The following is a 102283-nucleotide window of genomic DNA, read 5'->3' as shown; positions in this document are numbered from 1 at the left end:
TTATTTCACCTCTTGAATAAGGAAAGTGTAGGAAGTTATTGGACAACTATGCCAGTTATAAAGCCATACAGACAGATAAAACAGCATCTATTAAATAATTGTTAATAGGGTTTACAAGAAACTCCAAACGCAGAATGTGTTTGTTACCTCAACCCGAGCAGGTTGCTAATCAGGCCACCTTACTCAACATTGGACCAATTACAATGATAAAGTACATTCTTTATATATAGTATACATACAATATTTTGGCAGCAGCATGTTAATGTTTTGTGTTATGAATACACAATAAGATCATTGTTATTTTCAAGCATATTGAGGGGAAAAAAATACCTATTTTCAAATGTAACCAATGAATATCCCAAATAGTTTGAGCTTTGACAAAAGAGGGCTATTTGTCAAGTAGGCCACATGTTTTACATTGATGACGACATGAGTCTTCGTAATTGAGTGGCACTATACGTTATTGTGCCGGTTAAGGTTCCATTTACTGAAGACCTAAAAATGAACGACTTTTCCTACTCAACCAATGACTACAGAAATGCAGAGGTCACCTTGAAAGTTATATTTTTACCGTATTTGCACCCAGACTAACCAATGATTTATGACATCACAGTGTACAGCAAATATATTTTAGAAGTATTGCTCAGTACATTGGATGATATACTTGTGCCTTGACAAACTTTTATAGTAGAGACCAGATTTATCTTGTACCAGTGTTGCCTGTTTTATTCACCACTGTGACACTATTGTCAGTGGCTATTACCCCTTGATAACTAGTATCTTGCAAGCCATAAGACTTGCTTCAAATGCCGTACAGAAATGAGTGACCAGATAAATGTATAGTGTTGTGCAATTTGTTGTGCATCTGATTTATTTTCACAAATGTTAATTGCATTTGTTGTTTAACGTAGGTGCAATTAAAGTTTTGTCTCAAACTGCTATGCAGCTTGATTCAATATAAATGTATATCTGTTACTTTTTTTAATATAGATTTTATCTATCTAGCCTCTCTTTATTGTTCATTGCAAAGGGGAAACTATAACGAAATATTGTAATTCTGTTAATTATTTATGTAGCTTTTTGAAATAGTATTGATACCGTGTGCCACCGGAATTTATTTTTATGATTGGGCTTATGTCAGTCAAGACAAACACAAATTTCACCTAATTCAAACAAACTTGTCATTCATAATTTTTATCATGGGTGTTTGTTTTTATTGTAAATGTCATCAGTTAGTCTGTTCACACACTTCTGTTTGTGTCCCCTTAACCTGTCAGGCTTTGGTTTGATGTGAAAGTCTGCTTTATTTCCATGAGGGTTTTTTTCTGCTGGGGATAGTAGTGAACCTGTTGATAGCATTGACAGGTTATAGGTATGGGGAGTGCATATCACCTATGTGTTTTTAGCTACCATGTGAACAACCGTGAAATATTACCTTTGAAAAAATGAATTGATATAAATGTATTTTTGCTTTTGTTGGGGCATTTGTATACTCTTGCAATTATATTTATGTAAACCTGCTGGTATCTATATTAATAAAGATAGATGATACGTTTTCCTTTGTCAAGTTAATTTCCCCACCCTCTGATTTTTGGTTAGATTTTTGTATTGATCAACTTTTGTTTTTGCTCAGGAGAGACACAAAGACGCCATGAATTAATCATACCGTGAAAGATTGGAATTGACAAAATCACAAGCACGTGAATTGAATTACGTTTGAAGAGTAACATAATTAATCATCAATCAAATCTATCATGGCCTTACCCTAGTTGTCCATCTGAAACATGTTTTAACATAAGGAAAGGAGGAGAGCGAGGGAAGTAGAAAGGGAAAAACATGCTTGCATGCTCAGAAACCAGATGAATATGATCACTTATTCAAATGTATTTTAATATTGTGATTAGAGATTAATAATTAGTAAATGACCTGTGTTCTTCAATGAAGATCCGGGTTAGGGGAGGGTTTGGCCAGGGGGGGGGGGCAGTCATTTTAAATAAGAATTTGTTCTTAACTGACTTGCCTAGTTAAATAAATAAATAAAATATATAAAATGAAGACCACCCACAACAAAATAAACTCCTATGATCCCCCTGGTGGTCTGAGTGCAGTACTACTTTTGCGCAGTGTCTTCTGTGACTGATCCTCTCGAATACGCTGAGATGTCATTGCGTACAGTTCAACGTCAAAATTTGTGTACGTGTGTTGATCTCGCTTGGCGCTGGAGAGGGTTGAGGGCCAGGATAGAAGTAAGGTAATGTGGTGTGGGGAATTGGATGGATGGAAATGGCCAAGTGATGGAAAATCTGATAGAGATGAAAGATAGGTATGCCTGAATGATGGCCGAGGGACCAGGATTGATGTAGCCACAGGTATCTAGTGCGATGGCAGGAATCTTGTGAGCGGGAGGTATGGGAGGAGTTGACAGTAGGGAGTGATCATTACCCCATACTATATACAGTAGGTCGGAGGGGGGAGGAGGTGTCAGCGGATGGAGTAGACAGGTGAATGTTTGGAAGGGCAAAGTGGGATCAGGTGTCAGTGAATGGAGAAGAAAGGTGGGGGTTGCAAAGTGGGATCAGTTTCAGGAGCTGAGTGAGTAGGTGATTGCTTGGGTGGATATGAGCAGGTATGTGGATTGTATGAATAATTGAGTGGGGGCAACTACTGAGGCTATACTTAAGAGTTCAGGGAGGGGGAAAGCAGTCCCATGGTGGACGGAGGAGTGTGGGGCAATGGTGAGGAGTAGAAACAGGGCATTTAGAGTACTGAAAAGGACGCATGACTTCCAACATCTGATTTAGTATAAGCAGTTCCTGGTGAGGAGAACTATCCATCAGGCAAAGAGGTCATGTTGGCGTTGGTTCTGTGACACCATTGAGAGAAGTGAGGTTAGAAGGGAGTGAAATGATCCAGTGTTGACGAGTGGGGAGGGTACAGATGAGAAGGCAGAGATGATGGTCAAAATGTTTGTCCAAGTGCATAGCTCGGCAAATTTTGTCAGATGAGGGGGAGAGAGAGAACGAGAGAGGAGCACCCAGGAGTGCTGGATAGGAGGGAGGATGTAAATGATGCGTTGAATGCACCATGGCAGAGAAGAAAAGGGCAATAGGCAAGGCTGGGTTATCTTCACCTGGGAAAGATGAGGTGTGCTATGTTATGTTTGCCCATCTTAGTGATAAGGTATTGGTGTTGTACAACAGAGTGTGGGAGGAGGGGAAACTACCCGGCGGCTGGAAGGATGCAGTAGTGGTACCAATCCAGAAGCCAGGGAAAGACCCAACGAGGCCAACATCTATCGGCCAATAGCTTTAACATCATGTGTGAAAGATTATGGAACGTATGATTACGGCGAGGCTAACTTACTTCCTGGAGAGCAAGGGGCTAGTATCACCACATCAGAGTGGGTTCAGGAAGGGGGCGTGGAACAATGAACATAGTGCTCTGCTTAGAATCAGAGGTCAGGAAGGATCAGGTGAACAAGGAGAATGTTGTAGCTGTCTTTTTTGATGTGGAGAAGGCGTATAATATGATGTGGAAGGAGGGGTTGTTAATCAAGCTTGATATTATGGGGGTAGGAGGAAGAACGTACAACTGGATAAAGGATTTCCTGTTTGGAAGGTCTATCAAATCAAATCCAATTTTATTGGTCACATACACATATTTAGCAGATGTTATTGCGGGTGTAGCGAAATGCTTGTGTACCTAGCTCCAACAGTTCAGTAGTATCTAACAATTCACAACAATACACACATCTAAAAAAAAAAGAAGAATGGAATTAAGAAATACATAATTATTAGGATGAGCAATGTCATTGACTAAAATACAGTATATACATATGAAATGAGTAAAGCAGTATGTAAACATAATTAAAGTGACTAGTGTTCCATTATTAAAGTGGCCAGTGATTCCATGTCTATGTACATAGGGAAGCAACCTCTAAGGTGCAGGGTTGGGTAACCGGGTGGTAGACGGCTAGTAATGGCTATTTAACAGTCCGATGGCCTTGAGATAGAAGCAGTTTTTCAGTCTCTCCTTACCAGCTTTGATCCACCTGTACTGACCTCGTCTTCTGGATGATAGCGGGGTGAACAGGCTGTGGCTCGGGTGTTTGATGTCCTTGATGGTCTTTTTGGCCTTCCTGTGACATCAGGTGCTGTAGGTGTCCTGGAAGGCAGGCAGTGTAGCCCCGGTGATGGATTGGGCAGACTGCACCACCCTCTGGAGAGCCCTGCGGTTGCGGGCAGTGCAGTTGCCGTACCAGGTGGTGATACAGCCCGACAGGATGCTTTCAATTGTGAATCTGTAAAAGTTTGTAAGGGTCTTAGGGGCCAAGACAAATTTATTCAGCCTCCTGAGGTTGAAGAGGCGCTGTTGCTCTTACTTCACCACACTGTCTGTGTGGGTGGACCATTTCAGGTTGCCAGTGATGTGTACTCCAAGGAACTTGAAGCTTTTCACCTTCTCCACTGCGGTCCCATCGATGTGGATAGGGGCGTGCACCCTCTGCTGCCTCCTGAAGTCCATGATCAGTTTCTTCATTTTGTTGACATTGAGTGAGGTTATTTTCCTGGCACCACTCCGCCAGGGTCCTCAACTCCTCCCTGTAGGCTGTCTCGTCACTGTTGGTAATCAGGCCTACTACTGTTGTGTCATCTGCAAACTTTATGATTGAGTTGGAGGTGTGAGGGGCCACGCAGTCATCGCTGAACAGGGAGTACAGGAGGGAACTGAGCACGCACCCTTGTTGGGGCCCTGTGTTGAAGATCAGCGTAGTGGAGATGATGTTTCCTACATTCACCACCTGGGGGTGGCCCGTCAGGAAGTCCAGGACCCAGTTGCATAGGGTGGGGGTCAGACCCAGGGCCCGAGCTTGATGGGTACTATGGTGTTGAAGGCTGAGCTATAGTCAATGAACAGCATTCTTACATAGGTATCCCTCTTGTCCAGATGGGAAGGACAAGGCAGCTACCTGGTGGATAATGGTACACCGCAGGGGAGCGTAATTAGGCCTTTGTTGTTTTCATTCATGATCAATGATGTACTCTCAGGTACGGCCAGATATTGGGTGGTCGTTATTTGCAGATGATGGCGCCTTATGGAAGAGGGGAAGAAATGTGCCATACATAGTCAGGAAGGTACAGGAGGCAATTGATGAGGTAGAGCGGTGGGGATTCAGGTTCTCTGTAGAGAAAACTCAGTGTTCTTTACCAGGAGGAAGGTGGGTGATGAGGTATGCTTGAGGTTACAGTATATGGGAGAAACTTGGAGAGGGTGGGGTCCTTCAGGTTCCTTGGGGTATACTTTGACACTAGACTGACCTGGGCAGAACACATTGAGAGAGTGGTGGAAAGTGTAAGAAGGTGCTAAATGTGATGGGCTCTCTGATGGTGAAGGGGTGGGGGGCTGGCCATTCCTCATTGAGGACCATGTATGTTGCATTGATCTGATCTGTAATAGACTATGGCAGTATAGCATATGGTTTGGCAGTCCGGACCTCATTGGAAAGTCTAGATGTCATACAAGGACTCAGAATATGTAGTGGGGCGCTTCGGACCTCCCCAGTGTCTGCACTACAGGTGGAGATGGAGGACATGCCATTGCAGATTAGGAGACAGCAGCTGAATTATTGGGTCAACCTACAGGGACATGGGCTGTCTTATTCTGCGAAAGGGATTTTACAGGTATGCTGGGAACATGAGCGAGGACAGAACACAAGCTTTGGGTGGGTGGGTAATATTCAGGCGAGGGAGATGTATGGAAGGGAGTTTAGTACAATGGTAGCTATTCCTGTAAATCCAGCATGGCTACTCCCTCCTCCAGTAGTTGATCTAGAAGTATTGGAGAGACTAGGGAAAGATAGGGAGGGTGTTGATCCATCTGATTTGTTTAAGAGACGTCTGGATACTGTGTATCAAGATTTTGTGGCCATTTACACAGATGGTTCAAAAGATCCTAGGACAGACACACTGGGTCAGCATTTGTAGTGCAGGAATGTGGGGTGGCACTCAGGAAACGTATTACAGATCATCTGGCTGTATATACGGCAGAGCTGATGGTCATACTGTTGGCCTTGCAGTGGGTTGAGGAACTCAAGCCAGACAGGGTAGCTATTTGCTCCGATTCATGTGCAGTGTTGATGATTCTTCAGTCCTTTAGATCACGTAGCAGACAATACCTGCTTTATGATGTACCTGATACCTGATTTATTGCAAGTACAGAAGAAAGAGGAGGGGAGGGGAGGACAGCAGGAATGGACAGAAGAGAGGAGGCTATTTTTAGATTTAGGCTGGGACACAGCCAGTTGAATAAAACTTTACATTTGGTAGGAAACCCTCCAACAGGAAAGCGTGATTATTGCCAGGAGATGTTCGTGGACTACAGGAAAAGGAGGGCCGAGCACGCCCCCATTTTCATATGACGGGGCTGTAGTGGAGCAGGTTGAGAGTTCCTTGGTGTGCACATCTTCAACAAACTATCGTGGCCCAAACATACCAGGACAGTCGTGAAGAGGGCACGACAACACCTATTCCCCATCAGGAGACTGAAAAGATTTGGCATGGGTCCTCAGATCCTCAAAATGTTCTACAGCTGCACCATCGAGAACATCCTGACTGGTTGCATCACTGCATGGTATGGCAACTGCTCGGCCTCCGACTGCAAGGCGCTACAGAGGGTAGTGCGTACGGCCCAGTACATCACTGGGACTAAGCTTCCCGCCATCCAGGACCTCTATACCAGGCAGAGGAAGGCCCTAAAAATTGCCAAAGACTCCAGCCAGCCTAGTCATAGACTGTTCTCTCTGCTACCGCATGGAAAGCGGAAACGGAGCGCCATGTCTAGGTCCAAAAGGCTTCTTTACAGCTTCTACTCCCAAGCCATAAGACTGCTGAACGGCTAATCAAATGGCTACCAAGACTTTTTGCATTGATCTTCCCCCCCTTTTTTTTACTCTGCTGCTACTTGCTGTTTATTATCTATGCATAGTCACTTTACCTACATGTACATATTACCTCAATTACCTCGACTAACCTGTACCCCCGCACATTGACTCAGTACCGGTACCCCCTGTATATAGCGTCGTTATTGTTATTTTATTGCTAATTTTATTTATTTACTTTAGTTAATTTAGTAAATATTTTTCTTAAAACTGCATTATTTGAATTAAAACTGCATTGTTGGTTCAGGGCTTGTAAGTAAGCATTTTATGTTGTGTTCAGCTCATGTGACAAATACATTTGTATTTTATTTGATTTTGAAACAGAGATAGTGGAGCATGTATTGATACCGTGTGGGAAGTATGAGAGGGAAAGAGAGAGGCTGATATCTAGTATGAGGGAGAAGAGAATACAGGAAATTAGTTTAAAGAGTATATTGAGTAGAACGTCATTAGATACAGTCTCAAATATATATATATATTTTTTTAAGAGAAACGTGGCTGGCAGGTAGAATTGAATTTCTCCCTGGCCCACTGTCCAATACAGTAGGTGGCGGTAATGCACCATAACGTTGGATGCCAACGCCCGACAAAGCCTAGCGAAGGAGAAAAAGAAGATGGCAGACGTTACCGAGGTGGATGCAGAGAAACTCAGCAAAAAGTAAGCCATTGTCGATTCACTCGTTTTTTGGACAGCATTTATGAAGACGTTTGCAACACTTTGATGGTGTGTGTGGATCACATCCTTGTTATTAAACGATAAAAGTAGTAGGATATTGTTGCACCAGATCGGATAAAGCACGATGGAAAAACAAGTATACCATAGCGAATGTGCATACAAATTCCAATGGTCCATTCGTTTCAAGTTGCATATCGCGCGTGCTGCTTGTAGTCCTTTAATGTGCACGTATGCATGCTTATCATCCTATTCTGTGCGTAGATGACTACAAAACCCATATTGCATCGTACAAATTACCCAAGGTTATTTGCTGATTTGAAGTTTCTTGTTTTCATGTAGGTTGATGAACAAAACCACGTTTTAGCTAAAGTAGTGTTTGCCTTTTTAGCTTTACCGTAATGAGTTGCTTGCCAAATTCAGCAACCTTTCAAGTGATACTGATATAATATTTATGTGGGGAAACATTGAACTCATCAGCTTTATGCTAATTATCCTATAATCCCACTTCTGTAATGGGATGGCTTGCTAGCTAGTGGATTTAGCTAGCTAAATTACTTCTAGGCTACGTGGTCTGACTGATCAGCTCAGAATGAAAGTGAAAATGTTCTTCCTACTCAGTGGAAAAATTACCCAATTGTCATACTTGAGTAAAAGTAAAGTTACCTTAATAGAAAATGAGTCAAGTGAAAGTTAGAGTAAAATATTCCTTGTGTTAAAGTCTAAGTATTTGTTTTTTATTATACTTCTCAAAAGTATTAAAAAAAAATTATTACTTATATTAGGCAAAACAGACAGTACGTTTTTTTTGTTTTTTTTAACACTGACTAGACAGGGCATATCTGAAATAGTGAGAACGGGTTTATCAAAAAAGATCACAGCACGTTTTTGGACTCATTCAGCAGTTTTAACCTGATTTAATTGGGAATGTTAAGTTATTCCTAAAACAAATTGAAAATGATGCTGTTGCTGCTTCCTGACTTCACCAACTGTTCAGGTCATACTGATATGCTATTTATGTGTTGACAAGAACTTTTGATAAATAGCTCAATGTCAAAACAGAGTTTTAAGTGTCCAAATCAATATGCAGACACATTTTGTGATATATTAAACACTCATAGCGAATTAAGGGGGAAATCAGGTTGTATGCGCTGTTGAAACCAACACAAAAAAAAACGGAAACTGGAAATATTGTTTACATCACTGGTTTAAAGAACAACCTGTTGAAGACAGCCAGCTACATTTCAAGTGATGCATTTTTGACCCACCACCTCAATTTGGTCTTATGTAGCAACATTTGAAATTGTGTTTTTTACATTGGATGAAAATACAGACTACAAAATGGTATATCATACACTACACTGGTTAACTTGTAACCCCACTTTTGAGAAAATGTCCCTTGAATGTTTTGGTACACCTACTGGAGAGCTCTTCTTTCTCTATACCCATTCAGCATAGTTCCCACCCTCTTAAGCCACACCAATCTCTTTAAGGATACACATGTGAGGCCATGTACAGTTGAAGTCGGAAGTTTACATACACTTAGGTTGGAGTCATTAAAACTAGTTTTCAACCACTCCACAAATTTCTTGTTAACAAACTATAGTTTTGGCAAGTTGGTTAGGACATCTACTTTGTGCATGACACAAGTCATTTTTCCAACAATTGTTTACAGATTATTTCACTTATAATTCATTGTATCACAATTCCAGTGGGTCAGAAGTTTACATACACTAAGTTGACTGTGCCTTTAAACAGCTTGGAAAATTCCAGAAAATGTCATGGCTTTCGAAGCTTCTGATAGGCTAATTGACATCATTTGAGTCATTTGGAGGTGTACCTGTGGATGTATTTCAAGGCCTACCTTCGAACTCAGTGCCTCTTTGCTTGACATCATGGGAAAATTTAAAGAAATCAGCCAAGACCTCAGAAAATAAATGATAGACCTCCACAAGTCTGGTTCATCTTTGGGAGCAATTTCCAAACGCCTGAAGGTACCACGTTCATCTGTACAAACAATAGTACGCAAGTATAAACACCATGGGACCACGCAGCCGTCATACCGCTCAGGAAGGAGACGCGTTCTGTCTCCTAGAGATGAACGTACTTTGGTGCAAAAAGTGCAAATCAATCCCAGAACAACAGCAAAGGACCTTGTGAAGATGCTGGAGGAAACAGGTACAAAAGTATCTATATCCAGAGTAAAACAAGTCCTATATCGACATAACCTGAAAGGCCGCTCAGCAAGGAAGAAGCCACTGCTCCAAAACTGCCATAAAAAACCCAGACTACGGTTTGCAACTGCACATGGGGACGAAGATCGTACTTTTTGGAGAAATGTCCCCTGGTCTGATGAAACAAAAATAGAACTGTTTGGCCATCATGACCATCATTATGTTTGGAGGGAAAAGGGGGAGGCTTGCAAGCCGAAGAACACCATCCCAACCGTGAAGCACGGGGGTGGCCGCATCATGTTGTGGGGGTGTTTTGCTGCAGGAGGGACTGGTGCACTTCACAAAATAGATGGCGTCATGAGGAAGGAAAATTATGTGGATATATTGAAGCAACATCTCAAGACATAAGTCAGGAAGTTAAAGCTTGGTTGCAAATGGGTCTTCCAAATAGACAATGACCCCAAGCATACTTCCAAAGTTGTGGCAAAATGGCTTAAGGACAACAAAGTCAAGGTATTGAGTGGCCATCACAAAGCCCTGACCTCAATCTTATAGAAAATGTGTGGGCAGAACTGAAAAAGCGTGTGCGAGCAAGGAGACCTACAAACCTGACTCAGTTACACCAGCTCTGTCAGGAGGATTGGGCCAAAATTCAACCAACTTATTGTGGGAAGCTTGTGGAAGGCTACCCTCAACGTTTGACCCAAGTTAAAAAATTTAAAAGTAAAGCTGCCAAATACTAATTGAGTGTATGTTAACTTCTGACCCACTGGGAATGTGATGAAAGAAATAAAAGCTGAAATAAATCATTCTCTCTACTATTATTCTGACATTTCACATTCTTAAAATAATTTGGTGATCCTAACTGACCTAAAACAGGGAATTTTTACTAGGATTAAATGTCAAGAATTGTGAAAAACTGAGTTTAAATGTATTTGGCTAAGGTGTATGTAAACTTCTGACTTCAACTGTACTTCATTATCAAAAGTCAAAGAAAATGCTTAATTTTTTTGACACTCAAACATGATTAGACAGGACAAAGGCGTTTTCACGATGTCAGGTATATCATCAAAATAAATCAATCATAGCACATTTTGGACTGAGTCAGCAGTTTTTACCTGATTTAATTAGAATACTATTGGAAATTAAGTTCCATTGTTATTCCTAAAACATAACTTGAAAATAGTTATCGGCTTCAAAATTGTGTATCATACACTGCAGTTGAGGAACAATGGGGAAGTAATTCTGCTTTGAAAGTAAAACTTGTATCACTACTTTTGAGAAAATGGCCATTGAATGTTTAGGTACACCAACTGGAGAGCTCTTTGTCTACACCCATTCAGCATAGTTCACACCCTCCTTGAGCCTATCCCCACCAATCTCTTTAAGGATTCACATGTGAGGCAATGTGCTAAACAGAGTGAGTAGTGTAGTAAACAACCAAAGATTTCAAGACTAAAAGTGGTGAAAGTAGTAGCAAAAATAATGAAATACAATAGATGGTTGTAATCACCCCCAGACACACCTGGCTAACTTGATGGGTCGTCTAATCATCTGGCGAAGTAGTCTTTTGTTTAGATATAAAGGTAGCTAGCTAAATAATGACCCATAATCCCAACCCATACAGTACAAACGGATTGACGTACTGAGCAGCTCATGTTATAGACAGAAGCATGCTACATTACAGACCAATCCAAACTCATCTCTCGGTATGTCCAGCCCCATCCATTATTTCAGCCAATCATGGCCAGCGGGAAGGTTCCTTCCTTTTTCCTTGGCTAAACCAACTAGGCTCGGAATTTAACAACTTGATTCATATTTACAGATGGCATACAAGTTTGTTATTAAGGCACATGAAAGTTCACGTTTCAGAATGCATTTCTATTTTTATCCCCAAAATGTTTTACATTTAAATGCCTCACCTGTGAATTAGTGACGTGCGTTATTAGCCTAGCTTCCTGAAACGGGTCACGTTTTGATTTGGGGTTCGCCAAAACAAAGGGAAATGCAACACTTATTTGTCAATCACTCATATCGATATCAAGTTGTAATCAATAGAACAAGGTGGGGGGTCAGGTTGCAAATCCTGTTCAAAGGAACCCTACTGAAAAAACACATGGAATCTGGGAATAATGTGGATATCACATTGCTACTGCTTGTAAACAGAGTCCAGTTTAAAGTGAATGATAGGAGGCCTGTGTGGCATAAAGGCCTACTGTTGGCTTTGATTGGTTATTCTGCACCGGTCTGCATAGACTCCGGTCCTGAGTGAGACAGATGTTTTTTTTTTGTAAATTATTTCCTGCAGTATCTATTAATTTTCCAAACGCATGGCCACTTTCCCACTCTATATTACGATAGTTTTCAAATGTTGTTCACAAACATTCTATGAATTTATTAAGATGTGGAAATTACCATATCTAAGTGGTCACATTGTCAGAAAATGTAAAAATAAATACAAATAAAAGTAATGTTGCTAAAACGCTGTCAGTTCCCTATTCAAATGACACACGGAATATGAGCGTTTTTATATCACTGGTTAGAAGAGAATTTACAGTCATTCTGGAATTTCGGATGGAGATTCTGGGAGGCTGGCGAAACAGGAAAGAAGCAAATCAGTTGCTTTGTTATTTAACTTAACCGAATCACGACCCGAAATAGGATATCAACATTGACAAGGGTTGGTTGTTCATTTTGAATGATAGTTTGACTCTTAAATCTGTGTTTTGGTGTGAGGCCGGGGACTTTTATAGAGAGACACCCCCGATATATCTCAGGGCCATATGAAAATGACGGCAGAGTTTTTGACCTGCAAAGTCCTGCGACTTTTACTCCATTGTAGTGGAGTAAAAGTTGTCAAAAAATATTTAAACTACTTAAGTAGTACTTCAAAGTATTTCTACTTACTTTACACCAGTGTTACTAAACTCGTTTACACTGAACAAAAATATAAACGCAACATGTGAAGTGTTGCCATGTTTCAAATTCACAGAAATAAGTCAGCTGTGTGTGTGTCTCTCTCCAGGTCTGGTCATTGACTGGTGTAGCACAGTAGGTCAGCCTGCATCACCATGCTGACTCTGGTGGTCAGGACTGCCAGGCACCAGGTGTGTCAAGCCTTTGGGGTCAGGGCTCAGGGGGTAAAGTTCGCTCTCCCCAGCACAGTGTCAGTCCCAGCTCTAATTCAGGGGAATCGCTGGCGAGGTGACAAAAGGTTGGTGGCTTTTCCGTTCAGTGAGAAAAACAACTAACCTTTTGTCATGAAAGATTCCCTTTTTAGGCGTTACTTGTATTGCTTTATAAAGTAGTCTCCCGAGTAGTCCCCTCAACCTCGATGCTGAGTCCACTAGATACCCTGATGTTACCCTCTGTGTCTGTGTTGTTGTTGTTGTCAGTGAGCTGAAGAGGCGAATGAAAGCTGAGAAGAAGGCATCTGAGAAGGAAGCCAAAGTCAAAGAGCAGGTTGAGCAGAAGGAGACCAATGACCAGGGAGTTCAGAATGCATACGGGGCAGATGAGGAGACCCTGGACCCTAACGTGAGCTATATGGATGTTTATGATCGTCCTTCCCTCCCTCTTGTGATTTGCTTCAGAACATTTGACTGCTGATCTTAGTAGAAGATTAAAAATATATATTTCTCAAAAATAGGGCTGCAGTAATTGAGCTCTTGTACATTTGCACTAACCTGACTTTATATTGTTTATCCCAATAGCAATACTTTAAGATCCGCACTCAAGCCATCCAGGCTCTGAAGGGCACAGCAGAGGACCCATACCCTCACAAGTACAATGTAGATCTGTCGCTCACAGAGTTCATTGAGAAATACAACCACCTACAGCCTGGAGACCAGCTAACAGACATTGTCCTCAATGTGTCAGGTACTGACAACAACTGTTTTCAAATATTGTGATTTGAAATAATATGATGTCATTTGATGGTCAATCTGTATTTTTGACATATGTGAAACTCTGTTGTTGGCAGGTCGTGTCCATGCCAAGAGAGAATCTGGGGCCAAGTTAATCTTCTATGACTTGCGAGGGGAAGGCGTCAAGCTGCAAGTTATGGCAACCAACAGGTACAGAACATGGTCCTTCCTAGAACTCTAATACTCATGGGAGCTCAAATACCTCCCACATGTATCTTTTCTAACCCCGTCTGTCCATCTTCCCTGTCAGGAGCTACAAGTCTGAGGAGGAGTTTGTGCGCATCAACAACAAGCTGCGGCGTGGTGACATCATTGGTGTTCGTGGTAATCCAGGGAAGACCAAAAAGGGAGAGTTGAGCATCATTCCCATAGAGATGACCCTGCTTTCACCTTGCTTGCACATGCTGCCCCACCTCCATTTTGGTCTCAAGGACAAGGTGAGCACCTTCACAATCCTGTAGTGGACATACAGAAAGCATGTCAGGCCTTCATATGAATGAGAGATGATACAGGACACCTTTAATTCATGTAACCTGCAGAAGAAATGACAGTTTTTAGGGATCTTCACACTTTCTCTAACCCATTGCCTCCAGGAAACACGATTCCGCCAGCGATACCTGGATCTGATTCTCAATGACTATGTGAGGCAGAAGTTTGTGACACGTGCCAAGATCATCACTTACCTCCGCAGCTTCCTGGATGGGCTGGGATTCCTGGAGGTGAGGGAAATGGCCACTAGGGAGCACTTTTGTTTAAAAAAAAAAAAAAAAAAAATGTTTGTCAGGAAAATTACATTGGAGTGTGGAGGAGTTCAGGTTAAGAGTTCAAGAGGGGTAAAGCTGTCTTCTCTTTGATGTGGAAAGTTATTTTAAAGGTTTATTTTTCACAAACAGGGTTTTGGTGATAGATGGAGATCGGTAACTGAGACTTTAAAACCACAACACACGTTTCTTACAGATTGAGACACCCATGATGAACCTGATTCCTGGTGGGGCCGTGGCCAAACCCTTTGTGACCTACCATAACGACCTAGACATGAACCTTTACATGAGGATCGCTCCTGAGCTCTACCACAAGGTAACATGTCCCCTGAGGAAGGACCAATAACGGAAAAACACTTTCAACTCCATGCTCATATTTCTTCTTTCCCCAGATGCTTGTGGTTGGGGGGATTGACAGAGTGTATGAGATTGGACGGCAGTTCAGAAACGAAGGCATTGACCTCACCCACAATCCAGAGTTCACCACCTGCGAATTCTATATGGCCTATGCAGATTACCATGACTTGATGGATATCACAGAGAAGCTTCTCTCGGGTGAATGAAGGGGATGTTTCTACTTCATCATTCTGGAATGTGAATATATAGTGTTACTCACAGTGACATGTAGGTATGTAGCTGCTAGGTTCCATTACTAACTGGTCTGCTCTCTCTTCCCATCAGGGATGGTCAAGCACATCACTGGAGAGTACAAAGTGAAGTATCATCCAGAGGGTCCAGAGGGCCCGACCCAAGAGATCGACTTCACTCCTCCCTTCAGGAGGGTCAGCATGACACACGACCTGGAAAAGGAGATGGGCGTCAAGTTCCCAGCTGCTGACACCTACGACAGTGACGGTAAGATAATGAATGCCTGTCAGTACAGTGCCACAGCTATACCTCTATATAATTATAGAATTTCCTAGGTTCTCTTACTGACCTGTCCCTCTCCACCCACCCCAGAGACACGTAAATTCTTTGATGAACTTTGTGCCCAGAAAGGAGTGGAGTGCCCTCCTCCTAGAACTACTGCCCGCCTCCTTGACAAGGTGCCTTTTCTAATCTACATCAGGAAACCCTCCTCCTATAGCCCGTCCATATTGTTGACATCATGACTAAACTGAAGTTGATGTTTATCTCTGCAGTTGGTGGGAGATTTCCTGGAAGTCACGTGTATCAACCCCACGTTCATCTGTGACCACCCACAGATCATGAGCCCCCTGGCCAAATGGTGAGCTCTTCCTATCCATATTACTCATTTAAAAACAAGCAACAATGCTCTTATTCACATTCCAGTGGACTGCAGGTTACCATTTGAAACAGAGTCAACATAGGTCTTGCAGTGCCCCCTGCTCATCAATGCTGATGTGTCTAGCTATGCTCTCCTTGATCTCTCCCCATACAGGCACCGGTCAGAGAAAGGCCTGACGGAGCGGTTTGAGCTGTTTGTATTGAAGAAGGAGATCTGTAATGCCTACACTGAGTTGAACGACCCTATCAGGCAGAGGGAGCTCTTTGAGCAACAGGCTAAGGTCAGTGTGCCTGGGCGAGTCGGCTGAGTAATGCTAGAAACGATGTAGTAGTTGGGGCAACTGAACTGACACATTCCCCAAAGATTCTTGCCTTACGTCAACTTATTTACCATTGGTGCTTCATTTTCTTTGTGATATTTTCCTGTTTGAGTCACCACCCTGTAAATCTTGATGAGCTACTTTGTTTTGGTTTTTCATCTAGCTCCTGTGTGTATTTTTGTGTTTTATTAGGCCAAGGCAGAGGGTGATGACGAGAGCATGTCCATTGATGAGACTTTCTGCACGGCACTAGAGTATGGCCTGCCACCAACTGCTGGCTGGGGCATGGGCATTGACCGCCTTACCATGTTCCTCACAGACTCCAACAACATCAAGGTACAGTCATAATACATACAGACAGAGGTCAATATAGATCATGTGCAATCTCTAAAGCACTGTAGGCCTTAATGCTCAAATCAATGTAGTTTTTCAAGTCTGTTTTGGAATACTGACTGTTCAAACAGGAATTTACAAGTGACCAAACCGGGGGGAGGGTGGGGGGATGTTCAGATGGCAGTCATTTGCGGACATGGCTATGCTAGTTGTCATAGTAATGACTGGTGTGTGCGCAGTGGTGTAGGCTGATTGGTGGTGGTGCTTGTGCTTCCTATCACTCAGAAGTTATGTAGCAGCTAAGGTGACAACAATGTCTGCCATGGACATTTCCCAGTTGCTTTAAATGTTCAAAGTCATAATGTAAGAACACTTATAAATGCTCAAAGGATAAGCTGATCCACCTTTCAAAAGGAGTCATTTTTGGCTAGCCACAGCAGTCCACTAGCTAGGTAGCTGTTCAGCTTTCTAGCACATCCAGTCATTTGTTTGTAAACCATTAACAAGCTCGTTAGCTACCACGTGTTCTTATCAAACTGTCAACCGAGTAGCTAGCAAGCAACAAGATATGCCAAATAAGTCTAAAAACCAATCAATCAGATTTGACTGTTCAGACACAAGTTGAATGGCCAGGAATCAGATTTGTATCTGACTTCCATTGTACTGTAGCACATGGAACCAGATATTTCAAGCCACATTTCAAACCACCTTCGTAAGTGGTTTGAAATGTGACTTGAAATATCCGATTCCATGTGCTTTTTGGCTGTTCAGACTGCAGGAAAAGTAATATATTTGAATCGGAAATGCAAAAGAATTTGCATTTGAGTCGCTTCAAACTGCCAATGTGAACAAGGCTTTAGGCATGCATGTTTATTATTATGCAGTAGGGGACACTGTTTTGATGCTTGTTTACACATGCAATACACTACAAACTTGAATGCACTTCAGCAGGACTCTTGTGTCTGTGAAACCACCTGATGTTAATTATGTTTCACAGGAGGTGCTGTTCTTCCCAGCCATGAAGCCTGATGACAACAAGACAGCCCCTCTCACAGAGGGCACCTCTGTGTAGTATTGTGACCTCGCCTGCTGGCAGATCTCTGCAGGGGTTGGCATGGTGATGAAGCCTGGGGAAATAATCCGATTGGTCTGTTGGTCTCACTGTGTCCCGGTGGCATTGACTGTTTTCCATTTTATCATATGGTTTGAATCTTGCAATCTGCATTATTAAGGGAAATAAGTTACTTAAAAAATATTTTTCCACCATTACATAGTTGAAAACATTAAATTGTGTGATCTTAATACCTTGCGCTTGTCTCAATTCTTTCTTCCCTCATAAGTGTGGTGGACATCCAAGCCCAATGTAATGTCAGTGAATGAGGGTTTCTGGACATGTTTGTTGTGTTATTGTATGCTATACAGTCCAACTACTAAAAAAAATTATGTTCACTCACACAACTGCCATTGGCACAAAAATAAAATTTGACAAAAATGTGATTCTGTATTCCCATGATTGAGTTACATGTCAAAGTATGTGTCTGCAGCTGATATACTGTTGTAGTAGGCCTACGTTACTGGTCTGTTCTTTAGCCATGGTCTTCATTACGTACATTTTCATACAAACCAGGGGTCATTCAGCCGAATCTGTTGCAAAACATTTCTTAAACGGAAACGGAGGAAGGTACCAGAATTTGTCCAATAGAAACTGTTTGGCAGAATGACCACCTATTCTGTTACAAAATGTTTTCTGTCTTTTTCTTTTTTCCCCAAACGGAAAACATTTAGAAACAAACTAGAGTTTCTATTGGACAAATTCAGGTAGCTCAATCCCTGTTTCGTTCTGTTTGTTAAACGGTAAACTGTTTCTGTTGCAAGATGTAATGAATACACCCCTGGTGACGGAATACTTGACGACCAATGTGCACCCCACCCCTAAAAGGATTTTGTGGGAGGACCTGTGTACAATACCTTTGGTTCGAGGAGGAAGAGCACAAGGTGAGTAGATATGTTCTGCAAGTTCATTTCCAGTGAATGCAGTCCAGTCACTTTCTAGTCATGCTGCAAAGTACTGTAGGACCCTAGTGTGAAATCTATCAAGAATTTGTTTAACCCTCCTGCTGTGTTCCGGTCAAATTGGACTGATTTACAAGTTCTCTCTGAAAAATGTAGTTAATTTCATCTGATTGTCATAAGGTTCCATGACTTTGTCCACACAGGGCATCTGAACACAAAATACATTTAGATGATTTTAATAAAACTTTGGGTGTTTTATTTAACTTTTGTACACCTGTGGTGATCCCGGTCAGAAATTACCAGTCATTAGAAATGAATGGGGAGACTACAATTAGTGTATAAAATTTAGTTCATGCACATGCCCATTCATCAGATGGACACACTTCCTCTCCCAGACCCCCACATGCATGCGTGTTTGAGCACACACACACCTCACTCCCCTTCTTGGGTTCCATGACAAGGAACCTTTCCAAAATAGAATCTTTCCCCCATGGGAACCACACCTGTTGGCATTCTCACAAACAATCGCAACATTGTTTCAATAATATATAGAACCTTTCTCGCAGCTCTGGTATATAAAGCTTTTTTGAGGCCTTGCTCACAATTCATTCTGTGGCTGCACAATGACCAAACGATATACTGTATGTGAGGCTATTGACCTTATCTTTAATCATGACGCTGGTGAGGAGGAGAGTCCTTGTTAAACTTTGACACAAAGTAATCTGATAAATACCACAATATGTTTAATCTGAGTATTTGTTCTAGTCAAAGTAATCCATACATTATGCTTTTTTTAAACTCAAAAACGAGTTGTATGAGCTCAGGTCAATGAGGCCTACAGGCCATAAATAGCAAGTAGAAGTTCAAAACTTGTAATGTTCACAAGAACTTAAGTTGATAAAAAGATCTAACAACATTAGGTGATAATATATGTATTGTTATGGATTATGATCAGCTATAACGGGGCGGTCATTTTGGACCGGGAACACAGAATAAATTAACATGAAACGAACACAACAGGAGTGTTAATGAAAGCAACACTATGTTCTAGGAACTGTTGCCCAATCTCAGCAGTTATGTACTACAGTACAGTGGAAACGGACACTAAAGAAACAGTGAAGGGGTTAGGGCTGTAACATTCATGAAGGAAAAACTATTTAGAGTCATAACCTACCAAGCATAATGAGAACGATCGTGTTCCCCTGTTCAGATGTTGCATGAATCAACCAATGGTTGAGTGCCACGGCATCGATTGACAGATTGTTATAACGTATGTGATTAGCTGATAGTTAAAATACATATCCAGGCAGTGTAAAGTATGAAATGCTTCAGCAACGCCTGGGCAGAGGAACGCGCCCAAAACCTTATGGTTAGTTCCACAATGCCATAAAGATGCAGAGTAGACAGACCAATAGACAGAAGAAAATCTAACACTACCAACTATGCGGAAAACAGCTATTATTTCCCGAAATATTCTGTTGCGCATTTATTACGCCTTGAGAGTATCCATATAAGGAAAAGCCTTATCGGCAAATACGGTCCAACTTCCACAAAGTCCTGATGAAAATCTGCTTCTATTTAATGTCGAGAGCGCGCAAATGGTGATTGTGCGCGTTCCACTCAGTCAATTGCATGTGTAATCATTTCGGCCAACACTGTGAAGATGGCGATGAGAGTAGCGTTCCGGTGCCTTTCTGCAAACTTTTCTACAGTACTGCTTCAGCTTTCTCGACCTGTACAGATATCCGCAAATCGGCTTTTATGGAAGGCAAACACCGCACGGACAATGAGCACGACCTCGCGACTGTCCACAGGTAACAATTTGTTACAATGTTGCCCAAATTGGCACTCTCAGTGTTGCATGCTCCTAGATTCATCAACATCACAATTGATGTACGGGTCTGTGGCTACACATTCCAGTCGCAGAGGGGGAATAATCTCACGCTGTTTTGGTGACTTTCCCACGGTACATTTCTACACGTCAGAGAGAGCATGAACGATTTTTTTTTTTAATTTGGTAGTCAGCATATCCACTTTTGTAAGCAGTTTAGAACGCATGCCCTGCTAAGATAAAGTTTGGTCGAAGGCACAAATAAAAAGTAGCCTAATGCTGGCCGTTACGTGGTCTAAAAGTAAACTATTCTCTAGCTATTCCCAGACAGAAATCAAGTGATTTGTTTTTATGGAATTTTGGGATTCCCTGACCAGCCTGTGGAACAACGCTCCCCGCGATAGGTTGGTTTAACCGTAACATTTTGAATTATATGGTCGCTTTCCATAAACTGCTATCTGGGATGTCCCCAAAGGTAGCCAGGTCGATTAAAGCTTTCATTTTCTTAAACAGGCTACATTTGTAAAACATTATCAGAGGTTTAACTTGACTTTGCAACGATTTGCTGGGTCTGCTATCCACGGTCTTAAAAAAACATTAGGGTTTTTTAGGCACTCAGACACCCACTGTCTCGTGCTCCAATGTAATGGATAATTACATACAGCAAGTCACGCACGAGTTTGGACGTAGGCTGGTCAGGAGTAACACATTTGATCATACATCTATATTTAGCATATTTACTACATGTGTAGTCTGAAATGGCAAATACATGTGTGGTGTTTTAGTCTAAATGATATTTAAGATCTCCATTAAGGTAAGGCTCTCCCCTGAGTCAGACAAACCAGCCATGCCCCAGCATCATGCACAGTTCACAATCTGGTTCAAACCTATATTTTTTTCTGCATGATCTGATGCTAGCATTGGAAACAGTCATTTAATTCCTCAGCATATCGGGAAAGATTGACAGCATTTGACATAAACCATATTTAATGTTTCTTGCTTAAAATGTGGATTACATATCTGTCCAAAATAATATAAAATATTACTAGTTCATTTAATAGAAGGAACAGGCTACATAGCAGATTAGAGGATGTTTTTCACTTCAACCAATAGAGAACTGTTAAATGTGTGTGCTCCCTCCCACCACTCATACTGTGTACAACCATACTACAATGTACAGTAATAGCTAGAGAATGCTGGTACATTGTATGAGCAATTGACATCACAATGGTGATAGTAATACAATTCACATCTTGTTTGACATTACAGGACTGAATGTGGGGCAGTACATTAATGGTATCTTTTGCCATCATGCAGTATTTTAAATTAGGTTTGCAGTTTTGCACAGCACTTTTTGGCTCTGGTCCATAGTACATTAGTGTCCTTTGGACGGTCAATAACAAGGGCAATGTGTGGTTTGGGATGGGTACTTAGTTAAGTTACCCCCCCCCCCCCCCCCCCCCTAGAGTTTGGAAACCCTAAATTGATTGTGTACTCATAGAACACAGAAAACTTGACATTTTTAGTTTTTCAAGATTATGGCCGTGTCAACTAGTCAGTGTAGTGTACTGCTGTTTTTCTATGCACATGCATCCCATTATCTAACGTGAATGTCTATTTTTACAGCCCTCAAATTCACAGACAAGCATGAGTGGGTACGAGTAGAGGGTGCAGTTGGCACAGTTGGCATCAGCAATTTTGCTCAGGTAGGCAGTTTGGTTGACACTTTAATCAATGATTTAGTGTGCTGCTGTTTCTAAATTACTGATAATCTGACATTTATTGGTCTACATAATGCCTGTATTGTCTTGAGAGATTTATTTTGGAACTTTGCACTTTGTCCTGCAATACAAAGACATACAATTTTACATATGTATGACTATTGATTACTTGTATTATGCCTGGCTTAAAATTTGAGGGCCAATCTGATATTTGTGCAATAACTTTAAGTTTACCACAACTTTCATTGGCCTTGTTTTATTCATGAAATCAGTTACACGTTAGGATTTTTCCCTTGACTTTCCTCTATGAATATCTGCTAAAATGTTAGAATTTGTGTCCCTCCATTGTAGGAAGCATTAGGCGATGTGGTGTATTGTGGACTCCCTGAGGTGGGGCAAAAACTTGAACAAATGGGTGAGATTTTTATTCAGGTTTAATTTTCCTCCCACAAGTAAATTAGTTTTGTTGCCAGTAAGGAGGGTCATGCATGTCCTTTGCTTGTGTTTCAGAGGAGTTTGGTGCTTTGGAAAGTGTGAAGGCTGCTAGTGAGTTGTACTCTCCTCTGACTGGAGAGGTAACTGAAATCAACACAGAGCTGGCAGACAACCCTGGACTAGTGAATAAATCCTGCTACGAAGGGGGTGAGTATCAAGACAGTGAAATGACAAATCAGTTGATGTGTATGTTTGACATTTTAGTCATTTAGCAGACGCTCTTATCCAGAGCAAACTTAGATGAGCAAATTAGGGTTGTCTTGCTCAAGGACACATCGACAGATTCTTCACCTATTCAGATTGGGGTTTCGAACCAGTGACCTTTCGGTTAATGGCACAACGCGCTTAACCGCTAGGGTACCTGCCATCTCCTTATGTGATTTTTGTTGGTGAATAATCATTCAACACACTATTAAACCCCCTCCTGACAATGTTACTGATGGTTGCTCTGCTCTTTGACTTCCAGGCTGGCTAATTAAGATGACTATTGACAACCCTGCAGAACTTGATGGCCTCATGGACGATGGCTCCTATGAGAAATTGATCAAATCCCTTGATGAGTAGACTGCTCAACTCTCCATGTTCTTTTTTTAAATGTTCTTTTTAATGATGATTACAGGTCTTTCACACTAATCCTATCTGGACTGGCTGTAAAATCTCAGCTCAAATGATATCATGTAAAGTAGCCCTATTTATTTAGCCTGTAATTGTTTTATCACCAAGATAACCAAAATGTTAATTAACCATGCTCATCTAGGTGCTTATTGCTGATGAAACCACAAGACAACCTGAAGGGTTTGTTCCCATGTCCTGTTGGCACAACGATAAATCCTGTTGGCACAATAATCAAGGATTTATTATTTCAGGTGCTTAGTTTGGACTGAAAGAAAATACAGAGAAGTGGCAACAGGTTGGAAAGGGATCGGAAATGAGAAGTCAGATTAAATACAGTGTAGATTAAATACAGTGTACAATCCATTGTTTTTTTCATTATGACTTTTATATTCCATCTGGTGGGAAGGATGGAATACAGTACTATTCACTTCCATAAACCACCTTAAGTCAATATCTAATAGTCAAAACTTAATTTGGTGTCTGGCAATGCAAGACTAGTCAAAACTGAACTTTGGCTGGCAGCCTGGCACTTCCAAAGACTCCCACACTTGTAGATTCACATTCTTCAGCAAGATAACCTTCTTTAGAACAAAAGACTACAGCACAAATGAAGCCAGAATCAATTATATTTGGGATTTTTTTCATATTTTAAGGTAACATGTGGGATATATAGTATTTTTTGTTACACTGTTTATACACACCGCCTGTATTTATATACTGGATGGTGGCATAGCTCACTAATGTCTACTGCTATACATATTCTTTAGTATATATTTTTGGTGTAGCCCTATATATGTGTAGATTTCATTTGGATTACTGATTTGTCCTGACATTCATGATATCTTGTTTTTGATTATTTGTGTACTTGTTTGACACTTTTACTGCATTGTTAGGAGCTGGGAAGCCAAGCATTTTGCTGCACCTGCTATAACCTCTGCTAAACTGTACGTGACCAATAAAAATTTATTTGATATACTGCTGCTGTATTTTCCAGCCCAAGTGATTCGAGCTAATGGTAACTGAAAGTTACACTCCAGTGATATTAACACATTTAATATATCCACACTGTAGCACTGATTTATTAACATATAATCAGCACATTCAGTTAATGTAACAGTAGTTTACATTGTAAATGGCTAGTTTCCCATTTTGTGAAGGGTGTGTGTGGACCTATTCCTAGAAATACCCTGCTTTAAACTAGACCTTTTTGTTCTGATGCCTAACGTGAAAAACCAGGGGGATAGAGAAGCACTGCTGAAACAAACATGCTGATGATACTGGCCGCTTCTCATTGCTAACATTGACTCTCGGCACACCTTGACTTTTGCCCTTAGATCAAGATAGAGATGAGGTGCAGGGGAGGGTTGGTCAATGATTAATGGCAGAAGTGGGCACAGAATCAGTGTAGCAGAGAAACTGAGCAAATCTTTGACTATATTTTTTAGAACTTTAACTATGATGGGGCATGGGGCTTTAATACTTTACAGGAGAATACCATTTGGCTGATGGACAGAAAAGATCCTCTCGGGATGGTCCTGCCTTGACACAATGAGCAGAGTGATGGTGTTGCTGCTGTATGTATATGTGCACTTTAAAAAGTGTGCTGCATATCTTTACTATGATTTCAAGAAAGTATTAGGATTTAATATTTCGATGCACAACACTTCTACATTGAAAACATGTCAGTCATAATTATCATTACAACAATGAGAATGGAAAATTGGGGGATACTCTGAGAAATAGGCTGTCTGAAACAGGTCCGTAAGTGAAACGAGTGTAATTGTATTGTGGGGCTGCAGTGACCCCTTGTGGTGTACCTACAAAAATACATCAGCAATAAATCAGATTTGAGTGGACGACCATTAGTTATTGAACAAATCATCTTTCATGCATGCATACTGGTTGTTTCAATATGTGTTGTATTGGGGCTTGATTACGGTATGAAAAGCACGTTATTACTCAGCATTATGCCAAAACCAAGAAGATTTGATTTACTAACAAACAGCGTACAGAAAGCTAATTCGATCTGAATGCATTCTGAACAAGATATATATTTTTTTTAAATCAAAGATTCTGATTGAATCTGTTTAAATACAACTCTTCACACGTGAATTTTAGTACATCCGTTTGACGATCCATTGCGTCTACCATTGGGTGCCATATCCCACAATGCACAGTTTTAGGACTTCCTTTTTCCTTTCAGCCATTTTCCGCCTCAGACGGTATGTGAAAATAAGCTCAGTCTTTCAAACGAAATCGCTCTTAATCCTCCAATATATCAAAATGTATGTTACTTTTATGCATTTGTTGCCAAAGTGTATGATGTTGTCGTTCAGAATATATGACTATTGATGAGTTAGTTGAGATAAAGGCAAGCCAGATAGGTTGACTGCTAAACTTTTCTGGGTTGCAGACGCATGTATGTCTGTGTTGTCAGTGACGTTACAAGTGTTTCATTGTCACCAACCTGTCGGTAATGATCTAGATTATCGACAATTAACTCCAATGATTACGGAGTCATTAACACAGTAAACTATACGTCTGTTTGTGTTTAAATCCATTGCTGCATTCCCAGTTAGCCTGGACGTGATGGCTAGCTAACTGGCTAGCATTTAGCCTAGTAAGCACTTCGTCAGCCATTTTTTTCCTCCGCTGGATGGGCTGATCTTATTGCTAAATGTGATTAGTTTCTACACGTGTTAATTCCCTGTTTCAGGGAAGTAGGCAACCATGGCACCCAGCCGGAATGGCATGCTTTTGAACCCACACTTCCACAAAGACTGGCAGACGAGGGTGCGCACCTGGTTCAACCAGCCCGCAAGGAAGACTCGCAGGTAGGCCTTGATTAGTTACATTGGTTAAGTAAAGTATAATGGTTGGATAAATGCTTACTTTTGGTTGAACTGTCTTACGTTTCAAACGTCTGCTGTATGCAAACCTACCAGCTATTAACTAGCATGGTTGTGATGTACCTGGTTGGTTAACTAGCTGTATAGATTGAATTATGGCTATGGTGTAGTTTTGTTGTGTGCCTGTGTATGACATGTATGTATGTGATGGAGGTCATTCAAATATAACTTGCTATATATGAACAGACTTCTAATTTTTCAGGCGAAAGGCCCGTCAGATCAAGGCTCGTCGTATTGCCCCACGTCCTGTGGCCGGACCCCTCAGGCCTCAAGTCAGGTGTCCCACCATCAGGTATCACACCAAGGTGCGCGCCGGACGTGGCTTCACCCTGGAGGAGCTCAAGGTAAGCGGAATATTAACAGTACATTTACTTTGTGAATAATAACCTCCAGGTTTAGGCAGTGTTAGTACGTTATGTAAGACTGAACAGCCTGAAAGACAGGTGTGTTTTTATTGAATATATTTTAGCTTGCAGACTACTAGAACCTTTTACAGCAGTCAAGTGATGACAAATCTCCGGAATCTCTGTACCTCCTTGATGATTCAACTTGAACCTATTTGCTGATGTCTGCTTGTTTTAATGTGTGCTGTGCATATGAAAAAAAAACCTCAACTGGTCAATTGATTCATAACATGGGGCTCAAGCCAGTTATTAACCCATTTTTGTTTGACAGGCTTTTTTGTCCTAATGTAGCAATCTACTTGTATTGAGTTATGTGCAAGCCTTCACACTTCTAAAAGTCCGGGCATGGCTAGCAACTAAATGCCCAACAGTCCTCAAATATTTGCTACACTGCTTTGCATGTGCTTTGTACTCTAGGCCGCCGGTATCCACAAGAAGACAGCCCGCACCATTGGCATCTCTGTTGACTCCCGCCGTCGCAACAGGTCATCGGAGTCCCTGCAGGCCAATGTACAGCGCCTGAAAGAGTACCGCTCCAAGCTCATCCTCTTCCCCAGGAAGGCCTCCGCACCCAAGAAGGGAGACAGCACTGTAAGTGTCAGTCATAGAAAGTTGGGTTGAGTGTTTATAAACATATAGGCACGCATAACCATATTGTCAAAGTGATTGCTTCATTTGAGGCTCAGATTATAAACATTTGCAGTGGAAGATTTCATCAGTCATGCGTGACATTGCTGTTAAACGTGATTTCAGAAAATTAGCTTATGATTGAAATAAAGAAACCTGGGTTGTGAGCAGCTCTGGTCCAGCAGTCAAGTGATGACAAATTCTCCGGAATCTCTGTACTACCTTGATGATTACATTTGAACCTATTATCTGATGACTGCCGGGTTTGTGTGTCCAGTGCCCATTCTGTAGTTTCTGAAACGGCCTGTTAACAAGGACGTTTTGGAGTTACGGTGTGGAAATCGGGCTTCAAACTGGTCTGGAAGTTTTTAAATATTTTACTGCATTTTGTGCAGAGTAACATTGATCTGCATGGTTATCTGGACTACTTTGTTTACGTGCTCCGTTGTAGATTTAGTTTCAGTTGGTGGTGTGCAATTAAATGTTTGAAATCTCTTCTCCACCCCAGTAGCATTTTAGATTGACTGCACCGTCTTGAATGTGCACATGGTAGATGTTACTTTTCCTGCGAGCATTAAAACCTTTCCCTTTCTGCAGGAGGAGGAACTGAAGATGGCCACGCAGCTATCTGGCGCTGTCATGCCCATCAAGAATGTACGTATCACACATTCATATCACTTGATTCACCCAAAAAAAGGAAGTTCATGTTCTTTAAATTGAAGATAACGCTGATTAGGGTTATTGAATGTAAATGGGATGACCAGGTCATAAATTAAATATTTGGAGGATGTATCTTGAGTGTATTGAACACATATGTTCGAGCTCTTTCAGCAGTCAAGTGATGACAAATTCTCCGGAATCTCTGTATTACCTTGATGATTCTCTTTGAACCTATTATCTGATGACTGACAGATTGTGTGCTGGACCGTAACTTAAATTGGACATACAAATAATTAAATCATTGAGTAATAACATGGGACTCTGCTAATCCATTCATTGTATTTGACTTTCTCTTTGACTGAAATGCCCTTCTACTCTTGATGCGTATATCTTTACATCAACATCGTTGTAATTGGGCTCTTCTCCCTCTGCTGCAGGTGCACAAGAAGGAGAAGGCCAGGGTGATTTCTGAGGATGAAAAGAACTTCAAGGCTTTCGCCAGCCTGCGTATGGCCCGTGCCAATGCTCGTCTCTTCGGCATCCGTGCCAAGAGGGCAAAGGAGGCGGAAGCTGAGAGTATTGACAAGAAGAAATAACCGTTAGTTTCTATGGAACTTTCAAAAATAAAAACGTGTATAACTTACTTCACTGGTCATTTTTCAATTTGAAGGGTCATGTTTGTTACCATCTTGAAATTATAATTTTTTGTTGCAGTTGTGGAGACATTTCTGTTCAATGGTGTTAAACACTCAACTTTGGTGCATTTGAAAAATATTTTTTCATGCTTTAGTATTTCAATTCACATTTGATGGATTATAGAAATACAGGCATCAATGCTAATGTTAAATAGTGTTTACTGTGTTGCCCAAGAGACAAATGGATGGAATATATCTTGCCCAGTCACTACCAGCAAGTGGCAGCTGTACTACATTGAAAATCACTCACCCTGGCATTTTCAAATTGTATGTGGAAACCAGTCTCCTGAATGTGAAGTACACACTATTGGAAGTGACTTTTTGAATCGTCTTCAGCGTGCCAAATGTAGCACAATGGTCCTCAAGCCCGTAAATTCATCCACAAACTAATTTATCTTAAATTTACTGCTCTTCATTAATTTCATATAAACCCATTCAAAGGGTTGGGGGATGTAAAGCAGAAGTGTTTGCTTTCGAAGGGTTTTTGTTTAGCATACTTTGAATTCCTAAATATTAAATGGCTTCTTTCACAAAGCAGGCAGTCTACAAAATCTCAATGGAATGTGGCACCCTTGGCGTGTCAATTCCGGCTCCGAAAAGTTTACTGCTCACGTTAGTTTCACTGCTAGTTCAACCAGAACCTTGTGTGATTGTATGTTTTAGGGACTTATGAGCAATGCTCCAGCCTTCTAGTAGTTTATGAAAATGTGGTTTTGACTTGTGTAGTCAAAGAATAGATGGAAAGGGTGATTGTGGAATTCCTAGATTCCCATCCTAGCCCTAAGAGTTCCAGTTTGATATTTATAGGGGTGTAAAACGCAACATGCAACAATTTAAAATTTGAATGAGTTACAGTTCATATGAGGAAATCAGTCAATTTAAATCAATACATTAGGCCCGTATCTATTGATGCCACATTACTGGGAATAGAGATGCATCTGTTGTTCACAGATACAACAAAAAAAGTCAGATCTCGTGTGACCATTTACAGCATGACACATCTCCTTTGCGTAGATTTGATTGTGGAATGTTGTACCACTCTTCAATGGCTGTGTGAAGTTGCTGGATATTGGTGGGAATGGGAACACGCTGTCATACATGTTGATCCAGAGCATCCCAAACATGCTCAATGGGTGACATGTCTAGTGAGTGCAGGCCATGGAAGAACTGGGAGATTTTCAGCTTCCAGGAATTGTGTACAGATACTTGTGTATTGGGGCCGTGCATTATGCTGAAACATGAGGTGATGGTGGCGGATGAATGGCTCAACAATGGGCCTCAGGATCTCATGGTATCTGCATTCAAATTACCACCGATAAAATGCAATTGTGTTTGTTGTCCATAGCTTATGCTTGCCCTTATCATAACCCCACCGCCATCATGGGACACTTCATAACGTTGACATCAGCAAACCGCTCGCCCACATGACACCATACATACAGTCTGCCATCTGCCCGGTACAGTTGAAACCGGGATTCATCCATGAAGAGCAGACTTCTCCAGCATGCCAGTGGCCATTGAAAGTGAGCATTTGCCTACTGAAGTTGGCTATGATGCCGAACTGCAGTCAGCTCGACCCTGGTGAGGACAACGAGCACACAGATGAACTTCCCTGAGACGGAATCTGACAAGTTGTGCAGAAATTCTTCGGTTGTGCAAACCCACAGTTTCATGAGCTGTCAAGGTGGCTGGTGAAGAAGCCAGATGTGGAGGTCCTGAGCTGGCATGGTTACAAGTGGTCTGCGGTTGTGAGGCCAGTTAGACGTGCCGCCAAATTCTCTAAAATGACTTTGTATTCTGCTTATGGTAGAGAAAATAACATTCTCCTTTAACAGCTCTGGTGGACATTCCTGCAGTTAGCATGCCAATTGCATGCTCCCTCAAAACCTGAGATATCTGTGACATTGTGTTGTGGGACAAAACTGCACATTTTAGAGTGGCCTTTTATTGTCCCCAGTTCAAGGTGCACCTGTGTAATGATGATGCCGTTTAATCAGCTTGTTGATATGCCACACCTGTCAAGTGGATGGTTTATCTTGGAAAATGAGAAATGCTCACTAATAGGGATGTAAACAAATTTGTGCACAAAATTTGAGAGAAATAAACTTTTTGTGCATGTGGAACATTTCTGGGATCTTTTATTTCAGTTCATGAAACATGGGACCAATACTTTAAAGGGGAAAGGGGGAAACCTAGTCAGTTGTACAACTGAGTGCATTTAACCCAACCCCTCTGAATCAGAGAGGTGTGGGGGGCTGCCTAAATCGACATCCACATGTTGCTTTTATATTTTTGTTCAGTATACAAGTGCCTTCGGAAAGTTTTCAGACCCATTAACTTTTTCCACATTTTGTTACGTTACAGCAGTATTCTAAAAATGATTAAATAAAAATAATGAATCAGCAATCTACACACAATACCCCATAATGACAAAGCAAAAACAGTTTGCAAATGTATTAAAAATGAGAAACCTTATTTAAATAAGTATTCAGACCCTTTGCTATGAGACTCAAAATTGAGCTCAGGTGCATCCTGTTGCCATTGATCATCCTTGAGACGTTTCTACAACTTGATTGGAGTCCACCTGTTGTAAATTATATTGATTGGAGATGATTTGGAAAGGCACACACCTGTCTATATAAGGTCCCACAGTTGACAGTGCATGTCAGAGCAAAAACCAAGCCATGAGGTCGAAGGAATATTCTGTAGAGCGTCGAGACTGGATTGTGTCGAGGCACAGATCTGGGGATAGGGTACCAAAAAATGTCTGCAGCATTGAAGGTCCCCAAGTGGCCTCAATCATTCTTAAATGGAAGAAGTTTAGAACCAGCAAGACTCTTCCTAGAGCTGGCTGCCCGGCCAAACTGAGCAATCGGGGGAGAAGGTCCTTGGTCAGGTGAGGTGACCAAGAACCCGATGGTCACTCTGACAGAGCTCTAGAGTTACTCTGTGGAGATGGGAGAAACTTTCAGAAAGACAACCATCTCTGCAGCACTCCACCAACCAGGCCTTTATGGTAGAATGGCCAGACGGAAGCCACTCCTCAGTAAAAGGCACATGACAGCCCGCTTGGAGTTTGCCAAAAGGCACCTAAAGACTCTCAGACCATGAGAAACAAGATTGAACTCTTTGGCCTTAATGCCAAGCATCACGTCTGGAGGAAACCTGGCACCATCCCTACGGTGAAGCATGGTGGTTGCAGAATAGTGCAGTGGGGATGTTTTTCAGCGGCAGGGACTGGGAGACTAGTCCGGAACGAGGGGAAAGATCAACGGAGCAAAGTACAGAGATCCTTTATGAAAACTTGCTCCAGAGTGCTCAGGACCTGAGACTGGAGCGAAGGTTCACCTTCCAACAGGATAACAACCCTAAGCACACAGCCAAGACAATGCAGGAGTGGCTTCAGGACAAGTCTCTGAATGTCCTTGAGTGGCCCAGCCAGAGCCCGACTTGAACCCCATCGAACATCTCTGGAGAGACCTGAAAATAGCTGTGCAGCGACGCTCCCCATCCAACCTGACAAAGCTTGAGAGGATCTGCAGACAAGAATGGGAGAAACTCCCCAAATACAGGTGTGCCAAGCTTGTAGCTTCATACCCAAGACTCAATGCTGTAATCGCTGCCAAATGTGCTTCAACGAAGTACTGAGTAAAGGGTCTGAATGCTTATGTAAGTGATTTTTTTTATTTTTATAAATTAACAAATGTCTAAACCTGTTTTTGCTTTGTCATTAGGGGGTACTGTGTGTAGTTTGAGGGGGAAAAAACAATTGAGTCAATTTTATAATAAGGCTGTAACCTAACAAAAATGTGGATAAAGTCAAGGGGTCTGAATACTTTCTGAAGGCACTGTACCTTGACATTCTACCACCATGGGAATATCATGCACCTGACACTTCTGCACTGTGAGTAATATCCTGGGGATGAGATTATCACCACAGTAATGGCAGAATCTATGGTAACATAGGAAAGTGCAGGTCATACAATGTCTTGGTAAAAATAAGTCGATAAGGTCTGACCGCATTGTTCCTATGCTCCTCTGATAGATTGACTGCCACAGCATGATGTCTTTTAAGGTTACTTGAATGTCAACTGTTGCAATGTATGCTATATCAATTATACTTAACCAATACACTGTAGCTTTGACAATGTACAGGAAGGCAGCCTTGAGGTGTGTGTGGGCTATACCTTAAATAAATGCATATTAATTTTAGTGTATGCAGGCTTTGTATGATGTCATGTCTCTTGAATTGCTGGGCAGTGGGAGTATTATGCAAACATCACATTTCCTCTGCTCCTGCATACTCTGTCAGCCAAGACAACCTCTGATCAGAGCGGAATAAATAATCAGGTGATAACCGCACAAGATTCTGTCTGTACCAGGTGTGCTTCTTTAATGTCTTCTGTTCTGATTATTTGCTTCAGATTGTGGTGCTGGTCGTTTATTCATGTTCTGACTTTTTGAGTGTTTAAACTGTAAAATACTCTGTTCGATGTAGCTTTGACTTTCCCCAAAAAATAACTTACTAGTGTTTCTTTCTTGAATGTTCTCCTCTAGGCCTGTATCATAGCCTTAGGATCTAACAGGAATTGATTGGAAGGTTTATGACTGACAGCTTTCATATTAGGTCAATCAATGAAAAGTATTGAGGTAAGAAGAGGATAGGCTTCGTTTCCAATTCACTGAGCCATATTTAGATCAACTAGATCATGTTAAAACAAAAGCACACCAAATAGATTGTGAAGTGGAAATTGGAGCAACCATAGCCAGTATGGGAGCCTCTAGACTCAATGAAGTATTGGGAGTTTGCCCAATGTGTCTAAGAATATCTTAACGCAGGGGAACTACTGGGTGGAGGATTACATATGAAGTTACACAAACTCCTCACCAGTGCCTGCACAAATTCAATTTTCATGTTTTCCATTTTTGTTACCAGAATGGCAGGAATCGTTAAAGTTGGTTGGTATGTGGCTCTCGTTATCAAAATAGTTTTCTGTTGAAAGCAAGCAATCCTGCACCATTTTTACGGGAAAATATTTGAACTATACAACAGCGTAATGTCTGCCTGGGAGCTAGAGTGGTATAAACAGCTAGATAGCAAGAAGACTCTTGATAAATATATGCATAAATACACAGGAAGAGTCCAGAGAGAGGCTTTAGTGTTGACACAGCGGCAACAGATGGAGCTACAGCATAATGGAGCTCAGGTGTATGGCCCAGGGCACTGTTGGTTCCTACTCGCAATGAATTCCCATCGAGTTCGAGACACAGGAGGTGAGAATCTAAGACGATAGGGTGACCAGTCTTTAGGCTACAACTGCAATAAACCATCTTGCTACCGTAGCATCAAACCCCTGTCGTTGCCATGTTAATTCTGGTATTCATGGGAGCTTCTTTACATTTACTTATAAGAATTATAACATAAAGGAAATCAGTGATGCCATCAGAGGGTCATAGGTCAACGAAACAGCACTATCTCTATTTTAAAGAGGCAGAAAGCCTTGGAGGGGAGGATGTGTCCTGCTGCAGGGTTTGTTTGATGTGATCATGATGAGGGACAAACAGTCCAGTTAAGCGAATAATTAAAACAGAGCCAAATGTTTAGTTGAGTGGTGTTTGAATAAGTAGCTCTCTGCTCAATGCTGATTAGCCTCCCTATTTGCTGCCAATAGTCTTTCTGGAGGCCTAGTTTTTATAAGGAGCAAGACCTCAACTGTGTACCTGTGGAGTGCTCCTTGACTGGCCACCTCTGAAAGAGGGGCTCAGTGAATTTAGCAAAGCTTCTCTTGTAATCAACAACAGAGCCCGGAGGATGTATTGCAACCAATGATGTTTCTTTAGAGAACATTTGGAGAGGAATTGCTAAGTCAGACATTTTCTCTGCATCCCAGAATAGGCTTTGACCTTAAGCAATGGGAGCAGGCATATAGTGCACTTGAATTCTTTCATCCAGCCTATTGTCATCCAAGTAGGAAGGCAGAAAAGATATGTGTGGTAGGTGGGACCCCCACCACTTATAATTGCTACAGTTAAGTGCTTTGAAAGGAAAATGTACAACTCTGAATACACTTCATTGTCAGCTGGAAAGCTATCATGTTATATAATCTTTAGCCAGTTTTAGTGAGTTCACAAAAATTATATGGGCCTTGTGGGTGGGCTGAAAAAGGCTTCATATGAAGAGAACGGGTAGAGTGTATGTGTGGGTGTCAAATGATTTTAAAACCTGCCCAACACTTGTTGATATTCAGATCATTATAGCATTAGCTATAGCCCTTTTATTGGTATTAAACAGTCTTAAACATGCTGTTGTGTGTGAGTGCAAGAGAGGATGGCAGAGGTAGCGGAAGGGTGAGAGAGTATGAGACATTGCCTGTTATTTACAAGAGTAGCACTGACTGCGATTCATCTCCATTGTTTCTCCATTAGAGCTCAGTGTCACTTAGGATCCTTAGCTGTCTGGCCAGCCACATCAGGGTGCTCACACACACAACTTGTGCCATCACCTGAGGATCTGTCTAATTCAATCTCTGCTGTCTGGCTGTCAAGTGTCTCCTGTGTTTCCTGGGGTTGTAATTATTGACCTCTGTGAAAGACACCAGTCCTTTCAGTGATACTAAAAGTAATATCTAGCCACTGGGAGTAATGTAGTTACATTGTGTCATACTTATAGGCCTATTACTGGAGGGAGAGACTATGTATCTCTTACTTGATGTAATTGAGTGAATATTTTTGGGTGGATTGCAGACAGTTATTTTGCCTTTGAGCTGAGCAGATATGATCTGGCAACAAGGTGCAGAGATAAGCCAGCAATACAAATGCAAGCCATTGGAATTTCTTGTGGGGGGGAAGCCTCACATTGTATGTGGACAGTATATGTAGCCCATTAGTGTTGAGGAAAACATTTGTGGTTGTATGTGTGTAATCTGTATGCTTTAATTGTCTGTTGGTCACTGTATTTTATTTTATTTGATCTATAGCAGATTAAATCAAAAGGCTAATCAACAAATGCATAAATGCTCTGGTGGTCAACTTTAGCTAAGGCTCACGGGAAAATGAGCAGAAAGGAGAGATGATTAGTGTGGAACAGCCGCCAAGAGTGTTCGTGTCTCACTATTGTGAACCGCTGTCGCACCTCTACGTCTCCCTCCAGTGGATTCTGTGGATATTGCGAGCTTTAACGGTGTGGTTTGGAAGATCCACTCCCTCGCTCTGCTATCACACACCCCTTGCTTTTACCACTTTCCCTCCACTGTTCCTGAGTTTCGGAAAATCAAGCAGTGTGTTGAAGGAAAGGTAACAACAAGTGTAAGTTCAGGGGACCACGTCAGGTAGGAACAAGCAGCAAGAGTTTGGATGTATTATTTTGAAGCATATGATGCAAGTTTCTGAATGATTGAGGTAATCGAACAAAATAATTTTATTGTGGAGTATTTTTGGAATAGTATACGTTCATGTTGTATTGTTATATCATTCATTGTGAAATGCTTGGATTCATTCAGAGGCTGTGGAGGTGCATCGATAAACGACCAGTTTAGCCAGTAATGTAGATCAGTTTATATATATTATGTGATGATAATTGAAAGAATAAGGCAGCCGCGCTTCTCTGTCACCCTCAACAAATCATGCTATAGTTATCGTAGGAAATCATTTAGGTTGAGACCAAAGTTGAGAACAAAATCTTTGTCTCACCTTTCTTAGTTGGATAGAAGTCATGTCAATTACAATTGTACAAGTCTTGAGTAGTCATTTATCAAGCTTAGCTGTCTATAACTGACTGTCTACCAGATATAGCACAGATATATACTAGATAGACACATTATATTTGAAATGCACATGCTACGCCCGGTTTAACATGACCAGGGAGGGGTGTGTGCCCATGCAGTTGTTGGTTCATCTGTCAGACAACAGGTTGTAGACATATTGCTGATCAATAATAGCTTATGAGAATCTCTTTTCCACATTTTCGTTTTTATCTGTAACATTTATAGATCAGCACTCTTATTTTTTGCATTTATTTTCCACCATCATATTAAATGTCATTGCAATATATTGAAAAAATAATTATAAGAACATGGAACCAACTGAACGTTACAAGTGTTGGGCAGATTATTTCGAACTAATTACAACTCTCGGTTATTGGTTGTTTTATAGTAGCCAATAATCTCAATATGTGTTCTATTTTATGAGTCATATGGAGCCCTTATTTGTTCTTATTGTTTTTAACTACCTCGTCAAACACGTATGATTGCTGCCAAGGGCGCCTGATCTAATGTAACATAATTGCTTCAACCGAGCCTCACCCCACTGGAGAGCAGCAGCCGAGTGACTGAAGGTCGCTGTCCATTGTCGGTGGTGCTGAAATGGGGCAATGTGGATTCTTACGCCTGGGCAGGCTTTGTCACTATTATATTTTTTTACTGAGTAGCAATTCACCTGTTATTATTCAATCACCTTCATAGCCTACCTCATATGCAAACTTGTTCCTGTCTGAACTTGGATTCTGCTAATATTTATTTGGGCTCAATAGCATTTTGTTTGTGGATATATGCTATTTTGCAGATACTTAAACACCCAGTGCAGTCAAAAACTAGATTTTTTTCTGTGTTTTATATATGTATTCACACTATGAGGTTGGAATAATACTGTTGACATTTTGAAAATTATTATACTTTTTAATACAAAAGCTGTTTGAAAAGACCACCTGAAATGTCAACCTGTTTTGGTGAGATTGAATGTTTTGGCCTGCCTGGTGACATCACCAGGCGGTAAATTAGCCCAATAAGAAAGACCGTTCCAAATCTCTTTGCCAATTTTCAGTTTTACCCACTCAGACCACTCCCAGACAGTTGTAGAAAAATGATTGCTTTAGAAATTGCTCTTTGCTAAGAAGCTATTTTTGTTTATTTTTGACCATTATAATTGAAAACAATCACAGTAAGGTACTTAATTGTTACTCAGAAATGATTTGATATTGAGATAAAAACAGCTGCATTGGACCTTTTTAATTTGTGTTTTCTTTACATAGATACAGTACAGTACCTGTGTGGACTTTGAAGAGAAGGATGATCGGGAGCATACCCTTTTTTAACCCAGTTGTGATGCTCATGGACAACTTTTTCATGAAGAACACATGAAAACACATTTTGGCTGATCCTGAATTGTAACTCTCCACAGCTTTCTGGTCATCTAATCAAGACTCCCCAGCCTCCATCCAGCTCGGCCCACCCTGTCTGTTATCGCTGCAGAAATTAAATGACACCTGCCGTCATTTCAAATACAGACCTCTGAGAGAACTCTTTTCCATTTTGTAACATTCACTGCCAAGTCCAAGGATCCATTCTTCTCTTCTATGTATCTAACTCTGTGAGATTTCAGTGCCTCGCTCTGCTTGAATCCCTTAGCCATCCCTAGTAGTTCCCATTACTCTGAGCTCTCAGCAGCACCCACCATCTCTTGCTCCTTACTGGTTGACACACCGGGTACTGAGCCAGGATGAATGATGTCCAGGATGCTACCTCCCCAGGGGCCGCCCTCGGTGGCCCTGTCGCCTGCGTCTCCAAAGTGGAGCTGCGCGTCGCCTGCAAGGCCCTGCTGGACCGAGACACACTGAACAAGTCTGACCCATGTGTCATACTCATGGTGCAGAACCAGGGACAGTGGACAGAGGTGAGTACCCCCCCCCCATCCCCTGTATGTCCCCAATCTACTGGCCTGGTAAAGTCTTAACTAACATGGTTCACTCCATAATGTACTGATGGTATGAACAATAAGTAATGGATGTTGATGCTAAAACAACTACGCCTGTGAAGCTCAAACCCCAGTAATGAGCTGCATAAGTATCTCTATGATGTTGACATGTAACATTGGGTAGTATGACACCAGTTTATTAAAATAACAATGATTCCGTGTATGACAGAGTTGGATAGCATGAGGTGAACCAGAGAGTGCTTGTTTCTACTGAATGGAAGGCATTGTCACCTAGCAGGATATGGACGGCACAGTGGGAGGGGCAGCCCTCTCTCCCCTCCCTCCATTTCTCCATATCAAAGCTGAGCCACGTTTGGAGGATAAAAAAAAAGAGTGTTATCTGGAAGGCAGTGGTGGCTTGAAGACAGGAGTGAGATTTAAGGAGTGAGCTGTTTGTGTGAACGTGTCAGACTGAAGGATGAAGTCTTAATCCTGCTCCCATTATCCCAACAGCTGGGCAGTGCACCAGATCACAGAGAACAAAGTAGAGCCAGGGAGAAGTGGCATGTCTGGTGTTGGCTTGGTGGTATTGCTGCCGTCTTTTCTTTTGAAATGGATTCTGATTTATAGAGTAGCTACCTGTAACTGAATGGGAATTCTCAAACAGATCACCAAGAACATTGTTCATATGAGGGAGGGGGACAGGAAATCTTATTTTCCTTTTCACTCTTCTTCCTCTACTCTCCCTATCTCTTTCTCACAATCTCTTTCTACGTTGCAGATCATCGATTCTTGTCTGTCTTGGAATTACACTGGTACACTATCTGTAATATGAGCTGGGGGTGTGTGAGCTATGAATAGCATATTTCCCATGATGCAGTAGTCCACTATAGTAGTCCACACTGATATTCTGTATATCTATAAGGCTGTTTGAATTATAGGTGGTTAAAGAAATCCATATTTGTTCCTTCATTCCATTGCATTCCCATATGAGATGGGATGATTTGAGATGGGATGATTTGAGATGGGATGATTTGAGATGGGATTCCAACCTGGCACTGCTGATGTATGTTGATATGAATCTTTGGTAGTAAGCACAGAGGCCTACACTTCCCATTCCCTTGTTAATTAAGCCATGCATTAGGTGCAAAATATGTTAACAAAGTGGAGGACCATAAGAGTGTCTGTAATGGTTGTAAGTGTATGTACTGAGTGTACAAAAGTAAAAACATAAAATGTTTAATTCCATGTATTACAAACATGGCACTCATTCCAGACCTGCCAGTGGTGCTATAGATCATAGGTAAAAACAAGACAGAAAGGGAGTCTTCTAATAACTATATTGTAACGAAACAAATATCATCACTCTAAAAAAGTGTTGGCAATATATCATATACACTGAATGTAGGAAACATTAACCTGTACGGGATTGGTCCCCCCCCACGGGACGGTTGAGCTAACGTGTGCTAATGTGATTAGCATGATGTTTTAAGAAACAAGAAAATTTCCCAGGACATAGACATATCTGATATGGGTAGGAAGTTTAAATTCTTGCTAATCTAACTGCACTGTCCAATTTACAGTAGCTATTATCGTGAAATAATACCATGCTATTGTTTGAGGAGAGTGCACAGTTATGAATTTGAAAATGTATAAATAACCAATTAGGCACATTTTGGCATTCTTGATACAACATTTTGAACAGAAATACAATGGTTCATTGGATCAGTCTAAAACGTTGCACATACACTGCTGCCATCTAGTGGCCAAAATCTAAATAGCGCCTAGATTCCTATGTCATATTTTGGACTTTCTCTTGCATTTCAAAGATGAAAAAAAAGAAAAGTAAAAAAAGCTTTTTTTCTTATCTTTTACCAGATCTAATGTGTTATATTCTCCTACATAAATTTCACATTTCCACAAACTTCAAAGTGGCTCCTTTCAAATGGTATCAAGAATATGCATATCCTTGCTTCTGGTCCTGAGCTACAGGCAGTTTAGATTTAGGCATGTCATTTTAGGCCAATTTCTTTTTTTAACGGGTCCGATCCTTAAGAGGGAAACCCTGCTCTTCCATGACAGACTGACCAGGTGAATCCAGGTGAAAGCTATGCTCCCTTATTGATGTCACTCGTTAAATCCACTTCAATCAGTGTAGATGAAGGGGAGGAGACAGGTTAAAGACAATTGAGACATGGATTGTGTATGTGTGCCATTCAGAGGGTGAATGGGCAAGACTAAATATTTAAGTGCCTTTGAATGGGGTATGATGCTGGGTTTTTTACACTCAACAGTTTCTTGTGTGTATCAAGAATGGTCCACCACCCAAAGGACATCCAGCCAACTTAACACAACTTTGGGAAGCATTGGAGTCAACATGGGCCAACATCCCTGTGAATTGTATTTATTTATCCTTATTTCACCAAGGTCTCTTTTACAGATGAGCCCTGAATGACATAAATTACAGAAAATACACAACAATATAAATGAAAAATGCAAGCAGAAAAAAACACGGTCATAAAAAACAAACACATTTTAGTAGTATAAGGTCCTCAATCAGCTTTCTGAATTGCCCTAGAGGCACCAAAACATCAAATTTAAGAACATTTTGAAGATTGTTCCACAAATAAGGTGCAAGGAATTTCAAGAGTAAACCATGCCTGAGACACCTTGTAGAGTCCATGCCCTGAAGAATTGAGTCTGTTCTGAGGGCAAAAGGGGGTGCAACTCAATATTAGCAAGTTGTTCCTAATTTCTTGTACATGTTGCAATTATGCCCCAATGTATTGGCCTCTTCTCCAGGCATTGCCAGATAATGATTAACAAGTGACAATGCCAAATCGTAGTGTGTTGAGATGGGAAGCATTTATTGAGGCCCAGTTAATGGTTATGAATGAGAAATGTGTTCCGAAGCTTTGGCAATAATGAAGCTTGGCTGATAGTGTTGAGCACACACTAATCAATTTGTCGCTGTGGTAATGCAATAAAACAACATTTCATGAGGAAATTAACCTGGGTTCTCTGCAAACGGAGCATTTGAGTAGTTTACATAACTCCCCTGAATTCAGCTCGAGCATTAGGAGGTGATATAATTGATACAACCTAATGATCTGAATAACCATATCATCCATGTCAGTGGAGAATGCAATTTGTTACAGCAAAACAAATGCCATGAAACAAGAATCCTGAAATGTGAGTCTGTCAAGCCCAGTCAATACTGAATGTCAGTCTGCAAGAAGAATTGAGAAATAGGGGTGGAGAAAGAGCGAGAGGGTGAGAGAAAAATACTGCATCCCTGCTATCTACTGTTTGCAATGGTCTGTTAACCCTTTGACCTAAAAAATATATATAACTCTCACAACAGCTTTGGCTCGCTGTTCTTTGAGGGCTGCCTTTAGTTCTTTGTGTTACACACTGTTACAGTAACTACATTCAAATGACTTTAATCCCCTGTGTGCTTGCTATTCATTAGCTGTGTGTCACAGACACACACACACACACACACACACACACACACACACACACACACACACACACACACACACACACACACACACACACACACACACACACACACACACACACACACACACACACACACACACACACACACAGGGAGACAGACACACCACTCAGAACTTTGTGGTATCTGTCCATCAGCTTTAGGAGATTGGGAAGACGCTTAATTTGCGAATTGAGCAAGAGGAACAAGACAATATTGTGTTTTATTGTCACGGATGTAAGTGGTAGTTCATCAATGTAGTCCATGCAGTGCATTGAATTACATTATTTTTTGGCCTGAATCTTCCAGGCAGCATTACTCACTGCTACACTATATATACAAAAGTATGTGGACACCCCTTCAAATGAGTGAATTTGGCTATTTCAGGGGTATAAAATCCATAGACTAACATTGGCAGTACAATGGCCTTCTGAAGAGCTCAGTGACATTCAATGTGGCACTGCCATAGGATGCCACCTTTCCAACAAGTCAGTTCATCAAATTTCTGCCCTGCTAGAGCTGCCCCGGTCAACTGTAAGTGCTGTTATTGTGAAGTGGAAACGTCTAGGACCAACAACGGACCTCCGAGTGCTGAAGAGCATAATGATCGTCTGTCCTCGGTTGACACACTCACTAACAAGTTTCAAACTTCCTCTGGAAGTAACTTCAGCACAAGAACTGATCGTTGGGAGCGTCACGAAATGGGTTTCCATGGCTGAGCAGCCTAAGTTCACCATGTGCAATGCCAAGCGTAGGCTGGAGTGGTGTAAAGCTCGCCGCCATTGGACTCTGGAGCAGTGGAAACGTGTTCTCTGGAGTGATGAATCACGCTTCACCATCTGGCAGTCCGATAGACAAATCTAGATTTGGCGGGTGCCAGGAGAAAGCTACCTGACCGAATGCATAGTGCCAACTGTAAAGTTTGGTGGAGGAGGAATAATGGTCTGTTTTCCATGGTTCAGACTAGGCCCTTTAGTTCCAGTGAAGGGAAATCTTAATGCTACAGCATACAATGACATTCTACATGATTCTATTCTTCCAACTTTGTGGCAACAGTTTGGGGAAGGCCCTTTCCTGTTTCAGCATGACAAGGCCCCCGTGCACAAAGTGAGGGCCATACAGAAATGGTTTGTCGAAATCAGTGGGGAAGAACTTGACTAGCCTGCACAGAGCCCTGACCTCAACCCTATCAAACATCTTTGGGATGAATTGGAACGTCGACTGCGAGCCAGGCCTGATCACCTAACATCAGTGCCTGACCTCACTAATGCTTTTGTGGCTGAATGGAAGCAAGTCCCTGCAACAATGTTCCAACATCTATAACAGCCTTCCCAGAAGAGTGGAGGCTGTTCTAACAGCGAGGGTGGACTAACTCCAAATTGATGCCCATGATTTTGGAATGAGATGTTCGACAAGCAGGTGTCCACATACTTTTGGTCATGTAGTGTATCTTATCCAGAAGCGGTGCGTGGGGAAAATCACTGGGGAAGCCAAGCCAGGAAAAAAAAGCCATATTACAACCTATGTGTTGTGATAATTGCGTTGTTTGCTCTATAACCTGTTAGTACATATGCCTTGCGACTGTGATGTATAGGCCAAAGGCTGAGACAATAAGAAGACAGTGGCAGAATAAATTGAACCACACCTTTGTTCCATCACAAAACCAGAGAGCAGCCGTTGTCCGGTGAAGTCCACAAAGCATATTGCCTGTAACAAACAGTTACATGACCTACAGCATGGTCAAGAAAGTTCATGTTTCTGACATTTTCAGACTACAATTTTGAACCACAGAGAGATACTGCAAGTCGCAAAGAACGCAGGAGCTGCCGCCACTATTCCAGCACCGTTTTCAATTTCAACATCATCAAATCACCTATGCATAGTCTAATACAGTGACAACTAAAAGATACCAAAAACTATTTTGTCCAATCAATGTAAGTTACATATGATGTGGTTGTCCATGGTTCTGATTTATTTGTCTGTGTGTTGGTGAAAGTATAAAATAACATTTTAACTCACCCTACTTGTAGAGAAACACCAATGCCACCCTCCCTTTCATGCTGACAAAAATGGTCTATGACTATCATACAGTACAGTCTTATTACTTTGTTGTCCTAGGCTACCTGGCTAAAATAATTGCTCGCTAGCCCAACTTCCTTTCATAGGCAATGTTAGCCTTCTACATGTAGCTACATATTGAACTTCCATCCTCTCAGTCCAGGGTCACAGTGTAGTTTATGGTTGGATCAGAATTGCCTTTATAATTATTGGCCAGGACGGAGAACTAAGTAAAACCACAAGTCCAAATCCCTATCTCCATCCATGGCTAATTTAGGAAAGGGAAAATTTTAGCTAGCTAGCCACCAGAGGACAACAACAAAATGAGATGCAACAATTCAAGTTGTTTCAATAGATGCCGTATTTCTCTATGATAGGACTGAAGCCAAATCCAAACTGGCTTCCCTTGACACTTTATTTTGGTACGCCAGGACCATTCACAGTTGAGTTCAATGCTGATTGACAATTATTTTATACTTTTTTTTAATCAAGGGAGGCCAAATGCTTGCTAACTTCCCTTGCATTCAATGCTACGGGCAGCAGCAATATCGTACTCTTTATGACCAGACCGCATCAGATAGATGGCCTACACATACAGAGACAGAAGGGCGCTGTTTCTCTCGCTCGGATGTCTTGTCAGGTGAGAAATTTAGCCTCTTGCGAACTGAAGGGCATTTATAAAAACACATAGACACGTAAGATACATTATTTTATGTTTTTTTTCTTGGTAAATGTTTTGAGAAAGCCTGGCATCCCTTGGCATCCATCAATACATGCCACTGATATTAACCATACCAGTGCTGTTGATATACAGTGGCTGAAGCATGTTTGTTGATGTAGACGCCACTTCATGGTTTTACTAAAGATAGAATTCAGCAAAACAGAGAGCTGTGTCAAGATAGTTGGGCTGTGGAAGAGGCTCTTGAATGAACACTCCCTTGTGATATGTGTTGTACTGCTCTGTATTTCAGTCTTTGGTGGCCCACTCCTTTGCTCTCAAATCCATCTGAACAGGTATGCAACATTGTCATGCAAATCATTTGCTCATCATGCCAAAGGCTGAGAAAGAGCGAGTAGCTAAATCGACACATCTTGCTTCTCTCTCGCTCTCCTGCCGAACGAATGCGGCGCATTTTTATTTATTTATTTTATACAATATTCTGCCCATATTAACACATTTATATACAATATTCTGCCACCAGCCAGCCGTCGTTCCCCAGCCAATCGTGCACACGTGTCGGGTGTGCAGACGAAAGAGTCGCCGACAAAGGAAGGCTTCTGCAGACTTCACTGTATAATATAACGCGGTGCTTCAATGGACACAAGGACAAACCCTCATAACTTTTTTAGTTGACTATGTGATTATACATATTTTATAAAAGTTAGGTATCACGAAATCGACTCACATTTTTCCTCTCTGAATCCCCCCCACCTGTAGCGGTTTTGCATTCTAATGTTTATCACTGATACAACTTTCCCTGTATGAAAATTACTTAGATTCCTCTTTTCTCCGTGTAAAAAAACATCAAATCATGACATCAGTTATCTTAAGGTCGGAAAGTCGTAGCTCTAGAAAGATACCGGAGTTTCCGACTTGGAATTCCGTGTTGGCTGACCATTCAAAAATATTTTTCCCAGTTTGAGCTATTTTTTATTTTTTTTCCAAAGTTCCCAGTCGTTTTGAACGCGGCATTACACCCCTACTCTTACAATAAGTGCCATGGATTTTTTTTATGCCCACAGAGTCAGGACACCCGTTTAAAATCCCATCTGAAAGACCCTACGTAGGGCAATGTCCCCTTCACTGCTCTGGGGCATAGAGCCCTACAGTGAGGGTGTCAAACAGTTGGATATAAGAGCAACGTCAACTCACCAACATTACGACCAGGAATACGACTTTCCTGAAGCGGATCCTCTGTTTGGTCCACCACCCAGGACAATGGCTCTGATCACAGCCAGCGGCCCAAAACAACGGCGCCGCAGAAGGTGCAGACAGAGCGGTCTTCTGGTCAGGTTCCATAGACGTGCACATCGCGCAGCGCTCCCGAGCATACTACTCGTCAATGTCCAGTCTCTTGACAACAAGGTAGACGAAATCCGAGCAAGGGTTGCCTTCCAGAGAGACATCAGAGATTGTAACGTTCTTTGTTTCACGGAAACATGGCTCACTCGGGATACGTTATCAGTCGGTACAGCCACCTGGTTTCTTCACGCATCTCGCCGACAGAAACAAATGTCTCTCTGGTAAGAAGAGGGGTGGGGGTGTATGCCTTATGATTAACGAGACGCGGTGTGATCATAACAACATACAGGAACTCAAGTCCTTCTGTTCACCTGACCTAGAATTCCTTACAATCAAATGCCGACCGCATTATCTACCAAGAGAATTCTCTTCGATCATAATCACAGTCGTGTATATCCCCCCCAAGCAGACACCTCGACGGCCATGAAATAACTTCATTGGACTCTATGTTAACTGGAAACCACATATCCTGAGGCTGCATTTATTGTAGCTGGGGATTTTAACAAGGCTAATCTGAAAACAAGGCTCCCTAAATTTTATCAGCATATCGAATGCGCGACCCGGGCTGGCAAAACCCTGGATCATTGTTATTCTAACTTCCGTGAGGCATACAAAGCCCTCCCCCGCCCTCCTTTCGGAAAATCTGACCACGACTCAATTTTGTTGCGCCCAGCCTATAGACCGAAACTTAAACAGGAAACGCCTGTGCTCAGGTCTGTTCAACGCTGGTCCGACCAATTGGATTCCATGCTTCAAGATTGCTTCGATCACGTGGACTGGGATATGTTCCTCATAGCGTCGGACAATAACATTGATGAATACGCTGATTCGGCGAGCGAGTTTATTAGCAAGTGCATCGGTGATGTTGTACCCACAGCGTCTAATAAAACCTTCCCCAACCAGAAACCGTGGATTGATGGCAGCATTCGCGCAAAACTGAAAGTGCGAACCACTGCTTTTAATCAGGGCAAGGCGACCGGAAACATGACCGAATACGAAGTGTAGCTATTCCCTCCGCAAAGCAATCAAACAAACTAAGCGTCAGTATAGAGACAAAGTAGAGTCGCAATTCAACGGCTCAGACACGAGAGGTATGTGGCAGGGTCTACAGTCAATCACGGACTACAAAAAGAAAACTAGCCCTGTCGCGGACCATGATGTCTTGCTCCCAGACAAACTAAACAACTTCTTTGCTCACTTTGAGGACAATACAGTGCCACCAACACAGCCCGCTAGCAAAACCTGCAGGCTCTCCTTCACTGCAGCCAACGTGAGTGAAACATTTAAACGTGTTAACCCTCGCAAGGCTGCCAGTCCAGATGGCATCCCTAGCTGCGTCCTCAGAGCATGCACAGACCAGCTGGCTGGTGTGTTTACGGACATATTGTCATGGCCGTCAAAAGGAGGAGACCAAGGCGCAGCGTGGTATGCGTACATTCTTCTTTAATATAAGAATGAACACTGAACAAAACTAACAAAATAACGAAACGAACCGTGAAGCTATCCAAATGAGTGCTGAACAGGCAACTACACATAGACAAGAACCCACAAATACCCAAGGGAAAATGGCTACCTAAATATGGTCCCCAATCAGAGACAACGATAAACAGCTGCCTCTGATTGGGAACCATAATCAGGCCATCATAGACTTACAAATACCTAGACCTACTAAAACCCCTAGACTTACAAAAACCCTAGACAATACAAAACTAGCATACCCACCCTAGTCACACCCTGACCTAACCAAAATAATAAAGAAAACATAGATAACTAAGGTCAGGGCGTGACACATATTCAATCATTCCTTATCCCAGTCTGCTGTTTCCACATGCTTCAAGAGGGTCACCATTGTTCCTGTTCCCAAGAAAGCTAAGGTAACTGAGCTAAATGACTATCGCCCGGCAGCACTCACTCCCGTCATCATGAAGTGCTTTGAGAAACTAGTCAAGGACCATATCACCTCCACCCTACCTGACACCCTAGACCCACTTCAATTTGCTTACCGCCCCAATAGGTCCGCAGATGACGCAATCACAATCACACTGCACACTGCCCTAACCCATCTGGACTAGAGGAATACCTATGTAAGAATGCTGTTCATCGAATACAGCTCAGCATTTAACACCATAGTACCCTCCAAACTCGTCATTAAGCTCGAGACCCTGGGTCTCGACCCCGCCCTGTGCATCTGGGTCCTGGACTTCCTGATGGGCCGCCCCCAGGTGGTGAGGGTAGGAAACAACATCTCCAACATCTCCCCGCCGATCCTCAAAACTGGGGCCCCACAAGGGTGCGTTCTCAGCCCTCTCCTGTATTCCCTGTTCACCCATGACTGCGTGGCCATGCACGCCTCCAACTCAATCATCAAGTTTGCAGACGACACTACAGTGGTAGGCTTGATTACCAACAACGACGAGACGGCCTACAGGGAGGTGGTGAGGGCCCTCGGAGTGTGGTGTCAGGAAAATAACCTCACATTCAATGTCAACAAAACAAAGGAGATGATCCTGGACTCCACGTCGACAGGACAGTAGTGGAGAAGGTGGAAAGTTTAAAGTTACTCGGTGTACACATCACGGACAAACTGAAATGTTCCACCCACACAGACAGCGTGGTGAAGAAGGCGCAGCAGCGCCTCTTCAACCTCAGGAGGCTGAAGAAATTCGGCTTGTCACCAAAACACTCACAAACTTTTACAGATGCACAATCGAGAGCATCCTGTCGGGCTGTATCACCGCCTGGTACGGCAATTGCTCTGCCCACAACTGTAAGGCTCTCCAGAGGGTAGTGAGGTCTGCACAACGCATCACCGGGCGCAAACTACCTGCCCTCCAGGACACCTACACCACCCGATGTCACAGGAAGGCCAAAAATATCATCAAGGACAACAACCACCCGAGCCACTGCCTGTTCACCCCGTTATCATCCAGAAGGCGAGGTCAGTACAGGTGCATCAAAGCAGGGACCAAGGCCATCAGACTGTTAAACAGCCATCACTAACATTGAGTGGCTGCTGCCAACATACTGACTCATCTCTAGCCACTTTAATAATAAAAAATTGGATGTAATAAATGTATCACTAAGCCACTTTAATAAACAATGCCACTTTATATAATGTTTACATACCCTACATTACTCATCTCATATGTATATACTGTACTCTATACCATCTACTGCATCTTGCCTATGCCGTTCGGCCATCGCTCATCCATATATTTTTATGTACATATTCTTATTCATTCCTTAACATTTGTGTGTATAAGGTAGTTGTTGTGAAATTGTTAGACTACTTGTTAGATATTACTGCATGGTCGGAACTAGAAGCACAAGCATTTCGCTACACTCGCATGAACATCTGCTAACCATGTGTATGTGACAAATACAATTTAATTTGAAGTCACCTTGTCCTAGAGAGATTTACACGGTTATCAAAACGTCTCGCCAGGGTAAGCCTACACCAAACACAGCCCTTATTATTTGTATTTTATTTATTTATTTTCCCCCAATTTCGTGGTATCCAATTGTTAGTATTTACTGTCTTGTCTCATCGCTACAACTCCCATACGGGCTCGGGAGAGACGAAGGTCGAGAGCCATGCGTCAGAGAGCCATGAGAGCCATGAGCCATGCACTGCTTCTTAACACAGCGCGCATCCAACCCGGAAGTCAGCCGCACCAATGTGTCGGAGGAAACACCGTACACCTAGCGACCTGGTCAGCGCGCACTGTGCCCGGCCCGCCACAGGAGTCGCTAGTGCGCGATGAGACAAGGATATCCCTACCTACCAAACCCTCCCTAACCTGGACGACGCTGGGCCAATTGTGCGTCGCCCTATGGACCTCCCGGTCGGCTGCGACAGAGCCTGGACTCGAAACCAGAGTCTCTGGTGGCACAGCTAGCACTGCGATGCAGTGCCTTAGACCACTGCGCCACCCGGGAGGCACCTCACAGCCCTTATTTTAAGTGTTTCTAAAATCCCCTATGGGAAAAAACAAACAATTGGAACCATTTCCTTGTTTGACCACTAGATTTTATGACTCATACCGTGGTTCTCTATTGGGAGCTCCTTTGGCCAGAGTGCCCCTACTGGCCCTCCAACCTCACTTCCAGCAGCATCTGGTCTCCCATTCAAGACCGACCCTACTTAGCTTCAGCGGCAAGCCAGCAGTGGGATGCAGGGTGGTGTGCTGCTGGCAAGCAGGAGAGAGGGAGGAGAGAGGGAGCTGACTCCCTGGGACCTCAGAGATCCCTCCATACGTCAGACAGTCACCTCTCTGTAGACTCTCCCTGCCACCCCAGATGAATGGGCATCACAGGGGTAGGCATCACACAGGCACAGCCCTTCCTCTGTGGCTCTGGGTAGCTTTCATCACACAGCCCTTCCTCTGTGGCTCTGGGTAGCGTTCATCACACACGGAAACAAACTTGTGTTCACAAGTATGTCCAACCAGATATCACAGAAAGAGATCGAGAGAAAAAAAGACAGAGAATGAGAGAAACAGCGAGAGGAGGAGGGTTAGAGTCTAATTAAAACAACATGTCTTAGCTGTTATCTCCTGAGAAATGAATCACTCTTTACTGTTTGCAAGGTCAATAATGAATAACAAGACAATCCCCCATTCCTCAGGTCATCTGTATCAGTATACTTAATAACATTGTCTTCAACACTCTTGAGTTGTCTCTAATTAGGACTGGCAGACTAGACTCTTTATTCCACAGTGATTGTCAGTGAGAATAGGTGCATGCTTTCTCTGTTGCTTCTCATCAACCATTCTGAGTGTGGGTGTCTGTGTTCTCGTCAGCTCAAGGCCAACAGCATGAGGTAAAGCAGTAGGGTTAACTCCTGAATGTTAACGTGGACATGCATGTGTGTACTATAGTGTGCCATGTATGTTCATGGCGTTTGGTGTGTGGGGCCCATGTTGACTGACTTTAGAAAGCTTTGACAGAGCTGCTGATCAGGGAGCTTCATTCTTGATTTGTGCTCTATGGACGGGTGGGATTTGGCTTTGCAACGATAAGGTTGTTAGTGAGATTGATGGCTAGGCCTGGTTTGAGATTGATGGCAATCTCTCTAGTATTTTTTGTTTTAGATCAAACTACGGAGATTATGTAAAATTTCCTTTCATATTTAATTACCTGTGTTTGACGACTTTCTGACTATCTTCTGTTTCTATCACAACTTTTTCCTCAAATTAAAAGAGATGCGAAACAAGAGTAAAATATTTATGGAATTTTAAGTTTCCTTACCAGATTTAGATTGACAGTTGCCTTAGGCTTGAATCATTTTTTATATACTTTTTCAATAGCTCCAGTTTGAAATCCATTGATTCACTTAAACCATGAAACACTTAAACCATGGTTCAAACACTGCTTTAGGTCACTTTAATTTACTGATAGCATCTTTAGGGGATGAGTTGGCTCCCTTCAGAATACCTAGCTTGGAGTTAAATTATTAGTAATAATTTCTGGTACTGGACATAATTGGATACTGGGTGCTAGATGGGTACACTCTGGCTGGGTTTACATAGGCAGCCAAATTCTGATATTTTGCCCAATTATTGGCAAAGATCAGAATTGGGCAGCCTGTGTAAATCCAGCCTCTGTGCTCCACTGAAAGCAGGTGGCAATGTGGAGAGTTCAGGCATGAACTAGGTGTATTAGATAAACAGGTGTATGAATGTCCAAGCATGGCAATGGATGAGCTGTGTGTCTGCTAAGCTCTCAGCCCTCAGTCCACTAAAATCCTCTCTGCTGTCACTGTCTGAACAAGAGCTTCACAAGATTTACATTTTGATCGAATCAACAGGAAAACAAACAAGAACGCCAACAGTGGCTGTAGCAGTGATCCGGGTGCAGATGGGTTTTTGGCTGTTGTTCCTACATTCCCATGTGCCCATGAATGCATCACCATGTCCCATACATTAATAGCATTGCAAATTAACTGATACAATGTATATTGCATATAAAACTGCACTTTTTATGTTTAATTGGTAGGAAGCTCTCATTAGAGTTGAGTTGAAGGTCTGAGTTTCTCCAGTAATATCCAACAATGTGTCCACATTCTAATGCTGTGCCTTTTTCTCCCCTCTTGTCGCTTCAGCTTGACAGGACAGAGGTGATCAAGAGCAACCTGCACCCGGTCTTTGCCAAGGTCTTCACCCTGGACTACTATTTTGAGGAAGCGCAGAAGCTGCGGTTCGAGGTCTACGACATCCATGGCACCCACAGTATTGGCACCCGCGACGACGACTTCCTGGGTGGGGTGGAGTGTACGCTCGGCCAGGTCCTGTACTGAATGTCTGACCCTTCCACTCAGTTATCCAATGTACCATTTGTTATGTCTAATCAAATCGCTCACCACACATAAACTGAATGGAACACTGTGCCGAGTTGCTGCTCACCAACAGAGGTCAGAGGGTAAAGGTTAGAGGTCACCAGTCCTTGTCATACTGCTCTCAAACTGCTTTCGTTCTAATTGTCCGGTAATACTTCTCACTGCTTCACTAGTCACCAGTCATTCATAGTTTTCCTGTGTTCCACAGATTGTAGCCCAGAAGAAGATGGTTAAGCCTTTATTCCTAAAGTATGCGAAGTACGCCGGGAAATCCACCATCACGGTAGGTTTCACCTATTCATCATCCTATTGATCTCACTCCCAGCTCACTATTGCAGTAACAGTGGCACGCAAAATCAAATGCATTGACTTGTTAAATAAATTCATGCAATTAAAGCAAAGTAGCTGATGTGAATCCTGTGATGTAAGGATGCTTCTCTGTACAAAGAATCATGACTCATATACAATATCTGTCATGACAAAGAGAGGGGGACGTTAAAGCCCAGAGTGTTGTTTCTGTTGGATGGTCTCAACACCATCTGCCAGGCCAACATTACATTGTCATACAAAAGGGAACAACACAGAGAAATTGTGTTTAACAAGCCTGCAAATCTGACCTTTAGTGGAGTGGGAGGAAGAGTCAGTGTTCCTCACTGCTCCTGTTAAGTCAGAGGTGCAGAGTCTCTGATCTCTGTGCCTTCTTCTACTGCAGAGATGAGAGGAGAAAAGGGAAGTTTTTTTTCCCAAGGAGTGAATTTGATCATGTCAATAACAGACCTTTTGCCTTATTGATACCTATCTTTATTGATTTTACCCTAACAAACTACACATAAATTGCCCTTGGAGAGAAGGGCTGAGAATGACTTGCTTGTGATGGAAATGGCCAAAGTAAAGATGGCATTTGAGGATCTTTCCCTTCGGCTAGTGTTGCCATTATGACCATTGATTGGATGCGATCACATGGTGGCAGCTTGCTGTGAGGCGGTTATGGGGGATATAATGGGTTTGTTTAAGCACAGTCCTGTAGCAGTGTGGGCTTAATGCATTCTAGTGAATTAGTGCTAACCTGTGTCATGGTGTTTCTGAAAATGGCTTTTCCTGATATGATAATGGGCCTGGGCTTTGTCAGGTCTGTCTGTGAGATGGATCCCAATGGCATGGTGTCTGCCTGTAATGTGCCTGCAGGCTAATCTGGAAGGTGGCAGAACAACAGACAACTGTTGTGTTTTGTGTGAAAAATCCCTTCCCAGTGTTTGTAACACATCTCTCAGATGTCCATTGTGCATATGGGGACATGGGATGTGGAGAAAAGTTGGTCAAATGGTAGGGATTAAGGTACTGTTGTATGCAGTTACTGTGGCTCCTACTGGCAAGCATCACATTACAATGGTCTTCTGACTGGAACGTTCATAGCCGGGCCACAATCCAATACACATTATGCCTACACAATACTCACCAGGACAATGGCGCCATGATATGAGATACAATAAATATGCTCTAGAGCAACGGTGTCTAGATATAATTTGTATTTGTTGTCCTGGTAACAGGAGCTTTTTTGGAACACCATTATTTTTCTCTTTACTGAGATTCATTGGACCCAAGTCTCACAGAATCTGTGCAGAAGATCTAGGTGCTGCTGTAGGCCCTGCTTGGTTGGGGACAGAAGCACTAGATCATCTGCAAACAGTAGACATTTGATTGCTGAGTCCAGAAGGGTGAGGCCGGATGCTGCAGACTGTTCCACTGCCCTCGCCAATTCATTGATATACTGTACACAGATTGTACAAAACATTTCCATGGCATAGACTGACCAGGTGAATCCATGTGAAGCTATGATCGCTTATTGATGTCACTTCTTAAATCCTCTCCAATCAGTGTAGATGAAGGGCAGGAGACAGGCTAAAGAAGGATTTTTAAGCCTGAGACAATTAAGACATCGACTGTGTGTGCCATACATAGGGTAAATGGGAAAGACAAAATATTTAAGTACCTTTGAAAGGGATATGGTAGTAAGTGCCAGGCGCACCGATTTGAGTGTGTCAAGAACTGCAACGCTGCGGGGATTTTCACACTCAACAGATTCCTGTGTGAATCAAGAATGGTTCAGCCAACTTGACACGACTGTGGAAGCATTGGAGTCAAAGTGTGGTGCAACTCAATATTAGGAAGGCGATCCTAATGTTTTGTTCACTGAGTGTATATGTTGAATAGGGTGGGGCTCAAGATGCATCCCTGTCTCACCCCATGGCCCTGAGGAAGTATATCTGTGTCTTTATTGCCAATTTTAACTGCACACTTGTTGTTTGTGTACATTGATTTTATTCTCTCTCGCTCTCGCTCTCGCTAGCAAAACTTATTAACCTGTCTGTAATAATCCTTTTGGAGGCCAACTAAACGGTCTTGTGGACTAAATTTGGACCCAGCTCCATTTGGCCAGCTCTGCATTACTGTAATGGAACCATATCTGTTTCTCGGCTTGAAGGAGCTTTCTGTTGAAGTTTAAAAGTAATAACACTCCTCAACATTTTGTGACATATTTTGATTGGCTTCAAGGTCATGTCCACATGTTATACGACAGGCTGTCTGCCTGCGGAAAATAAAATATTCTCATTGGGCAAAAATGTGACTTACTAAAACCCTTTTTTCAGGTACACGCTGAAGAAATTTCTGGCAACAATGGATATGTTGAACTGTTCTTCTGTGCCAAGAAACTGGATGATAAGGTAAGGGATTAGGGGCCTTCTCTTGATGGAAATATCAATATAGTTCATGGGTGAATTTGTGCTTATTGCTGGCTGTTGAACCTCTCTCTTGTGAATGTGATTTCAAGATCTCTTTTTAACATTATCAGTCATTAACCAGACAAGAAAGATTTATACAACGATGATGATATGGATTTTCTACACTTTTATAAACGCAACATTTATTTAGATCCATATGCTTTACACTGTATTTACTGGATGACATAAAGGCATACAACATGCATTTCAGCATTTGTTCTATTAAGTCTGATTTGAACTTGGCTTTCTGTAAATGCTGGTTCCCCGTTGAGACGAGAATGGTGAGAATGGTGTGTCATGGACACTTGACAGATAGCCAAAGGAAGATGAGGGTGAGATCAGTGAGAGGTTTGCTTAGTTCAGTGTGTGTGTGTGTTTTTGTGTTGGTGTGTGTGTAAAGGGTGTTACCGTGTGGTTCTCTGTTTGCAAATAGCCCCTCCACACAAAGCATCCCACAATGGACCACAGGCCCTGAAGCTCTGCAGGTGTCTGTTCTTCCTACAGCAGCAACAAGCCTTACCCGAACACCTCCACACTTATCCTCTCTCTCTCTCCTTGTCTCTCAACTAATATCTCTGCCTTTCTCCTTCTCTTCCTCCTTTACTCAGCATATCTCTCAGGGTCTTCCTCCTTTTCTCTGCATATCTCTCAGGGTCTTCCGCCCTCTCACTTTCTGTGCCTCAAGCAAAAACATACTCTTAGTGATTATCTGCAAAATACTTTTTTCTCTCTCTCTTTTCCTACCATTCCATTTTTGTCTGCCATTCATGAATTTATGCATTTCAAGTATCCTGGCTCTGAAAGGCTGCCTTGCAATATCCAAAGGACATGATCGACCTGTCCTTTTCAACTCTAAATTCCTGCGCCCTAACACAAGATGAAGAAATCAATCCAACATGGGGATCTCTGTGCAAAGACAGCACAGACAGCAGTAGTTCTTCAATAAATGGCTTGACAGAGAAAAGCTATGTAAAATGCATGGTTTTCTCAGAAAGAGGGAGTTTGTTGTCGGTAGAGCATTTAGGAGGGTTACGAAAGATATTTGGCAACAGATTTTGGGAGCTGGAGCACTGAGGCACCTACAGTAGAGCTGGCACACCCACACAAGGCTCAAGGCAGAAGGTTCATATCTCAGTCAACAAGACTGGAATAACTCTCTGACATCAATGATTATAGCAGAAATCTTCTTCCTGCCTCTCTATGCTCTCAGAATGCTACCAAGCAAAGGGTGCAATTGGCCTCTGACTCAAGCAGTGTTGGAGAAAGTTAACAGGGAGTGGAGGTAAAGGTCTGCTTGGTGTGTATTCATCAGAGCAGAGCCCAGGCTCCTTTAATGCATTTATTAGAGTTAGCAATTTACAATCCTTTTGATTGGCTGATTGGACCTAATCCAATAGAAAAAGGGTCATGATGAGCAATTCCATGTGGAAATAAAAACAGATTTCAAATTGCACTGTTTGTGATTTAGACACAAGCAATATAGCTAATTGAATCTTCAGTGTACATTGGAGGCAGGGAAACTCATCAATGGTGGTATGGTGTGCTTTAAAACGTTCTCTTTCTTTTGCTTATTGACATAATTACATTTCAGTTGCCCAACCCTGTCAGCAAACTACTTTAACTATACACTCTTAGATAAAGGGTTCCAAAAAGTTTATTCGGCTGTCCCCATAGGAGAACCCTTTTTGGGTTCCAGGTAAAAGCACTTTTTGGTTCCTGGTGGAACCATTTTTGGTTTCATGTAGAACCCTGTGTGTAAAAGGTTCTACATGGAACCCCAAACAGTTCTACTTGGAACCAGAAAGAGAGCCAGAGAGCAGGAGATGGAAAGTGGGAGAGAGGGGGGGTGGGAACAGAGAGAGAGGGAGACGTGGGGGGGATGGTCACATGCTCAGGCAGATTAATTGCCAGGCTACTATCTTTGTATGGAATCTCTCCGTTCAAATGACTTTGAGGATCCCATTACACTGAGAAATAGTACTCTAATAGACTATGCACATGATCTATACCACACAGGCTATAAATACTGCCTGCTTCACAATGGTGATCAGCTGTGATGAGGCACTTTAATATTGTAGTTGATTTACCAGCACAATGGGTGACGGCTCTGACAAAGTATCTTTTCAAAGGTTTGCATTTAAATGTCTTGAATGTTTAACCTTTTGTTTTTAAAAGTACTTGAAAATATATAATTTGTAGATGACTTGCTGTGACAACCACAGTATGAGCAACATGGATCAGGCAATGAAATATCCCCCATTTATTTCTAATACTGTAATGCTGCCTGAAACACTATCCAAGGTACTGAACAAACTGCTGGAGGACACTATGGAACTTGTAACTTTATGGAACTCAGTAGACCGTGCTGGTCAAAGGTATAGGTAAATTAATGAATGGTGCTGATTATATAAGTGGTGAGAGCTGTTATTGCTGGACAGGGATTACATGTTGACAGACAAATGCACTTGTAATGCACGTCAGTCCACAGTGACGCCACTGGCAAGGGGTTGCCGTGACAACGAGATGGGGGGGGCTACCTCCTTCTTTCCTCCCTGGCTGTCCCTGTGGAGCTGTATCAGGCTAATGCAGCGAGAAATGGGGACATTAAATATCTTGTTTTGTGCACCCCGCTCACTCTCTCACACACTCTTTCTTTCTCCCTCCATTCCTTTCTCTAACACTCTCATACACATACACTACACAATGTACAGAAATACTGTCTGTTGAGCCCTGAACAATCAATTGACCCAAACAAGCTGTAGTTGCTCTCAGCCTTACCTTGAGACTCAATGTCAAATGACTCTTTCAAGACCTTTTCCTGATTTGATTTGTCACAGCAGTGAACAATACACCACATGCACAGGCAGGGGATAAGCTGTGTCAAATTTAGCACCAGGAGGACCGAGCTAACATGTTGACATCTGTGTGCGTGTGATTTCAAGGACTTGTTTGTTATTTGCTTGAGATAAATGACTGTACATTAATGGCTCAACTAGAATTAGTGTATGTTTGATTGGTTTGTATATTTGGCAGGATCTCTTCAGTAAGTCAGACCCTTTTTTGGAAATATATCGAATCAACGATGATGGAACGGAACAGCTCGTTCACAGAACTGAGGTAATAGACACATTCATTCCTCCTCTCTGTATCTACCTCTCCTTCTCCATGTGTGGGGAAAGTTACTCATGTCTAATGTGCTCTTGCAGGTAATCAAAAACAACCTGAACCCCGTGTGGGAGCCCTTTAAAGTGTCTCTCATCTCTCTGTGTAGCTGTGATGAGGACAGGAAGCTCAAGGTAAGAAACACAGGAAGTCATAGTGTGATGGTTTAACGTTGCTGCTGTGGTATTGATTGATGAATGAATGAATGAATGGAACTGGTGACTGAAGTAACTTACTGGTGAATGAACAGTCAATATTAGAGGGTTCTGTCTGTTACTGTCTTGTTGTGTCACAGTGCCTAGTCTGGGATTACGACTCCAGGGGAAAACACGACTTCATCGGAGAGTTTTATGCCACCTTCAGAGAAATGCAGAAAATTGGCGGTGGAAGCAAGGTCAGTCGAACGGAGAGAGAGTGCTGTCAGTCACTGTTGAATGTTTGATGTGTGTCACTGATGTCCCACTTGTGACAGAAATGGATGAAAGAAATGTCACGCTGCGGTTCTATGTTCTGCAAGTCATACCGCAGAAGTCATAACTCATTACTATGTTTCTGTATGTATTGTCTACCTCTTGTGTTAAAGGTCACATGGGATTGCATGAATCCAAAGTACAAACTGAAGAAAAAGAACTACAAAAACTCTGGGGTGGTCATCCTCAGTGATCTCAAGGTTAGAGCCAGCCGTTACAGCTCAGCAACTCTCCACTATCGAATACATCGAGAATCTTCCCCATCTCTGTGCTATTCGGTTGTACGTCTCTCACAACATGTACACATAGTGCTAATTAATGAATATTGCTCATTTTAGAAATGCGATCATCCTCAGTTTACTGTCCACCCCCGCTACCATTTCTGTAAATGACTACATCTGTGGGTGGCTGTCACCGTGCTTTCCCCCTATGTTTTTAGTTCGCAGGTCTTTTAAAAATGTTTTTTTTTAAAATTGGTATAGCTGTTGGTGTGTCTCAGGCCTATCATTTTGATTATTTCATTTGGATTAATTAGTTTACTACGCCCAGCTCATGTGATTGCTGCTGTGTCTCAGTTTGAATCCTCTGCCGCCCCACTGTGTGATCTCTAACTGGCATGAAGAGAACACACTGCACATCACAGAGCTGCTGCCTTCAGACTAAATCATCACCATTCTCCATGTTCATGCTTACTACATAATACTTGTTTTCTAAACAGTGCATAGCTACTGAGATGTGGTTGAATAATAGTTTTAAAATACATATGTAACCGATGTGAAATGGCTAGCTAATTAGCGGTGGTGTGCGCTAATAGCGTTTCAAACGGTGACGTCACTCGCTCTGAGGCCTTGAAGTAGTTGTTCCCCTTGCTCTGCAAGGGCCGTGGCTTTTGTGACGCGATGGGTAACGATGCTTTGTGGGTGACTGTTGTCTGTGTGCAAAGGGTCCCTGGTTCGAGCCCAGGTAGGGGCGAGGGGACAGAAGCTATAATGTTACATTGATGCTGTTGACCCGGATCACTGGTTGCTGTGGAAAAAGGAGGTCAAAAGGGGGGTGAGTGTAACCGATGTGAAATGGCTAGATAGTTAGCGGTGGTGCGCGCTAATACCGTTTCAATCGGTGACTTCACTCGCTCTGAGGCCTTGAAGTAGTTGTTCCCCTTGCTCTGCAAGGGAAGTGGCTTTTGTGGCGCGATGGGTAACGATACTTCGTGGGTGACTGTTGTCTGTGTGCAGAGGGTCCCTGGTTCGAGCCCAGGTTGGGGTGAGGAGAGAGACGGAAGCTATACTGTTACACACACTTGTTATTTTGTAAATTGAACAGCCATTGGTTAAAACTGGAATTCATCTAAAAACATTGAGTACTCCAAGTCCGAACTCCCCACCCTCTGGGGTTCAGTTTAAAAGCTTCTTATCTGTTCTGCAGCTTCACAGAGTGTATTCCTTCCTGGACTACATCATGGGAGGATGCCAAATCCACTTTACAGTAAGTTGAGTAGCCAATGCGTGCACTAGCATATTATCATCACTTAGCAGCATGGTACAATGCTATGCTAACCTTCAAAGGTGTACGATCCACTGACTGCCTACATATTCTATACATATTAATGGTTGCTTGCCTTTGTTAAAGTGTTGGAATAGACAATATGCCTAGTATTCTAACCTGCCTGTGAAATTTAAACCAGTGTTCCATTTCAAGGCTAAGTGCTGTCATCAAGGCCAGTGTTTTGATTAAATGCTACATTCTCTAAGTGTGAAACATTACATTCTGCATTTTTTAACTAATGAAACATTACCTTTCTGACTGGCATTTTCCGGTGTGTCCGGATGCTTTTCTCACTGAAGACTAGCTCCTTAGAAGGATAACTGAGGCAATAATGAATATTAATTTAGGGGAACTGCTATGTTAGGAGCACTGCTTCATTGTTGCATAGACAGCCTTAGGTATCACTTTCCACAGATTAAGAACACTATATAATGCTTTGATAATGCACTAATGATTAAAAGAATACCTGCAGAATATTTGTATGATCGTTTCCCTTGTTGAGAAGCTCTGCAGTTCTCCCTGTGCTCCTATCTTTAGCACTGCTGATGTCAAAGAAGTGAAATATCTATGTCCTTTGCTGCTCCTTCTTACATGCCCTCAACGCATCCTGCACATATGTTGGTCGTATAAATTGCTCTGAGAACATCTGCGCAATGACTGGACATAAAAAATGGAAATTTAACAGATGGCTTCAGCAATGTTCATTTACATATTTTAGATATTTATGTTTTCACCATATATTATACAGATTCATTTGCGTAAGCAGTCATGCTTGATGACATGATTGCTATGATATTACAGTATTTAAGACTATGAGGCTGCTCCGGGGTTGAAAAGTCAAGTCACTCAAAGACGCAGGCTCCAGACACTTACACAATGGAAGTCAGTTGATTTGTCATAATCGTCCTCTATAGAAACACCAGTTTAACAGAGCACAGAATAACCTGCTTCAACACAACCTTCATTGACAGGTAGACTCTAGGTCTAGTGTTTATGGTGTTTGGTTTGTTTACAGTCTTCTATGAATCTGTCATTGCTCTAGGTGGCCATTGACTTCACAGCCTCCAACGGAGACCCACGGAACAGCTGCTCCCTACACTACATCAACCCGTACCAGCCCAACGAGTATCTGAAGGCTTTGATAGCAGTGGGGGAGATCTGTCAGGATTATGACAGGTTAGTCAGCACCATGACTCTCTGCCCAGCCTCTCATCCTGATCTCTATCTGTGGGGCTGCTCTCTGTATGTCTATCAATGGGAAATTTAACTTTTTACATTCCATTCGGTAGATGTCTCATAATGTACCGAGCCAGTGGTTCTACTTCATCTAATTCCCAGCTATGAGGAGATAATGGAAATCGTGGAATGCAGAAATAGAATAGAATTCTGAGGATTCTTTCAACTACTCACTGAAGCATGAGTTGGAAAATGAATGACAGAGTTGAACAATTATTACAATAAGGCCTCGATTTACATTTACATTTTAGTCATTTAGCAGACGCTCTTATCCAGAGCGACTTACAGTAGAGTGCATACATTTTATTACATTTTACATACTGAGACAAGGATATCCCTACCGGCCAAACCCTCCCTAACCCGGACGACGCTATGCCAATTGTGCGTCGCCCCACGGACCTCCCGGTTGCGGCCGGCTGCGACAGAGCCTGGGCGCGAACCCAGCCCAGCCTGGGCGCGAACCCAGAGACTCTGGTGGCGCAGCTAGCACTGCGATGCAGTGCCCTAGACCACTGCGCCACCCGGGAGGCAATCCACTGGATTTCAATCCAATCCAGTGATAACTCACGTTGTTTGGGCGGTGTTGAAGGTTTGAGTCCGCAAATCGGTGAGTGGCTGTTCTTGTGTGTTAAAAAGCACTCCCTTCCTATTATCCTACCGCGTTAGTTCAAAACTGCGATAGAAAGTGTGCATGTTGTCATGTTAATTTGGATGGGGATAGGCAATCAGTCTAATCGAGGTGTAGACAACATAACATCACACGTTCGAGTGTCTGAAATTGTAATGCGACTGCATGAACTTCTTACACGGCTGCATGGGATTTGTCGGATATAAAGTCGGGTGTGGTTTTGCTGCATCAAATGGCAGTGTCTGAAATAAGGTAAGGCAAGGAGCTGCTTGTGGATTTGACACCACCAAAACAACCGCTACGCAGATAGAATCTAACACCAAGTCAGCCACTTGATGTCATACATTTCCTCCATGTAATCTAAGACTTTTGCCAGATAATACGAAACTGCAACAAAAAAACAATTTAATTAATGCGTGAAAATTACTAAGGTCCACCTGCAATTCTCATGCCCACTGCCAACACTTTCATTAAGTCCTTATATTTCCACTTTACTAGGAGGAAATTAGAGCAAACAAATTGCTTTACACAGACATTGGCAATGCATGAGGAGGCCCTGGGGAAATCTCAGATGAAGTTGCTTGGAGGCAGAATCAGTGTTTGAGATGAGGCCGGTCTGCTTAGATTTACTGCTGCCGTTGCCGTTTCTGCTGCTGTTGTTGGAATGGGCACAAAGCGAGATGGTTCCAAGTGCAGTAGACAGCAGGTCTTGTTCCATCCGTGGCGGCGGGTGCAGAGGAGAGGACACCCATCCTGGCGCAGTGGCACAGCAGGATTAGCAGAGTCAGGGAGGGACAGCAGCAGGATGGGCAGGGGTAGGGAGGGGCAGAGGAGAGGCAGCAGCAGAGACGTGGAGAGATGGCAGAAGAAGGATGCACAGGGCTCAAGGGTTTGGGGAGATAATGGTTTCAATGGCTGGGGAGAGTTGGAGAGACATGCTGTATATTATAATTTGTGTGTGTGGTCACATTTCTTTCTGTATACAGTATTTGTTAAGGATCTGTAATTGACTGGTATTATAGTTACACTCCTAATTTCTAAATGACTAATTCAATATTTATTCCATATACACCAGAGTTGTTGGAGGCAGTCTTGTCAGACACTGGTTAATTAGTAACAAATTATTGAATTTGGTCTCTTGTCTGTCGGCACAGAGCCAAATGAGGATTTACACTGAGTCATGCCAGTGTTGGCTCCTCCTCTTGAATGTGTGGAGAACGTTGGCTGCCTAATTAAAAAAGTACAAGAGATAACTCTAGAACAGCAGAAGACCTGTTGGAGAGACACAGACTCTAGCTACCTGGAAAAGAGATGTGTAGGTAGCTAACTCAGTTTGGTGTTGGGTGTCACAAACATGCCTTTAAGTGTTGCGCCTACGTTATATATTGTGGGTTATCTCCTCCCACGTCAGGCTGTTATTCAGGTGCACAACGTGGGCATGCAGGCCTCTTGTGGGGAACATCAGGTGATGTGTGATCACATTTACACAGTAGGAGCTGGATTAGGAGCCGGTCACCTTTTGCTCTGTGTGGGAAGTGGCTGGTTCTCCTACTGAGAGGGGAACGGGGCTCAGTGAAGACACCCGCCTGCAAGATCCGCTTTCACATCATGTCACGTGGAAGTGAGAAAGAGGTGCCACCATGGAGCCCACATGTTTGTGCCATCCTCATTAACAGGCCTGGGAACAACATCACATCTGGCTCTCCCACTCTCCTTACTGGTGTCATGTTGAAATATAGCTGTCTACCGGGGTGGTAATCCTCCAGAGCATAGCAGTCTCTACTTGGGACTTCTCACTTAATGCAGACATGTGCTGCTTAAGAAAACACTTGAGGAAAGACACTTAGTACAGACATGTGCTGCTTAAGAAAACACTTGAGGAAAGACACTTAGTACAGACATATGCTGCTTAAGAAAACACTTGAGGAAAGACACTTAGTACAGACATATGCTGCTTAAGAAAACACTTGAGGAAAGACACTTAGTACAGACATGTGCTGCTTAAGGAAACACTTGAGGAAAGACACTTAGTACAGACATGTGCTGCTTAAGAAAACACTTGAGGAAAGACACTTAGTACAGACATGTGCTGCTTAAGAAAACACTTGAGGAAAGACACTTAGTACAGACATGTGCTGCTTAAGGAAACACTTGAGGAAAGACACTTAGTACAGACATGTGCTGCTTAAGGAAACACTTGAGGAAAGACACTTAGTACAGACATGTGCTGCTTAAGGAAACACTTGAGGAAAGACACTTAGTACAGACATGTGCTGCTTAAGGAAACACTTGAGGAAAGACACTTAGTACAGACATGTGCTGCTTAAGGAAACACTTGAGGAAAGACACTTAGTACAGACATATGCGGCTTAAGGAAACACTTGAGGAAAGACACTTAGTACAGACATATGCTGCTTAAGGAAACACTTGAGGAAAGACACTTAGTACAGACATATGCTGCTTAAGGAAACACTTGAGGAAAGACACTTAGTACAGACATATGCTGCTTAAGGAAACACTTGAGGAAAGACACTTAGTACAGACATATGCTGCTTAAGGAAACACTTGAGGAAAGACACTTAGTACAGACATGTGCTGCTTAAGAAAACACTTGAGGAAAGACACTTAGTACAGACATGTGCTGCTTAAGAAAACACTTGAGGAAAGACACTTAGTACAGACATATGCGGCTTAAGGAAACACTTGAGGAAAGACACTTAGTACAGACATGTGCTGCTTAAGGAAACACTTGAGGAAAGACACTTAGTACAGACATATGCTGCTTAAGGAAACACTTGAGGAAAGACACTTAGTACAGACATGTGCTGCTTAAGGAAACACTTGAGGAAAGACACTTAGTACAGACATGTGCTGCTTAAGGAAATACTTGAGGAAAGACACTTAGTACAGACATGTGCTGCTTAAGAATCCCTCTGATGTCAATAACTACAGACCAGTATCCCTTCTTTCTTTTCTCTCCAAAACTCTTGAACGTGCCGTCCTTGGCCAGCTCTCCTGCTATCTCTCTCAGAATGACCTTCTTGATCCAAATCAGTCAGGTTTCAAGACTAGTCATTCAACTGAGACTGCTCTTCTCTGTGTCACGGAGGCGCTCCGCACTGCTAAAGCTAACTCTCTCTCCTCTGCTCTCATCCTTCTAGACCTATCGGCTGCCTTTGATACTGTGAACCATCAGATCCTCCTCTCCACCCTCTCCGAGCTGGGCATCTCCGGCAAGGTCCACGCTTGGATTGCGTCCTACCTGACAGGTCGCTCCTACCAGGTGGCGTGGCGAGAATCTGTCTCCGCACCACGTGCTCTCACCACTGGTGTCCCCCAGGGCTCTGTTCTAGGCCCTCTCCTATTCTCGCTATACACCAAGTCACTTGGCTCTGTCATATCCTCACATGGTCTCTCCTATCATTGCTATGCAGACGACACACAATTAATCTTCTCCTTTCCCCCCTCTGATAACCAGGTGGTGAATCGCATCTCTGCATGTCTGGCAGACATATCAGTGTGGATGACGGATCACCACCTCAAGCTGAACCTCGGCAAGACGGAGCTGCTCTTCCTCCCGGGGAAGGACTGCCCGTTCCATGATCTCGCCATCACGGTTGACAACTCCATTGTGTCCTCCTCCCAGAGTGCTAAGAACCTTGGCGTGATCCTGGACAACACCCTGTCGTTCTCAACCAACATCAAGGCGGTGACCCGTTCCTGTAGGTTCATGCTCTACAACATTCGCAGAGTACGACCCTGCCTCACGCAGGAAGCGGCGCAGGTCCTAATCCAGGCACTTGTCATCTCCCGTCTGGATTACTGCAACTCGCTGTTGGCTGGGCTCCCTGCCTGTGCCATTAAACCCCTACAACTCATCCAGAACGCCGCAGCCCGTCTGGTGTTCAACTTTCCCAAGTTCTCTCACGTCACCCCGCTCCTCCGCTCTCTCCACTGGCTTCCAGTTGAAGCTCGCATCCGCTACAAGACCATGGTGCTTGCCTACGGAGCTGTGAGGGGAACGGCACCTCCGTACCTTCAGGCTCTGATCAGGCCCTACACCCAAACAAGGGCACTGCGTTCATCCACCTCTGGCCTGCTCGCCTCCCTACCTCTGAGGAAGTACAGTTCCCGCTCAGCCCAGTCAAAACTGTTCGCTGCTCTGGCACCCCAATGGTGGAACAAACTCCCTCACGACGCCAGGTCAGCGGAGTCAATCACCACCTTCCGGAGACACCTGAAACCCCACCTCTTTAAGGAATACCTAGGATAGGATAAAGTAATCCTTCTAACCCCCCCCCCCCCCCCCCCTTAAAAGAGTTAGATGCACTATTGTAAAGTGGTTGTTCCACTGGATATCATAAGGTGAATGCACCAATTTGTAAGTCGCTCTGGATAAGAGCATCTGCTAAATGACTTAAATGTAAATGTAAATGTAAGAAAACACTTGAGGAAAGACACTTAGTACAGACATATGCGGCTTAAGGAAACACTTGAGGAAAGACACTTAGTACAGACATGTGCTGCTTAAGGAAACACTTGAGGAAAGACACTTAGTACAGACATGTGCTGCTTAAGGAAACACTTGAGGAAAGACACTTAGTACAGACATGTGCTGCTTAAGGAAACACTTGAGGAAAGACACTTAGTACAGACATGTGCTGCTTAAGGAAACACTTGAGGAAAGACACTTAGTACAGACATGTGCTGCTTAAGGAAACACTTGAGGAAAGACACTTAGTACAGACATATGCTGCTTAAGAAAACACTTGAGGAAAGATACTTAGTACAGACATATGCTGCTTAAGAAAACACTTGAGGAAAGACACTTAGTACAGACATATGCTGCTTAAGGAAACACTTGAGGAAAGACACTTAGTACAGACATGTGCTGCTTAAGGAAACACTTGAGGAAAGACACTTAGTACAGACATGTGCTGCTTAAGGAAACACTTGAGGCAGACCACTACTCCACACACACTGAACCAACCTGTAGGTTGTGATGTTTAATCCAGGCTCAATTGGAAAAAGGCATAAGAATCCTAAAACGTTGAGCACAATCAAAGAGAATATGTATACCACTACATTGTCACGTTCCTGACCTGTTTTCTCTTGTTTTGTATGTGTTTATTGGTCAGGGCGTGAGTTTTGGGTGGGCAGTCTATGTTTTCTATTTCTATGTTGGGTTTTTGTGTTCGGCCTGGTATGATTCTCAATCAGAGACAGGTGTGTATCGTTTGTCTCTGATTGAGAGTCATACTAAGGCAGCCAGGGTTTCACTGGTGTTTTGTGGGTGTTTGTTCCTGTGTCAGCGTTTGGGCCACACAGGACTGTGTCAGGTTAGTCACGTTTGTTGTTTTGTTAATTTGTAGTGTTTGTTGGTTTGCCATTAAATCATGAATACTTATCCCTCCGCATCTTGGTCCGATCCATGCTCCTCCTCGTCCGAGGAGGAGAACGACATTGACAGCCGTTACAGAAACACCCACCAAACCAGGACCAAGCGGATTGGAGAAGGACGGCAAGAACAAAAGCAATGGAGAGAAGAGGAATGGACATGGGAGCAAATATTCAACGGAGAAGGACCCTGGGCTAAGGTGGGAGAGAATCGCCGCTCTCGGGAGGAGAAGGAGGCAGCCACAGCCCAGGAGCGCTGGTATGAGGAGGCAGCACGTAAGAGAGGCTGGAAGCCCGAGAGGCTCACCCAAAAATTTCTTGGGGGGGCTAAAGGGGAGTGTGGCGAAGCCGGGTTGGTTACCTGAGCCAACTCCCCGGGCTTACCGTGGAGTGAGAGGGCGTCGTACTGGTCAGACACCGTGTTATGCGGTAAAGCGCACGGTGTCCCCAGTACGCGTGCTTAGCCCAGTGCGGGCTATTCCACCTTGCCGCACTGGGAGGGCTAGGTTGGGCATCGAGCCGGATGTCATGAAGCCGGCCCAACGTATCTGGCCTCCAGTACGTCTCCTCGGGCCGGCGTACATGGCACCAGCCTTACAGGTGGTGTCCCCGGTTCGCCTGCATAGCCCAGTGCGGGCTATTCCACCTCGCCGCACTGGCAGGGCTACGGGGACCATTCAACCTGGTAGGGTTGGGCAGGCTCGGTGCTCAAGAGCACGTGTCCTCCTTCACGGTCCGGTATACCCGGTGCCACCTCCAAGTACCAGTCCACCGGTGGCAGCCCCCCGCACCAGGCTGTCTCTCCGGGTTCTCTCTCCAGCTGCTCCCACCTGTCCAGCGCTGTCAGAGCTTTCCTCCTCTCCAGCGCAGCCAGTGCCTATACCACGCGCCAGGCTGTCTCTCCGTCTCCTCCCTACAGGTCTGCCAGTCTGCCCAGTACTGCCCGTCTGGACTGAGCCTGCAGAGCCGTCGTCCAGCCAGGACCAGCCAGAGCCGTCCAGCCAGGAGCTGCCAGCCAGTCAGGAGCTGCCGGAGCCAGCCAGCCAGGATCCGCCAGAGCCAGCCGCCAGCCAGGATCCGCCAGAGCCAGCCGCCAGCCAGGATCCGCCAGAGCCAGCCGCCAGCCAGGATCCGCCAGAGCCAGCCAGCCAGGACCTCGCCCAGAGCCTGAGCCACCACCGTGGTCAGATGCCCACCCAGACCCTCCCCTAGACTTTGTGCTGGTGCGCCCGGAGTTCGCACCTTAAGGGGGGGGTTATGTCACGTTCCTGACCTGTTTTCTCTTGTTTTGTATGTGTTTATTGGTCAGGGCGTGAGTTTTGGGTGGGCAGTCTGTTTTCTATTTCTATGTTGGGTTTTTGTGTTCGGCCTGGTATGATTCTCAATCAGAGACAGGTGTGTATCGTTTGTCTCTGATTGAGAGTCATACTAAGGCAGCCAGGGTTTCACTGGTGTTTTGTGGGTGTTTGTTCCTGTGTCAGCGTTTGGGCCACACAGGACTGTGTCAGGTTAGTCACGTTTGTTGTTTTGTTGGTTTGCCATTAAATCATGAATACTTATCCCTCCGCATCTTGGTCCGATCCATGCTCCTCCTCGTCTGAGGAGGAGAACGACATTGACAGCCGTTACATACATAGAAAGGCCACTTCCCAGAGAATGTTTACATTATCTGAGGAAACCATAGTCAGACTTGAAAGCCAGTTTCTTTCACTCTCTGTCTGTGCTCGGTACTTGTGGCACCTCTACATTTTCTCAAACACCAGGTTCTATTCCCACAAAGTATTAAACTGACAGATAGAACAGAGAAGTGCCAAGCATCACAACGAAGTAGCAGTAGCTGCAGTGGAAGTATTTGTACAGCCTCTTCTCTTGATATTTGAGGAGCTATGGAACATGTGTCAGAGGAGAAAAGTAAGATAAATCGCTGAGGCAACTTTGAGAAGCTGTTTCAGGTCCATCTCGCCGTTATGTTAAAATGATAAGTCTGATGTATTGTAATGAGCTTTCTGTTTGGACAAAACACAGCGGACTAGATAGAATAGAAAGATACAAGGAAAATAAACAAGAACAGCAGTACCGGTATGTCAAAGATGGCTATTCAAGGCAGCGATATCAGACATCAGTGGTTGAGTGGTTTGAATTGTATTATAGAACTTGAAACTGGCTTTGCCACTGCCGAGCAGAGAGTATGTTGTAGGCTCATTTCTCATTCACCCATTGTGATGGATCTCCCTTGCATTACAGACAATTAACAAAACTACCCGCCCAACCTGAACCTGCATGCAGTTTAGTCACTCATTTGTCATGATTTGCTGTCAGAGAAAATGTGTTTTCGGCGCGTTGTTGCAGCCAATTTTGTTCTCGTACACCTCCATTGCTCCTTCAGGTTATTCCTGTCCTTTCTCCTGGATAGCGCTGTCCTGTGGGATTTATTTAAAGCAGGATTAGCCATTTACAGAATCTGCTTAAATCTCCCGATGGAGGGTGGTGGGAGAGAGAAGGTCCACTTTCCCCTCTTTCTTCATCTGAGGATTAAGGAGTTGAGGATGAAGGAGATTAAGGACCAAAGTGTTGATGGAGGGAACAAAAAGAGAGCATTTCAATAACTCAACTGGGGGCAGAGAGAGAAATCACGTCTGCTGCTTTCCTTCATTGATCCAAGCTGTTTTACCAGCTCTCTTTTCCCTGGGTTGATAGAGAGATGGGGCCTTGAGATTCTGTCTTTAGAGGGATGTCTGAGCATCTTCCTCTAGTGGACAGAACAGTGTCTGTGTCAAAATCAAATCAAATTTTATTTGTCACATACACATGGTTAGCAGATATTAATGCGAGTGTAGCGAAATTCTTGTCCTAGTTCCAATAGTGCAGTAATTTCTAACAAGTCATCTAACAATTTCCCAACAATTACCTAATACACACAAATCTAAAGGGGTGAATGAGAATATGTAAATATATGGATGAGCGATAGCCGAGCAGCATAGGCCAGGTGCAATAGATGGTATAAAATACAGTATATACATATGATATGAGTAATGTAAAATATGTAAACATTATTAAAGTGGCATTGTTTAAAGTGACTAGTGATCCATTTATTAAAGTGGCCAGTGATTGGGTCTCAATGTAGGTAGCAGCCTCTCTGAGTTATTGATTGCTGTTTAGCAGTCTGATGGCCTTGAGATAGAAGCTGTTTTTCATTCTCTCGGTCCCAGCTTTGATGCACCTGTACTGACCTCGCCTTCTGGATGGTAGCGGTGGGAACAGGAAGTGGCTCGGGTGGTTGTCCTTGATGATCTTTTTGGCTTTTCTGTGACATCTGGTCATGGAGGGCAGGTAGTTTGCCCCCGGTGATGCGTTGTGCAGACCGCACCACCCTCTGGAGAGCCTTGCGGTTGAGGGCGGAGCAGTTTGCCGTACCAGGCTGTGATACAGCCTGACAGGATGCTCTCGATTGTGCATCTGTAAGAGTTTGTCAGGGTTTTGGGTGACAAGCCAAATTTCTTCAGCCTCCTGAGGTTGAAGAGGCGTTGTTGCGCCTTCTTCCCCACACTGTCTGTGTGAGTGGACCATTTCAGTTTGTCTGTGATGTGTACGCCGAGGAACTTAAAACTTTCCACCTTCTCTACTGCTGTCCCTTCAATGTGGATAGGGGGGTGCTCCCTCTGCTGCTTCCTGAAGTCCAAGATCATCTCCTTTGTTTTGTTGACATTGAGTGAGAGGTTGTTTTCCTGACACCACACTCCGAGTGCCCTCACCTCCTCCCTGTAGGTTGTCTCGTCGTTGTTGGTAATCAAGTGTGTCTGTGTGCCCTTGTGTATAGCTAGGCCTGCTAGAGCAAAGGACTATGGTTTTGGGATGACGTTCCAAATGTGTTGTACTGTACATCCACCAAGCCCAATTTGAATTGAAAAAATAAATACAATTTTGATTGGCTTGCTTGTTAGATGCTCCCCTGTCCGTCTTTAGAGTGAAAAGAATGAGCAGCTGTAAGCAAACTGTGAATATCGGGGATGGCAGCAGCCTTTGCGCATTTGGAAACCAGTTACCTTTGTAGTGGCCTTGGTTGTGCGGACAGCTTCTCTCTTTCAGGATGCCGCTCTCTCATGAGAGAGACTGTACCATCTCCTGAGACAGAGGAAGCCCAATTGAAGATTACTATGTTTAGCACAGAGATGATCATTCTTAATTCCCAAGGGTAGATGATGAGACCAGAAGGGTTTCATCATCTGTTTTTCCATTACTTTGCCTTTAATGTGCTGGAGAACGTATCAATCAGCCAGCGAATTAAAGTTCAGAGTAAAGGGAAAGCTTTAGTTGTCTCTAATGAGGGCTTACAGGCAAATCTTCAATTGAATGCTTATTACTTCCTGCTTTAGTGTTCCCAGCCCATGTCATCACTCTCTCCCCTTCCTGCTGCAGTAAATAAATTAAAACAGCTCCTTTCAAATGCTGATGGCTGAAACCGAGATGTTCATTCAGATTGCCACGGTGCTCGAGAATCCACTTTTTTTCTGCATGAAAATTTTTCTGATAGCAGAGACAAAATCATGCATTTAGGCAGTATTACTAATGTGATGGAAAAGATGCTAACACAGCCCAGCACACATGTTCACAGTGCCATGGATTGGAGAGTGGTAGATACAGCTCTCGTTCTCTGACAGGGAATGTGTGTATCTCACTAACCATCTCACATTTTAATCCTTTCTTAAACCCTCTCTTTTTGCCGTTGCACTATGAGGACTCCTGTATTGTTTCTTGTCTCGGCTCGCATACTGCTCAGTGAGCCCCACAGCTCACCATGTGATCAGATCTACTGTATGTCTAGTGGTATTTCCCAGCAGGCGTTGCTTCTGTCCTACTGTGTCTTACACTCTCATTCTCCACCACAGTTCCTGCTTTCATTCCTCTAGTGCAATGCTCTCCTGCCCTCCTGACAAAGAGTAATGCATTCAATATGGCAGAGCATATAGTACTACATCAGCTCATCATATTACAATGATACCGATAATGATGTGGGGAATACAGCAATTGCGACGGCACAATTACCACTTAGTGGCGGAGAGTAACATAATCTCACCCCATAGGTGCAAACTGACAGCTGGAACATAGAAGCAATTCTTAAATTGTCATTTGAGTGTCCTAACTGATTGAATTGTAAACAGACTTAAAAGGAGGGATTTGCAGTGTAGTTTTTCCTGTGTGGAAGAGATAAATTACAGTAATGTTCTCGACAAGTATCTTCCATTTTATCAGTGACAGTGTGTTCTCTATTGTAACAGTGACAACAGTGATTGATTTACTCTACTTTACATTTTAGTGACAAAAGATTTTCCGCCTTGGGATTTGGTGCCAGAATTCCACCTAATTACGAGGTGAGTTATCTTGTTTAGTTGTTATAATCTTTTCCCCCACTGCTTATTTTCCCTCTCTCCTCTTGGTATTTGCCCATGCCTTAAGTCTATATTGAACGGGCTGATTGCCCTATTTCCTGACACCATTCGTCACTGTCAATGTCTCACACTTCAAATTCATAATTGAGTTTATTTTTATTCACAAGCCCCTTCTCTGGAAATACCTGTCCCTGAGAAAATAACATGTTCTGAGGAAATTAAAATAATGGCAAGCAGGCAGTGTGGTGCAAGGCTCCTTGGTGTTGATGGCCACTTGTCAGAAGGTTTCAGGAGCGAGAGAGGGGCGTTGTTTTAGCAGATTTGTCATGGAGAACAGCGACTCCGCTGTTGTTTTAACTAGCACCCTGGGGAGAGGGTTTGAAGTGCCGCGCGCACACACACACACCGCTTTCAGACACAGACTGCTTCCAGAGATAGAGAGTCACATTACAGGCACACTGAAGTACTGGCAGGTCAACAGACAGAGAAAGATCAAAGAAGGCTATCAGGATCTGCTTCTGTTCTGTGCTTTGGCTTATAAATAGACTTGACTACTGTAAGTTCTGTAATTATGGCTTAATGACATCTGTCTTGTCAAAGGTACATACACTGGACCGAAAAGACTGTTGTTTTGATTGGATAGAAAAATGCCACATCTGAACTATTTCTGTACCCCAGGCTGCTAAAATGCTACAAAACCAAATCAGTAAATTCAGCATTTTTGCTGTCACTTAGAATAGTTCAAGAGCCCACAGCTGTTGTATTTACCCAAAATAGTAAATGCTTTCAAAAGGCTGTGTGACTGTGGCTTTGTTCAATAAGATAACTGGACCACTTAATATCAGGAACAGGGTCATTCTCATACTCAAAGTAAGCTTTATGTGGACTTATGGTCCTATATTTTCATTTATTCTACCGCTACTCCAGACATTCAAAAGATTGTAAAATGTGGACTGAAATAAATGAGTGTCCTTGAAGACCCCAGTTGTATTTAAAATGAGGCATAGGGATTTTGTGTCTACACTAATTTCCAGTACAACAGTGTCTGACCTTTTTTATTTTTTATTTCCCAACAAACAGGTGTCCCATGACTTTGCCATCAATTTCAACCCAGAGGACGATGAATGTGAAGGTAAGAGAGATGAAGCCTCCTCTGGGTACCTTATACTTCTGAACATCTCAGCAGCTCTGCCCAACCCTCCATCAATCTCTACCGCTGACATTTTACAATTAAAAATTTGCATAGAGGATAACATGTGGAGCTTGAGTGCTTTTCCCACTCTCAGAATCTGTCTTTAATGGACACAGAGCCCTACAAATTCACATTTCTAGTAGTACTTTGATCCTTAGTTATTTTACTCCAGCCCACTTGTCTCCCTCCCTTCCTCCCTCGGTCCCTCAATGTGCTACTTCAAGGTGTGTACCCACAGTAGAACGTGTGTGTGTGTGTGTGTGTGATCAGAGATTCAGGGGGTGGTGGAGGCCTACCAGAACTGTCTGCCTAAGATCCAGCTGTATGGCCCAACCAACGTCTCTCCCATCATCAGCAGGATAGCCAAGCTGTCAGCAGGAGAGGAGACCATCAAAGATGCCTCAGTAAGTGTCCCTTTACTGCTGTAATGGAGTGATGTACAGTACAGGCTTGCATGATATGGAAAAAAATACATATATCCATAACTGATATCCCACCCATTGAGCCTCCATGGATGAGCTGTCTCAGGCTCAGCTCAGCTTTTACACAATTAATACCAGTCAGCCGAGACAGACCATGTAGGTGTATGATTGAGTGTAGAAATGAAAAACATAATAGTGAAGTCATTCACTATTAAATGTTTTTGTCTAATTAAGTGATTATGCCTCTAGAAGCCGGTGTTTTGGAGGAAATTGGCACAGTTGTTAGTCTCAGGCTGGCAAACCGTGCCAATATATCCTCCAAACACCGTATTTGAGGGAATTATCACTTTTATACAACGGGATACCAACAAATTCAAATAATGATTGACATATTTCCATTAAAAACATTGTTTAGATAAATTTATTCATACTACTTCCACAAGATATAGTCCAAATCGTCAAATCTAGGATTGCTACCCAAGCCGGCTGGCTCGGTTGCCGGAGACACGACCCAGTTAAGTCTTTTATTCTATATCTATGGACATTTGTTCTAAATGTTTCGTTGTCATGCTGGCTGGCAACGTTGTTATACCCTTATTATTAGCTAGCCAACTTGGGCTAACACAGTCACATCAAACAGTGCAGCCAGAATAACAGAAAAGTAGCTGCATTTGTGTTTGTTTAAACTGTTTTCTAGTGACATTTATTTAGATACATCCATAACAATGAGCTAATGATGAGCTATTTCGCCTGGCATAGAACATTTGCTCTCTCACCAGTAAGCTGTTTGAAGTAATTGTGTTAGCTTTGTCATTGGCTAGCTCTTCCATACTGAAGCTGGAAAGACAGCAAACTAGCTGCATTTTGTTTAGTTTGACCTGTTTTTCTATTGTATATATCCATACAAATGATGCTGATTTATGATTTCAACTGGCTGAGAAAAGCTGCTTGTCTCATCCTGACTCCCGAGTCCCGACACATTGATTACTATCGAACAGCTGGAGATCGAATTTCAATATTGAAACAATGTTACAAATATCAGAGAGACCGACAGCAAGGTGTATACAAATCTCTGCTGTTGAAAACCAAATACTAGTCTAAAAGAAATGGGAGATCAAGTTTATAAATTGTCTGGTTGGGCTGATGAGACAGTGGATTGCGCAGTGAGATGGAACAGTAAATAGGCATTTCATAGCCTTAGCCGGTGCTAACTTGTGGAATAGATACTGTCTGGAACTCGGTTTTAACCAATCAGGATCCAGGATTAGACCAACCCATTATATAAATGTTATCATTTATTGAGGTTCTGCATAAGCACCTTTTTAAAATCTCTCAATGAAACGCGGTACGGATTGAATTAACAAGAATGCCCAAGGCCTTTAATATCAATGTGTTCCTACATTAGTTTGCCCTCAGGCTATTCCCATTACATTTGAAACACTTTTCCATCATTCTGGCCATTTCTTCTGCTTTGTCCTTGTACTGATCTTTATTTATTTCATTTATTATTCAATCATCCCTTCTTCTGATCAGTAAATGAGACCAAAGGATCAATGTAAAGAGAATTCAGGACATGAGTTAAAACTGCAGCGGGGGCACTTTAATCCCTAGGGACTCATGGGACATCTTAGAGGAGAATACATGGGAATACACTCATAGACCTCATATGTAAAATCCATTGGCAAATGTAGGATACCTGTAGATGTTGAGGGTTTTCTCATTCATATTGATATCCTGCAGGGAGAGAGAGAGGTGTTGATGGGACTAGAGATTAATACATTATTACTTTTCTCAGTGTTTCTCAGTGGGAGCAGTCAGATTTCAGAGGATAACGTGTTACACACAGACAAGCCAAGGGCACTGAAGTGTGTGGTGACAAAAGGTTAACACGCAACCGCAACCCTCTCCTCTTTCCTCTCTCCACCAGCGTTACCACATCCTGCTGATCCTCACGGACGGCGTGGTGACAGACATGGCGGACACACGCGAGGCCATCGTGCGTGCCTCCTACCAGCCCCTGTCCATCATCATCGTTGGCGTGGGCAATGCAGACTTCACAGACATGCAGATCCTGGACGGGGATGACGGGGTGCTGCGCTCACCCAAAGGAGAGCCCGTCCTCAGGGACATTGTGCAGTTTGTGCCCTTCAGAGACTTCAAAACGGTCAGTATAGCCCTCCTTCCCTTCCGCCGTCTATACCTCCATCCCTCCAACTTCCCTACCTCCCTTTACTCTGCTATGCCACAGTCATATTCCAACCAAGCCAAAAGAACAGAGGTGTGGGTCTCAGAAACTGCACTACTTTTTATAATAGCGATGCTGGCGGCCATTAAGTCTCCCAATGTGACCTCCAAAGCCCCTTCAGTAATAGCATTACCCTCCAATGGGGCTTTGAAGACATGCTAACAGCCAGGCAGCCTCTCCTTTGCTGGCCTTGCCAGTGCTACAGATGGAGGAGCTTCAGAAAACCATCCTAAGGAAAATAAATGTCACCAGGAAAGAAAATCCATTAATTTAGAAAAGTAATGATGAAAAATGCAAAAATGCCTCCAAAAGCTTGATGCGATTTGTCTGTGTGCTCCCCAAAGCTCTTTCATTTTGACCGCTGCCCAAACAACGGAAAACACAAATCACTCTTTCCATTCTTCCTTTGTTAGGTTAAAAAACAATTTGCCCAGAGTTTCATTGGATTTAGGTGCCACTGAAAATTATTGCTTTAACCCTTTGGGGTCTTGTGCCAGAACTGTCCAGACTACAGCTGTGTTCTATTTTTCACAGGCCTCGCCCGCTGCCTTAGCCAAATGTGTCCTGGCGGAGGTGCCCAACCAAGTGGTGGAGTACTACAGTCACAAGGCCATCTGCCCCATGCCGCCCGTCCCATCATGTGACTCTCCCACCTCCCTTGCCAACACCCCTACAGAATCACTGCCAGCAGTGGGGCCCACGGCCTGACCATATCTCAGTCCAGCAGAGAGAGCGAGAGAGAGGGTGCATATCGCTGCTCTGGACCAAAAACCATGGTCATTAATATTAGTGTTGTTATCATTCCTTTTTCATTCGTACAGCGTTCACACACAGACTGGAATCTGAAACCTTTGGATTGTTTTCTCTCTCCATTCGGATCATGTCCCTCTGCCTGGCTGTGCATCCATCTGCCTGTTCAGCATGATGCTGGAGCCTTCGTCCTCTTCCTCCTGTTTTGGGGATGCATGCAGGTGAATCCCTCCCAGAGTTGATCAACTATGGTCACATGCTCTCTGTCCCCTTCTGCCCTGATACTGGCACCTCGGCCCTCAGTTGATTTTTCTATGACTTCTAAGGCTCTCCAAGGCTTCAGTCTGCTTCTCCTCTGTGCCCATTTTGCTCTGATGTGTCTCTCTAAGTCTTACTGCCCATCACTGGTATTGTCGGAAGAGCCTGTCAACTGAAGGATTGGGGCAGGGGGGGGGGGGGGGGGGGGGGGATCTTAACATATCAAACCACATGAGTCTTTCAATTATGTTGAAAGAGATTTAGGTAAAACTTTATTTTACTATTCCAACACTATGCCCGCACAGAAAAGGTAGTCATATACAGTACCAGTCAAAAGTTTGGACACATCTACTCATTCAAGGTTTTTTCTTTATTTTTACTGTTTTCTACATTGTAGAATAATAGTGAAGACATCAAAACTATGAAATAACACATGGAATCATGTAGTAATCAAAAAAGTGTTAAACAAATCAAAATATATTTAAAATTCTTCAAAGTAGCCACCCTTTGCCTTGATGATAGCTTAGAACACACTTGGCATTCTCTCAACCAGCTAGTCACCTGGAATGTATTTAAATTAACAGGTGTGCCTTGTTAGAAGTTACTTTGTGGAATTTCTTTCCATAATGCGTTTGAGCCAAAAAGTTGTGTTTTGAAAAGGTAGGGGTGGTATACAGGAGATATACTATTTGGTAAAAATTCATATTATTGCAAGAACAGCTCAAATAAGCAAAGAGTAACGACAATTCATTACTTTCAGACATTAAGGTCAGTCAATCCGGAAAACTGCAGTCGCAAAAACCATTGAGTTAACAGCCCAAATAAATGCTTCACAGAGTTTGAGTAACAGACATCTCAAAAACCACTGTTCAGAGGAGACTGCGTAAATCAGTCCTTCATGGTCGAATTGCTGCGTAGAAACCACTACTAAAGGACACCAATAAGAAGAGACTTGCTTTGGCCAGGAAACACTAGCAATGGACATTAGACCGGTGGAAATCTGGACTTTTGAGACTTGGTTCCAACCACAGTGTCTTTGTGAGAAACAGTAGGTGAACGGATGATCTCTGCATATATGGTTCCCACCGTGAAGCATGGAGGTGTGATGGGGTGCTTTGTTGGTGATACTGTCAGTGATTTATTTAGAATTCAAGGCACACTTAACCAGCATGGCTACCACAGCGTTCTGCAGCGATACACCATCCCATCTGGTTTACGCTTAGTGGGACTGCCATTTGTTTTTCAACAGGACAATAACCCAAAACACACCTCCAGGCTGTGTACGGGCTATTTGACAAAGGAGAGGGATGGAGCGCTGCATCAGATGACCTGGCCTCCACAATCACCCAATTGAGATTGCAGTCCAACTCATCCCAAACAGAGTGAAGGAAAAGCAGCCAACAAGTGCTCAACACTGTTGGAAACGTATTCCTCATGAAACTGGTTGAGAGAATGCCAAGAGTGTGCAAAGCTTTCATCAAGGCAAAGGGTGGCTACTTTGAAGAATCTAAAATCTAAAATATATTTTTATTCGTTTAATACTTCTTGGGTTACTACATGATTCCATATGTGTTATTTCATAGTTTTGATGTCTTCACTATTATTCTACTATGTATTCTACTATGTAAAAATAAAGAGAAACCCTTGAATGAGTAGATGTGTCCAAACTTTTGACTGGTACTGTACAAGCAAACTTGACATTTTGTAACATGACTCACACTAATATTACGTTACAGTACAACGTTTTAAAGCTTAGTGATTTATTACAGATTTAGCGATGTGACATAAATACATGTTATGTCAATCTTAGGTTTATAATAACCTTAAGCAGGCATTATGGCAGAGCATTCAAATAAAATGATAAGTCAACAAATATATGTACAGTATAAATTAATGATAAAGATCTACATCAAGATAAATCAGATCTTTTTCAATTGTTATGCCCATTACCTCCATATGAAGCATACCTTAGGTCAGGTTGAGAAAGATAAATCCCTATCTGGCGCCTTAGCCAGTTACTTTTCTTAACTGAATTAATGAGGAACATTTTAAATGGGGCTCTTCATGGTGTTTGTATCACAAGGCTGTATGATATTTTAGGTCTTTAAAAAAAATCTTATTCAAGGGAGATAACCTTGCATCTCATTACTCATGTGAAAGACCTCACTGCACTGTCTGGTGAAGAATCTAAATACGGTGGAATGTATATGATTTATATTGTTTGAAGAGTGCAAATGTCACAGGAGTACACTTTGACATTAATGAGAGAAGACCAGAGAGTGGGATCATGGCCTTGTATTCATATTGACTTGTTTGGATGAGATGCTGCTGACTTATGGTAAGCAGCTTTACATGCACATCCCTCCATGATTAATATGTACTGTAACCATTTTTTCCCTCTAGGAACTATTTTGTTCTCTCTGACACTTTGACTTGTTGATTGTATAAATCATGGGTAAGAAGTCTTGCACATAGTTCCATGAACTTCTTCTTATAAAAAATTATACTGACGTAGTTTAGGTGCATCAGGTATCTACGTCAGATATGATGCAAACAGGTAACCTGAATCACTGAAATCGTATTATTTTGTCTGCCCATATTTTTACATACACGAAGAATAACACCTAAAAACAGGTTGCATTCAGTATAAAGATTGCAAATGTTTTCTCATAATGGAGAAATACCATGAAGATTACATCACAGTTGTCTGGGATATTGTAAAACTGGCTCTAATCCTTATCAATACCTTTCTCTGGACAGTGACAACCACATGCAGGCTGGAATATTAATTGAACCCGCCATAGATGGTCAATTAGCATAATATGGCTCTCTAGATGTTGATGCCAGTCCGTGCCCATGCCTCTGTCCCCTTTGTTGATGCAACTTTGTAATTATCAAGTTCACTTTGGCTTCTCTCTCAATACTTGCATCTCTCCCAGATGGCCCATGTGCTCTTATGTACATAACTGTGGCTAAACTTCCCGATACAGTGCTCCTGTGTGCTGTGGTCTGAGCTCCTTTGAAGAACAGTGAGTGTGTATCTGTCACTAAGGACCATAAGCTACGGCCTATTGATTCAGGATGCCCAGATCTGGAGTCCTACTTGATCAGCTGAATGTAAATAACCCTGGATGGACTTTCATCTCCACACTGGGGCTCTGCAATGTGATGTGTAGGATGGGGAAATTGATGTAGAACATTTGCCAATATTCTGTTGGACTGAGTTCTGACATCAATGGTAATATATTGAAGTACTTTATATTTATTAAGTCTTTGTTTGTTTTTGTTTGGATATCTACTATGTGTTTGTTTGAATAAGATGACACCATTTCTCAAGGTGGCATACTGCCATGGATTTATTCATCACATGAATGGATATCTCATTTTTAGGATTACTGTTGTGCAATGGCAGGAAACCTTATCTATCAGATCTATATTGAGAAATGTATGAATCATTGGCAAGATGATGGGGTACACTGTTATCCGTTACAGCCCCTTGGTCCTTATCGTTATTGCACAAGCTAAAACAGTGTGCATTTTCATAAAACTGGCTTGTGCGCAGCCCAACATATGCACACACTAAGACCATACATACATTACACACTCCGAGCAACAGCAAGTGATATCATGCTGATATGAATCAGTAATCCTGTTCCTGAGCGGGAACGGGATTTGAATATCATATGCTCAAGTCACAAGTATCAGCACCTTTCTGGTGTTTCTTTGCTGTGCTGTACTGTTGTTCCCACCCTGGACAGGCACAAGCCAAAGCACTCTCCATCAACTCAAATCCTCCTTTGCTTAGTTCATTTTAAGAATAAACCCTTTAGACCAAATGCAGTTAGTTGCAGGTATTTCTAACCCTGATGCATACTGTGTCTAGCAGTATTGATTTCGATGGTGGATGTCTCCTTTAAAATATTTATGCAGGGAGAATGACTGTCTTTAAATGAGCACTGCAAAGAGTGCATAATCTGAGGTATTTATTTTGCATTCACCACTGACAAACATGGGCTCTGAACACTACTGTACAATGGGTGGAAGGTAATACAGGCTAGTCTATTGCCCTGCTGTGTATTCCCTAAACCACTGGATGATTTTGAGGTCATAGATATTTTATTTCTAAAAAGAGAATTCATTGCATGCTTACTTCTGTTGTTAAGATGTGTTGTACATTCCTTTGGAGTACGATATGCTGATAGGCAAGCCTGCATTTGCACAAACCTCTGTTCATGTTGTGGATGTTGCATTTAGGCCAATAAATCCAGTCAACTGCATGATAGTGTCTGTGATGTCTCATCCTTGTGGAAATATTCACCTCTATTCTTCCATGGTTTTTAAGTGGAAAACTAAATAAAAATGTATTTATTGCCATTTGATTTGATCATTCTTCTTTTCTCATTCGATTCAGGTTATTAGGTTGTGGGAATTTACGACGTACCTTTTGGAGGTAAGACAATATTGGATAATATGTTGCTACAATAGGAATTTATCACAGATTTCCATTACAACGGCCCCTGTGAGCCCCACATCTGACTCAATGCACTTACTGATGCCATTAAACCACCAGAGAGATGGAGTGACATCCCCTGTTCATTTTCTGTGACCTATAACATGTTTTTGCCTTGTGGTTAAATTTAAATTGGAGAGGAATACAATTGAGAGAGGAATGCAGCAGTCTTTTGAGAGACGCAATCTCTGCTCTCATATGATTTCCCCCGGTGTGGCGGAAGCTTTGGATGGGATACTCCATGCACACGCTCACCGTGGCCGGGTCAGCGATGATGAGGCTGTATAGCGTCAGTACATGTAATGGGGGTGAATACTGCTCCTTCAGACAGTTCCTTTCATTTAACGGCTATTGTGCGAGAGCGCTACATAGCGGCTGTTTCCATGGTGACGGGGACTTGTGAGAATACCTATGTTCGGAGTAAACCAGGGACAGAGGTGGGGGGGAGTGGTAGAGGGCTCGGTACGGAATAGAGTGAAGTTTTTCTTTAAAGACTTATTTTTTAAACAGAAGCCTTGACTGTGTTGTTCAGTGCCCTCACAAGGCCAGATAGAATCCACAAGCCACCCAAGCTGAGCTCTATGCTCGAGGCTAAAGCTTTGCTGGATAAAGATGCTTCTTCAAGTCTTACTGTAAAAACCCTGCTCCTTCCATCACATGGTTGTAAAGAAGTTTATTTTTAAACCTTGCAATGGCAGGTCAAAGTGGTGGTAACATTGCTAAAAATAATGTTGGGGTTGAAGTGATATCCTGGAAAACTGATATCCCACAATCCTGATGCTGCTCTGCCGACCATTCGAGAGGTATTGGATTCCTCCAGCAGGTCTGGCTGTAAGGAGGAGTGGTGTAAATTGAGCTTTTTTTTTTACATTCTGCATCACTCCGTCAAGGGAAATATAATATTCTTTCTAACAAATATCGAAATATATTTCAGGATCTTGTGTTCCTATACGGAAAGTAATACAGTGCATTCGGAAAGTATTCAGACCCCTTGATATATTCCACATTTTGTTTTGTTACAGCCTTATTCTAAAATGGATTCAATTGTTGACTTGTTGGAAAGGTGGCATCCTATGACGGTGCCCTGTTGAAAAAGTGTATGGGGTAAGTTGAGCCGCCTACCTAACAAATACTTTGTTCTTTTTTTTGGACACTTTTAACATTACCTCATATCTCAGCGATAATGCCTTGCATTACACCTGGGAAGAAAACACTTACATTTGCTCAACTTGCCATTGGCTCAACCATTGGCTCAACTTACACCAAGGTATACAATTTGACTATATTAGCCCAGACATCTACAAGGATGCACTTTCATACTAGGTTTGGGACCTCATATTGAAGCTTATAGAGACCCAACCTTATGTATAGAACAATCTTAAAATGATATATTTGGTTTAGATACAAGCATCATGAAACCTCTAAAGAAATTAATTTGACTTGGTTAAAATCTTTTTCTTTTTTTTTACCTAACTTGCTTACCACTTTTCCATGTGATTTCTACCATCACAGACTCCATGAAATGATGACCTCTTCCTAAATATCTGGTCAAATGATACATTTTGTGTATGGTTTCCTAGAAACAACGGTGGCTAAACTTACCCCACTCTCCCTTACTGTTCTCCTATCTATATTAGCATGGATAATGAAGCTGAGTGGACCCATTCCTCTGTAAAGGGGAAACACTCTCTTCTCTCAGCAGACCCTTTATGCCCTGATTTACAGCCACAATTAAAGAGCGCTCAGCATAGCCAAACATTCATCGGCAATAGAATCGACAACAGAGTCGCGCCCTGAGACAAGGTGATGTTTAGGGGAAACAGCTCATCAACTCTGAGTTATAGATAGACTTTAATGCAGGGAGGCCCAGCTGGGTTCCCACTCGCCGGCAGGGCGGGATGTAGATTGGTGTGCGTTACAGTGCTGGGCAGCCGGCTCTAATGAGAAATGAATGATTGAAGGTGGAGGTAGGGAGCTGCTCAGGAGTAATTAGCCATCTCTTCTGATGTTCTCTGACATTCAGTGAGCACCAAAAGTATTGGAACAGTGAAACAATCTTTGTTGTTTTGGCTCTGCATTCCAGCACTTTATATTTTAAATGATACAATAAGTTAGTTAAAGTGCAGATTGTCAACTTTAATTTGAGGGTATTTTCATCCATATGTGGTGACTTGTTAAGAAATTACAGCACTTGTTGTATATAGTCCCCCCCATTTTAGGGGATCAAAAGTAAGAAAAATGTGCTAAATAAACAAAAGGAAAAATAGTAACACAATAAAATAGCAATAACGAGGCTATATACAAGGGGTACCGGTACCGAATCAATGTGCTGGGGTACGGGGTAGTCGAGGTAATTGAGGTAATATGTACATGTAGGTAAGGGTAAAGTGAATATGCATAGATAATAAACAGAGAGTACCAGCAGCGAATGTGAAGAGTCTGAAGGAATGTGAATGTACAGTACCAGTCAAAGGTTTGGACACACGTACTCATTCAAGGGTTTTTCTTTATTTTTACGTTTTTCTACATTGTAGAATAATAGTGAAGACATCAAAACTATGAAATAACACATATGAAATCATGCAGTAACCAAGAAAGTGTTAAACAAATAAAAATAAATGTAAAACTTTAGATTCTTCAAAGTAGGGTGGTTTTGTTTTGATGACAGCTTTCCACACTCTTGGCATTCTCTCAACCAGCTTCATGAGGCAGTCACCTGGAATGCATTTCAATTTACAGGTGTGCCTTGTTAAAGATTCATTTGTGGAATTTCTTTCTTTCTTAATTCGTTTGAGGCAAACAGTTGTGTTGTGACAAGGTAGGGTTGGTATACAGAAGATAGGCCTATTTGGTAAAAGACCAAGTCCATATTATAGCAAGAACAGCTCAAATAAGCAAAAAGAAACGACTGTCCATCATTACTTTAAGACATGAAGGTCAGTCAATCCGGAACATTTCAGTGCAATTGAAGAAACTGGCTCTCATGAGGACCACCACAGGAAAGGAAGACCCAGAGTTAAGTCTGCTGCAGAGGATAAGTTCATTAGAGTTACCAGCCTCAGAAATTGCAACACAAATAAATGCTTCACAGAGTTCAAGTAACAGACACATCTCAACATCAACTGTTCAGAGGAGACTGTGTGAATCAGGCCTTCCTGGTCGAATTGCTGCAAAGAAACCTCTACTGAAGGACACCAATAAGTAGAATAGACTTTCTTGGGCCAAGAAACATGAGCAATGGACATTAGACCGGTGGAAATTTGTCCTTTGGTCTGATGAGTCCAAATATGAGATTTTTGGTTCCAACCGCAGTGTCTCTGTGAGACGTAGAGTAGGTGAATGGATGATCTCCGCATGTGTAGTTCCCACCGTGAAGCATGGAGGAGGAGGTGTGATGGTGTGGGCGTGCTTTGCTGGTGACACTGTTGGTGATTTATTTATAATTCAAGGCACACTTAACCAGCATGGCGACCACAGCATTCTGCAGCGATACGCCATCCCATCTGTATTGCGGTTAGTGGGACTATCATTTGTTTTTCAACAGGACAATGACCCAACACACCTCCAGGCTGTGTAATGGCTATTTGACCAAGAAAGAGAGTGATGGAGTGCTGCATCAGATGACCTGACCTCCACAATCACCCGACCTCAACCCAATCGAGATGGTTTCGGATGAGTTGGACCGCAGAGTGAAGTAAAAGCAGCCAACAAGTGCTCAGCATATGTGGGAACTCCTTCAAGACTGTTGGAAAAGCATTCCAGGTGAAGCTGGTTGAGAGAATGACAAGAGTGTGCAAAGCTGTCATCAAGGCAAAGCCGGTGTAGTAGGATTCGATCTTAGTCCTGAATTGATGCTTTGCCTGTTTGATGGTTCGTTGGAAAGCATAGTGGGATTTCTTATAAGCATCCGGATTAGTGTTCCACTCCTTGAAATCGGCAGCTCTAGCTCTTAATGAATATTAGTGTGGATGTTGCGTGTAATCCATGGCTTCTGGTTGGGATATGTACATACAGTCACTGTGGGGATCGTGAAGGCCGGTGACTCATTTGGTGTACTCCTCAATGCCATCAGATGAATCCCAAAGCATATTACAGTCTGTGCTAGCGAAACAGTCCTGTAGCTTAGCATCCGCTTCATCAGACCACTTCTGGACCACTTCCGTCACTGGTACTTGCTGTTTGAGTTTTTGCTTGTAAGCAGGAATCAGGAGTTTAGAGTTTAGGTCTGATTTGCTAAATGGATGGCTTTGTACGCACCTCTGTGTATGGAGTAAAGGTAATCTAGAGTTTTTTTCCCTCTAGTTGCACGTGACATGTTGATAGAAATGCGGTAAAACAGATATCAGTTTTCCTGCATTAAAGTCCCCAGCCACTAGGAGCGCCACCTCTGAATGAGTATTTTCTTGTTTGCTTATGGCCTTATACAGCTTGTTGAGTGTTGGTCTGTTGGGGTGGTATGCGAATTGGATTGGGTCCAGGGCGTCTGGGATGATGGTGTTGATGTTAGCCATGACCAGCCTTTCAAAGCATTTCATGGCTACCGACGTGAGTGCTACGGAGCGATAATAATTTAGAAAGGTTACCTTGCCGTTCTTGGGCATGGGGACTATGGTGGTCTGCTTTGAACATGTGGGTATTACAGACGGGGTCAGGGAGAGGTTGAAAATGTCAATGAAGACAGCTGGTCAAACCATGTTCTGAATATGTGTCCTCGTAATCCGTCTGGCCCTGCAGCCTTGTGAATGTTAACCTGTTTAAAGGTCTGACTCACATCGGCTATGGAGAGTGTGATCAGACAGTCGTCCGGAACAGCTGGTGCTCTCATGCATGGTTCAATGTTGCTTGGCTCAAAGCGAGTTTAGAAGGCATTTAGCTCATCTAGTAGGCTTTAGTCACTGGGAAGCTCGCTGCTTTGCTTCCTTTTGTAATCCATGATAGTTTGCAGCCCTGCCACATCCGACGAGCAACAGAGCCGGTGTAGTAGGATTCGATCTTAGTCCCGTATTGATGCTTTGCCTATTTGATGGTTCGTCAGAGAGTGCAGCGGGATATCTAATAAGCATCCGGATTAGTGTTCCGCTCCTTGAAAGCGGCAGCTCTTTAGCAGATGTTAGTATGGATGTTGCCTGTAATCCATGGTTTCTGGTTGGTATATCAATGCACTTATTGATGAAGCCGGTGACTGATTTGATATACTCCTCAATGCCATCAGATGAATCCAAGAACATATATGAGTCTGTGCTAGCGAAACAGTCCTGTAGCTTAGCATCCGCTTCATCGGACCACTTCCGTATTAAGCTCGTCACTGTTACGTCCTGTTTTAGTTTTTGCTTGTAAGCAGGAATCAGGAGGATAATCAGGAATCAGGAGGATATAATAATGAAAATAAGTAAGAAAATAATATGTTTCTAAACACTTCTACGTTAATGTGGATGCTATCATGATTACGGATAATCCTGAATGAATTGTAAATAATGATGAGTGAGAAAGTTACAGAGGCATAAATATCATACCAACCCCCCATTCAGGACTATCTGTAATCATGGTAGCATCCACATTAATGTAGAAACATATTCTATTATTATTTACAATGAAAGTGACTCCAAAAATGACACAATACATTATTTACCTTTAATTTCTAGCGGGAACAAATTGATCTGAAACACAACCGAAACAAACTGCAAATGCATCCAACAAGTTTCTAGAGTCACAAGCTTGATGTAATCATACTAAACCTTTGATTACTTTAATACACATATAAATCAATTTGTCCCAATACTTTTGGTCCCCTAAAATGGGAGGACTATGTACAAAAAGTGCTGTAATTTCTAAACGGTTCACCCGATATGGATTAAAGCTGACAAGCTGAGAGTCTGCACTTTAACCTCATACTCATTGTATCATTTCAAATCTAAAGTGCTGGAGTACAGAGCCAAAATAACAACAACATTTTCACTGTCCCAATACTTTTGGAGCTCACTGTATGTACAGAGAACTTATATCATCACTCTCTCCCTATCTCTTCACACACGCACGTATGCACACACACACACACCTCCACTAGCGTCCCTTGGCTATCAAGACTTGCTGAGATTGCATCTCAAGGGTATAGTAGTTTGGATATGTTGGGAGTGAAGATATACAGCATCTCTATAATGTGTTTTATTTTCTCTTTCCAATGCATACTGTTGTCATTTTATATTCTCGTGACAAATGGTACTGGCAGTATTCCAAAACGTTATCCGTCATCTGAAAGGAGCCGCCGTATAACTTTGACTGCCACCAGTCTTTGGCAGACAATTTCTGTTAGTCAGTTGGCAGTCATCAAAGTAGAGTGATGAGAGAAAATAGTTTACAGAGTGAAGACAGCTCCACGGGAACAACCCTGATGACAGGAGATACATCAGTTTGTCTCCTATCTAACAGATGGCTATATGGTACATAGACTTTTAGTTGAGGCAAATAGACCCAAAGGAATATAAAGCATTGTCAAAATATGCTGTCTGAATTCTCTCTTTATCGCCCTCCCTCTCACTCTCTCTCTCTCTCTTCAAGCAGACCACCATAGTCCACGACCCGTGCCCAAGATTGCCAAGGTAACCTGCCTAAATGACTATGGCCCTGATGCACTCACATCTATAGCTATGAAAAGCTTTGAAAGGCTGGTCATGGCTCATATCCTTTGAAGCTCAGTTGATAGAGTGTGGCGCTTGTAACGTAAGGATAGTGTGTTCGATTCCCGGGAACACCATAAGTAAAATGTATGCACGCATGACTAAGTCGCTTTGTATAAAAGTGTACGCTGAACGGCATATATTATATCATATCAGACACCCTGGACCCACTCCAATTAGCATACCGCCCCAACAGATCTACAGATGATGCAATCTCTATTGCACTTTACACCTCCCTCAACCACCTGGACAAAAGGAATACCTACACTGCATTCAGAAAGTATTCAGACCCCTTGACTATTTCCACATTTTGTTACGTTACAGCCTTATTCTAAAATTCATCAAATAAAACATTTTCCTCATCAATCTACACACAATACCCCATAATGACAAAGTGTAAACAGGTTTTTAGAAATGTTTGCTAATTTAAAAATAAATAAAAAACAGAGATACCTTATTTACATAAGTATTCAGGCCCTTTGCTTTGAGACTCGAAATTGAGCTCGGGTGCATTCTGTTTCCATTGATTATCCTTGAGATGTTTCTACAACTTGATTGGAGTCGACCTGTGGTAAATTAAATTGATTGAATAAAAAACATGAGCTGGCGCACACACAGAATTTTTATTTATTTAGAGGTGCTACCCTGAAGAAGGCAGAGTGATGCCGAAATGTTTACCCAATAAATTACTGGGAGTTTATATATGGAGTGTGTGACTCTTTATTTTTATAGCTTAAATTAAATTGATTGGACATGATTTGGAAAAGCACACACCTGTCTATATAAGGTCCCGCAGTTGACAGTGCATGTCAGAGCAAAAACCAAGCCATGAGGTTGAAGGAATTGTGTGTAGAGCTCCAAGACAGGATTTTGTTGAGGCTCAGATGTCGGGAAGGGTATCAATACATTTTTGCAGCATTGAAGGTCCCGAAGAACACAGTGGCCTCCATCATTCTGAAATGGAAGAAGTTTGGAACCACCAAGACTCATCCTAGAGCTGGCCGCCCGGCCAAACTGAGCAATCGGGGGAGAAAGGCCTTGGTCAGGGAGGTGACCAAGAATCCAATGGTCACTCTGACAGAGCTCTAAAGTTTCTCTGTGGAGATGGGAGAACCTTCTAGAAGGACAACCATCTCTGCAGCACTCCACCAATCAGGCCTTTATGGTAGAGTTGCTAGACGGAAGCCACTCCTCAGTAAAAGGCACATGATAGCCGCTTGGAGTTTGCCAAAAGGCACCTGAAGACTCTCAGACCATGAGAAACAAGATTCTTTGGTCTGATGAAACTAAGATTAAACTCTTTGGCCTGAATGCCAAGCGTCACGTTTGGAGGAAACTTGGCTCCATCCCTACGGTGAAGCATGGTGGTGGCAGCATCATGCTGTGGGGATGTTTTTCAGCGGCAGGGACTGGGAGATTAGTCAGGATCGAGGGAAAGATGAACGGAGCAAAGTACAGAGAGATCCTTGATGAAAACCTCAGGACCTCAGACTGGGACGAAGGTTTACCTTCCAACAGGACAACAACCCTAAGCACACAGCCAAGACAACGCAGAAGTGGCTTTGGGACAAGTCTCTGAATGTCCTTGAGTGGCCCAGCCAGAGCCTAGACTTGAACCCGATTGAACATCTCTGGAGAGACCTGAAAATAGCTGTGCAGCAATGCTCCTCATCCAACCTGACAGAGCTTGAGAGGATCTGCAGAGAAGAATGGGAGAGGTTGTAATCGCTGCCAGAGGTGCTTCAACAAAGTACTGACTAAAGGGTCTGAATGCTTATGTACATGCAATATTTCCAATATTTTTTATATATATTAGTACAAATTTCTAAAAACCTGTTTTTGCTTTGTCATTGTGGGGAATTGTGTGTAAGTTGATGAGGGGGAAAACTATTCAATACATTTTAGAATAAGTCTGTAACGTAACAAAATGTGGAAAAAGTTATGGAGTCTGAATACTTCCCGAATGCACTGTATGTAAGAATGCTGTTCATTGACAACAGCTCAGCCTTCAACACCATAGTCCTCACCAAGGGCAGGACCCTAGGACTGAACACCTCCCTCTGGATCCTGGACTTCCTGACGGGCTGCCCCAGGCATTGAGGGTAGGCAACAACACATCCGCCACGCTAACCATCAACACGGGGCCCCTCAGGAGTGTGTACTTATTCCCCTTCTGTAATCCCTGATGTGTTGGGGAATTATTCAGATATGGATCATGTTTCAATATTGTGGGTTGTGTCTTGTCTTATCAGAAAATGGTATTCTGTTGACTTTTGGGTCATTGTGGATGTTGTACAAAAAGTGTATAGGTCTGATAAACTCACAATATTAAATCTAATTTAAATTCATATTTGAAAGACCAACCTCATTTGACATTTCAGGAGCAGGCGTATTTGTCCATAAAAAATAAAATGGTTGCGCATCTTTGTTGCTTTATCTTCTAAACTGACTTAACCTTCCCTTTCAAATGTCAGAGCAGCAATAAGCCATGGAAAAGATAGAAAGACATATTAGTGTGAGGTTTTAGATAAGCACTTTGAAAGGTTAGTTTTATTTCCCATCTTAAAAGTTCAGGGTATTCATTTCTTAGTCAGGGAGCTGAATCCCGGGACATATAATTAGCCCTATTAACCAAGCCAACCAGCTAGGGCTTCAATAGAAATGACTACAGTGCTGTGGAGGTTGGTTATCAGACCATCACTAGATAGCAATGTTCAAAGAGAGAAAGAGCAATGCATAGCGTTATGTGAGCATAAACTGTTCTATCATTGTTGCTATAACTGAGCAAACTGGTGCCATAGACTGGTTCTATTCCAAGCAGTAAAGCACCCGCTGAATTCCTAATGTTGTAAATACAATACGCTTGTCTGACCTCTCTCCATCAATCTCATTCCTGCAGGCAGCTCAATACTGGCAATCATTATGTACGGAACAAAAAGAGAAACGCAACATGTAAAGTGTTGGTCCCATGTTTCGTGAGCTGAAATAAAAGATCTCTGAAATGTTTCATTTTGTGCACAAATGTGTTACATCCCTGTTAGTGAACATTTGTCCAAGAAAATCTGTCTACCTGACAGGTGTGGCATATCACGAAGATGATTATCATCTCTGCCCAGTCATGTGAAATCCATAGATTAGGGCCTCATTTATTTATTTAAATTAAATTATTTCTTTATATGAACTGTACCTCAGGAAAAGTGTTGAAATTGTTGCATGTTGCATTTATATTTTTGTTCAGTATATTTGTTCAGTAGCAAATATAGACCTTTCTGTGGTCTGCAGAGTTAAGTGGGATTGAGGGCTGGTTGTGGGTTAGACAGAGGGATTTTAAAAACTTTTTGGGCTAGTCATTACAGCTATTGCATTCGTGAGACTGTAAATAGTGTATCTTGAGAAGAAAAATGGAGGGTATACTTTTCCCACAGCACACGGTGCATAAGGGAGAGAAATGAACCGGTCACAAGAAAGTACTAATGTGTTGTAACGCGGCCATTCTGTCTTTTTGTGAATAAATAATCTAATTGAAGTACCAATTGAGATTCCCCTCCAATGGCTTTCTGTCTCTGCGGGTGATAAATGTGCTTAATTTTTTCCAGTCTTGGTCCTATTCCCTCACAAAGATGACTAACACTACCGGATGCGTAACAAGGGCAGGCATTGGGAAAATAATTAGTTGTAATCAACAATGAACATAGGTAACTTGAGACGCAACGTTCTAGACTTCTTGTTGGTCCCTCAGCACAGATAGTTGTCCTGGTGTAGTAAATAGAAGAAGAAAAACTCACTTTTCAATCAAATTAATGAATATAATTCAAGGTTGCTGTTGCTGTTGGTTTGTTACATGGTTAGCAATTTACAAGCAGAAAAAGAAAGCTCCTTTAAGGTGTATTTATAGTCTACAGTAACTGTATGCATAGTATGCATGTAGACTTGTTGTATGATTGGACTGATCTGATTTTTAGAACTGTAGTAATTGGGCCTTGGCTTGTGTGATGGACATGTAGGACACATCTTTCACTTGGGTGATTCACAACATGCCTCTGATATTCATTGATTTGCAACTCCAACACAATGCTCCATGTTTTCAATACATGGATATTCACCTTGTCACATCACTATTTAACAATGATTAAGCAAAATACATTCTACCTGCTGAGTAAACAGCGCATGGTTATAGGCCTGCTAAAACAGGCCAAACTTACAGTATGCTGTGGAAGGCTACATGTGATGTGTCGACCAGTATCGCCAGTGTGCATCTCCCTTGGATTGCAGAAAAGCCCTGACCAGTAGCAGAACCCTCCCTGAAGAGACAACATGAATCAATGGCCATATAACCTGAGCCAATTACACAGTCTCACCTCTGCCCTTAGACTAGCCTCATCCCCCTCCATCAGCTCTTACTGAGAGCTAAATGAAGGCCAAGCCTGACCTGTGACAGAATTTTAAATGATGGTACTGCACTCACATTAAATTAGCATTTCTGGTTGGTTACAATATGCTGCAGTAGGTTCTAGTAATGCAACACAGAATAAGCCACGGTTTCACTATGCTTAATTGGGAAGACGTATTACAGATTTTTAGTTGAACACTCCTATCATGATCAACTGATGAGAGTATTGAGCAAATGTACCGGAGGTTGTCCCAGCAGGTAATCCATTGTGTCCACATGACAGCATTCAATGTGATCTTTTTCTCTGAGTCAAATGTGTTTTGTGCCAAAGGGAAGGAATGGGGAATAGTCATAGTTTTTACAGCAAACAGATCCTGTGATAGTGATAAAGCGTCAGGCGAATATCCCAAAATGTCAGGCACATCATGAGACGCGTGGGTGGAGGTCTGTTGGAACCAGAGGGAGGCAGCCTTGCTGCGATAAGCCTGAGGGGCTGCCATTCTCACAACTGTGAGTGACATCAAACTGCCTTTTAACACTCAGGCTTAGCCTGGCTTCTCATAAAAGGAGACAGAGTGGACTAAAGAGAAGTACAAATAGAATTTAATAAACAGCGAGAACGTCACTCAGAAGCTCGGGGGTTATTATTCCTTAGCATTTCAGAGGCATATGCTGCAGGAGTTACAATTCCTTTATTGTTTGATATTGAGACCATTTTCAAGTGTTATAGTCATTCCCCACAAATCTCATTACCGTCTGTACTGTTGATGATGGTTTACATTCAAATGATGTACGGTATCATTCTGCATGTCCTTTATTGTTTTTTATGAGTAGTAGAGAGATTTTGTGTGCCTACTGTACACTTGACGTGTCCATTCTGTCTTTCAATTGTCACCTGACAGGAGTTATGAATAATATTGCATCAAGTAATCCTTTGGTCCGTTCTCTCTCTATTTACTTTGTTATGTCACACCTTGATCTGGTTCACCTGTCCTTGTGATTGTCTCCACCCCCTCCAGGTGTCGTTTATTATCCCCGGTGTGTATATCCCTGTGTTTCCTGTCTCTCTGTGCCAGTTTGTCTTGTTTGCCAAGTCAACCAGCGTTTTTCCTTGCTACTATCTTTCCCAGTCTCTGTTTGTTTCTAGTTCTCCTGGTTTCGACCCTTGCCTGTCCTGACTCCGAACCCGCCTGCCTCACCACTCTGTCTGTTCTGACTACCAGACTGACTATCCCCTTGTACTGTTTTGGACTCGGATCTGGTTTCTGACCCCTGCCTGGCCTGACCTCGAGACTGCCTATTGTCTGGTACTGTTTGGACTCTGACCTGGCTTATGAACTCTCACCTGTCCCCGACCTGCCTTTGCCTACTCCCTTTGTTATAATAAATATCGGAGCTCTACCATCTGCCTCCTGTGTCTGCATTTGGGTCTTGCCTTGTGCCCTTATATGTTATATAATTTAAAACAGTGCTAAAGATCTTCCAATGGTAAATCTCTTTGTCTAAAAATAAAGTATTTGAGAAACTTCCCAAAGTGAAAAGCCTTATTATTCACAGAGGGAGGTAGCAACAGTATGAGCATTTTGTGATATTTTGACAATCGCCCAACAGTCCCCAGCTGGCTGCCTCCATGTCACTTCTGACCCCTTCCTTGACCGCCACACAGGCTACCTGTCAGAATACAAACTGCACAGAGGTATACAATTGAGCACACAAGAGAACAGTCCTGCTGGCTTCACGTCACAAAGAATACTTATTTTCTTGTTATGACACTGTCTTCTCCTGTTACCCCTGAACCATTCCTCTTTTTTCTGTCTTGTTTTAACCACTTTACCTACTAAACAGAACTACGTTCTAATGCTTGGTACAGGTTTGTTTATTTTTTGGTTGTCATTAAGCAGATGCTCTTATCCAGAGTTACTTACAGTACTGAGTGCATAAATGTTTTATTTCTTCAGTTTATTCACATGCTGTATTTCTGCCACTGTTCTACATTGTTGTTTTTGTTGACACAGTGGTCCTTTATCTTGTGTTCAGTATTCATGACATACCCCAGACACTTATAATCACAGATCAGATTCATGATTCACCTTTAACGCATCATTGCATTGTCCTCAAGTGGCTGCTGTCAAACGGCAGACAGACCCTCAGGTCTGCCGTTTGACAGCGCCGGAGGGGAGGGCTGCCGTCTTATCGGCTCTTAACCAACCATGCTATTTTGTTAGTTTTTTCATCTTGTTCGTAACTTGTTTTGTAAATGATGTTGCTGCTACCGTCTCTTATGGCTGAAAAGAGCTTCTGGACATCAGAACTGCGATTGTTCACCTCAAACTGGGCGAAGAGTTCTTCTTCAATGAAATACCAAGATGGTGTAGCAGTCAGACGTCTTTTTGTCCTCGTCTTGTCGTGTCCCATGTATATTTGATATATTTTTAATATATTTTTTCTTAACATATTTTTTAAAATATTTTTCTTAACCTCAACTACAACATACTCTCCTGCAATCTGCCTCACCCAATGTGGTATGGATCTGCTATTTCTTTACCTCTTAACCGGAACCCTCAACAGAAGCTAGCCAGCAAACTAGCTACTAGCTAGTAGCCAGCTAGCAACTGCTAGCGGTCATCATGTCACGAATCCCGCTTCCTGAGTCTGTTTTTGCCTGTGTTCTGTCCTGGAGTGTTTTTTCCGGTGTCCTGGAACGCACCCTGTCTGGTTGCCGGGCGACGTAGCTGGTTGGGAGATCTCTGATTTACCGCACCTGTTTCCAATCCGCTATCTGCACACCTGGTCCTGATCATCACCCCTCCACTTCATAAGCACTGACCTGACATCCATTCCCTGCCGGATCGTTAGCCATGAACAGTATGTTGTGCCAGTGTATCAGCCTCCAGTTTGATAGAGTTTGTTTTGTTGTTTTGTACGTTTTGCTTGCCTTGAACTCACCTCCGTTTTTTTTCTGTCTACAGTCATTCACCCGGAACACTCATCTCATCCCTACCTGGTCGTCGGTGACTTCAGTTACTTCATTGGATCTGCCTATTCAATCCCATCAACTCACCTCCGCTGCCCGCTCCGTCACTTGGATTTTTCTATCACTACATTCAAACTTGTAAATAAATACTCACCTTCGTCTTACTCTCCTTGTCCTGGTCTGCTTCTGGGTTCAACTTTAGAAAACCGTGACACATCAGCTACCCTTAGCCCGGACAACTCTCGCCAGTCTGCACAGCGCGACTCAAACCAGAGCAAATCGGACTTATTTATTTATTTTCTTCATATCTCTGGATTCCTACCGCAAGCTCTGAACCTTTTCACCTGGATCATCGCAGCTAGCTAGCTGCTATCCGAGTGGCCACTCCTGGCTAACGTCTCTGTCCCGAAGCAAGAAGCAACTAGCCTGGAGCTAGCCTTGCTAGACCCATCTCCCGGCTAGCCGAAGAGGCCATCAGCCACTCCTTGGGCTACAAAACCTACTTTGCCAATTGGCCTAGACCCCCGAAGACCCTTCACGACTGGACTACCGACGTAATTCGCCCGAGGGGGTTTATCAACTGGCTCCTCCATCGCGACGTCCCTTGAATGCCCATCTGCTAGCCTGCTAGCCGCGGCCCGCTAGCTGTCTAGAGCATATCGGACTGTTAGCTTAAGAGGCCCATCGGACAAATTCTTTGGCCACCAAACCTATTCTGCCAATTGGCCTGGACCCCTTTTACCACACGAAGCCCTGCTGATCCACGACGACTGGTCTGCAGACGTAACAGCACGAGGGGGCTACAACAGACTTTCTTCCGTCGCGACGTCCCTCTAAGGCCCTTCTGCTAGCTTGCTAGCCCCGGCCCGCTAGCTGCCTGAATCGCCGTGACTCCGACCTCAGCCACTCACTGGACCCTATGATTACTTGGCTACGCATGCCTCTCCCTAATGTCAATATGCCTTATCCATGGCTGTTTTGGTTAGTAATTATTGCCTTATTTCACTGTAGAGCCTCTAGCCCTGCTCAATACACCTTAGTTAACCATTTAATTCCACCTCCCACACATGCGGTGACCTCACCTGGTTTAAATTATATTTTGAGACAATATCTCTCTCATCGTCACTCAGTGCATAGGTTTATCTCCACTGTATTCACATCCTACCATACCTTTGTCTGTACATTATGCCTTGAATACATTCTACCATGCCCAGAAACCTGCTCCTTTTACTCTCTGTTCCGAACGTACTAGACGACCAGTTCTTATAGCCTTTAGCCGTACCCTTATCCTACTCCTCCTCTGTTCCTTTGGTGATGTAGAGGTTAATCCAGGCACTGCAGTGCCTAGCTCCACTCCCATTCCCCAGGCGCTCTCATTTGTTGACTTCTGTAACTGTAAAAGCCTTGGTTTCATGCATGTTAACATTAGAAGCCTCCTGCCTAAGTTCGTTTTATTCACTGCCTTAGCACACTCTGCCAACCCGGATGTCCTAGCTGTGTCTGAATCCTGGCTTAGGAAGACCACCAAAAACCCTGAAATTTCCATCCCTAACTATAACATTGTCCGACAAGATAGAACTGCCAAAGGGGGCAGAGTTGCAATCTACTGCAGAGATAGCCTGCAGAGTTCTGTCTTACTATCCAGGTCTGTGCCCAAACAATTTGAGCTCCTACTTTTAAGAATCCATCCTTCCAGAAATAAGTCTCTCACCGTTGCCGCTTGCTATAAACCACCTTCTGCCCCCAGCTGTGCCCTGGACACCATATGTGAATTGATTGCCCCCCATCTTTCTTCAGAGCTTGTGCTGTTAGGTGACCTAAACTGGGACATGCTTAACACCCCGGCCATCCTACAATCTAAGCTTGATGCCCTCAATCTCACACAAATTATCAATGAACCTACCAGGTACAACCTCAAATCCATAAACATGAGCACCCTCATAGATATCTTCCTAACCAACCTGCCCTCCAAATACACCTCTGCTGTCTTCAACCAGGATCTCAGCGATCACTGCCTCATTGCCTGCGTCCGTAACGGGTCTGCGGTCAAACGACCACCCCTCATCACTGTCAAACGCTCCCTAAAACACTTCAGCGAGCAGGCCTTTCAAATCGACCTGGCCCGGGTATCCTGGAAGGACATTGACCTCATTCCGTCAGTAGAGGATGCCTGGTTGCTCTTTAAAAGTGCTTTCCTCACCATCTTAAATAAGCATGCCCCAATAAAAAAAAAATTAACCAGGGAAGGATATAGCCCCTGGTTCACTCCATAACTGACTGACCTTGACAAGCTCAAAATCATACTGTGGCGTACTGCATTAGCATCGAATAGCCCCTGCGATATGCAACTTTTCAGGGAAGTTAGGAACCATTATACACAGGCAGTTAGGAAAGCAAAGGCTAGCTTTTTAAAACAGAAATTTGCATCCTGTAGCACAAACTCCCAAAAGTTCTGGGACACTGTAAAGTCCATGGAGAATAAGAGCACCTCCTCCCAGCTGCCCACTGCACTGAGGCTAGGAAACACGGTCACAACCGATAAATCCGTGATAATTGAGAATTTCAATAAGCATTTTTCTACGGCTGGCCTTGCTTTCCACCTGGCTACCCCTACCCTGGTCAACAGCCCTGCACCCCCCACAGCAACTCACCCAAGCCTCCCTCCTTCACCCAAATTCAGATAGCTGAAGTTCTGAAAGAGCTGCAAAATCTGGACCCTTACAAATCAGCCGGGCTAGACAATCTGGACCCTCTCTTTCTAAAATTATCTGCCGTATTTGTTGCAACCCCTATTACTAGCCTGTTCAATCTCTCTTTCGTATCGTCTGACATCCCCAAAGATTGGAAAGCTGCCGCGGTCATCCTCCTCTTCAAAGGGGGAGACACTCTAGACCCAAACTGCTACGGACATATATCTATCCTACCCTGCCTTTCTGAGGTCTTCGAAAGCCAAGTTAACAAACAGATCAATGACCATTTTGAATCCCACCTTACCTTCTCCGCTATGCAATCTGGTTTCCGAGCTGGTCATGGGTGCACCTCAGCGACGCTCAAGGTCCTAAACGATATCATAACCTCCATCGATAAGAGACAATACTGTGCAGCTGCATTCATCGACCTGGCCAAGGCTTTCGACTCTGTCAATCACCACATTCTTATCAGCCTTGGTTTCTCAAATGACTGCCTCGCTTGGTTCAACTACTTCTCAGACAGAGTTCAGTGTGTCAAAGTGAAGGGCCTGTTGCCTGGACCTCTGGCAGTCTCTATGGGGGTGCCACAGGGTTCAATTCTCGGGCCGACTCATTTCTCTGTATACATCAATGATGTCGCTCTTGCTGCTGGTGACTCTCTGAACCACCTCTATGCAGACGACACCATTCTGTATGCCTCTGGCCCTTCTTTGGACACTGTGTTAACTAACCTCCAGACGAGCTTCAATGCCATACAACACTCCTTCCATGGCCTCCAACTGTTCTTAAATGCAAGTAAAACTAAATGCATGCTCTTCAACAGATCGCTGCCCACATCTGCCCGCCCGCTCAGCATCACTACTCTGGACGGTTCTGACTTAGAATATGTGGACAACTACAAATCCCTAGGTGTCTGGTTAGACTGTAAACTCTCCTTCCAGACTCAAATTAAGCATCTCCAAGCCAAAATTTAATCTAGAATCAGCTTCCTATTTCGCAACAAAGCATCCTTCACTCATGCTGCCAAACATACCCTCGTAAAACTGACTATCCTACCGATCCTTGACTGGTGACGATGACGATGTCATTTACAAAATATTCTCCAACACTCTATTCAGCAAATTGGATGCAGTCTATGGATGCAGTCTATCACAGTGCCATCCGTTTTGTTACCAAAGCCCCCTATACTACCCACCATTGCAACCTGTATGCTCTCGTTTGCTGGCCTTCGCTTCATATTCGTCGCCAAACCCACTGGCTCCAGGTCATCTATAAGTCTTTGCTAGGTAAAGTCCCGCCTTTCTCAGCTCACTGGTCACCATAGCAGTACCCAGCCGCAGCACACGCTCCAGCAGGTATATCTCACTGGTCACCCCCAAAGCCAATTCCTCCTTCGGCCGCCTTTCCTTCCAGTTCTCTGCTGCCAACGACTGGAACGAACTGCAAAAATCACTGAAGCTGGAGACTCATATCTCCCTCACTAGCTTTAAGCACCAGCTGTCAGAGCAGCTTACCAATCACTGCACCTGTACTCATCTTCTGCACATCTATCACTCCAGTGTTTAATTGCTATATTCTAATTATTTCGCCACTACGGCCTATTTATTGCCTTACCTCCATTATCCTACCTCATTTGCACACACTGTATATAGACTTTTTCTATTGTATTATTGACTGTATGTTTGTTTATTACATGTGTAACTCTGTGTTGTTGTTTGTGTTGCACTGCTTTGCTTTATCTTGGCCAGGTCGCAGTTGTAAATGAGAACTTGTTCTCAACTAGCCTACCTGGTTAAATAAAGGTGAAATAAAAAAATAAAAAATAAAAATGAGTCGGATGGGAGGGATATCCTACTACAGACATCTGACCAGGCCCAGATTCCCGTGATTCGCTGGAGAAGGAAACTGAGATTTTGTGGAAAAAGATCAGGGTGCCTTGCGAGGTTCAGGCGATGAGTGGCTAATCTGCCCTTGCCATTCGTCCTGCTAGCTAATGTTCAATCACGGGAAATAAATGGGACGAGCTGAAAGCACGTATATCCTACCCACGGGACATTAAAAACTGTAATATCTTATGTTTCACCGAGTCGTGGCTGAACGACGACATTAAGAACATACAGCTGGCGGGTTATACACTCCATCAGCAGGACGGAACAGCAGCCTCTGGTAAGACACGGGGCAGGGGCCTATGCATATATGTGAACAACAGCTGGGGCACGATATCTAAGGAAGTCTCGAGGTTTTGCTTGCCTGAGGTAAAGCATCTCATGATAAGCTGTAGACCGTACTATCTACCTAGAGAGTTTTCATCTGTATTTTTCTTAGCTGTTTACATACCACCACAGACTGATGTTGGCACTAAAATCGCGCTCAATGAGCTTATACCGCCATAAGCAAACAGGAAAACGCTCATCCAGAGGCGGCGCTCCTAGTGGCCGGGGACTTTAATTCAGGGAAACTTAAATCAAACAGGTCAACATTCATAAGGCCGCAGGGCCAGACTGATTACCAGGACGTGTGCTCCGAGCATGCGCTGACCAACTGGCAAGTGTCTTCACTGACATTTTTAACCTCTCCCTGTCTGAGTCTGTAATACCAACATGTTTCAAGCAGACCACAATAGTCCCTGTGCCCAAGAACACTAAGGTAACCTGCCTAAATGACTACCGACCCGTAGCACTCACATCTGTAGCCATGAAATGCTTTGAAAGGCTGGTCATGGCTCACATCAACACCATTATCCTGAGCTGTTCAGCTGAGCTGTTCATTGACTACAGCTCAGCATTTAACACCATAGTGCCCTCAAAGCTCATCACTAAGCTAAGGACCCTGGGACTAAACACCTCCCTCTACAACTGGATCCTGGACTTCGTGACGGCCCCCAGGTGGTAAGGGTAGGTAACAACACATCCACCACGCTGATCCTCAACACGGGGGCCCCTCAGGGGTGCGTGCTCAGTCCCCTCCTGTACTCCCTGTTCACTCATGACTGCACGGCCAAGCACAACTCCAACACCATCATTACATCACCAGTACATCACCAGGGCCATCCAGGACCTGTATACCAGGCGTTGTCAGAGGAAGGCCCTAAAAATGACTCCAGCCACCCTAGTCATAGACTGTTCTCTCTGCTACCGCACGGAAAGTGGTACCGGAGCGCCAAGTCTAGATCCAGGAGGCTCCTAAATAGCTTCTACCCCCTGAACAGCTAATCAAATGGCTACCCAGACTATTTGCATTGCCCCCCCAGAACGCTGCTGCTACTCTCTATTATTATATATGCATAGTCACTATAATAACTCTACCTATAGGTAAATATTACCTCAATTACCTTGACACCGGTGCCCCCGCACATTGACATTAACTCTGTACTGGTATCCCTGTATATAGCCCCGCTATTGTTATTTACTGCTGCTCTTTAATTATTTGTTAATCTTATCTCTTACTTTCTTTTGTATTTTCTTAAAACTGCATTGTTGGTTAAGGGCTTGTAAGTAAGCATTTCACTGTAAGGTCTACACCTGTTATATTCGGCGCATGTGACAAATACCATTTGATTTGATTTGATTTGAAGTACTGAGACACAAGCAAACTATTCAGGAGTCAATTTGACCCTGCAAAACA

General features: G+C 42.9%; 4 protein-coding genes and 3 non-coding genes across 8 annotated transcripts; all 7 read left to right on the top strand.

The window, feature by feature from the left end:
- Window positions 1-7517: 7517 nt before the first annotated feature.
- On the top strand, window positions 7518-17869 carry LOC120025035 (lysine--tRNA ligase-like). Of its 2 annotated transcripts, XM_038969471.1 has the most exons (15): window positions 7518-7595; window positions 12810-12998; window positions 13180-13321; window positions 13498-13663; window positions 13767-13860; window positions 13961-14147; window positions 14304-14429; window positions 14668-14787; window positions 14864-15026; window positions 15153-15326; window positions 15432-15517; window positions 15614-15699; window positions 15874-16000; window positions 16232-16375; window positions 17370-17869. In XM_038969471.1, exons 2-15 carry the CDS (start codon window positions 12856-12858, stop codon window positions 17442-17444), a joined length of 1833 nt encoding a protein of 610 aa, XP_038825399.1. In that variant the 5' UTR covers window positions 7518-7595; window positions 12810-12855; the 3' UTR covers window positions 17445-17869. The 2 variants fall into 2 exon arrangements, with proteins under 2 accessions (XP_038825399.1, XP_038825400.1); XM_038969472.1 differs by lacking the exon at window positions 12810-12998 and having other exon boundaries at window positions 7521-7595.
- A 1882-nt stretch (window positions 17870-19751) lies between these two features.
- Window positions 19752-24027, top strand: LOC120025128 (glycine cleavage system H protein, mitochondrial-like). Its single transcript, XM_038969568.1, has 5 exons — window positions 19752-20199; window positions 21843-21922; window positions 22289-22352; window positions 22448-22579; window positions 22899-24027. The coding sequence occupies exons 1-5, from the start codon at window positions 20049-20051 to the stop codon at window positions 22994-22996; spliced, it is 525 nt and encodes a 174-aa protein (XP_038825496.1). The 5' UTR covers window positions 19752-20048; the 3' UTR covers window positions 22997-24027.
- A 1180-nt stretch (window positions 24028-25207) lies between these two features.
- Window positions 25208-28290, top strand: LOC120025210 (60S ribosomal protein L13). The gene is made up of 6 exons (XM_038969679.1): window positions 25208-25269; window positions 25764-25881; window positions 26159-26300; window positions 26778-26951; window positions 27585-27641; window positions 28085-28290. Exons 2-6 carry the CDS (start codon window positions 25778-25780, stop codon window positions 28241-28243), a joined length of 636 nt encoding a protein of 211 aa, XP_038825607.1. The 5' UTR covers window positions 25208-25269; window positions 25764-25777; the 3' UTR covers window positions 28244-28290.
- LOC120025404 lies at window positions 26461-26539 on the top strand. Its single transcript, XR_005473007.1, has one exon. It is a non-coding gene; the product is annotated as a small nucleolar RNA MBII-202 (small nucleolar RNA).
- LOC120025402 lies at window positions 27180-27258 on the top strand. The gene has a single exon (XR_005473005.1). It is a non-coding gene; the product is annotated as a small nucleolar RNA MBII-202 (small nucleolar RNA).
- On the top strand, window positions 27827-27908 carry LOC120025403. Its single transcript, XR_005473006.1, has one exon. It is a non-coding gene; the product is annotated as a small nucleolar RNA MBII-202 (small nucleolar RNA).
- A 9544-nt stretch (window positions 28291-37834) lies between the features above and the next one.
- Window positions 37835-77121, top strand: LOC120024829 (copine-7-like). The gene is made up of 15 exons (XM_038969153.1): window positions 37835-38008; window positions 51716-51898; window positions 52158-52232; window positions 54598-54672; window positions 57763-57846; window positions 57936-58025; window positions 58187-58285; window positions 58475-58561; window positions 59787-59846; window positions 60949-61082; window positions 72482-72536; window positions 73635-73686; window positions 74017-74150; window positions 76096-76332; window positions 76948-77121. The coding sequence occupies exons 1-15, from the start codon at window positions 37835-37837 to the stop codon at window positions 77119-77121; spliced, it is 1713 nt and encodes a 570-aa protein (XP_038825081.1).
- Window positions 77122-102283: the final 25162 nt, after the last annotated feature.

This window comes from Salvelinus namaycush, chromosome 30 (assembly GCF_016432855.1).
Source record: "Salvelinus namaycush isolate Seneca chromosome 30, SaNama_1.0, whole genome shotgun sequence".
Lineage (NCBI taxonomy): Eukaryota > Metazoa > Chordata > Actinopteri > Salmoniformes > Salmonidae > Salvelinus > Salvelinus namaycush.
Note: the sequence above shows the minus strand (reverse complement) of the source record. Positions and strands in the feature narration are given on the sequence as shown.

Excerpts from the sequence above, each read along its gene's own strand:
- LOC120024829 (XM_038969153.1), top strand. The coding sequence starts at position 37,835 with ATGAATGATGTCCAGGATGCTACCTCCCCAGGGGCCGCCCTCGGTGGC. Across the intron at positions 58,286-58,474 it reads AAATTGGCGGTGGAAGCAAG|GTCACATGGGATTGCATGAA; the intron begins GTCAGTCGAACG and ends CTTGTGTTAAAG. Across the intron at positions 76,333-76,947 it reads CCTTCAGAGACTTCAAAACG|GCCTCGCCCGCTGCCTTAGC; the intron begins GTCAGTATAGCC and ends TATTTTTCACAG.
- LOC120025210 (XM_038969679.1), top strand. The coding sequence starts at position 25,778 with ATGGCACCCAGCCGGAATGGCATGCTTTTGAACCCACACTTCCACAAA. Across the intron at positions 25,882-26,158 it reads CCCGCAAGGAAGACTCGCAG|GCGAAAGGCCCGTCAGATCA; the intron begins GTAGGCCTTGAT and ends CTAATTTTTCAG. Across the intron at positions 26,952-27,584 it reads CCAAGAAGGGAGACAGCACT|GAGGAGGAACTGAAGATGGC; the intron begins GTAAGTGTCAGT and ends CCCTTTCTGCAG.
- LOC120025035 (XM_038969471.1), top strand. The coding sequence starts at position 12,856 with ATGCTGACTCTGGTGGTCAGGACTGCCAGGCACCAGGTGTGTCAAGCC. Across the intron at positions 13,322-13,497 it reads AGGAGACCCTGGACCCTAAC|CAATACTTTAAGATCCGCAC; the intron begins GTGAGCTATATG and ends TTATCCCAATAG. Across the intron at positions 15,327-15,431 it reads TGACACCTACGACAGTGACG|AGACACGTAAATTCTTTGAT; the intron begins GTAAGATAATGA and ends CACCCACCCCAG.
- LOC120025128 (XM_038969568.1), top strand. The coding sequence starts at position 20,049 with ATGGCGATGAGAGTAGCGTTCCGGTGCCTTTCTGCAAACTTTTCTACA. Across the intron at positions 20,200-21,842 it reads GACCTCGCGACTGTCCACAG|CCCTCAAATTCACAGACAAG; the intron begins GTAACAATTTGT and ends CTATTTTTACAG. Across the intron at positions 22,580-22,898 it reads TAAATCCTGCTACGAAGGGG|GCTGGCTAATTAAGATGACT; the intron begins GTGAGTATCAAG and ends TTTGACTTCCAG.